Below are 126,617 nucleotides of genomic sequence, written 5' to 3'. Positions count from 1 at the left end.
TGGAAAGTTATTAAACGATCAAAGCAGGCACAAAAAGCCAGGGAGAATTTTAAATATCACAACCCAGAACTCGTCTTCGGAGAGTGACATCACAATTCGGCTTCCAGATAAGAATTAATGAGAATCAGTGCAGACTTCCAGCATGACAGATAATTTTCGTGTTGAAACTGAACAATTATTTGAACCTCAACCATCGAACAGTTCTGAGAGTCTTAAACAACTCGGAATAATTTTTCCTCATATAACTAGACCATACCCAAAAGCACCACCAAGATAAAATACGAAAAAAGAGGACCACAAAAAGGAAAGTCGACAATTGCGAATACACCAGAAAAAGATAAGTTGATAAAGAAAAATATTGAAAAAAAGAGAAAAAACCAAATAATGGAAAACAGACAATCGGACTTATAGTAAAAAAATGATAGTACGGCGCAGAACGGCAAAAATATTAAAAAGCTACGTCATAAAATAGACAAATTTCTGTACACGACGATTCATCAGATTCTTCCTTTACCCTTCAAACCCTAATAGATTGCGCCCCTGATAAAACTGGCAGCACTGTATACCATATTTGCAATGAAGATTATTATACGAGTTGAGAAGAATGGCTCCAGTATAAAATTTACAGTCAATAGTGTCAATGGGCAAATTTAACTTTTTTTGTCATAAATCTTTTTTAAGCCAGATGAATATTTTGTAACATGTTCTTATTAGTTTTCATAATGAATTTTTCCTTGTATAAAGTTGCATTTTCATTAAATTTTCATTTATTTCCAGAACGTGTCGAATGAAGTAAAGATAGCCAAATATAATTCCGCATTCCGATGAACGTGTGTGGCTGTTCTCTTCGTGGAAACCGGTGTTCTCTTCATTGAACACTATCCCTTGAAGTGAACATTTCCCAAGTTTTATGAAATTATCCATAACCTTGAATCTAACAAGACAATTTAAAATTCACTTTAGGAAATATAGAAAGAATGAATACTCTACAAAACTTCATACTTAGTTTTTGAAACAGTGTATTGATTTAGAATTTAAAGCAAGGCTTTATATAAAAAAATAATTCAGATAAAAAATGTTCTCTTCATGGTGGTTCTCCCCTACGTCCAACGTTTTCAAACAAATATAGATTTTAAAGCTTTGTGATTTTCATTAAGATTTATCACAATCTCAACAATAGGAAAATATCACATACTAGGCATACTGATGAAAATATATAAAATGGATTAAGAATGATTAATTGTATTTTCGAAATCAATATTGATATTGTCGAGAAATGTTTTCATACATAAATGTAAAATAGAAAGTTAATAAAAATAGGTTTTTAGAAAAACGCAACATCTTTGGCCTTGGCAGTTGTGTCTTCAAGATTCGTGACAATGTTCTAAAAAAATTGAATGGGCAGGAACAAATAAACATAAATTACAAATTACAAATTTTAAAATATTTTTAATTAATTTTTTTAACTGGACAATTTTTCATATACCTTAATTACTTAATTAATGTAAAAAAAGGTCATATTTTCCTATTATAGAGAAAATCTATGCTAATGCCAATTATTTTCCTGTCATTGTAATTTTTCACACATCATTATAAAATTTGTAATTGCTATCCAAATTGCTGAATAATCGTTATGCTGAAAAATTTCATTTTAATAATTTTAAACTCACTGGGAAATGAATCTGAAGCCGATGTTTTAGCTACTATATCACAGAAGTCTCCAATAATTGGATTCGATAAGAACCAAAACATTATATTGTGATTAGTGTAAGTTTATAAAACTTTTTTTGATTATCTAGGAATGTGGCCAGTAGTCAGGGAAAAATCGTGGGAAAGCCACGTCTTTCACTGGACCAAAACATCAATAAGTTTTGTTCTAATTGGAACTTGTATATTGGGTCAGCTTTTCGACATTTATTTTATTTTTGATGACGTCGTTGCGGTATCAGAAAAGTAAGTAATAAATCAATCATACTTAGGGCAACTAAAATCGGTCTTTATTTATTATTTCATTAAACTATGCTTGAGGATCCAGACGCGACATTTTATTACGTCTGATCGATTGCTTTGTCAAATTGGTATTCTTGAAAAACTTGAAGCTTTTCATTTATATTAAAATATCGCTTTATTTCCAATATTTGAAGAACATCCGACTCTTATCCTTTTTTTCTTGTTCAATTATCTTGGAAAACAGAGCCTATATGTCAAATAATATATAATAGAAATGTAGATGTGAACTGCCGTCAGACGCCATTATTAGTTGAAGATACATAAAAATTGGCATTTATCCTTTACATCCTGTACCCTTCAATACAAACAAAATACAGTATGAATAAATATATATATATTTTTTTGCATTACAACAGGCCATGAGGCCCAATTACAGTGGTGAATTACATCACAGAACACCCAGGCTTAAGAAAAATCACATTTTAATTTTTGTGTTCTCACCTGGAATCGAACCCGGAACCTTCAGAACTGTCCTTTCACTGGATATCTATATGAATAAATAAATATACAAATATTTAACGCAATTTTTTTTAAAGTTATTTATTTATTTTAGCTCAACGCTTATGTTCACCACCATATCATTAATGTCGAAACTAGTAAGTATGGTGTTGCAGAGAGCTGAATTTAAACGACTAGTTGAATTCCTGTGCTGTGAAGAATTCAAACCGAAAACTGAAGCACACGCGAAAATAATTGAAAAGAAAATGAGGAGCACCAGGAGAATGTCTAAAACTTTCTTCGCAATTTCCGTATTTACCCTTATCTGTAAGTTCTGACTTTTTCTGAATAAGGGGTAAAGTCACTCCAGCGCTTTAAAAAAAACGTATATCAACATAGTGTACAATTTAATGATTTTTTGTGATTTTTAAATTAAAAATGGCGGCTTTTAAACCCAAAACCGCTGAGATCATTTGTGCAAAGCTTTCCGCGGCCGGATAGATTTCTCCTGTAGTTTTCAAACTAGAAGAAAAAACATTTTTTAATAAATGTGTGCATAAAACTTTAGAACTCCTTAAGGAAATTAAAAAATACAGTTTTAAAAAAAAGTAGGGCAGATATTTTAATACTTTCATTTTTCGGCAAAAAAATATGATTAATTTATTGTTTAAAACAAAAAAAGCTTCTAAAAGCTGTACAATGAGTTACCTAAAGATATAAAGGAAATAGAAAAAATCAAAATATGCAATATTAATTTGAAAAAATATATAATTGAGAAATTTTGATCATTGAAATTTTATATTAGTTCTTAAGATGTTATGAACATCTCCATCATGTCATTGTTCATGAATTCAAAAGTCAATTTCTAGCATCTATCCTGTATGAAATGAAACTCTGCGGCGTGCTTCCTTCCTCCCAACATGACCACTGGCCACGACTGCTTACCAAGATCAAACGACTACGAATAATAATATTTTTAACATAACTTTTATGGTGCAACTGGCCCTCACTTGCACCTGCATTAAAATTTAATGAATAGACTGCATAAGTCCGTCAAATAAATAAATAAATATCTTGTGTACATTCTAGGTTTTCTTTTACTTCCTATCATAGAGATGTCAAGAAGACTTCCATGTCCAATTCAGTTTCCTTTCGTGGACATAAACAGATCTCCAATGTATGAAATTGCATATTTGTTTGAAGTGTTATCCTTGTCTGGTTTAGCCCTGATGAATTCCTCAATAGACACTCTTATCATCGGATTCATGTGCCAAGCAAGTGAGTATACAAATAATCTTTTGAGACTTATTTTTTTTATAAAACTGAGGGATTTTATACTTGTTGATTAAGGGAGCTTATACAAAAATCGATGTTGAACTGATTCAACATTCTTGATGTGAACATCATAATATGGAGACCAGATAACAGAGGAATACTCTAGATGCGGGCGAACTAGAGAACAGAAGAGAGTTTTGAGGGTATTGATATTTTTGAAGTCAGTTGTGCTTTTGTTAATAAATCTAAGAAGTTTTAAGGATTTATTGATAACATGTTCAATATGAATTGTAAAAGAAAATTTCGTGTGAAGTATAATATATGTCAAGTATATATATGAAAACATTACCCCACAATATTTATATTAGTTTTGAAAATACAATTAATTGTTCATAATCCATTTCATAGACGCCAACTGCAGGAAATGTTTTTTTCTCAATTCGTCTGGGGTTGTGGTTATTTATCACAACTGTCTTGCATATCCTCTCTTTCCCATCTGCTCAAATAAAAAGCCTCTAAAATATAAGCTTAGCGGATTATTTCTTTTAAAATTACTTATCTAGCTACATTGGTCCGAAGTTCGAAACCCGCTTTTCCACAACTTGTTTCTCAGTTTTACGGTTATTTACGACTAAAAAAAAGTTTAAGTAAATCATAAGTAAACAATATTTTGAGTTTGTCCAAATTTTTGTAGATAAGGACTGGATTCAACTCCCTGGGGAGCTGTTTATATTAACATATTACAACAGAGATGAAGAACATTTAAGAGAATGTAATATAGAAGTCCAGGCATCTACGGGGCTTATGACCTGTCAATGGCTGGTTTAAGCGGCCACTTTACACACTGTGTAACATTCACCATTCTGCCTATATTTGAACATCTTTATTCCTTCAATTCTTTCATCTGTTGATGTTTGTGAAGTTAAAGAGTTGAAACCTTTATTTATGCGGGTGAGATTCATCAAATTGAATTATTTCACATACATACTAGGCAACGCCTGAAAATATTTTTTTTTCAATTTCTATACTTCTTCATGGACCAGGTAATTTATCAACAATATTTTGAGTTTGTCCAAATATATAAAGGTTTCAGTTCTTTAACTTCACAAACATAAACAGATGAAAGAATTGAAGGAATAAAGATGTTCAAATATAGGCAGAATGGTAAATGTTGCACAGTGTTACACAGTGTGTAAAGTGGCCACTTAAACCAGCCATTGACAGGTCATAAGCCCTGTAGATGCCTGGACTTCTATATTACCTTCTCTTAAATGTTCTTCATCTCTGTTGTAATATGTTAAATCATAAGTAGTTACATAGATTCGTTTTTTAAGTGTTATCTGAACCAAATAAACGTTTTTTATTTGTGTTTGCACGCACATTTAAATATTTTATTCGTAAATTTTCTGTTGCGCCGTTGTGTAGTTATTGACGCTGCGATTAATGAATCAATGCAGCAGTGGCGAATGGTGATTCTATTTACAGGTAAGCTATAAATATCATTTATTTGTACCTACATAGGAGGTACATAATATAATGCAAGTAATAATATACTATAAATTGATGTTTTTTGTGGTGCTGGTGTAATACAACAACTCTCATCCATGAAATCAACTCAAACTATGTAACTTCGTGATATATTATATTATATAGATATAATATCCATTACTTTAATACATAATTCATTAAAAATAAATGAAAAAATACCACTATGAATTCAGTCGATATTAGGTATTCAATTGAAATTTCAACTGGCCGCATTGTTCTAGTAATTAATAGTGCTGAAAACGGCCGCGTGGGGCGCTATATTATGTCCTGTAATATGACGCACAAAAGTCATTATGATCATATATCACGAAGTTATATCGTTTGAGTTGATTTCATGAATGAGAGTTGTTGTATCACACAGAACCACAGAAAAATATTAATTTATAGATATATTACCTACATTATATTATAAACCTCTTATGTAGGTATAAATATATGATATTTTTTTACAGCTTCCCTTAAAAAAAAGTCACCATTCGCCACTGGTTCCTAGACATTAAAATCTTCAATCGAATATGTAAAAAGTAAGTTAGGAGCATAAGTGTTTTATTCATCGATTTACCAGGGTTGCATTCGAGGAGAATGCATTTGCAAAAAAAAGGAAAGATGTTGTTTTTTTGTGTGTAAAAAAAGTTTGTTTTTGAATGTTTACAAACAGCATTTGTTTTTTGTGGATCTCAATATGATTAAAAAAAAAAATATTTTATGTTTTGGAATTCAACCATAAACAAATACCTACTTAAATTCAATATTTTTTAAATATAGACAATTTTTCGATTTGGAATTTAATCACAAACACGTAGGTACCTAGGTACCTACTTATCAATAAAAATTATTTTTCCAAGGTAAGCCAACGTTCGGGCAGGACAACGTTTGTCGGGTCAGATAGTTTCTTATACAACCCTAACAGGTTTTTTAAAATTATGAATAAATAAATGTAACAAAAAAAATATTTACACATCTCTGGGGAATTTGTTTGAAGAAGTGTTACTACCGTACATAAAGTTTTTCGGGGTTATTATGCCGTGTGCCGTTCTTACTGTTTACCAACATTTCGGATCGCATTACAGCGTCCATCATCAGGGTTGGTGTTATTTGAGATATAGATGTGTAACCTTAAGTACTATGGATTTGTACCGTACAGCTTGTCTATTTGAAATCTATGGCGCTTCACAATCTACGTATTTATGTAATTTCTTTATAACTGGGTACCGGGATGATTTAAACGCATCCTATTATCTGTGTTTATTTTGTCGGAATGTTTGTAGATCTCGATCGCTCCTTTTACCAGTGCATCAGGTCTCCAAAGTCGTCTCCAAACTCGTGTACTTACAAATCCTTAGTACTTAAGGTTACTGATCTATTTCACAAATAACAAAAACACCTTTAATGGACGCTGGAAACATCAGTAAATATTACGAACGACAGACCGCATAATAACCCAGGAAAACTTATCGAGCATCTGAACGGCCGCAGTTTAAGTGTTAATGATTCAAATTTTAACACATATCAATTATTTATTTTTTAGTCGCTCAGTTAGAATGTTTAATCGATTCTCTACAAAACGTGATGAATCATAATTCAATTGAAGATAATTTACACATCAAAGGGGGGAAAACAATATCTACTCGTGTCAATGAGGAAATAAATAGCACTGTGGCTTTGGAAAATCTAAAAAGGGCAGTGGACCAGCACCATATTATTATCAGGTAAAAAATACTCATAGAAGAATACTCACTTGATTTTCTGTACTTGTGATATTTTTCTGGGTTGTTGTGTATTTATTCTTCCTTTTGCTGGCGTTTCGGACGTTTCGAAGCCCTTAAAATCTACGAACTGTAATTACTTTTCTATGGCTGAGGCGTAGAATTATAATACTCGGATACCAGAAGGCGCGTAGAATCATATTTGCATACATCGCACTGTGTCCAAAAGTCTGACATCCCGCCTGCGCGCATGCGTGCAGTAACCGCGTAATGTTACCAGACCGCGAACAATAATGATAATAACGCGCGAATAAGTTAATTTTGGGTAATGTTATATTTTACCATGAACTGGCTGGACTATAAGAAAACAGATACTTTTATTAGGCAAACGTAAAAAAAATCATTTAGTAATTAATTCAATTAATACCGTTTAATATTATACTAAGGTTTGTTAATAGAAATCCCGGTAAAAAAATAGACTACCCTGGCAATACTAACAAAATTTCTACCTTGTTTTGTTAAACAATCTGACAGATGGTAAAATAATCGAATTCTGAAACAACATTATTTGTGAATTCGCTACTTACACATAAAATGTGATCCCACCCTATTTCCTTTAATCCCATCAGTATTTTGACACTTACAAACGACATAACACGGCATAGTAGAATTTAAATCGGCAGCTGCGTACTAAACGACGTATACAGAGTAACTAATGGCCAAAACGTAAAATTACTCATCTATGAGTAGTTTAGTGGGCTTCAGTTTGATGTGCATACGTTGTTTCTGGGCTATTATAATTCTATTGATTGCATCTGAAATATAGAGCAATGACTGATGAAGCAAGTCATCATTTTTAATTGAATATAATACATTATATTTTTCAAGACTAACAGTATTCCACATAAAACGTCCGTCTACATAAGAGCAACGTTCCGCGGTACATTCACGCCATGGAAACATGAAGAAGAAAGGTACGTGGCCTATAAATATACTACAGGGTGTGGTAACGCTCAGTCAGCCCAAGCAAGCCAGCCCAAAGAGTCAGCCCAACTACGTCAGCTCAACTCAGTCACTCAGTTTCAGTATGTAGTCCAAGTGCAGTCAGTTCAACTCATCACCGCCATTACTGCCGTGTAATAAATACACTTTAGAACACCAACATCGTGCTGTACGCGGTTTCTGGACAATTATAATTCTATGGCTGAGGTTTTCAATCTTATTTGATGGCGTAATACGAGATTCGACTTGTTTGTAATATGGACATATTTACATTTTTAGATATATCAAGGACGTGCAAGATTTTTTCAACGTATCAATATGTTTTCAGTATATTGTTAGTGGAGTGGTCATATGCTGTAGTGGAATTCAACTTGTAGTGGTAAGAATTCATAATTTTTAATTTCTAGACCAATATTATAAATGTGAAATTGTGTTTGTCTGATTGTTTGTTCTTCATTCACGTCGCAACAGAGCAACTGATTAACGTGATATTTTGCGTAAGGATAGTCAAAGAGGTGAGAAGTGTTTTAAATTACTTTTTATTCCAAAAAAAATAACCCTCTCTACAGAAAATTCTTAGTGAAAAAATGTAATCTTCTTCCACGTTGCAACGGAGCGACTGATTGACATAATTTTTTTCATAGCCAACAGTTTCTTCTTTTATTCCACATCCGCTCTTAAGTGAAGCATGTGGATATCACCAGTTGCTTTCAGGAGACCCTATCCCCAGCCAGTATTTTCGCCTCTCCCACGTCAATCCAGCGCCCCTTAGTTCCGCTAAATAAAGTCGAAAGATCGTAATCGACGGCCTTTCAGGGCGGCACGAGCCCGCAGGTTTAAAGATTGCGATGTATACGGGGCCGGTAGGTTCATATAGATAAAATAAAAATGAGTAGCGAAGACTCATTCTTGATGCCAGACTGCCGCGCGTACACATCCTGTCATGTGAATGCTACCCCCGCGCGTCGACGCGCGGCGCCGCGCGGTCATCTGAACTTAGCCTTTAATGTTAATGATTTATTTTCCAAACTTTTTCTTTGCCTTCGTAATTTTTATTAATTTAATTATCTGCGTTAATTTTATTTCTTTTTCGTCTCTACATCTTTTTTTTATTTTTCTATTTCTTACTCTCGTATTTTCCACTTACTCGTACTTAAAAAAAAAACAAAATGAATGTAACTTTTTATTTTACAAGTCTTTTTTTAATATTTATATATACATCTACACATTCTACACCATAGATTTCACAATTTATTCGAGATTTAGTATACCCACGCACAGGCCATGCCTATGTAGGATTTTTTTGTTTTAATAAATAAAGTGAAATAATATAATAAGAAAATGTACAAACATGCATAAAGTATATTTTTGGTTTTAGGAAATATGACCACATTTCTGACTATCGTAGGCAACTGAAATGGCTCAAAATTAGACAGCGGAGAGACTATCACTCGCTTTCACTTATGTTTAATGTACTTTTACTAATGAAAAATTTCAACGCTTATAAGTTCATGGTTTATCTCTTTGTTCTAATTCTCAAAGCACTCTCTTAATACCTATCCACAATTCCTCTTTCTTCTCTTACTCATAAGATGTCCATGCCGCTCGACTGTGAAATCATCTCCCATCCACCATCAAAGATGTTACTACATTATCCCTGTTAAAATCACGTCTGAAGTAACATCTCCCTTCTCTTCTTGAATCTCTCCTCCTTTCCTCTTTCCTCTTTTTTCCTTTTTCCCGTTGAGTAATGGTATTGATTTAAGGTAATTTATACATAAATACATTTATTTCTGTTTTTTAATATCTTATGCTTTTTTTACCTTAATTTTTTAATGAATATGTTTTTTTACTTGAATAATAGAAATAAAACGTTTATTTTGTTGGTTGGTTGGATGAAATTGCCATTTGGCAATAAGCCCGCCAATGTACAATTAAGATTTTGTTAAAGTTAAATGAAAAATAAAATTTTTATAAATAAAGGTTTGAAAATAATTATTTATTTTGTTATGTGAAGCTAGGTTTGGTTAGGATAGGTCGGGGTTAAGTTAAATAGAGAAAAAAGTTGTTTTAATGTCATTTAAAATAACCAAATTATTCATTAGTCAAATTAAAAAAATATTTCAATGGGGGCCAGATTTCTCACCATCCGTGCGCTCTGTAGCTGCAAGACACGCTGGGATATGTATTTATTGTACAGCGACGGTGAGATGATTTATAAATTATCCAAATAGATTATAATCAACCATTAATTTGAGTTAGTTCTAAATAGTTCACAACGCTGCAGTAACGGCGTGACCTGATAGAGACATACAAGATCCTTAACAGTCACTATAGCTGCCCAAATTTGTATCCCATGTTCCAGCTTAAACAAGATGCTCGTCTTCGAGGCCACAGTCTGGACCACAGTCGAGAGCTGGAGAACACGAGATTCAATCCAAATCCACGGAAGCATTTCCTGAGCAATAGAGTTGTCGATGGTTGGAAGGATGGATGGATGGAGCTGATCTTAATGCGTAGTCTCAATAGGTTCAAAAATGCACTAAATTTGTTACGAAAAAGTTAAAGTGCGCCAACAGCCAACTTTCATTAAAATAGATTTAAGCATATCAGATTTAAGCTGCTAGTTTAATATTAATATAATAATTTTTAATGTTCCATCTTTTGGTCTTAATTATTGATGTTTTAAATGTCTTCTTTTAGGTCACCCCAAGAGAGCAGCCGTTTAAATTGATAGCAGTTGCTTCGTACTTGACGACTATGCTTTCCGAAATATTCTTGCTGTGTTGGTTTGGAAATGAAGTAATGACAAGGGTAAAAACAGGCGTTTCTTCAAAATTGCTTACACAATTAAAAATGTCTCTTCCCATAAACTTCTATCGTTTTTTATTTCATTTAAATTAACTTACATCATATTACAATATTTGAGTTTGTCCAAATGTTCATAGACAAAAGACTGGATATCACCCCCTCGGGGGTCATTAAGATTAACAAATTACAACAGGGATGGAAAATACCTTAAATAAGGGAATATGGAAGTCAAGGCATTTACAGGGCTTATGACCTGTCATTGGCTGGTTTAAGTGGCCACTTTACACACTGTAACATTCACCATTTTGCCTATGTTTTAACATCCATATTTCTTCAATTCTTCCATCTGTTTATTTTAGTGAAGTCAAAGAGCTGAAACCTGTATTGTTGTGAAGAGATTCACCTGAATTAAAATAAACATTTTTTAAGAGATTACACACGCGTTGACTTATGACCGCGATAACTTAAGCATATTCATTATTGTTCATTGTAATCGTTCAAATGCTTAGCATGTTTTTAAGCACGTCGATAATCATTTGTGATTACGCCGCAGGTATTTGAAACTCTGGACCCTTTCGATGATTTGATTTGACAGTCAGGGGCTCACTTATAGTATATGTAAAAACTGCAGTATTATTTCTAAGTTTTTTTTCAATGTCACTTAATTTCTTTTTTTCAGACCGAATATTTAAACCGGGCGATTTATAGTACCATGTGGATGGATTGCTCGGAAAATTTCAAACGAACAATGAGAATATTCATGTCACGAGCGAAATTCCCAACTATTATCACTGCCGGGAAAATGTTCCAACTCAATTTGAAAAGTTTCGCATCGGTAAGGAACAAATATGCAAATAAATTTATGACTGCAATTCCATTTTCAAAATTGAAATGTAAGGATATTGGGAAGATTTTGTGACACTTTGATTTTTAAATAAGGGTTGGGAAGATTCTTTGGCACTTCCATTATTAGGGCTGGGGAGATCCAATGATACTAATCGATTATTACATTTTCAGATTCTCAATACATCTTATAAGTATTTTGCGTTACTTCGTTACATATACACAGCTAACGCAGAAATCAAGGATATTTAAAATAAACGTTAATATCGTAAATTCACCATTTATTATAACTAGTTTAATATTTGAAATTTGATTGTATTATGGCCTATAACCTTAAGATATTTTTTTTAATTTAATGATTCATTGGATTACTATAAAAAAGCTTTTGGAAAAGTACATAATTATTAGCAGATCGTAAACACCGAGAAAATATTTATAATTTTCCATAATTTTATTGTTTATATTTAGTATAAATGGAATTAACAAACTAAATTACACAAATCTAGATAGCGTCAAACAAATTATAAACAAAAAATTGACGGGTCGTTTCTAATACAAAAAAACAAGAAATTTCCTTTAAAATAAATAAAGCAATACTACAAATGTAAAAATTATATTAATATGGGTATGTAAGTATCGTAAATAAATAAAAATCAGGATAAAAATGTGAACAATCTCTTGTATGCACCTAGTACATAACATTGATGTATATGTGTAAGTATATATAGGTATATGAAGACAAGATATTCAGTCTTGCGCTTCAGGCATCATTCCAGAAACTATAAAATATTGCATTAAAAAAATATACAACAATATCTTAAAAGGATAAATGATGAATGAATCCTACAAAATATGTTATATTATCGACACATGACGTCCGCTCCCTAATCAAGCATTTGGTATCTACAAATAGCCTCCAAATTTCTCTTTCGGCTGCCAACTCCTGTGCGTCCTCCTGAATTAGGCTCGCGTCCCGCACCACAGACATGAACTCTCGACGAATAGCAGTGGACGTCCAGAACAGCGAGAGTTTGATGTTTTGAAAATTTGGCAAGCGCGTATAAAATACTCTCTGAGATTGTATGTGGATAAGCTACATCATTGTACTCGTAAATCAAATTAGATACCTCACTAAGCCAATCATTCACTTAAAAACTACATGTTTATTAAGCATGTAAAATAATTTACCAACAATTTTTATTCTATAATTTATGTTGTGTAGTAACCTATTTGCAAATAAATGTTAATACCACAACTGTTATTTCTCGAATAAATAAACCAACATGTTTCAAATTAGGTGTTTTATTTATTTGTACAAAATATTTATTTGTACAAAATGTATGTTTTTTTATTTATTGAACATAATTTTCAAACAAAGTTTCGCAAACAAAATACCCGATCATATAAAAAAATCAATTTGGTCTGATGATTCCGTGATTATGTTAATTAATATTGATTTATTTTATTTATGAATTTATTGCATATACATACAACTTTATTACAGGGGAATTTATATAACACTAGAGCACTTTAACATAAATATTGAGTTTCATTTGGTCAGGTTAGTCTCTATCTAACATGGCTCAGCCTATTCTAAGATTGATTTTTTTTTACGTTTGAAATTATAAATAGTTCTATGCCAAAATTAAAAAAACTCGTATATAACTTATAATACAGTTATAAAAATAATATAATCTTTTGTAAATTATTATAATAATTCATAATAATGCAAATAATATGAGTTCCAGTTATATAAAGATATTTTTTATATAAATTTTTCTAGAAAACCTCTAGCTACATTTATAAAAAAAAAAAAATCTGCATTTTAAATCCTTAATATCTGGCTTCAATACCCAATTTTTCTAATTCAAACCAAAACAGGTTTTTATGTATATTTTTTTATGCAAATAATGGGAAAAATTAATGATTTTTTTTTTTCTTTTCATGTTTAATTTCATATTTTTGTTTATGTAAATATGGAACATCGGCCATTAAATTGTTAAAAAATACTAGAGTGTAAGGAAAACAAGAAACAACGATTCTTATGAACGTCTTTTTCTATAATATTGAAAGTTGCAGAAACAATTGTAAATTCAAATCTTTAAAAAAAAAACAAGAATTACCCTTGGAATTTCAGCTAAATTACACTTTTGACAAAAGACGTGCAACTGACTTTTTTTTCAAATTTTATCGAAAAAATTAACCCTGGTGGTGACTTTTTAAAATAAATTACAATGGCTAGCATGTATATAATATAATAAACTAGTTGCCGAGTGACAACAATGTTTGAAATCACTTTTAAACACTGATTATCGGTATGTAGCCGATCGTCTACATTGGGCATTGTAGCGTTAAATGTTTTTAGATCTATTACATTGTATTGCTTTTCATTGAAGGAGGTTATTATTTGTTACATATGGGACCATAGTCACAGTTAAATTGTGTTGCTCTGCGAGAGTTTATACTATTTTGCTGAGGTCTTTTCATCACATATAAATTATATATTATTACATAAACCTCACAAACAACTGTCTCACATCTTAGTTCTTCTGTCGGATACCTCAAGGGATTTTAAGAATAATCTTTATAATCAAGTTTTATGCTTTTTTAACTGGTTCAAGGATCGAACGAGAGCAACCTCTCCAGGCAATTACAATACGATAGCTTGCTTTGGCGAAAGGCAAAATACATTTGCCCCATAATCTGAGTATTTAAGATATTCCTCAAGTGTTTATAATTGTACGCCGATTTCTGTATCTGTTTGGATATTTCTGTAATTTGTTCTTTCCTGCTTAGGTTATAATCTATTATTTCTTTTGTATTTCACTGATTTTACTTAATCTAAATTTTCACATTTGTACAATGTTTTTAGTCAGCGCGAATAATTTTCAGGTTCAGATTTTTTTGTGATGCTGAAACAGATAGTTTTGTTTATTTTTCATAGTTAACATCAGTAATTAATTATCTAACCAATCTTTCAAGCATCGGATACCCTTCTCATATTTCAGTTTTTGTTTTATCTAAGATTCAGAAACAAATATTAACACTGTGTCATCTGCAAAAGTTATTGTTTTGCCTTCAGTCGGAGGTTAGACAATTTATGTAAATATTTTTTTAATAATGACTATAATAGAACGTTCTTTTATAGTTATAATATTTATGTGATATAAATTACCCTAATTATGTTATACCCATTCCATCACCATAACCTACATTATGTGAACCTTAATTACATTATAATTTTACAAACTAAATTGTCGTAACCTAGAAATTCGACGTTATGTTGATAATGTAGGTACATTAATGATATTTTTAAATTTCTTAATCTATACATATTTTTGAAATGGGATAAAATATGGCAGTTTTAGATACCAAATATTATTGTTTTATAAGAAAACGACATATTATAAAATGGTTAATCGTAATTTTACCCATCTCTTTCAATTTTTGATAGAAAAACAGTGAACAATAATTATGTATCCGATAAGTATTTAAATTGGAAAAAAAAACTTTTTTTTATTCGTTCTTTAAAAAATTTTATTTGATTTTTGGTAGAAGTGAATAATAATTATATTTCCGATAAGTATTTAATAGGGAAAAAAAGTTTTGCAAAATTTGTGGATACCTCAAATATAAAAGTCAAATTTATTTTATTTCCAAAGGTTTCCTTTTGTGTATATTATAATAATATACTTGCTTTCAACTATTGCGGTCGACACAAAGTTAAAACAATTCCAAATATCGCGTTTGATATTCGAGAATATGCCATGTTAACAAAATGTATTAATTTATCAAAAAAGTTATAAGTACAAATAAAATACAACGTTTTCCAATATGTACTCGTTATACAAAATATCTTACGTCACACAACGACACATTTGATGGAGCGCATTAAAAATGCATCGCCGGCAGTGTGTAGGAAAAATCTCAATGTTCCATTAATTTAAATAAATCATGCATTTGAACGTGATGTGCCCTATAAAACGATGACAACTTAATTATAGAAATAAATGTATGTACAGTACCTACTACATGCACCGTGCATTACTGAATAGAAACACGTCAGTCATGTCTACTTATATAGGGATCGTCAACTGCAGCTTGGAACGATGGATGATCGTAGCGATGAAAGTCACTATCCATCCTCGTAATGTCATGGTACAATGTTTGATGAGGACTCTTAGAAGTGCTATCAACGTTCATACTTGTGCCTAAGCTTACGGGATACTGATGACTATTTAAATTACTGTCTCTGCTTCTCGAGGAATCATCATTAGATTTTCTATTTGCTTGTTCTTGCTGTCTTTTTAAATTCTCTGATTTTTCTTTTGATACCGTGCTAGAAGTAGTCAGGTCTCTAGGCCCTTCATTTTCTGACTTCTTCAAAGCGCTGTATGGGTATCTGCTGTAAGGGTATGAACCACTTCCTCTGTAGTAATCATTGTAGCGGCTATCTCTGTTGCTGTATCTATCATCGTCATACCTGTTGTAAGGGTTTGAAGAATACCTATACACGTTTGGTGGGGTTCTTACTACGTCCGGTAAATTTGCGTAGTATATTATTCTTCTCGGTTTATCATATCTATAGTTATCTTCATATCCGTCATATCTGTCATAAGGATCTCTATATCTACTGTAATCACTGTAGTCATATCTTCTACCGTTCTTGTAATCTGATCTGTCATAGTATGGATCCCGTCGGCTTGAATAGCCATCGTCATATCCATAATCGTCGTAACTTGGACGTCTGTAGTCATCCGGATAGTAGTAACTTCTTCTAGAGTACGTCGAATAATCCAAACTTCTCGCTCTTCCGTCTCTATCTGGAGGGTATATATCCGTCCGTAAGTCCGAAGAACGACTATATGACCCTCGGGGTACTGATTCCCTTTGATTCCTACTTTCCGCTGTTTGAAGACCTTTTCCTTGAGTCACGAAATTAACTCTGGGCATTCTATGATTGTAGTCTTCCAAATTTGGAGAAGATGAAGACAGCTGATCGTTGTCTAAGGGTCGAGCCAAAAATGGAAGCTTTATCCACTGATCTTTTGTTGCTCCTCGCACTCCTCTACCATTTTGCTTGTCCGTTAGTGCTTCGGCAGTTATTGCATCAGCAGGACTGGCTTCTGCTACTTTTGGTTCACTTTTTTTTTCTTCAAATAAATCATGTTGTTCAGTTCCTCCTTGAGGGATCCACTGTTCTGGTTTCGGAGTATTTACAATCTCGATCTGATCACTAGGTTTTCCATTTTTAATATCTTGTTCCTCGGTAACTTGTCTCTTGTTTCTTGGATTAACTTGGTCTATAACATAATCTTCTGTGTATTGGGCAAAATCATCAACGTTGTTGAATTTAGATGTATGCCGTTTGACAAAATGTCTTTGGTCAACTTCAATAGGATTTTCCTTAGCATCCAACTCAACAACAGTGCCATCTCTAGGAATTGATGCCACGTGGTATTTGACACCTCTTCTAGTCCGTACTACCTAAAAACAGAAGTACATAATATTTCTTAGAGATTCACAACTTTTAAATTGTATTAAAGCACATTTTTACTGTACCTTCATTATACATCTTATATCTTTAAATAAGTTAAAATATGGCAAATAGTGAAATATTGTAAACGTGCATTCATTCTTTTGTATTCACATATAATGTCATTAATGTAATTACCTGCATTATTCTGTCAGGAAGTTTCTCGTCAGATAGTTGTTTCCAGGTACGGGGTAGAGAAAACTGTCCTTGAACCAATTTCATGCCTTCGGGAAGTATGAGGCCCGCTGAAGAAGTGATAAAAATCACACTCAGGAAGAATGTAGAACTAACGAGCATTGACGGCAGCATTATAAAAAAAAAATATCTGAAACAATAATTTACTCATATAAACGTTTTTAAAAAATCACATTAATAATAATTTATTTTGAGGGCCATTTTCAACGAGTTGTAAATAACTCACTTTTAGAAAATGGAATCAAGTTGGGGAAGTGGGATTCGAACCACAGACCTTTGGTCTGTGAGTCCGAGACACTGGCCACAAGACCACAACCCGATTTAAATTATCCTGCAACGCGATCATGAACGGTATCTTCATCGGTACATATCGAGACGGTATAAACTTACATCCGTATTTATGTACGAAAATGTGTATATCTTAAGTATATTGAAATCTGTAATTGAACATGTTTAAAAAAAATTTAAACATGTTATATTTTTCATACCAAAAAAATCATTTTACTTTGTAGTGGAGTTGAAGATTTTTAACTTTAATTTTATGTACAAAGTAAAATTAAGTTTTTTGTTTGAATAAAATGAATACGCATACTTTTTTTCCAAACACGTTCAATCACAGGTTACCGACGAAGATTCTTTATATTTTCATACAAATATACACATTTTCGTACATGTATATCGATTTTACTTTATACCGTCTCGATATGTAGGTACCGATGAAGATAGTGTTTATAATCGCGGCCTGGTACCCAGTTATAAAGAAATCACATAAAAGCGTATACTGTAAAACAACACAGCGGGCTTATTCTGTCAATTTCGTTTTTTTCATCATATATCCATCTCACGAATGAATTTACGAAACGAATTAGTAACAGAGTAAATCCACAGATTTCAAAATAAAGCTGCATTGCAAATTAGAAAAACACGTTTAAAACATTTTCGATAGAAAAGTTAAGAGAAAATTCTTATCAAAATACTTCACTAAATTAAATTTAAAAACATGTTTAACTCAAATATTTTCATTTTGCGGTCATTTTCTTTAAGTTGTAAATAACCGTGTTAGATAATCGGAAAACAGTTGTGATAGAGTCCGCAACTAGGAGAGAAAAACTCCTCTCAATTACTTATCAGGAAAAATAAAATTCGGTATTTAGATCAAGATGGTTTTATTTTTATAACTGCCTAAGTAGGTACTCAATATCTATATATATATATATATATAAGAGGCAATGTTCGTATGTGTGCCTTCGATAGACTAAATAACTACTGGACCGATTTACGTGCGGATTTTAGCAAAATGATCTTTGCCATGGGTATATTTATAGCTCTTACAATCTTCAATCTGGTCTGTAGAAAAAAAGTCACCAGGGCTGCATTCGACGAAAATGCATATACCAAAAAATTGGGAGGATGTTATTTTTTGAACAAAAAAAGTTTGTATTTGAACGTTAACAAACAACATTGTTTTTTTATGGATCCCCAATCATACTCTTTGATTGAATTTCTTCTAGTTTCTACCCATTTATTTCTTTTTACTGAATATTTGGTATTGCTAAAATGATATTTACTGATATTTACTGATATTAATAAATTTTTAAACATCGTATTCCTATATTAAGCACAACTCTGTTGGTAAGAAGAGAAGAGTTTGACGTTTACAAAAATAATTCTATACCTAATTAAATATAAATTATCTTAAGTTTTTGAATTCAATCATAAACATGTACCTAGGTAGATACCAACAAACAAATGAAAAAGTCAAATAATAAACTCGGATTTAGGAAAAGCGTAAAAAAGGAAACGCGGTCTGAATTTTCTCATAATTTATGTAATTCGGAAAACAAAAATAATGATGCTCATGTTTATATCTAATTTTAACTAAATACCGAACATTCGATTGTGTTCATTTAAACGAGTTTATACTCAAATCTAGCAATACCAAAGCAATGCCGGGTTTGGCTCATTATTAATTAAAGTAACTAATATTCATATTATTTTTTTACTAATAAGTTAGTAAATACATAATGTTGTTTATTCTTTGGTAAAAAAAAAAAATACGTTCAAATATGTTGCCTAAAATTGAGCATTAAAATCATTTCTGTTTTCAAAAATACCTATACCTGCTTCGTTCTATAACATGTTTCAAATTTAACTTTAAAATCTTTACCACTTTTGCAAATGGATGCTATTTTTCCAAGGACGTGGGATCATAGTGAAAACGGCGGTATACGTCATAGATATCACAAAAAATCATCCGTATCGCTTGATCAATGACCTGCGGGCGAAAAGCTGCGAACCGGAAACGTCAAAGAAAGGAACGGAAGTTCTCTTGATTCACGCAATCCGCAACAATGGCGTCCAGTTCGATATTGCACTACAGCGTGGCGTGTGTTCATAAATTGACAGTTAGCCGTAGAGGTTTCACACGTTCGCTTATTGTGCAAAATGGCGGCGAAATTGCCGCGTAAATCGTTGACACCCGAACTTGCGAGGTCAATAATTTTATGAAATTATGTATAATAATCATGTAATTTTATTTAATGTCTCTAAACTACAGTAAGCCGTTGGCTTTATACAATGACACATATGTTTTCAAGCTGAACTATTTTGTATGAAATATCATTTTTTTCAGTGGCTTATGCCTTTGACAAACTATAAAATAGACAGTTAGAAAAACAAAACAAAAAACACTTGTGTTTATAAATAAAATGAACAAAAAATTCCGATGAAAAAAAACAAAATTTGAACCCACAACTTTGGCATACAAGACAAAATAACAAAGAATAACATTAAAAAGTTTTGGAGTGACAAGAGGCAATGTATTATTGATATTTATCCACTGTTTTCCGCTATGGTAATTTAATCGTTTTTCATTTAATTTTTATGCGTTATATTTGGCTAGGGTCTAGTAAAGTATAGTAAAATATGCAATTTTATAATGATTTTTAAAGAAATCATTGTAATATTTTTCTTACATTTTATATGGTGTTTCTTGCGGAAGAAGTGCTTGCTGGGCAAACTTCTCTGATGGTGTTACTTTTGGACAGTTTTTTTGCCTTTTTAAGTGTATGTAGAACTCTGTGCAAGTCATTTGAATACTAGCCTAATACTACAATATTGATTCTACAGTCTCTGGCAGCAGACGATTTCTTTCGTCGGACCACTGCACTAAGCCGACATCAATGATATTACTATTTTCGCTGAGGCGTCTTGGACAGGAATGGAATATAAATACTCGCACAATTGACAAAAATAAATCCACTTTTCTTCTACAGAATATATCGACTTCTACTCAATCGAGATAATTTCAATCTCTATAAAGTTCTAGAGATACATAAATGCTGCACGCATTTGCCACCTAATTAACTCGTCCGTTGTCAGTGCGGCCGTGGAAGATTTTTGTTAGTTGACAGCATTACTGTGTTTTTGGGAAAGTTCAAATCGGGACATTATAAGTTTTGTCGGAACAGAGGTTCAATAATGGTGAAAGTCCTGATATATTGGGACGGATGACAACCCTTACATGAAGGCCTAGACAACTAAGGGCAAGTTGCACTAAAAAAGGTTAAAAAGTAACACAAATAATTACTCTTTCAGCGGAAATGTAATGATGATGATATATTATTTGTATTGTGAACATAATACATAGGCATACTCATTATACGAGTATTATTGGCGAGATTAATCACTAACAATAGCCAGTCTTTTAAATAATATTGTGCGTTGAACGGAACAAAAACATTCAAAGTGTTCTGCATAAAGTGCATATTATGATTATAGGAATGCATTTAACAGGAACAAGGACACAGGTGAATGCAAACTTACAACATCTTACCAACAATGTTACGTCTTAAATTACAGGCATTGAAAAGTAGAACTGTATTGTTTTAATAATTATTTAAGGGAAGCATCTTTTATCCGCACGCTATCATTGTTACAATTTGAATGGAATCATAAGTATGTAGGCACTTATGCATGTCCAATCTTTACAAACCATGATCATCATTCCTTTATCCGCAACCAATGGTGCATAGAACACCGCATTGATATTCCAAATGCATCGCATCGGTAGAAAGATCAGTCTTACGCTACAGCTGCTAGGGCAGAGATTATGAAACATTGAAGTAAAAAATACCTTTAATAAACAGGTATTAAACGTCATGTCACATCAAGCAAACGCGCTAACCAGAACACCACAAGATGGATTTATCATCACTCGATTTTTTTCAGAATTTTTGCTTGAAAGAAGACAAGAAGAAGGCACTTTAACATTTTACACGCCATAGTGAAACCACTCCCACCATTCCTCTGAAAACCGTTTTCAAGACTAAGGGTCTGTCTTCCAATCGATTTTGCTCTACTTCAAACATTGTATTTCGTCAAAAACCCCGATTTTTATTTAAGCTATAGCCGGATCGAAAGGGGGGAGTCGAATCCTGAGAATTGTTATTACTATTAACTCCTATTTTTTCATAATCATGAAAATAACATCAAGAAACATTTTCCTTTTTTATGTTTTTAAATTTTCAAATCGTTTAATATGATTTTTTTAATATACAAGGCTTGATTTCACGTTCATTAGCATTCGGCGAGAACAAAAACGAATAAAATACACGAATGAGTAAAAAACGTGTCTGCGATAACATTAATAGCACGATCATAAACATAACCAACATTTCACTCTAGTGACCCATGCAGGCGCTGGCGCTGGGGTCTTTTAGTCCCCTCGTTCGGATCATGTGTAATTCTTGGATGCCTAGTGAGGAAAAGGTTAACTAAAAAATGTACCTTTGGCGAATTGTATGGAAGGCTTAGTCTATAATGTTGTTTTTCATCATGACCATACTCTAATCCATACACAAACGGTAGCAAAAACTCAGTTTAATTCCGTTACAAAAATCCGTTTCAATATATTTGTTGTTAATATAAGGTCGTTGCGCCGGCAAAACCTGCTAAGTGAACTTTCTCTTTTTTTTAAATAATTTTTAGTTTCTCATTAAGTTTATACAATTTCGTTTCAAAAAAATACGCGTAAATATATATAATTTTCCATTTTGTTACCAATTTAAAAAATGTTTAAAAAATGCGTCATTAAAAGTCACATTGATTTATTTATCTCCCGAACAAGTGTTACTTAACAGATGTTACCACCGCAACGACAATACTAATAATTTACATTTTAATATTTGTGTCTGATTATTTATTACTTATACCTTTTTTTCTGGATTGTTATTATATTGCATCACATGTCATTATATTTGAATCTAATTAATTTTACTACTCATTTTTTATTGTTAATTATTATGGCTTGACACGGGCACAGCCTAAAAAGCTTTATTAAGTTCACTTATATTTAAACGAGTGTAATTTTGAATGAATAAATAAATAATTCTAATATTATTTTGTTTGCATTCTGGCCCCAAGTTCTCCAAAAGAAAAGCAAACTTCAGGAGGAATATTCAAAATTTGATTTTATCTTGGAGAAGAGTCCATTGCAGGAGGCTGCCGCAAGATGTTGCATATTTTTAATCACAATATTATGGTGAACACATAGACAGAGATATGGGTTTGCTATTTATTTGACGTATATATATTTTATATATATATGCTTCCACTTGCCCTTATGTTGGATCCAAAATCAGCATACGGCTGTTGTTTTTATGGAGTAGGGAACAAATGAACCAAAATAAATAATTAATTGTTTATCATTGTTTTGAAACATTACTTTATCTCTGAAGTTGTCTACAATTCAGGTCTCCATAGGAAATTATTCAAAACTAAAGCATTTACTCCACTTATTTAAATATTTTATTTACCGAAATGTATTTTTCATCCGCCCGAAGAGAGGAGAAACTATGGAATGGGAATTCAAATATTCTCGGAGTACAAAAACGAAGAGGCAAGCCATGGTCAAAAGCGCTGTGTTAACCATCGCTCATAACATGCATTGTTCAATAAGTCGTAAATAATGATTGTACTATCATGTCCGGGCGGAATGACGAATACCTATAGTTTCGTGTGAAAAAGAACTTGAACCCAACCTTATACAAATATAACAATAACAAGAAAAAAAACTAAAATTTCTTAATTATAAATGCATAGCTAATCAAATATAAAAACTAAATAATTATTTTTATATAAATATATATGTGCTAAAAATACATAATGTTACTTAAACAGTAATAATATAGTAAAAAAACCATTATAAAGTAATGTAATACATAAGAAAGAAAATAAAATATTTACCAATTATAAATGGTTTCTTAATCTAAATATATTTTTCAAAAAAATCTCTCGCTACACTATTTATATGTGCAGTTATTTTTATTTTGAAATTTGATTTACATTTTAAGTCCTTTATATTTGGCGTAACATCATTAAATATTTAAACCAAATGTTCATGGAGCAAGATTTTGTGATTGTGCGATTTCCAAAATATCGTAACTGATAATTTCAACGTAAAAACAACTTTCAATGTAAAATTATGTTTTATTGTGCATTAAAATAATGTGGATTTTAGATTTTAATTTCAACTTTAAAAAAACATTCCAACAACGTAAGAGTTGAGTTGAGTGTTTCCAACTTGATGGGCTACAGAATATAGTCCTGAAAAGGAAAATCGAGTTGCGATTTCCGCATCATAGTTTTCTGTATAGCGCGTCTGTATATTATACCGGAAGTCTGAAGTTCTGGGTTCGATCCCTTGCAAGATGACGTGAAAAAGATTATTTTTTGATTTTTACTCATATATTTTACAATCGTCAAAAAATCCAGATAGGTACGCTGTAACTGGAATACAAATGCAAAGCTTTATGCACCGCCGGTTGCAGATGAAGAACTGATGATAAAATACGAGTAAGTGTACTAGAAAACAGGATTCAAATTATAGAGCGGTAACAATACCGCTTTCGGTCTGAAATCCAGCTCATCGAAGTAAGCAGAATAGTCCAGAAACCGCATACAAGCATCAAACAGAAAGCGACTAAACTACTCATAAATGAGTAGTTTTATGTTTTAACCCATAAGTTTCTTTGTAGACATCGCTCAGTACGCAACTCGTGATTTGAATTCAACTATGCCGTGTTGTGTCGTTTTAAAGTGTAGAAATACTCCTGGGATCTTAAGGAACATGATGGGATCACATTTCATGCGTAATAAGCAAATGCATTACATAAAAATTGAATTATTTTTCCATCTGTCAGATTTTCAAAGAAAACAAAATGGACATTTCATTAGTGTTGTTAGGGTAGTATTTTTTTTACCCTACTTTTCTCATCTACTGATAGAACTAATAAGAATCGGACCTCGGATTAAACAACGCCGTGGTGGAAATTCGACCGAAATTATCTTTAAAACATCAAATATTATTTAACATGATATAAAAATATCAGTTTTATGTAAAATAAAATTTGTTTAATATTTTGAGTTCAAAGTTAATTAATTCAATTACTCTTATTAAATGACCCTTTACTTATCTACTCTGTTGTGTCAATCAATGTTTCCGCGTGCAAAATAAAATTTTAAAGAAATTGACAAATTGCTTTTTTTACCTTACATTTGTGTTATGATTATATTTTTTCCCATCGCGCAACATTACGCGGTGATAGCACAAATGCGTGCGACAAAAGTGGGGTATAGTGGGGGGATTATTGGACACAATCCTATGTATTCAAATATGATTCTACGCTCCTTCTGGACTATTCTTAATTCTATGGTTACATCCTTACCATTATTTTATTTATTTATCAATTAAAATTATTGTTCAATTATAATCAAACAGCAGTAATGATAATAATAACAATAGAGTGTAATTACAGAAATAAATATCAAGAAAATAGTTCCATAAAGAAAAAATTTAACATTGGTCTTACGTTTTAGAAATATTGCGTTAAAAATCTAATTATTCAAATTTAATATTTCGTGTCGATCTTTTCAGTCAGGATCTAATTCAAGGCAAAAGAAACTCACGTCAACTATTCAACGAGGTGGACAAACTCATCAATAAAACTATTCTTTATGCATGTTTATCAATACAAAATAAACCAAAACATGTCATGTTAATTTTTGGGTCTTACCCACATCAATAAAGGTTACAGTACTATTACTTCACAAACATTAACAATAAAATCATTCCTTCCCTTCAACCTATAACCGTTTTAAAGGCAAGAATCAATTTACTTTTTGAAATCTCAGTCTCACAAACCGCGATTTTAATTTAATTTAATTATATTCCTTTCATTGTAAGTTTGGTAATTTATATGGAAGGCTTAAATGGGGTATTAATGTTTTTCTTTCTCATGGCCACATTGCAATTTCACCAACGTTGGGAAAAACGTTGTTTATTCACTTAAAGGTTTAATCCTTTTACAACATTTCGTTTCCACTGGGGTGTTTAATATCAACAATACGGTTCATCATCTTTATTTTTAAATATTACTTTAACTCCTTTTATACAAATCACCAAAATATTATTTCCACAATCATGAAATTATCACCGTAAGCGGTGATAATTTCATGAATCATTTAAGAATAACCGAAGCAAAAAAAAATGTGTATCATATTATTAACGATATGATTTTTTAAAGTTTTGCCATTTTGAAATTACTTCACCTGTGACGTATTAAGTTATCATGTGTCAGTTCTGCCGATTGGTCAGTTGGCTTCCCGGATACAGGAAATCTATCACGACGCTCTATTATTGGTTGATTTCGGAGAACTAGAGACGTCGTTCAGAGTAGTTCCTTTTTATTAAAATCTTCTTTTTTTTCATCCATATCCGAAAAATTTCGCTGTACAATTAAATGCTTTAATTTTTACTGCACATAAGAAAACACATATTTTTAAAACTATATATTTTTTCCTCATTGTGAAAAAAAAAATATGGATGTTCAATCCTAAGCAGAATGAGAAATCTACACGGTATGTAAATTAATTCCGTAAACCAGCCAATGGGATGTCTTAAGTAAATATTTATATATTTTTTTTTAATTCCCATCTCCAAAATATTAGTAAATCAATTTCAGGAGCATTGCATGGAATTTTCCGATGCAAAAATTGTACAAATTTCAATGCAGTTTTTTATTTGTCATTGCACAGATTTCTGTAAAAGATGACTCTACTTACACATTTTCATGTTACTCAGAGCATGAAATTGTAAAATGATTCAAATGAAAGTTTTCATTACAAAACTTATTGTTTTATATTGTCCCAAACTAACCAGTTGAAAACAACTCAAGAAAGTTTTGTTCAATTATAGGTTGTGGGATTTTGGTTGTTGAGGGTTGGTTCGAGCTCCTACCCCAGTTGGAGATTGAGAGAAGAAACGAGGTTGCTATTTGATAGTTATTTATTTAGTTACGTCGATGATCTGTTGAATAGACTGCACTTAAACTACATGCTAGAACTGAGTGACTTCGTTGAGCTGAGCTGAACTGAACTGACTGACTGAACTAAGCTTGTTGGACTGACTGACTTTGACTGCGTTCTGTGGTCTCTGTATAGGTGACTTCCCTTTCTTCATTGTAGGGACGATGTGAATGTACTGCAGAACGATGCTCCCGATTTATGTGCAATACTGTTAGAGTTGCATTATAATGTTGTATTAAATTCTATAGAAAATGATGACATTGCTTTCTTCGGTCATCACACTATTTCCGGTGAAACGTTTTAGCACGTGTGTGTCGTCGATAATGGACTATGAACCTTACAAGGTTACCGACGAAGATACTTTAAATGTTCATGTAAATATAGTCATTTTCGTTCACAAATATCGGTTCTTCTTTATGAACAGTCGAAGATAACTCTGTTAACTTCCCATTGTAATCGGGGCCCAGGGCTCGTATTCTAATAGGAAGTTAAAATTTATCTTCAATTTTATCGACGAAATAAAATTATGTTTTCTGTAAGAAAAATTAATACGTTTACATTTTGTTTTCTAAGCATGTAAGATGCTTTTAATTTTCATACAAAAATACACATTTTCATACATAAATATCGATGTTAGTTTATACCGTCTCGATATGTACCGCTGAAGATAGCGTTCGTGATCACGGCGCAGGCATGATTAGCATATTTTTTAATAACATGATAGACAATTATCATGCTTTCACGTTTTATACCAGCTGCAATCGGTGTATATTTATTTATTTGACTTCTTGTAGATACATTTTTTACGTTAACGAGCTTATTGCCAAATGAAAATTTTACTACCAACCAATAAAATAAAAGTTGTTAATCAAGTTTTAAAATATATGCAAGAAAAATTAAAATAATAAAACAAAATGGGTACAAAAATTGAACAACAATATGTATGCGCATATAAATTAATTAATATCAATACTAGTCTTCAATGGTACAGGGGAATAAAGAAAAAGGAAACGGGAGAATTTAAGGAAGAGAAAGGAGACGTTTCTTTAGGCGTGATTTAAACAGAGACTGAAGAAACATCTTTGATAGTGGATGGGAGATGATACCACGGTCAAGCCGCATGGACACTATATGACTAAGAAAAGAAGAAAGAATTGTGGATGTGAAATAAAAACGAAGGGGTAAACCAAAGATTATTATAGTGCTCTATGCACTATTAGATCTTGATAAGGATAAGGTAAATTATATTTTAACAGCAATGAGGAACTTCAGCCCTACGTGAAATTGGATACCTAAAATGTTTTCTTACGTGCGCGAGCGGTAAAAATTAAAGCATTAAATTGTACGGCACATTTCTTTCTCCACAATTTGAACGACGTCACTAGTTGATATAAATCAACCAATGATAAGAGAGTTGTATTAGATTTCCGATTTGCGGTAAGTAGACTGACCGAGAAAAGCGGAAGAGAACTTAAGACGTCACATGCGGAGTAATTTCAGAAATATAAAACTTTGAGAAATCATAGCGCTGATAATACGATACACAAAAAAAATAAACATAAAATAAACCTCCGAGTCATAATTCACTAGAAAAGCCCTTTAGCTCTATCGCATAGAAGAAAAGCGTTCCAAACTTTGGTTTTATTTCTAGTTTAACAACAAACGAGTTACGGACGGTTTCGGTTTGCGCTTGCAATTCTCGACACGAACACCAACTGGATTGATGTAATCAGTAATTAACTTCGTAGTAAATAATCATTTTGTCGGCGTCGTGGTGTAATGGTCAGCGCGTTTTCCTACCACGTAAGAGGAGGTCTCGGGTTCGATTCCCGACATGGTTGATATGAAATATTTATTTAAAAGGGTGTTTTTACACTAGAGTATTTCATAATCCCTGGACTGGTGCCTAAAGCGTAAGACTGATCATCTTACCTTCAAGTAACAAACATGATCAAGATACGCTGCAATTGGTGTATCAATGCAGTGTCCTATGCACCATTAGGTGCGAAAAGGGAATTATGATGATGATGATAATAATCAAAGAATGGCTTTTCTCCGTATGGGCGACTCTTGCCAGTGGCGTGTTATTACTCTAACGAATAAACATTCATTGGCGTATCAACGTAATACCTTATTTATCATTTGACGCAAATAATGGCAACAAAAAAACTAAGTTAATAAATAGAGAATATTTTTTCCAATTATAAGAAAGGGGGAGTATTTGATTGATTAGATTTAATAAAGTTTCAATAATAATAACATTTACGACTCACCGTATAAGTGTATATGTCCTAAAACCACATGTATAATTTTCCACAAAATTAAAAAGAATAGTTATTTAGGACGTGTGTTCCACGTTTTACATTTCAAAACTAACTGATGGTAAATTCAGATATTCTATAGCAGCAAACGATGAAAAGGGTTTGGAATGGGAACAGATCAATTTTAGCGGAAACCATAACAATGTGTTGTCTATTTTGTGTACTATGGCAAAAACCATTCACACTCAACAATTGGCTTTGGTACGAAAGTTCAGTTCACTATTTTATTTATGATTTTTTTATTTGGAAGTTCAATAGGATACATAGAACGAATATAATTTGTTAGTAAGCACTAAGCATTGGTATAATTTTTCAAATATATTCTCAATTATAGAACTCTTTCATAAATTATATAAAATAAGTGTGTATCTTTATGAAATCAATTTGAGTAATAATAAAGACTAAGGTTGTTTTTAAAGAAAAGAAAAGAGAGAATAAGAAGTAATAAAATAAACCTTTTTTCTCTACGAGATATTGTATTGGTTTTTAAGTTACATGTGTTGTTTAATTTGATTGTATGCCTTCAAAATGAAATATCAAGTAGAAAAAAGCGAGCTTTTTTGACGCCTCTTTCTATTCGCGTTCAATAAAGGTAATAAAGCTGTCAAAGCTACTCGTGATATTTGCGCAGGATGCATTATTGACTAATTTCAAATGACGTGTAACCTCGGCCATTTTTTTTTACTTTTGGTTTTAATTTTTAAATTTTGAAAAAAACGGACCCAACTTACATTAACACTTAACAGTATGTACCTACCTTTAGAAACTTTTGACTCAAATATTTACTTTCAGCTTTTAATCCTAAAATATGTACTTTGAATTGTGTAACGATTTTTTTATTTACGTCCATATGTCAAACATTTAAATTTTTAAGATATATGTTTTTATTTCCTTTTCTTAAAAATACATAATATAGTCAAATTTGTATAGTTGACGCATTGTACGTTACACAAAGAAAAATAAAATTATGAAAAAAGTAACAAGATATGAGCTAGTGTATAAATAAAGCGACAAATTAGTAGAAAACATAAAATTAAGTTTTCGAATTGCCTGAAACAAGAGTTAAATAAATCGATATTTATCCACAGTTGTTCGTTCCCAAGAAAGTGGAGTTTTGGGAACAGAATGTGATCTGAGACTGCCAATATATTAATAATATTAAACTTGGCCAATTTAAAAAAAATGTTTATCGTATCGTCAGCGCTATGATTTTTTTAAATTTTGTATTTCTGAAATAACTCCGCGTGTGACGTCAGAGGTTGTTCTCTGACAGTTCTTCCGATTGGTTCGTTTACGGTGACCAAACCGGATATTCTTCAAAGCTCTCATATCATTGGATAGTTCATATGAACCAGTGACGTCATTCAAATTAGTGCGTTTTTATTAAAACATTTACAATTTTTTTCGTACATTTTCAAGAAAATTTGCATTACAATTTAATGATCTAATTTTTAACGTGATCTAGAAAACATTTTTTGTACCCAATTTCCCGTAGGGCTGAAGTTCCTCATTGGAATACATCTTATATTTCTAATAGGTAGGTACCTACATTGTAACAAATGCATTTTATTCAATCAAGAACATCGTATTATCTTCTAAGAAAATTTGCTTTAACTTACATACAAAAAAAATCACAAATATTATATTTGAGCGTAACCACAGGGTTGCATAGGCAATATAATATTTTTTGTGTCCACACTGCCGCATGCCGGTTGGTGAACTCTGCTTTGTTCAAAGTTTGAACGGATGACAGATTTTGACTGTATCAGATTGAAATTCCCATAAAGTGCGGTGGCATTGCCAACATCATGTAATCACAGGACCGGATTTTTAAAAGTAGTAATAACTTTTTGAATATTATTAATTTGATCGCAGAAAGAAATTTAGTGTAAAAATTAGAGAAGCATATACCCTTTTCAAGCGCTAACAAATTGATTATTCTCGACGTCATTATTTTGGCCACATATTACATATATGTTTTAGATTTTGACCGCGTGGAATAAATTAAAAGGCCACCTATAACAACGCATTTAAGTTTGGACTGCCTAGGCACTAGCTATTGCGGTGTCTCCGAAATCTTCGCGGCTGAACGAGTAGTAGCCGCTCGATTGTGGAATAATCTACCCACTAATGTTAGAGACGCCCCTTCTTTATTTACATTTAAGTCAAGATTGAAATGTCACTATCTTAATATTTAAATTGCTCCTTTATCCTTCTTCTTTCCTTTCCATCCCTTCTCCTCTCTTCATAGTATAGTGTTTTTTTGTATATTTTTATTTTGTTGATTTTTGTTTTTAATTTTTGTATAAAATTGTAAAATTCAACATGTCCATGTATTTATAACTTTCTCAAACTGAACGGTTTGGGTAGGTAGGAAGAAATTGCCTTAAGGAAATATGCCCGCCCTTATATATATTTGTATATAAAGTGTCAAATAAATAAAATAAATAAATTTCTTTGCTGCTATTTTTTTTTCGTGGTAATCAGTAGATATTTATTATTTTCCATACTACATAATAATATGAAAGTCAAATATTTTTCATGTAGGTATATACTAATATCTCAATCGTGGAAGAAATTCAAATAGAAGAGCAGTGAGATATAATATTAAAATATATTATTTTTAAATATTAATGGAACATTATTGTATACCTATCATGCCTATTATTATGATCTAAACTTTAAGGGTTTTAAATAAGTACAATAAATTGCAAAAGTCCATATTATAAACAAAATTTACATTTCTCAAAAATATTTTAAGTTAGAAGTTCTTCTTCTTCGTTTTTTTTCTGGCCTTTTCACTTCTCAATTCGGGTGTTCTGGCCAGTGTCGAGTATTTTTGTTTTTTACATATATACACATGTTTTAGTAATATAATATGTACAAGTTAGTATGTTAGTATTAAATATAATATATACATATAATAATAAAACATATTTACAACTTTACACCATTTACAACTAGATATTTACATAAAATTTTATATACACGTTTATTGGGTGGGGACAGGAGAGTTAGAATATGAATAGGGAATGGGATATTAATATCAGAGAGGTCGGATAGGAAATCAGGATAACAATCATTTATGGGGCATCCAAGAAAAATATGGTTTAAATCTTCCTCATCTAGCTGACATTCGCAAATGGCAGAGTCCCAGACATGGATTCTGAACAGGTGAGAACCATTGCAGCAGTGCCCAATGCGCATTCTGCATATGGAGGATGTTTCAAACTTGTTCAGAATCACTTTGGAAAACCAAGGCTTTTCTGATACATTTGGTTTCAGTTTGAAAAGATGTTTTCCCTTGGCTTGGGAGGAGGCTACCCAATATTCTTTCCATGTGCGAAGTTGCTTTTCCTTCGTCATAACAAGGAGATCACCTAGTGGTAGTAAATTACTATAGGCAGGATCCCCGGAGTGGACCGCCTCCTTTGCTAACGCGTCCACTTTTTCGTTCCCGGGAATACCACAATGGCTAGGGATCCAGGACATAACAATACTCTTATTGGATGCCTCTGATAAAGATAGAAGAAATCGAAAGTTAGAAGTTCAAATATGATTCTTGGCATATTTTTTTACATGTGAGAATAATATATTATAAAACGACAATGATAAAAATAAATAAAATAACTTTTAGCTTCACATATTTTTATCTTTGACAAATATTATTTAGGAACTTTTAACTCAAATGGAATTATTTTATCTTTGCATTGGTAGCCATGTAACAATTTGATCATGATGTCCAACGATAACAACTAAAAATCCCGCGCTTTTAAGTTTCATTGTTTTGTTTTGTGAGGTTATCCGTCATATCGGAGGCCGTTTCGAGCAGGATCATTAAGAATTGAATAATTTGTTTTATTATTTATTATTCGAACAATGATTCATATTGTATTGTTAAGTTTACTCTCTAGTGTCAATATTCTGTGAACTTGTTGGTTATTATTTTAATTCAATAATAATCTAGTAATAATGAAAGTTTCAAACGTATCAGCTGGTGATAGTTCATCGACTTCTCCGGCTGTAAAGAAGTTAAAACAAGCCCGTTTACCATTTCAAATCATCAGCTCTGATGCTACTAAACCGCTCTCTGTGCCTTCTAAAAAGCGAAAGTTATCAGAAGAACACGAAGAGTCTCCAAATAAAATTGTAAAACCATCACTAATCTCAGAAGCAATTGTGCAAGAAAAATCTTCGGACACTGTTGTCATTAGTGATGAAGAGAAAGAAAAAAGTGAGACCGTCGAATGTTCTGAAGACTCGAATGCTCATAAACTTCTGAATCCTTTAGTTTCAATCGTAGATACAGCGCTAAAGAGGAAATTAAGGAAGAAATCTACACCAGCTAAGAAGAAACAAAAAAAGTCCAACAAATCAGTTAAAAATCACTGCGAGGAAAAAATTAGCAATGAAATAACTGAATTTCTCAAAGTCAACCATGACGACAAAAGTGAATGTGTCCATTTAATAGAAGATAGCAATGATTGCGAAAATCATACTCAAGAAGAAATTAAAACTGCAGATTCTTCTAACTTAAGAATTGAAAATAAAGAAAATATTGATGAAATTGTACATAATGAAGAATTATCTTCTAGTCCTGTATTAATTGAAGTAAGTGCTACAAATAATGGCGACAGCAAAGATGATACAAAATGTAATGAAAATACTGAAGTCAGTGTTTCAAAAACAAGTCCAATTACCGAGCACAAACTTGAAGAAACCCCCATAGAAAAGCTTTCCGAGAGTCAGTGCTCGAGCAGCCATGAAAATGACTCATCGAGTGACTCTTCGAAAAATGAGGAATCCTCCGACGTCAAAAATGAACTTAAAACTCCTGTTCGCAGGAAAAGAGAACAGAATGAATCTAGGAAATTTCTCACCCCTAATTCTAACAAAATGGAAAATTCGGACACCGATTCAGCAAAAGAGCTTTCTTCTTCAGAAAAGACTAGAAGCAGTCCAAGAACTCCATCAGTGGATTCTAAAAAGCTGACTCCTAAACAAGTAATTATATTTACATTTTTAAGTATCTAAATATTTAATAAACTTTATTCATTACAAACTTTTTAAATAGGCATAAAATATTGTCTGAAGAAACTATGGTATGATTGAAAGTTAACTCATTGCACCGCTGTGTTTGGGGTTTTCTTTTAGGTTCAGTAAACATAAAATATTTTAATCAATTTTATCTTTTACATAATGGAAAACGAAATCCGTAATACTTCTAAGTAATATTGTAATTTTACAATTTTATTTTGTCGACCCTGTGTTGTAATGGATAGCACATTTGCCTACCATGCAAGAGGCCTCGGGTTCGATTCCCGACATGGTTGATATAAATATTTATTTAAAAGGGTGTTTTCACACTAGAATATTTCATAGTCCCTGAACTGTAAGACTGATCATCTTAACTTCATGTAACAAAAATGATCAAGGTACGCTGTGATTGGTGTACTAATGCAGTGCCCTATGCACCATTAGGTGTAGGAAGAAATGAAAATGATGGTAAGTTTATTTTTTTGATAAAGACTATAAATAATACCAAGATCACGAACAATTTGAAATCTAAAATCTCTCTTACATTTGTATAGTTTACAAGATAATGTTATCATGTTCCATATGCGTCATTAGGTTTGAATAGGCGAAAAGTAGATGAAGCTTTCATTCAAATTGATTGCATGGATACAATTAAAACCTAAATACTCCTAAGTCATCATTATTCAGTTACCCACACTTTATGGTGCACTGGGCTCTACATTGATACTCTAATTGCAGTGTATCAACGATCACTAACACATTAAATAAACATTTCACACCGAACTTCCCAGGAATCTAACCCTGGATATCAAGTGTGCTAACCACGAGGCGAACAAGAAATATAATAAGTAATATTATTTCTCACGGTTTTTATCATTTATCAGACTAAGGTTCTTACATATATATTTTTTTTAATTTGCTAAAGATTTCAATAATTATTCTTGCTTCCATTTTCAGATACAAAAGAAGTTGGAATCTACCAAGAAACAACAAGAGAGAGAGAAAGAAAAGCAGGAAAAGGAGCGGAAGAAACAGGAAGAGAAAGATGAAAAGAACAGACAGAGATTGGAGAAAGAAGAACAAAAAAAGAAAGAAAGGGAAGATAAGGAGGAACAAAAACGAAAAGAACGAGAGGAAAAGGAACGTTTAAAAGAGCAAGAGAAAAGTAAGTTCAGGAATATTTATTTACGATCGCCTAAACATAGTAACCGACAGGAGCAATATTTTATGGGAGAATGTTTTCTTCTTAATTATTAAGGAATATACTTAGAGAACCAAGTTTTGTTTCAAATATTTATTTTATTGATATCAGTAAAATAGTCAAAACAGAATTTGATTCTCAAAGTGTATTCCTTTTTAATGAGGAAGTTCTATAATAAGAAATTATTTCACATGTGACGTCTCAAGTTCTCTTTCCCTTCTAGAGGAGTTCTGCTGATTCGTCAGTTGACTTACCATTAACCGGAAATCTATTATAACTCTCTTATCATTGGTTGATTTGGAAGAACTAACGACGTCATGCAAAGTAGTTGGTTCTTTTTTCCATACCTTTTCAAGAAACTGCCTTACAATTGAAAGCTCTAAATTTTACCGCACGTTAGAATACATTTTTTATATCCAATTTTCCATAAGACTGAACTTTCTCATAGAAAGGAAGAAGTAGTCTGTAAAATATTGTTTTTCTCGGTTACAATGTTTTGGCAATCGTGGTTCGATATACTGTGCCTTTTCCAATCAACCCTTTTTCAAAAAGTTTCATTTTAAAATATATTAAACTTGCAAGAATTGAGGGAAATGGATTGTCATAGGTGAGAGGAAATGTATTGTGAAACTCCTTGATGCTGTTTCATTGGTTTTTCTCTGATCAAATTTGAGTTTTAATTTTTCTTCAATATATCATATAAAATTTGTAAATATTACATTTAGTTTATATATGAATTTTATGAATATGTTTTCCTCTCTCTTTCAATTTTATCGTACTTCATGCAGAGCCAATGTCTCTCGAGTTACATGATTACTATTCCTCTATCTTTTTTGCTTCCACGCTGTATCTAGCAATTACTTCATGCGATATTTTTGTGATTTTCAGAGGAAAGGGAAGAAAAAGAAGAGGCCAAGCGCAAGGATAAGGAAGAAAAAGAGCTACAGAAGAAAAAAGAAAAGGAAGCGAAGGAAGAAGAAAAACGTAAAAAGGAAATAGAAAAGGAAGAAGAAAAGCGTAAGAAAGAATTAGAAAAGGAAGAATTGGAATCAAAAAAGAAAAAGGCTTCCGTTGCTTTTGTAAACTTCTTTGTCCCGAAGACTTCTAAAGGTTCAAATGAGCAGTACGATGAAGATGTCATCAAAAATGTGTATTTATCTAATTTCACTAGGAAATCTGACATGAGGTTAGCGCCAGTTTATCGGCGCCATTTGAATGCCGACAGTAAGAGCTCATTAGATGATCACCTCAAAGCACAAGAAATTAAGAAGAAGGAGATGTATATCTGCAATATAAAAGAGAAAGGTTACGATGCAGGACGATCAGAGAAAACCTGGCCTTTGGAAGATATAAATAATGACGTTGTTATCATAGGTAAGCACAAATTTTATTTTTGTATTAACTGATTGAATATGCGCAGAAGTAGGAAAGGGTTGGTCACCAGATTGCGGACTCCGTTTCAAATTTTCACTTAAGTTATTAAAAAAGTACTAAATCATACATAATTTAGTTGTTTGTACGCTGAATTTTAATCTGCACCACATAGCCTTTTTATTGGAATAAATTATTATGTTAAGTCCACGCCCCTGCATATACCCATATTTATGAACAACAGAACAGTAATATAAAATAACACATTAATATAAAAAAACACTCAGGAATTTCATTGAATTATATGAACCCATTGCCGGTGAAGTGAACCAACTCCTAAGCTATTTTAATCATTTTAATTAACATGGATGCTTTGTACATAAAGAACCAGAAAAAGAGTTTTTGAATTATACGATTACAGAAATGTAATACAAGCAATGAGTTTACTTCACCTTACGAGCCCATTACTTCACCTGTAATGGGCTCGTGTGTACATATAATTATTTTTTTTTAATGCAGCAGTTTTTTTCTCAGAAAAAATACATAGTTAAAAAAAGTACTTATATGTACGCTGTAACAATAATTTAATATTTATTTCCTAGAAGATGAACTTCCAATGGATGGTACGAACATGGTCTTGGAAGATAGTCACAAGTTGAAACACCGACCCAAGTTGCTGAGCTTCTCGGAAAATCGCCGACCTCCTTACTGGGGAACATGGCGTCGTACGAGCCAATTTATCACAGGGAGGCGGCCTTTTGGTGTTGACTCGGTAATTATTCTATAAGCCTGCTTTATGCATATCAGAGAATTGAACGAGAAAGTGGTCAAATTTAACTCTGAAAATAGTTTTTTGTGGAGATCTAAAAAAATAACATGTTTTCTATATCGATGGCAACTATTGTATGTTCTAAATATCACCCATAACAGCTGATTCAAGAAATTAAAAAATATTTATTGTAAACAGATGTTTCAAACGAAGTTAGATTCAAATAAACAACTTTAAAATTATAAATTACAAAGGTTAATAAAAAATCTGTGTACGAGGGGATGAAGAATATCGGTCTGTGTGTGAAATAGTACCAGATCCTGAACTAATGTTTCGACTTGATGGCCGCTCTCCGGTAAAAATCAATAAGTTCGCCTCGTTGTGTTCTACTATTCTTGAAGTCCTGAGTTCGATTTCTGGCAGGTTGGACGTGAAATATTGATTTTAAAGGTTTTTTTGAACTGCAATACTTTGTTGTTTCTGGACTGGCATCTGAAGCGTAAGACTGATTACCTTACCTTCATGCAACTGATGATCCAACTACGTTGCATTTGGTTTACCAACCCAGTGCCCTACACACCACTGGTTGCGGTAATCCCTTATAATGGTAAAATGTACTTTACATTGATTCACTGTTTTAGAAAATTTTGGACTACGAGTGTGACTCTGATGAAGAATGGGAAGAAGAAGAACCTGGAGAGAGTGTCGGGGGAAGTGACGCAGGAAGTGATGTAGGAGACGACGAGGAAGGAGACGACTATGATGTGGACAATGAGTTCATGGTACCTCACGGTTATCTCAGTGAGGAGGTTAGTTTTATAATTACTGTTTGGTTTATATTTGTTTCACTTCTTGGTATAGCTGTATCTGCAGTGCGATTCTGAACACTCTTCCTAGAGAGTATCCCCTAGGATACAGAAAGCATTGTTAGTACGTAAATTATGCCCTAGCAAGGCATTCTCTATCCCCTATAAAGCGTTCAGAATCGCACAGCTGGGGCTCTACTGGTTACTACAATGCATGAGGTGCTGGATTAAATTTACAATAAGATTAATGTGAAACATTTTTTCAAAAATTTTAATTATTGTTGAAAATGATATCGGATTTGAAAAAAGTAATCAAGTTATAAATGTATTTCTTACTGGAAAATACAGTATCGAGTAATAATTTTTATAGGTTTAGTAGGTTTGAATTGATAATTTATGCATTTTTTTCATCTAATACCTACATTTTTTTATTGCAGGAAGCGATGGGAGAAGAAGATGAACAAATTCTATCTCCAGAAATTCAGAAAGCTAAGCTCAAAATACTTCAATGCGAATTTGAAAACGAAATGAAAAAATCAACAGAACGGTTACATCCCCGACTACTCGGTATTCTGTGGCAGAAGTCTGATGGCAGCAAACCCGACTCTTGTTCCGAAATGGTCTGGAACTTTATCGGTAACAGGAAAATACTTTCGCAGGATGCTCAGATATTCATTCAGCCCACTGTAGTAAACAACGATTGCGATCAAGATGATGCCAAGAATCCTGACAAACCTAAAAAAAGCCGAAAAATACAAGAAAACATGATACCTAACCTTATTAGACTCGTCCACGGAAATACCAATAGCAGAGGCTTTCTAGCTCATGAGTTTCAAACGTACGTTGCCAAATCTTCGGAAAATAAAACTAAAAACGTAGAGGAAGGGGCCAAAACATCCCACGTTGATGTCTCCAAAATGAGTATCGCTAAAATGATAAAGGAAATATCCAAATGGATGTCTTGCCCGGAGGAAGGCGCCATGCAAGGGAAAACATGCTGGTTTGTTCCCAAGGAAATAAGAGAAAAATTCAGCATCGAAATAGAACTACCAAACTCGTGGAGTTACGCACTCGTGCCCAAACGAAGATCAGAAATCACAAAGAAAGATGTTTGCAAAACTCCACAGCAAAAAAACAACCCTGAACTGGTTAAAAACGTCACGAAAGAAATCACGAGTGAAAAGAAAGAAGGGGCTTTTAATATCACCAAGTTCACAAAGAAACTGACACAAGAAGAGAGAAATAAACAGTTTGTGAATTCAAATCCACCTATTACAAACGATAATGGTGCAGAGACTATATCCACAATTCCACAAGTAAAAAAACGTGTCTCTCTACTTTTTTCAGGACCCATAGGCAAATCTCTGCCCAGCTCAAGCTCTGAATCACAAGATCCTGAAATTATTGAAATTAAAGACAAACCTTGTACGTCAGAAACAAAGGTAACCGACAACAGCAAAAGTGCGTCTAATGTCAAATCGGTTAAGAAAACCATTTCAGCCTGTAAAGGAAAAGCAGAACTCCCGAAGAAGCGGGTCGCATTAATATCTATTCCAAAAGGCAAAGAAAGTCCCAAAATAATCAAAACAAATTTACTCACTCAATTCATCAAAACAATCCCTAATGATAGCGCAAAGTCAGGAAAGAATAAGAAGGTTAAACAAGTAACACCAATGGAAACAGATGATTGTGTTGTTCTTAGTGATTGAATGCAAATGGATACTGCATAAGTCTCTCAATAATGTGCCTTAAATAAGTAAACTCGTTTCATTTTCTGGCTGTCAATCTTGAGTTTAATATTTTATTGTTTGATAACTCAATTTCAGTAATTATTTTATTAAGTTACGTTTTATTTAATAATTATTTACATGCATACTTTGTAACGAAAATCATATAATTTTCTGGCGAAAATAGATTCTAATTGAAGAATTTATTTTACTTAGTATGTATGCGTATGTATGTATTTATAAATAAGTGGAAGGAAAAAAATGTTTTACACAATATTCATTTTAAGTATTTTTATAGTACTATGTAATGGAAAATCATTTTTATATTAAAATAATTTTAGAAATGTGAAATAAAGCATACATAATATAATCAAATTTTAATTTTCGTTGCTTAATTCTGTACATATACAAATCGCTAACAAGTTTCATCCTTCTATTCGGCTTTTAATCATTATACTTCTGTTGCGATGTCTGTTAAATACGGATATGCTTTGTACTTTGTATATTAATAGAAATGTAGGAATAATAAGTACACCAAGAATCATACTGCTACATACTTATTTGGCGCGCACGAATGAGGAAGTTCAGTGGTTTAAAAAAATATATATATTTGTTAATAGACGATCAAACTGAGCAGAAAAATGTTTGAAATATATATAGAAATATAATAGTTTTGTAATAAGTTCCCTTCGGTGAGTTCTGCTGATTGGTGAACCCGTAAACCGGAAATCTATCAGAAGACTATCATTGGTTGATTCGGAAGAACTAATGACGTTGTTCAAAGTAGCTCGTTTTTATTATTATTTTTCAAACATTTTTAAGAAACTTTACCATACAATTTAATGCTCTGTTTACCACGCGTGAGAAAACATTTTTTGCATCCAGTTTCCCATAGAACTGAACTTCCTCATTATTGTTACAAATAGTACTGAGTACTCTCATACCCGTATGCAGAGACAAAACTTAAGGTGAGGAAAGTACATTCTAATTTCAAATGCCGAGAATAACCCGAAGGTGAAGACAATAGAATGTACCCTCCTCACCTTAAGGTTTATCTCTGCATACGGGTATCAGTATCAGAGGATTTTGCAGAGTGCAAAAATACTCACACCTGAGCCCCAATTACAAAGGGAAGTAATCAGAGCCCAGGTGTGAAGTATTATCTTCGATTGTCTATAAAGTAAAACTGATTTTTTGTATGAAAATGTGTATACACTGGATTCTTTTTTTGCACTTTTTTTTACAAGGTCCAAAAATCAAATTAAACAATGCGTTTTAGTAATAAAATTATACTTTTCGTTATTGGAATGCCTTACATCACACTTTTACTTTGCATATTGCGGGGTATTTACTACAAATAGATAACATCAAAATCAGCATTTGAGTTACCCACTAAAAACACATTTTTTTATCCTCCACGAATCCTACGAATAGATCAGTCATGCATTAAAATTATAATAAAATTTTGTATGATTCACGACTTGACTATTTGTATCATTTAGGGAGGAATTACAGTATGTGTTTTTCGTGTGTAACTCAAAAATGATGATTTTGAAGTAACCTAGTTACATTTTTCTTTAAATCTCGAATAGATTTTTATACAGGTGTTCTTTTTATAGGGTACTGTGTGGAACGTATTCACCTCGTAAATAGAGTCCAATGTATTTGTATGAAAATTTGAAGTATCATCGTCAGAAACCTGTAATTGAACATGTCTAAAAATATATTTCATATACTCAATTTTTCATACAGTAAATTCTATTTTACTTTAATTCTATCTTACGGACAATTGAAGATAACTATCTTCACTCATCATTGTAATACAGGCCCAGGAACCATTCATCTACATAGTACATGGCCACAAATTTATATTTTCACCAATCAAAAAATCATTTAAAATCCAGGAAAAAATGTTTAACCCAAATTTCATTAACATTTTTATGTTATTTTAGTCAGAATGAGTTAAGTAATATGTAATACAAATATATTTCATTGTTTATATTCTCTGATAAACCTAGAATGTCTATCTAGCTCAATTATGCAGGAACATGCATATTTTATGCATGATCTTGAGTTACAGTGAATACCCCCTGTAATTCACAGATTGCTTCGATACTGGCAAATACATAAAGAGTTAAACTAAGGATGTAGAAAATAATATTATATGTAATGTATAAAGAAATCAATAAAAGGCATTTGTCACCAATAAGATGATTTATTATGAATAAAATTCATGTCAAGAGTGAAAGTACGAATATATACATAATAACCAGGTATGGAATACTCTCATACATTATAATAATTAATAAGAAATATGGTTTAATAATAACCTTGGTAAAGCACAATATTTATGGACATTAAGATTCCTAGTAAATCTAAGCTAAAAACAGCAAAAATGTGACCAGAAATTGGAATGTTGCCTCACTGCAACTCGTCTACACAAAAGAAATGAAATCCAGATATTTTTTCACGGCAACACAGGAAGGAAATAAGTAAATACCAGATAAAAGTGATAAAATCCTCTTAGGAAAATAGCTTTCATGTGTCAACTTTCATACAGTCATTTAACAGCTCTCTACTCTCTAGCATCGCAGACTTTCTGTTACAATTGTTCTATAAAAGATAAACACTTTCTAAATAATTTAACTTACACATTTCCCCCCCTCACCCGGTGTTTACAACATCTCACGAGGAGGAGGATTCTATTTACACACCTACTTGCCCGTAAATATATCAATAAATAAAGTACACATACGAACAAAGCAAAATAAAAAGTTGTTTAGTAAATGTGAGCATCTGAACACGCTTGCACATGGACTTGGCTATGTTAAGGGTGTTCATACACTCGGTACATGCAGAATACTTCAAATATGACAAATTGACTCGAAACACGCTGACATGAACTACGTACTTCCAGCAAAGAAAAATATGTCAAAACTCTAAGTCTTTCTCGCGACTAAATCAACTCTACTACTGTTCAGATGTTGGGATTTATTTTCAATATATCTACTGACGACCGTTTTAAAATTTATATTAAATTTATTCATTGATTCTGCTTTAAATTCATAGAATATTCTCTTTACAATACACGTAAGTTAGTGACACTGAATTCACCGCTCTATTTCTCCAAAGCTCAATTTACAAAACTATCACATTGCAAAATGTGATATTAAATAGAGACAAGATTCTGCTCTACTTTTATTGTTGACGTTTACCTTCACTTACATGTACCGTATCACAACAATATATTTGTGTATTAATATGATGCAGCACTTTAATTTGCTTCCACTTTGCTAACTTACCAGAGTTATGTCCGCTTTTACATCCCACTTGATTCTGTCAACTATCTACGTTCGGCTATATATTCCGTAGATAGCGCAGAACCAAATAATCCTTTCAAATAACCAGTACAATGGATTGTCAAATTTATACATGAAAATTTTCACAAAATATTAAAAGTTTTGTGTGTTGCATTTCAACACATACACAACAGATTTATTCGTATTTGAATTATAAAACGGTCTTTGATTAAAATTCGGAATGGCATTAAAGCTTTTTTAGGATTTAGAAACATCTTTGACTTTGTTATAAACATTAAAGAATTACAAGAGTAATTCTTATTGATGATTTGCCTGAAATACAAATCCTTATGTATAAAATGTTACGCCATTCCCGTCTATGCAAAATATTGTGGAGTTGATATGTTTAGTATTACTGGTTGTCCATTTGAGCGCTGCAACCTTGCTTGTCGCCATTTCCCCCATACATTTTCGTCTGGTTTTGACCTAAACAAACAATACATTAATGGAAAACTATTCCGAACAAAATCTATAAAATGAACAGTGTAGCATGGTATTGGATTGAAATTTTACATACCCTTTTTCTTGGTTGATAGTATGCACTTCTTGCAGCTTATGAAGAAAAAGGAGAAACATTTGAGTTTGGTGTTGTGGGAACAAGGTCCATTGTTTTACAGACCCAGCCAGCTATGTCCACCTGCTCTGAATCCGCTTCCCTCATCCACATGTGGTTCTAAAAAATAGGAAATTTAATAATAGTAATAAAAGAAACTAACCGAATTATACGGGGGTTGTTACTAGCTACTTAAGTTTTGAGATAGACATGTAAAAACAAATATTTATTATCAAAAATGGCTTTACTGTTTTTCAAAATATTCTCCTTGAAGATCAATAAACTTTTGCATGTGTTTGAACCAATTTTCGAAGCATTCTTTCCAATCCGATTGAGATACCTCCGAAACATGTGATTTGAATGTATCAACCGCTTCTTCAGGCATCGAAAAATGTTGACCTCGCAATTTATCTTCGATATGCGGGAATAAGAAAAAATCATCGGGTGCCAAATCAGGACTGTACGGCAGATGACCCATCAATTCGATGCTTTGAATGCTCAAAAATTCACTTGTTGGAGCGGATGTGTGACAGCTTGCATTGTCATGGTGGAGAATGATTTGTCTTCTGCAGTTGGTTTCCCTTATTTTTTCGAACACTTCTGGCAAATGGCGGAGTACCATTCAGAATTGACCGTTCTACGTTGCTCTAATGGAACGGTAATGACATGTCCAGTTATTCTGAAAAAACAGGCGACTATTTGCTTCGAAGTGCTTTTTGTGCGTGAACAACATTTGTTGGATTTGGCTCGTGTTGAAAGACCCATACAGTCAATTGTTGTTTAGTTTCGGGTTCATAGCCATGATTCGTTGCCTGTCACGATCTTATAGACGTCTTTTGAAGCACCGCAATTGAATTTTTTCGACATTTGTTTGCACTAATCGACATGACCCTTTTTTTGAGCAATTGTCAAATTATGCGGTATCCAACACGAACAAATCTTTTTTACAACTAAATGTTTATGCAATATTAAATGTATGCAAGTGGAACTAATGCCCAAGCATGCCTCAATCTCACGGTATGGCACATGACGAGCTTGCAATATAGGTTCACGCAAAGCATCGATTTTTTGGCACCACAACCGATTTTGGACGACCTTCACGATTGAATTCAGAAAACCAGGGAAACACGGTGGCTCGAGATGGTGCTTCATCACCAAAAGTCGCAGCGAGTTGATCGGCACACTGTTGGTTTAATCCACGTCAAAAGTCATATAAAATCATCGCACGAAAATGTTCACGATTTAGTTCCATTTTTTTAAACAAAATTAATTTTTCAAGTATGTATCTGTTCTGAGTACGTTTACCATTAAAAATGGCAAACTTTACGATAACAATGTCAGATTTGACATATTCACACTGGTGTTGCCATATCTCAAAACTTAAGTAGCAACCTACGTACGTGTATGCATAAAAATTTTGGGACAAATGATCTGAAAATCAGATATAAATATTGCACATCCGATAAAATAGTTATAACTGAAAAAACTGATTTTTAGTTAAATTATAAAAAAAAACTTTCTAACATTAAAAAAATTACTTCTATTTCTAGCTTTACGATTTACTATATGACACTAACACTTATTTAAACACTCATTATCAAACAGTGTCATATTTGAACTTTTTTCTTTATAACATGATTTTATTAATTTTCTTTTAAAAATGCTATGGCATTTTTAGACAAATCTAAATATATGTGACACATCGGCATTGATTGAAAGGGTAAAAAGAAAAACACCAAAATTAAAAAAAAAAAATATGGTTTGAAGGCAACATTTTAATTTCATTTTTCGGCCCTCCTGGGAATTCTGCTTCATTTAGTTATGACTCTATTTTATCAGATATGTGATATGTACAGTGCGTTCAAATGTTTAATAAACCTGAATTAATGTATTTTAATCTGCAGCTAAAGCACATAGAATTCTTGTGGAGACTTACGGCGACCATGTTCTGTTGGAAACAACATTCAGAGATGAATTTCGATTTAAAAATAATTATTTTAATGTGTAAGATAAAGAACGCTCTGGCGCACTGAAAAACTTTGAAAATGAACAATTCGAAGCATTACTCGATGAAGACCCATGCAAAATGATGCCAAAAAATAGCTTGATTCCTAGATAATCTCAAAAGACAAGTCATTCTTTCGAGATGGTATTCGTATGCTGCCAGAAAAATGGGAAAAAGTAGTCGCCGACGATGAAAAATACTTTCAATGGCAGGTTTCTTACATTTTTTTGAAAATAAAACATTACTTTTAATAAAAAAACGGCGATAATTTATTTAAGTCCCCAATATTTCCTTTGAATCTTATAATCATTTATTTAAATTAAACTTTTAAACTAGACTTACCATAAGTGTTTTTAAGTCGGCTCTTTCTTCGGGATTCTTTTTAAGGCAACGATCAACAAAGTCTTTGAATTCATCGCTGAATATTCCGGCAGGTAATTTAGGGGGGGGTTCGTTGACAATGTAATCCAGGAGTTCAAATATTGCCATCGATCTAGGAGCAGCGCCACCCTAAAATCCAAGAATTTTTTTTTTTTTATCATGTGCAGATTAAAGGTAAAATTTTAAATAAATTGGTAACAGATTTAACGCAATTTCTGTATAATTTTTTTACATCATATTTTGTACCGAAACATACAAAGGCCTAAATTGCATATCACCTTGAGATAACACCGACAGAGAGAAATATATTTTTTAGCATTACGATGGCTACATGCATATTTTTCTAATGTTCTATTGTTATAAAATATTTCCGCATAGCTGAGTGGAACGAGAAATACAGTTATATAACGAGTGTGAGCTTGATGACTACTGTCATGTAAAAATCATGAAAATGGAAATTGAATAGAGATTAGTCCGCCTCATAGTGTACTCATTAACGCACTCAAGATCCTAGATTCAATTACTGGCATTGTCGATATGGAATATTCATTTACAATTATGATTTTCACTTGAATTTTTAGATACCCCTAGACCGGAACTGAAGCCCAAAACTTATCATCTTCCCTTCACATATTAAATAATCAAGATACGCTGTAGTGCCTTATGCATCGCAAGGTTTGGATATCGACGGTAAAGTGACTGATGTGCCATAAAGTAAATTTTTAAGAAGTCAGTTAAGATTCACAAATGAAAAATGAACATAACTTTTATTTTTTAGTCAGTTCCAAACCATTGTAGACAGGGTAGGGTGGTTATGTTGGAAAAATATCAAAAGCAGATTTTCATGTAAATCTAAACGATACTTTGTAAAAATAAGTCAAATTTTGTGTGATAAAAATCCGTTAATTTTATGAATGTCGTGCAAGAGGGTTTTTTATGTAATCGCCAAAATTTAGGTCAGATATTCATGGCACTCGTATCATATGATGCTGCTTGAAGTTCTGAAGTATCATCATCATCATCATTCCCTTTCTGCACCTTATGGTGCATAGAGCACTACATCGGTACACCAATCGCAGCGTATCTTGATCATTTTTTGTTACATGAAGGTAAGATGATCAGTCTTATGCTTCAGGTGCCAGTCCAGGGACTATGAAATATTCTAGTGTAAAAACGCTTTTTTAAATAAATATTTCATGTCAACCATGTTGGGAATCGAACCCGAGACCTCTTGCATGGTAGGCAAATGCGCTGACCACTGTACCACGAGGCCGATTCTGAAGTATAATCAAGTGTAAATCGATTTGTATATATAACTCATTTCGACTATAATGGCGCATTCGTCAATGAACCTTTTTTTCATCGGTGTGGAAATGATGATAATGACATGATGTTAGCAAACAAAGAATAAAATTATAGATTATGCATGTAATAACATATCAATGTAATATGTAATTTAAAATAACTTTAAATATTTGTACGTGAGGACTCTGCAAGAAGAGGGGGGCGGATCCAGTTTGCAAAGTTTGAGAAGTTATAAAAAAACTGTTTTGAAAAATACTAGTAATAATAGTTATACCCTGGGATTATAAATTATACACAAAATTAAAATATATCTATTGTCACACACTGTAGTATAGTTTTTAGAGTTATTACATCTTATTTAAAACTTTTGGGATAGGTTTCAATTTTGAATCTGCCCCCCCCTTTTGCAACAAAATTTTTAAAATTTGACCACTGTTTTAAGGATTATAGCTAATAAAATACACAGAAATATTTTTGTTTAAAAAATCGTAATAATATGTTCACACTAAATTAATCATTGTCTGTTGCAAAAAGGGGGCAGCTCCGGATCTGCTTCCGTTTTGCACTGCAATGCCACTATACATGGTGGCAGATATAAATTTTGCAAAAGCTCGCTTGTTTTTCAACCGAATTGACTTTCTTGTGCATCAAATGACAGTACCTATATTTTTTTCCAAATAGCAGGTGAAAAAAAGTATAACCGAAAAAATTGGATCTGCCCCCCTCTTCATGCAAGGTCATAAATTGTAACACAATACACATATACTATTTCTTTCGCACACACGTTTCAACTTACCTGTCCCGGTGAATGATCTTCATTCTGTGACCCGAATATGTGGGCCAAAGTCTTGGCATCGGGAGGTGGAATTGGATACATTCCAATGGCCATTTCCACCAGGGATAGGCCTAAAGACCAGATGTCCGATTGCACCGAATAATGAGTTCCTTGCAGACGTTCTGGCTGAAGGTGTACAGGGTAATAGAATTATCTTACAAATTAAAAAAGTATTTTGAAACTACATACATAAATGCTGTTTTTTGTTTTTTTTTTAATATTTTAACCCTTTCATACCTGAATAAATTCCAGTGGATATAAAAAATTATTTGTATTTGATATGTACTAAGGGAACTTTTAGACAATTTTTGGTATTGAATTTTTAAGAAATCAATTCACAATTATTTTCAATGAACACTGGGTTTCAAACTGATGATAAATCGACAAAGATCATTAAAAAAATATGTTAATTCCATTGAATTACTTCAATTTTATTTAAATAAATTAAAAACTTGCTCAAAATATCATTTGGAAGGACGATAGGAATTTACTCCAAAACAAACAAACCAGCCAAAAGCCAGCTATCAAACTAAAAAATGAACTTTTCTGTGTAATGCTGACTTCCAACATAAGCAGAAAAAAATAGATGTACTTAGGGATACCAGTAATCAAAAAATAGATTCACAGTTTATTAATTTTGTTAAGCAAAAAATTTTCAATTTCGTGTATATTTTAGATTCCGTTTTGGATTAAAAATAAAAGTGAATATACAAAAAATTAAGATTATGCGTCTTACAACATTAACAATCGATCTCCCACCCTAAAAAAGTCAATAGAATAAATCATTTCTAATGCTATTCTGGACTGATCATTCATTGATGCAAATAGGCTTTTTTGGGTTAATATATAGATGCGATGTCCCATCAACCCTAATGATGTGATGGGCGCTACATTGCAATCCAAAATGTTGACAGAGTGCGAACAATGCAAGGCATAATAACCCATAAAAACTCAATCTCAGTTTAAATGGTAGTAAAAATCTAAGAAATTTGATTAATTGAATACTAACAGACATATAACTTCTTGTTCCAACAAAAGAATTCGCCATGGAGTCGATTAATTGTCCCGATACTCCGAAATCACATATCTTGATCTCCCCGTGACTGTTTACGAGAATATTGGAAGGTTTCACATCCCTATGCATAATGGCATGCTTATCACGGAGGTAACTTAGGCCTTTGAGAACGGCTGAAGTAATAGTTCCTAGAAAATATTTATGACTAATTAAGATTGTGCATAAAATTGCTACACGCATAACAAGCAAACAACAGTAATATAACAGTAAAATAATTATGATTTTTTTTATTATATCGTAGATGCAAACAAGTAACTAAGTAAGTTGTTCACAATGTTTTGAGTGTGTTCAAATGTTTGCAGACAAAATACCATATTTCATCCCCTAGGGAGTCATTAGGATTAATAAATTAAAACAGAGGTGGAGAACATTTTAGAGAAGGAAATATACAAGTCTAGGCATTTACTGGGCTTATAACCTGTTGTTGGCTCGTCCCCATACTATGAAAATCACAATTATAAAGTAGAAAAAGTCCAAAATAAATAAATAAAATGTTTATTATACAGAAATAATTACCAATTATAATGAAGCGAGAGAACATTTTAAAATAAACTCTTAGGATAATAGACAGATTGCTGACTTAATGTTTCTTTTTAAGCTTTTAAATGGTATTACTGACTGCCCCAATTTACTAAGTTTAATTAATTTCCATGTACTTTTAAAACGTACCCGTCACACCAAATTATTTTACTGCACCGATGAAAATACTAATGCAGCAAAAAAATCGTCCATTTATGGAATATGCAACTTATATAATAATATTATTGGAGCCAATGCCAATGCAAGTGATATCTTCAACATGAATATTAATAAATTCAAAAGGGAAATCAGCGACAGCGTGCAGGCATTGTCACCGTGGGAGAGAAGTGATGGGTAAATACAATATTATTTTTTCATTTTATTTTAAATTTACAATGGTAAATATGTACAAACATTTTATTTATGGTTTTCCAAATTCTATTCTTGTGTTATATAAATTTATTTGTGACACATTATGTATTTTGATAATTATAAGTTTGAGATCATTTTTAGTCTAGTTTTAAGTACCTATTATATTATAACCTTATTATTGTATATGACTGTAGATTTTAATAAATAAATAAAAAAATGTTCTCCATCTCTGTTGTTATTTGGTAATCTTAAAAGTATTTTGCGTATAAAAATAAGACTGAAACTTGGTTTAATTAAACTAATGCTTTATTTAGTTTTTTGGATTAATGTCCTAATGCAAATATAATATTTATTTAAACTATCAGTTACATTCACTTATTAATTGCTAAAAAAAATCCTATTATTTGTTTTTTTTAATTTATATGCCTACATTTTTTAAATAGGTATTTAAATTATTTCCATTCACATTCATTTTAGTTATACTTTTGAAGATGAAAATCCGCAAACAAGAAAGCCCTTGTGAGATTTTTTATTATTGTTTTTTCTGTTATTTTTAGTACCTGTCTACCAGGGCGTGCGGTGAGGTTTTAAATTAATATGTAGGTAATTGGTACATAAATACACTGTCTTTTAGAAAACAAATAAAAACTAAATATTATATACATATGAACAGAAATAATAATTATTATTATTAATTACATAACAGTTGTTCCAATACATATAGGTGCTGGATATGAGACAACTGTACCTAAAAAAAGCACTTACACACTTCTGGTCGAACAGTAGGGTGAGGTCTCAGCAAAATGTCCGTACGAGGTTTTCCCAGACCATAAATTATGTCATACCCAAAACCCGTACGGCTTTTGCTCAGAGACATCTCTCATTTATCGCACCGAGAGTGTTCCATATTTTAAAAGAGCGTATTAAGCTCTCAAGAACAAAAACTATTTTTAAGAAAGTAGTTAAGGACTGGATTTTCCTTAGTGGGAGGGATTTGAGTAGAAAACTCCTTGATGATTTTCCGAATGTTTGAGTTTACTGTTTACCATATTGATGTGCCATATATATATATATATATATATATATTTTTTTTTTTAATTATCTTTTATGTTTCTGATCCTATATTTGTGGTGATATACTCATGTGTCTGTGTCAACTAATTGCTAGTCCCATCTCAACACAACAACAATCTCATACAAATATATTATTTTGGTGTGATTCCTAGATAATTTAAATACGCGATTCTTTATTGATAAAAAAAAAGTATTTTGTGGCGTTATCAAATTTAATTCAAATTCAATATCAGTATCAGGCTACAAATATTGATTCCGCATGCGTGCAAATCCCGAATTTTGAATGGCGCTGGAACCAAATTTATATTTGGTTCCTTCGTTCTTTCTTTGTGTTCGATGCAAGTAGCGTCAGTGCCAGCATGCGCATGCCCGCACTGACAAATGGAGAGTGCATTGATATATGAATATTTTTCACAAGGTTATTGTAAAACTTCTTGGCATTTTATGGCAATTTTTAACAAAATTATTATTATATTACTTGAACACAGTAATCTAAATGTTAGGTATTATGAATGATAATTACTTTAATAAAAAATATTTTGATAAATTTAAGGGAACCAACGGGTCCATGCTTTGTCCATGCTTTGTCTACATAGTTTTTATAGTAATAAGCTATTATTTGAGTATTTATGGAAGAGTAGATTACTTATTAAGAAAAAATCAGTGAAAAAAAAATTGCAATCTTTGATTTACCAGACTTTAGTTCACTCAGGACCTTTTTTATTGTACAGTAAAGATTCTTGATAAAAAAAAATTCACTTAGTATATAGGTAATATCTTTGTCATTTGATCAGCAGAAGTGATTTTCTACTACAAATTGCTTACCACAAAACCGGATTGATTGTTATTAATGTGAGAATTAATAATTAATAATGTTTACTCAAAGTAATGAATAATGTTTGCCCATAGTAAGGAATAATGTTTACCTAAAATAGATTCTGGAATCTTGCCAGCCTTTTTCAAGATGAGATCAAGAGAACCACCATCCATATATTCCATGCAGATGGATATTTCTCCGTCACTGTAAAAAGCTCCATAAAACCCAACAATGTGAGTGAAATTACACTCGTGTAGAACCTTCAACTCGCGTATAATTTGTTTCTTTATCGCAGGCTTCACCTCTAAGTGAATAAGCTTCCGTGCCATGATTAACTGTGATGATTTATGACGCACTTTCATAACAACTCCACCATTGCCCTGACCTAAAAAATAAAATAATTAAATTCGAGAAAAATAAAAGTATAATAAAAAATAAAAAAAAAACAAAAAACTTTATTGAAATTTTAAAACTAGTAACACCAATTGTGTAACCCTAATAACAAAGTTTTATTTTCATAATAATTTGTAATGAAGTGTTAAGAAGTGAATGCCGATTCAATTAACAAGTCAAAATATATGTTTAAAAATTATCGTATAATAAAAACATTAAAACATATATCTGCCTTGAATATTGTTGCCATGTATTAAGCAACAAGATTCTACAGACCAGAATCTGCAAAAGAAAACTGAACTAAATACACTTCCTTTTTTTCATTAGTCTCTTTCACTACGCAAAGAGATATTTATGTAATATTAAATTAAATTAGCATGGAATAGCCCCAAAATGGGATCCTCTATAGTCTCACATCAAACTATTACATTTTAAAAATTAAATCTGTGTATTTTTGTCTAATATCATCAGGTAGGTTTCTGGCACAATTTGGTAACTAACATTTTACTACTTGTGAGACACTGCATTTTTAAAGTAAAAAGCTCATAATTTTAATATTAAAATCAAACACTGATTTGAGTATTAATTTATTTAATTTTTTAGAACAAATTAGTGTTTGATTTTAGTACAAAAATTATAATATGGAGTTCTAAAAGCTCATCCCAAATCAACAATTCAAATGAAACCAGAAGTTAAATATAATAAAATATTTTTTTATATTTATAAAATATGACATATTTTTATTTACTTTTTAAACATAGATTATTTTATGCCAGTTATGGAGAAATCTCACTTTTTGTTTTTTTTTCAACTTTGTGGAAGTTTTGTATTTGTATTTACCAACTTGTGCAAGAAACCTGATGATATATACTAATGTATAAAGTAAGATCTTAGACAGAATTATAATATCTAAATACAATGTCTACACACAACCCAGCAAGTTTTATTGTATTTTAAATGATTTTAACTGATTACTCACATTTTGGCAGAACATATTATTTATTCTTATGTTGTAAACAATGCAGAAGATTTAAAAATTGATTGCCATTTCTGTTCACCTTTTTCCATTCTTACCTAAATAACAATGGGTATAATATATCGATGGTCCCTATGTATACTATCAAAACTGCATTTTGCAAGGTTTACAGGAGAACAATAACAAAACCTGATATTTTTTTAAGCTATTGAAATACAAGAGACACGTTTGGCAATTCTACAGTATCTGATAGCCTCTTAAAAAATTATCAAGCTTTGTTCTTGCTCTCCTGTAAATCCTCACAAAATACTGTTTTGATAGTTTAAATAGGGACCGTCAATATGTATTAAGCTTACTAACCAAGTTCACCGAGCTTCTCTAAATCATCATCAGTCAGTTCTCCGATCTTTTCCTTCTGACACAGGAATACCTCGATCCTTCTTCTCTGTGTATCGTCCATTTCTATTTGCTCTAACCTCTCAGTGAGAGCTTCGATACTCGTCTTAGATTTCCCAGCCAATCCGGGAGTTCGTCGATCTGAGATTCTAAAAAAAAAAAATATATATTTCAAATAATATGATATGGGTCATATAAATTATTATTTTCTTTTCTAAAAGTAAGCCTATAATTTTTAACTATTTTCTGAACCACACAACAGTTGAAAGAGTTTATTTTACTAGGGATTTTGTCATATTTTTTTTATGGTAAGTTTACATTTATCGAACATATTGACAAGATCTCAAGTGAGGTGCAAAGTATGTTGGGATTTATCTGAAGGGTTACTAGCATATTAAAAAATATAGCACCAATCAAGTCACTTTATTGCTCCCTGATAAGAAGTCAACAAGAATATATTTTTTCAAGAAGCTTCATTTCATTATAATCAATTGTTATCTGTGGTAAATCTTTCAAAACTTTCAGATAGAAGAACTTGAAGACCTATTATTTTTATTCTTAGTGGTGGGGGTCAGTGCTATCCAAGCTCCTGACGTTACTGCGACCTGTGAAGATCTATTGTGACGGGTCCCCGTGAATAGTTCTCGCCCTCCAAACCCAAATCTAAGAGCCTGGCTACTGTGTGGAAGTCGAGAGTTTACATAGTTTAGTTGGGAAATCTTCCCCTCCAAGCCTAGATTCGTAAAGTATCGGGCTATTAGGTAGGGGGTGAGCTCTTTAACATCCATGAGGATGGTTATGAAACCAATCGTCCCCCGAGGATGAGGCTCCTTTTAAGATGTAAAGCATCACATTCACATAGAATTTGTATAGGTGTTTCCTCATCTGCACTGCAGAACCTACATCTAGAAGTTTCGGAAAGGTTCATTTTAGCAAGGTGTTTGTTCAATCTGCAGTGCCTATAAGGGCTCAGCCCTATTATTACTTAATAAAGTAATTCCAGATTCCCTGGAGTTGGTGTGTATCCCTGTACCTGGTCGACTTACTTTATTTATTTAAACATTTTATCACAAATACAATTTTATGTTCACTTTGCCCATCTAGCAAGGGTATTTACCCAGTTTCAAGCTAGGCAATTACATTTTAATACATGATAATGTATATAATAATAATTGATATTGTCAACAGATATTACATTCGAGATCTCGTTATGATCGTTATAACCAAGTTCAACTGTAGTTTATATTATTTTACTTTTTATTTTATTTTCGTCATAATCAGCACTATGGTAGAGCACTGTTATAATATTAATAGATTAACTATAAAAAATATCACTCTGTTACTAAACAATTCGAGGAATACATTCATTTACTTAAACGTCTGAAATTTCATATTTTTAGATAATTTAATATTAAGAACTTAATTAAAATATTCGAGGCACTAATGGAGAAGTTCCTTAAGTTATTGAAAAATGGTTTATTTTTTTATAATTTGATCAATACTAATTACATAAATTGAATACATAATTAACAACAAAACAAAAATGAAATGTTTTTATAGAGATGTAAGTACCTGTATGCTATTTATGAAAGACCGGCAAGATGGCGAAGATTTAGGAATTGAAAAGATTAAACAATGAATCACAACATGAGAGCACAATTGAAATATTACTCACTCGGGAATGACGGAAGATTTGAATTGAGGTGTAGTATTTGAAGGCGTAACAGGCAAAGCGGCGTCTATCGACCCCGGAGGCAACGTCAGATTCAACTTATTTTTCGACATTTTACTCATCTTGCCAGATTTTAATGGCGATGTTGCGTCAAGAAAGTAATGTAACACAACAGGAAGTGCATCTGGTATACTTGGTTGGATCTTAAAATAAGTCTTTGTCTTATTTTGGGTCCATATTCGAAACTCGCAGCGAAAATTACACACGGACGATATCGAACATAAAAATGACAGCTGGCGGTAGTTATTTGTTTTGTGTTGCTATATAAAAATATATAGCCAGTGATAAAAATATAAACTGGGAATATTTTTTAGATAGGTAGGTACCAATTTAGAAAAAATGATACGATGGAAAGACAAGGGCAGGAATTGATGTTTGGTTTATATTTTATTGTGATATTTGTACAAATATTAATCTTGTTTTGATTCTTTGTTGTTTTGAATATGTGCTTTTCAAAACCAAAAAAAATATTTAGTGTGTCATAATGAGTATTTACGTAAATACGCACTTCAAAAGCGTTCAGAATAGCATTTTTGGAAATGCAATATATTGACATTGTTTATATTTTATGATTTATAAATACAAATAATATAAACAAAAAAATCTTGAAAATGGTGAGAGAAACATAGAATTCTCCAAAAATTCTGTAACAGCTGAACGTAGAAATGGGTTTTCTCCATTCGCCGACACCGCATAATAAAAATATGGTGATGGTGTTTTCCTTCGAGGACATATAATAATACTCAAAGGTTTTATCTCTAATCGTAACTTTGTTTGATATGATGAAGCCAGTGAGTGCAAGGGAAAGATTTTGTTCATCGTAAACAAACAATCAGTATAATTTATAATAAGGCTAAGCTTATATTAGTTAACATTTCGTTGAAAGATTTTTTTATTTAAAAATACTTTATTAAAACATTAGTTATGCATTTGCTTTACAAAAAATATTACTCATTGCACCCTAAGACCTTATAAGTAGGCACCGCACTAAGATAATAAAAAATTGTCTTTGTCATTTTTGATGCCGCACATACAAAATAAAGTAATAAGCAATGCAATTGGTTATTTGAACTTATTTTTTAAAACAAATTAATTGATTTTGAAATATTTTTCAAAACAATTTTTTTATCACGAGACTTAAGTAAATAATATATGAAGATACATAATATGGCAAGATTATCGGGGTGCCTCCTTCCAAGCCAAGGAAAGACAATAACGTTTTTTAACTGAAAGCAAATGTTTCACTTTTTTTTTTGGCTTTCCAAAGGAATTTTGAACAAAATTGAGAGATCCAATGTACGTAGAATGAGCTTTGGGCACTGCTGCAATAGTTTTCACTTGTTTGGAATCCATCCAATAACGTAAAGTTGTAAATGTGTTTTAAAGAAAGTTTATACTTGGGCAATACTATATTGTTTTGTCCCAGGACGAAAAACATGGTCCACGCGTAAATAGGAATTTGTAGGATAAAACGTTGTTCCGAGACATTGCTGTGGAAGCAGACAGGCAGGTTATCTCCGTAAAACAATGATCCCCTACCACCGTGCGCGGCTGGTGTTGCGTAAACGCGCATGTACAAGGTGACAGAACCTTATATGACGATAATAATGATTTGGTCTATGCGTGTGCTGTGTTCTCGTACATTTTTTCTGCCGAAAATGGAGACATTTTTTTTATTTTTATTATTTAGTTCGTTCTTTCGATTTCATCACATCTTGGTTTAAAAAAGTGTTTTTCATAAAGTTTGGTCTCCTCTGTTACTTTAGAGTATACACATCTAAGCCTATTACTGACAAATATGTGTAAATAAATTAAACACTTAGAACAACTTAGTACGGCGGTGAAAAAGCAAAAATGTATTTTTTCTATGAAATTTGTGTCAAATCCTGTCAAATTCATATCTGTTTAGATTTTAGATGGTTCAAATAGTTCTACATTGTCTCTTATAGATCATATCAATTTTTGCCTATGGTCAGATTCACTGCTTGCTCGTGCTTGTCGCTGCCGTTTGTCTTGTACTATAAACTATAATATTATATATTATACATTATCTGTGATCTGTGGCCCGTTTGCCGCAAGATATCTGTAGTCTGTGGTCTGTGTTTGCCGCCTTGCCGGTGGTTTGCCGTATTTGCCGTGTTTGCCAATAATCTCTGTTTTCCGACATTCTGTATTGACCGGTAATAAATATTATAGAAGAGAATACATACATCCAAAGTTCTTTTATTACTCACAGTTAACCTCTTAACTCAATTTCTCAAGAAATACGGTTTATTATCATTTGAGCCGCTAGCCACCAGACATGGGTGACATCAAATCTTATTTGCACACTTGGTGTGCGAAAACCAAACTTACCCCTAACTTTGAAGTTAGGGCCACAGGTAATGAAATACATTGACGTGACTTTTGTTTTCAATGTATTAAAAGTTTACGGTTTTTACTGGTTTTATTTTTGTGTTGTAGGCCCGAAACACCGCCAAAGATTCCTCTGCGAGGTTCGCGTGGATACTATTACTTACGTAGGCGTCGGTAACTCGACTACGAAGAAGGATGCCCAAGTGAACGCGTCCAAGGATTTCGTAAATTACCTCGTTAGGTCTGGGCATGTGGCTCCCGCAGACGTACCCGAAAATACAATTGATTTGCCAACACCTCAAGAAAATGATCCTCAGGATTCCAATGACTTCAAACCTGCTGCCAGACCCGTATTCCAGGTAAGGTTTTTAATAAATATCAACCCTTTGATGAAATATTATATTCTCTAGCAGCATTAAACTGATGCGTCTACGTCTAATGCACCGTGATTTACATATTGAAAACATAAGGTCCAGGTGGTTCTTGAACGTATTAACCAAGCGTGTACCAATCACTTTCCCAGAAAGATTCCATCGCTCCACAACTCGGTTTGACAGGAAGTTCTTCCTGGGCCCCGATTACAATGGGAAGCTAACATTTATCTTAAATTTTTCTACAGAGTAAAATTAAGTTTTCTGTAAGAAAAGCAGAATATGCATACATTTTTTTCTTTTAAACATGTTCAATTATACACAGGTTACCGATGAAGAAACTTTAAATGTTCATGCATACTCATTTACGTACACAAATATCGATTTTTCTTTATAGACAGTCGAAGATACTGTTGACTTCCCATTGTAATCGAGGCCCTGAACTGCTATTCCAAACTCTCTCGCGGCTGTTGAAAAAGCTTTTATTGCGGATATTTTGTACGTAAATACGCGCTATGAAAGCTTTTTCTACGGCCGCCACAGCGTTCGGAACAGCTTGGATGTGAAGGAGGTAGTGTTTCATTTTAATGAATGGCTGTTATTATTCATAGTGAACATTGATTTTTTACTTCTGTACATTATATTGCAATAAAGTCACTACGCAGCCTCTACTCTTCCAGTGCACTCAAGCCACACTCTCTTATGCGGCCATCATATTATCTATTCCTACCGAGAAACTACCATCTTAGTTGTCCATCTCTGAGCTTTCTTCAACAACTCTGTCTTTTAAAATAAGGATTTCGGATTTTTTAGACAAACTCTAGAAGTGAGTAATGTGGGAGAAAGCTTTACTTATTAGGTATAGAGAGGAGTTGGTTCATGTGATGATTTTGATAATGCGTGATACTTATTTTATATCACAAGTTATTACGACCCCGAGATCTTTAAGATCTTGAGGCTCCAGGCTCGATTTCTGGGAAAATGACATGAAATATTGATTTGAAAGGTGATTCTACACTGCAATATTCCATGCTCCTGAAGCGTAAGGCTGATCAACTTACCTTCATGTAACGAGTGATCGATATACGCTGCATTTAGTGTACCAATGCAGTGCACTATCCACCATCATGTGTAGACAGGGTTATGATATAATGATGGTTATTATTTTGATAATTCTTATTGTATTTTCAGGAGGGTATGGGTCCGAGTGAGATGGGAGAGGCGTACAGAGCCTGGGGCGGGGATGGAGCCAACCAGGAGCACGGTCGTCCCTTTACATACATGGACCGGCTGCAGCAAGCCCAGCGAGTGGAGGAAGCCGAGGACCTGGATGTGAATGCTGCCATCCACGGGAATTGGACCATTGAGAACGCCAAGAGCAAACTGCACCAGTTTATGCAGTCTAATAAGATCAACTCGGACTATTCCTATAAGGCTGTGGGACCGGATCATACTCGGTTACATTCAAAATTAATTTTAATCTTACCAATCATAATTTAAATTTCATCATCTTTCCCTGTAAGCACCTGATGATGCTTAGACTCTAAATAGACTCATTATACTCAATACATATTAGACTCATAACTCAAAATACTGACGGTAAAAATGAAACCCAGCAGAACGTGGAAAACACAAATTGGTCGAAATTTTGTTTATGAATGCTTAATAAATATTTAAAAAGACAGGCATCATGGCACAGTTGGTTAGACGGCTAATTGTGAAACCGGCATCACAGGTTCGATTCCCGCTAGTTGCAAGGAAAAAATCCAAGATTTTTTTTTATCGTTTACGTGTTGTGTTGTATTTTTCATAACTTCCTCCCATATTGTCTCCTCCCACCTGCTGACAAGCCCTTAAAATAAAAAGCTTATTGGGTTACCTTTAAAAAATGTATATATATTGCCTCCACGCCAAAAACCTGTTTAAATCTTAATGTCACATTAACTTGCTAGTTCTTTTCCTCATAATTACATAATGTATGTACATTATATTCTCTAGAAGGAATCTTCCTTTTGACTTCTTTTCAGATTGCCTATTCTAGTTGCACATTTTGGACTATAAACCTTTATCAAGTTTATCACTAAGCATCGGATTATGATATTTTGTATACAGCATTCCAGATTTTTTTCTAATGAAAATTATTCTTATAATTATCCAAACGTTTTCGTAAGCTTCACTAAGTTATGATTTAAGCTTTTTATGTATTTTTTTATATTTCAGAAGGTTATTCCATTTTTGTGAAAATCACTTCACCTTTTTGTAAGATTAATTATGTGTTCACTTTTATTACTAACACAAAATTAATCATACCAAATATATAAGTTAAACATGATATTTGCTGACATTCACAGCGTAAAAAACTGCACTTACCCAAGCTTTCAAAAAACATATTTTGATAGATTGGGTCAATAATGTATGAATTTCCAAATATTTCAGTATTTTGTTTAAAAGTTCACTTATGTTCAATAGTAATTTTACGGGGAAACGGATGAACACTTTGAGTTGTAAGTTGATTCAGCTTCAAAAATTTTCCATAAGCAATCGTGTTTTCTTTTGTTCTAGAAAGTACACTTGCTGAATTTATACAAATATTTGAGTTAACATGTCTGGTGTATTTTGTACACTTTTTATCATTAGTAAAAGGAAATATTCACCATACTAATTTATTTTTCAAAAATTATTCAGTAATACAATGCATAGATCATTTTCTACCCATCAAAATGACTTCAGTGGACTATTTACCAATGAAGCCATTTTATTTTATTTTTTTATTGAAGCTGATTTTTCTTTATGACTCACTGTGTTATGTTTTCCCTGTATTTAGGAAACAAATTGAGTATCCTATGATGAGCATTCACACTCTTCTTTCTGGTTAGTATATTTGTGTATGTAATTTTTATATGCATTGATAATTTACTAATATTGTTTTTAGACACAAGATAACATAATGTTCTTGTTTGTTTAACAATTTATATGAAAGAAATACAGAGTGCATTGAAGAACATTACACATAAGAAAATAATAATTGTCTTTGGACAATGGTTTCAAACCATGATATTATTGATGACAATATCACTTTTTATTAAGTAAAGATACATTTTGTCAATAGTTTTGAGAACTGGTGGGCTTTATAGCCTGTTTTTAATAGATTATTATGAAAATAAAACTCTGTTATTAGTATTACACAATTTTTATTATTTTTACAAGAACACTACTACAGTTTCGGGAGAGCACTCCTCCCACCGGCGGGTGATATAAATGCAACACTAATAACAAAGTTTTATTTTAATGATAATTTATAATGAAGTGCTACGAAGTGAATGCCGATTCAATTCATAATATTGTTTTTAATAGTTAACATTAGTCGTAGAGCACGCTGGCCAAAGGATTTAGGGAAATAGCCATTTGTAACTTAAATTCCTTGGCTTAAATTGGGGTTAAATGGATTTGTCTCATATTCTCTATACAATGTTACTATGTTTTTGTTACATATTATGTATGTTGATTTTTGATTATTTCATTCTGTAGGTACATAAAATATGATAAATAATGTAATCAGTTCTTGTGCATAATTTCTTTTGGGAAGCTGATAATTAAAGACCAGATTATATGCAACAAAAAGGTTGAAATATGCATGCAATTAAATGTGAAATTATACAACATAAAATTTAAAAAAATTATAGTATTTTTTTTTTTATCAGGAAAAATTTAAACAATCTTTGTTTTTATTAATGTTAACAATAATGAATTTTTCTAAATTTCCTGTTGTAATGTTGTGCATTCTATCAGTCAAAATATTTTTATAAATTCAGAATGAATATTCCACGTCCACCGAGGTTACTGGACAGTGCTTGAACTTAGATGCTATATTGGCACATTATGTCTCGGCCAAATATCATCCGTGCCATTAACGAAACTATTAATTAGACGTAATTTTCTGGATTGTTTGGTAAAATTTTTCTCCAAGTTTACGACTATTTACTGTGTTTAATCGCTTAGAGAAGCCGTGTGACTGCTAAGAGTGCTCATATGAACCGTGTGTTTCAAAGTTTAGGTCGGCAACAACTATTAAGATCTGTAAAAATAGCCCAAATATGCAAATACATAATATGCAATTGCATATAATCCGGTCTCTACTGATAGGATTAAATTGTTATCAATATACTTCTTTTTGGGTGATACCGTGTGAGTTGGATTTATTCCGACGTTTCGGCTACCATTGCAGGAGCCATCTTCAGGGTAAACTGTGTAAATAATTTAATCACTGTGACACTGTAAAAACATTCGCACTTATTTATTAAATTGTAAGTCAATATTTAGCATTCTACATACGTAATTTTAGTTTGAACGGAATAGACCAAAATACAGATGTGAAAAGTGACAGATTATAAGAACTAATTCAAGTCTTTTTAAAGTTTCATTGTCATTACAATATTTGAGTTTGTCCAAATGTTTGTAGACAAAAGACTGGATTTCACCCCCTCGGGAGTCATTAAGATTAACAAATAACAACAGGGATGGAGAATACCTTAAATAAGGGAATATGGAAGTCTAGGCATTTACTGGGCTTATGACCTGTTGGACAAATTTTGGACCATTTGGACAAACTCAAATATTGTAATGAAACCAACTGGTCCAAGAAAAAGTTTAAAAACTGAAAAATTGTTTTCAGGCGTTGCCTAGTATGTTAAATAATTCAGTCAGATGAATCTCTTCACAACAATAAAGGTTTCAGCTCTTTAACTTCACTAAAATCAACAAATGGAAGAATTGAAGAAATATGGATGTTCAAACATAGGCGAAATGGTGAATGTTACACAGTGTGTAAAGTGGCCACTTAAACCAGCCAATGACTGGTCATAAGCCCTGTAAATGCCTAGACTTCCATATTCCCTTATTTAAGGTATTCTCCATCCCCGTTGTTATTTGTTAATTTCATTGTCAGTTTACTCTGAAGGTATATGAAATTATTTTAACCAATAAATTATAATAACACTTAATGTTGCATTATTTTACCTAAACTTATACCAAATCCCTGTTGCTAATATATATTTTTTTTACCGTAAATCGTCTTGCAGGGATCCTGATATTAATTATGTAGTCCACAGCTATTTATTATAAAAGAACCGAACAATACATTTCTAATGTTTTATGATATTTACAGGAGCTTTTGTGCAGAGATGAGTCTGTACATTAAGAAGCTTGGACGTACCGTAACGGGGCGTGAAACAGCTTCGAATAAGCAGACGGCTTCCAAATTTTGCGCTTTGTCTCTTGTACGACAATTGTTCCATCTCGGAGTCATCGAGCCCTTTAGTGGAACTCTGAAGAAAGAAAAATCTGGTGATCAGATGAAACCTTACCCAGTTAAGATGGCCCCACAGCTTGAAAGTGAATTAAGGGATGCTTTGAATGGTGAGTTGAATAGTTTAGTTCAATTTGTATTTAGATGTTTTTATTTCATATCATCCTTCAGGCTAGGCTAAATTTAATAATAAAACTTTCAGTTTTCAATTTTATCTATGTTTGGTCTGTTTTTCTTTCTTTTAAATTGTTTTGAAATGTTTAACCACTTTATTGGCAATGTATCCTATAAGATACCAGTGTGAGCGGTGAGTTTTTAGATTGGTAAGCTACGAAAATTCTGATAAAATGTCCATAGCGGTAGTATGGCACATAAAAAAAAAGTTTATTTTATATTTGATAAATAATCCATAACAAATGGCGCTAGCGGCTAATAGTTTTAGTTAAAATATTTTCTAATTTAACGCAAACATTTGATTAACAAAAAATGCTTTAAAAAAAACAAAACATTATTGCAAAAAACTAGAAACCCCGGGGACTCGAACCCCAACACGGTCTTAAGTCAAACAGTTTTATTTTAGAGAATAATAGCCCTTATGCAGAAGTGTTGAAAGACTAAATTGCATTTAGGAAAGCTGCAAGATTCAACAGTAATCGTAAGTGTAATTTTTTTAACGTAAATCTTAGTTTAAGGGTTTAAGGACGTAATAAAATTCATATTTTATCTTTTATTATCATATTCAATCCAGTTCTAATAATTTCAGCCGATTGAGGTGTACTGGTTCGCTGTATGAAATGAAATTTAAAACTAAATATGATGTAAATTTACTAACGCAAGAAATGCATACGATGGCGTGTGACGTATTTTACGTCTACTTCTATGGGGAAACGGCGTTATGGTTAGCTTTTAAAAAAAATAAATTAAGACCATATTTAAACATACATGCAAAATTTTTTATATTTACATGTTTCGAATTCATTTTGTATCAGACAGTATTTCCTCAATTATAAATTTGGTGTCTCTGAATTTGGAGTGTGTGTCTTATAATTGATGGCGTGTTACAATCGCCGTAAATTCTATGTATTCAAATAGTAAAACAAAAATCTCCCTAATTACCATTCTAAATATCGGAAAGAATACTGTGTTATGATGCTTCATTGAAAAGATTGTGCATAAAAAAAAGCTCGGAAACAGAGCTGCTGGACGTAGATTTGACATAAGTGAAGCGAATATTTGACAACATTTTGCGGGAAGATGCCGACAATGACGCATCGAAAAGTGATGCTTATGGAAAAAACCAACACTGATAAAATTTCAGACTCGGATAGTGATAGTACAAAAATTATATCATTCATTTTTTCATTATTCCCTTTCCTCACCTTATGGTGCATAGGGCACTGCATTGGTACACCAATCTCAGTGTATCTTGATCATTTTGGTTGCGTGAAGGTAAGATGATAATTCTTACGCTTCAGGTACCAGTCTAGGGACTATGAAGTATTCTAGTGTGAAAACACCCCTTTTAATAAGTACTTCATATTAACCATGTCGGTAATCGAACCCGAGACCTCTCGAATGATAGTCAAACGCGCTGACTACTACACCACGAGGTTGACAGTGCCTATTTTTAAACCTTTTTTTTTGTCTCAAAAAATAAGGATGCAAATTATAATCAATCTTATTTTATTTGGAAAACCAACAGTTCTTCATATTTATAATTAACATTCTGATATACTGCATTACAATCGAGGTAATATGGTAATAATTTAATCATCAATTTAAGTAAGTGACGATATGCAAGGTATCGGTTGATTACACTTAGATTTTAATTTGAATTGTCCATAAAAAATATATTCTAATGGTCATTTTTAATTTTTCCAGCTCTCGGTGTGGACCCTGTATATGTAGACGCCAACGCTCCCACCGGTTCTCCCGCCCAGCCCCTGCTGAAGACTGCCGTGGTGGAGCAGATGTTGAATGTGCGCCCAGAGCCAGCTGGAGTTGTGTCGTGGTCTCCTCCGCAGGCTAATTGGAACCCCTGGCTGGGGTGCAACATCGATGAGGGACCCCTGGCCTCCGCCACTCAGGAACAACTGTCGGAACAGCTCTCCAACGAGTACAGAGACAAAATGCAAAATAGCACTCTCTTGGCGGTGAGTAAACATTACTTTACACTCGCCTTGTTGAAATTTGTGCCGTTTTATACGGAATAGAATTTTAATTATTAAATGTTTTTTATATTTCCTTTAATTTGTTATTATTGCGTTCGTAAATCAAGTAATATTTAAAATTATTTTCATTAGTATTCACTAATAATTAAATCCACATCATTACATCTTTTAAAAAAAATGTAAATTAAGTTCCTTTCATTCTTCATACTTCCAGGCATCTCACTCAACAATAAATGTTGTCACTGTTTCCACGACAATTTCAGATGTCTACCATTGTATCAACCTGTCATTAATTTAATAAGTATGTTGTATAATTACAATTTAATTCTACCAAGAATTTTCCACTAATTTCACCAAAAAATCTTTGTTTGAAAAGTGCGATGTTGCCGATTTCAATATTTATTTAATTGTATTATGTTTGCTCAAATAGGACAGCATTAAGGAACGTGAGGATCTACCAGTGTTTGGTATGAGGTCTATTATAATGGAAGCCATCAACGACAATCCTGTCATCATTATTAGGGGAAATACTGGCTGTGGAAAGACTACTCAGGTTAATATTAATTATTATTTACATTCATTTATGGCAACACTTTTGTTATTTATTTTTATAATTTTGCTACATACCTTAACATTCAAATCAGTGTTTTGCTAATCTTTTTGAGCTCTCTTTTGTTGGAGATTTGTGTTTTGTTTAGATTTAAATAAACACCTCTCACTTTAATAAACTAAAACAATTGTTTACATTTGAAATCCTAATAAATAAATGTTACTAATTTCACAATGAGCTCCTTTTGCAATAAAACAAGAATGTCTCTTTTTTAAAAACTAAAATACAGTAAATGTTGTACAATTTTTAAAAATACACAAATGAGCAATTTTTTTCAATTTCTTACCAGGTTAGCTAGATAATCAATTTTCAACTCATGAATTGGGCATTAATGATATTTTCTTGCAAAAGTATGGCACAATTAGTATTATTTCAGGCGGTGATCAACGGCAGGGTTATTAAGGATTGCATAGCATAAATTAGTATCCTAGAATATGGAAATTTGTAGTAGTGGCACTCGAGAAGCTGATCTGAGGCGTAGATTTTCAATTTATTTATTTAAGTGTCAATATCTCGAAGACTAACGATTTCTTGCTGAGGTTATATTATGTACATCATCCTAGTGAGTCATGGAGTAGAATATCAGCCCCCGAAGGGAATACGTTGAGTTTTGGTACCATTAATTTCTTGTAGGTTTGCCAATTTATTCTGGATGACTACATCGCTAGTGGGCAAGGCTCGTGGTGTAACATCTGCGTCACTCAACCAAGAAGAATTTCCGCTGTTTCTGTGGCTGAAAGAGTTGCCAATGAACGTTGCGAAGATTTGGGACAGTCTATTGGGTGAGCTTTCAAAATCATGTATACCTAATATGTTGTTCATTTTTTAATTTTTGCTACCATCATCATCCCCGTATCTGCACCTGATGGTGCATAGGACAATGTGTTTGTACACCAAGCCAGCATGTTGGCAATCATGTAATATACATACGCTAAGGCAAGATGATTAGTCTTGTGTTTCAGGCACTTGTTCAGGGGCTATGAAATATTTCAGTGAGACACAATCTCGCCTTGAATCATACCAGGGACCTCAGGCATGATAAGAAAACACACTAACCAGTACATCACAAGGCAGATTAGTCAATGTTCTATTTCAGGATTTTTTTTACCAGAGTGTAGTAAACAAGTTGAAACGCACATCCAGGATTATGGTTCTAGTTTACTTACTGAACTATATTTATTCTGTGTCCGAGCGGATGGAAGATACAGTTATATGTGTGAAATATAATCAAAACCTTTTGTGCTTTTGACTCGATGGCTTCTCTTAGGTAAAAAAGCGGAGATAAGTCTGCCTCGTAACTTCATGGCTGGCATGTTCATGTTGGTTCTGTACTTTAGGTCCTAGGTTCGATACTGGGCAGGGTGGACCTTAAATATGACTTTTTGAAGGTGGTTTTACACTGCAATATTCCATTGTTTCTGGACCTGAAGAGTGAAACTGATCACTTTGCCTTCCATGTAACAAAAATGATCTAGATTCGCTGGAATTGAAACGCCAATACAGTGTCCTATGTACCATTGGGTGCTGATATGGAAATGAGGATGATGACTATGTTTAACATTGACAAATTTTACAGTTAAATATATAATTTTCCTGTCTCAATATGCAAGATAGTATATATAGTTTTTTTTAAGGTATTCTGTTCGTTTCGAGTCGATGCTTCCGCGTCCGTATGCATCCGTCATGTTCTGCACTGTCGGTGTTCTTCTCCGCAAGTTGGAAGGTGGTCTGCGAGGAGTTTCTCATGTTCTCGTGGATGAGATACACGAGCGGGATGTTAACACAGACTTCGTCCTGGTCCTGTTGAGGGATATGGTGCACACATATCCTGACCTGAAGGTTATACTCATGAGTGCCACGGTGGACACTACACTATTCAGCCGCTACTTTGGAGACTGTCCGATAGTTGAAGGTAAGAAGTAAAAGATCTTGAAATAAAAGAAAGGCTTCTTTAGATATTGTACATCAATGGACAAGTTTTTCTTTATCCTATTAATAATGACAAAAAAATATTACTTTTTCTTTGCATTTATTGACAGAAAATTGTTTTAGTTCAATAATGTTCTCTTATTGTGTTGTACAATAATTTAAACAATTTTTTTGGTGTGTGCGTGAGTGTCCTACACTAATATACAAAGAAATTGTCAATATTTGTGTACATACTGTTATAGTAATCTACAGTTTGCCATCCGATACACACGTAAGTCCGCTTCTCTATTCGCTTGACTTTATTCTGATTCCCATTGCCCACAAAGAGTCTTGCGTAGTTTTGAGAGACTTCAATATTAATATTCTAGTACCGGGCCGGATGTACCCTGTTGACCAGTTGTTCTTGGAAGACTGTGTGGAGATGTGCCACTTCTCTCCTCCGACTGATGTGCGCAAGCGCAAAGCGGGCGGCTCCCGGAACAATGATGATGAAGAGGAGGATCGTGGAGCCGGGCAAGAAGAAGAGGAACAGGACCTGAATAAAGTTCCAATCAGTCCACAGTACTCTGAACACACAAGGAACTCCATTGCTAGACTCAGTGAAAAAGATGTAGGTAGCAATTATTTTCTAAGAAAAACTTCTTGACAAGCTAAGTTGTAAATCAATGGTATAGCCTTTATTAACATTAGCTTGTATTATGTAGTTTTTTTTATTTAGTTTAAATATTTTTACTATTTATTACATCTTGTTATAAAAACATGTTAAAATGGAACACAGACATTAAATATATATTAGAGGCTTGAATAAGTTCTCGCTGTTCAAAACATGTCAAATTTTGTCCCTAAAAAATAGTATTTGCGGGGAATTTCACTGCATTCCCTTTTTTTAAATCAGCAGCTGAAGCAAATAGAAATCTTGTGGAGACTTATGGCGACTGTGCTCTGTTGGAAACGACATTCAGAGATTAGTTTTGACACTTTGAAAATAATGATTTTGATTTGAAGATAAAGAACTCTCTGGCGGACTGAAAAAGTTTGAAGACAAAAAATTGGAAGCATTACTCGATGAAGACCCATATCAAATGCCAAATGGCTCGATTCGTGGATAACCTCAAAAGAGAGTTGTTCTTTCGAGATGGTATTCGTATGCTGCCAGAAAGATAAAAGAAAGTAGTTGCTAGCGATGGACAGCACTTTCAATAACATGTCCTTTAATAATCTTAAAAAATAAAGCCCCGCTTTTTACACAAAAATCTTGAAAACTTATTCAAGTCCCCAATTTTTGGTCAGCGTCTGACCTATTTGCTAATTTGAGCATATTCCACCCCCATTTTCAAAAAATTCAATGTTTCATTCTTTCTGTATTCTCAGGTAAAGAATTTTTAATTCAGTGAACATAATATATTTGATATTTAAACACTCAATGTGCTCTTCTGCAAAATAACCAAAACGGATTTACTCCTGTCTTCCTTGGAGCAGTAAAAATTGTATACTGAAACGCAGATTCCCTGTATCGGACACTATATACCTGTATAATATGGGAGCTTGTTGGTCACTGGTGATAATGTATGTAATTTCTGTGTCCAGGCGAATGAAGAATACAGTACTGTGTGTGAAATAGAACCAGGACTCTGGATGAGTCTTTTTAACTTGATGGCTGCTCTCAGGTACAAATCCTGAACAAGGAAATCGAGTGGATTTAAGTCCACCTCGTTGTGTAATGGTTGGCGCATTTACTTACCATTCTTGAGGTCCTGGGTTCGATTCCTGTCAGGGTGGATGTAAAATATGGATTTTTAGGGTTGTTTAAACTGCAATATTTCATTGTTCCTGGGCTGGCACCTGAAGCGTTAGACTGATCACCTTACCTTCATGTTACAGATGATTAAAATATGCTGGATTTGGTTTACAAATGCAGAGCCCTATACACTACTTGGTGCGTTAAGGGGAATGATGATGATTTATGTAATAAATAAATAATCGTTATTCAGTAGTAATAAAAATATTTTTTTTATTTAGGTGAGTTTTGAGCTGATAGAAGCTCTGTTAAAACACATCAAGACTACTAACATCCCCGGTGCTGTACTGGTGTTCCTTCCCGGCTGGAATTTGATCTTTGCCCTGATGAAGCACCTTCAAAACCATCCGGTGTTTGGAGGATCCGACTACCAGATCCTTCCGCTGCACTCCCAACTGCCGAGGGAAGATCAAAAAAAGGTGTTCCATGTTCCAGCACCTCATGTTACCAAGGTGTGTATTCAATTCTTACGCTAAGCCTCTATGTTAGAGGCTTCTCAATAGGTGGGAAAGAGAGGATTTGTAAGGTAGTTATGAAAAATAAACCACAACACCGAGACCAATTGAGAAAAATCTTTCTTGGATTTTTTTCTTGCGACTGGCTGGAATCGAACCCGCGACGCCAGTTTTACAGTTAGCCATCTAACAAACTGTGCCACAACGCCTGTCTTTAGTGAAATTATTACTTATGTGAGTAGGATTAACTGCTTAGACTTTCTAAACACAAATCAATCACCTCTCAAGTCCTTTAGCTACATTTTTTTTGCTGAGAATTGTCTGTTTATTACATCAGGAACATATACAAAAAGTGTTCTGGAAGGGTTAAAGGTTAGAGAACTGAAGTATGTATATTTTAATTGTATTACATATAATATGCTGGGAACCATGTATATTTTATTAAAGTTGCAATTTGGTTCTATTCAGCATCATTTGTTATTACGAACTTTTATTTTTTGGTCCCTTGGATTTCGTTATATCGCGGTTCTACTGTATCTAAGTATCGCAGTTTAGGTCTCCTGACACTGCCTTTTCTCGTGGTTTGTTATAAACAGCCCTTTAGTTGGTTGATTGTCCACCTTATGTGGTTTGCAATAGAAGGTTCTTGATAAAGATTGTATAGTTCATAGTATTATTTGATCTTAAAATAAATTATTTTTAGGTGATCCTCTCGACAAACTTGGCTGAGACATCGATCACGATAAATGACGTGGTATTCGTGATTGATTCTTGCAAAGCTCGCATGAAACTGTTTACTTCGCACAATAACATGACCAGCTACGCCACTGTGTGGGCCAGCAGAACTAATCTAGAGCAGGTAACAAACAATATCAATAAAATATGTTATCAGGACAGTTTTAACATTACACAAGTTAAATTATGATTTTCCTTTGGCATGTTTCAGCGTAAAGGTCGAGCTGGTCGTGTCCGTCCTGGCTACTGTTATACTCTGTGTTCCAAGGCCAGGTTCCTTCGTTTGGATGAACATCAGACTCCCGAGATGTTCCGAACACCGCTACATGAACTGGCGCTTAGGTATGGGTCTAGAAAAAAGAGTATAGGTGTGAAAGATGTCAATCTCCAAATTGATAATGTTAATTAAATGGCGTATATTTATATGAAAATTTTAAGTATCTTTTTCCGTAACCTGTAATTGAACACAATTTCGGTAACCGTGGTCCCTTTATGGGTTGTGTTCTGGATGCCTCTATGGCGGTGATGAAGTTTATGTACTACAGATCTGTGCACTGGATTTGTCATCCGATTTCGTTATTAAGAGTTAACGTCCTGTGTATATTAAGTTGGTATTGCTTGATATAAGGTATTGTGTCATGTTGCTTTCTTCGTTCGATGCTCTCTAGAAAAAAAATTGGTGCGTGTGTGTCATGGATCTATGGATGTTGTACCCACATATAATATATATTGGATAGCAATTACTAAACACAGTAAAGTTTCTCATCTTTTATGTAGTAAATTACACTTTCGATCTACACGTATAAGTGAATAATTGTGTACCTAATAATACTAACAATATTTTCAGTATTAAGCTCCTTCGCTTGGGTGCCGTGGGTCAGTTCCTCAGTAAGGCTCCTGAGCCGCCACCGCTAGATGCCGTTATTGAGGCTGAAGCTGTCCTTAGGGACTTGCGCTGCCTGGACTCAGCTGACCACCTCACTCCGTTGGGCAAGATCCTGGCCAAGCTACCCATAGGTGAGAAATTATCTTAATTATATGAACTCCGTATGTGGGTCATATCATCATGACATTAAAAATATGGCATTGACCTCAAGCTCTCTACTTTTATGCATTCCATACGAAATATGAATGATTTTGCTTTGAAATGAGTTCAATGTTTTTTCTCTTTTAAATTCCAAGTTTTCCTGCGTTGTTTGACTTTATTGAAAATTTATCTAAAAACTAAACCTCTCTCATAGTGCATCTATGTTATTCTTGGGTGACAGTGTGGTGCTGAATGACAAGTCAAATCTAAACATATGTCTTAAAATTTTATTTTTCATCACTCTCATTTTTGTTGATTATTTTTAGGAGCATAACATGAGCCCATTGCAGTTGACTGAATCTTTAAAGGTGAAGTTAACTCATTGCTTATATAACATTTCTGTAATCAGTATAATCTAAAAATATTTTTTTCCTGATCCTTTATGTACGAAACATCCATGTTAGTTAAAATTATCAATAAGAAATCAAGCAAAAAGCTCACCTTGAGTTAAAACTTTGAATACAAAAGTTAAACCATTTTGTCAATTAGTTTACTTAACCTGCAATGGGCTCATATGTATTATAATTTTTCTAAGAATGATCCCTTGTTGTTTTGGGAAAATGATGTAAGCATATTATGTTTATTGAATTTCAATCAAGAACAAATCAATTTGATACTTCACGGTTGATAGCGATGTGAACATTTTTATGGCTATCAAAATAATTGTGAGCGGTTTATACAAAATCCCCTTTTATTTGTTTTGAAATCGATTAAAAGATATTTTACATTATTAAATACTCTGTATATGTGAATTTGATACAAGTAAATACAGTTTTTGTTTCTATTCGTGTTTGCAATATGGTCATGAGGGAGAATGACAATATCCGACAAAGGTCGTCCATATAATTTACCAAACTCACAATGAAAGTAGTAGAGTTAAATTATATTAAAACAATGACAATTCTAAAAAAGTTACTCTTCAAAAAAACATTGCTTTTTGTATGAGCGAAACCGATAGGAAGACCCAGTCTTTGAAATGTTTTTTTTTTGGTATGTGGGGGTACATTGGTATGTACTTTCACTACTATAAATTTAAAAAAAAAACTATACATAATTCTGTGTACCTAAATACGTGTTACTTATGCAAGCTGTTCAATATTTTTCAATGAAAAGCCAATTTACAAAACTAAAATTGAAGTAGAACTGTGAGGCGATCATTTTTCGCAAAATCTTATTATCGTTGAGCTTTGTACGATGTTTATGTATATCCAAAACTGCCTTGTGCATTATTGACACTAAATTACATTTTAGAAGTCCTTATGACATTATCTCAAAGGCTCTCATCAGTGTTGTTATAATAACTTTTTATATTTGAATTTCCAGAGCCTCGACTAGGCAAGATGATGGTGCTAGGGGCGGTGCTGATGTGTGGAGACGCCCTGGCCACTATGGCAGCCAACAGTAGTACATTCCCGGAGATCTTCACTCTGGAGCAGGGACGGCGACGCCTGTCTTACCATCAGCGTGCTCTTGCTGGGGACCGCTGTTCTGACTATGTTGCCATGCTGGTCGCCTTTCAGGTACTCTAGATACGCTGCTACTGTATGGAGACTTCCTGGTCACTATAGCAGCTGATTGCTGCGGGGAGATGGCTGAGATTTGAATATAACTTTTTATCATAATCCTTGGTTAAAACTATTTTTTTTTTTTTAATTCAACGGCTTATGTCTTTAACAAAGAATAAAAAAATATAATCATTAAAACAAAACACAAATAAATGAACAAAACATTTCAGTGAGAAACAGAAAAAATCATAATCATTTTAACACAAGGACAAAACATTAATCTTCATTAAAAAAAATTATCATACAAGACAAAATAACAGAAGATAAAAATAAAAAGTTTTGGAGAGACAGAGGCAATGTATCATAATGTATTCCTTTATATTGATAATAATTACAATTTGGAAGGAAATGGTTAAATAGTCTTAAGGATAAATTAAATAAATCTACATTATTTCAATGTTTCCATTTTACTTCGCAGATAGATGTCAACTGCTTGAAAATATGGCTAACTTAAACATAATCTTTTCACTCTTTAAAGCAATGCTGACGTATCATATACAGTAAAATTCCAATTATCCGGATTAATGAGTTACGGTTAGAACAGATTAATACAGAAATCCGGATAGTTGGATCAACCATTAAATTAAGGCAATTTTTTAAAGAAAGTGCAGAACTTACTTTAAGATCACATTTTTACTTCCTTTGAAAGTATAATAGACTAGAGTTTGGATAAACAGAGGTCTACTGTGTTTAGTTTTGTCATAACATTAACAAGAAAATAGTTAAAATATGACACTGTTTGAAAAGGGCGGGGTTCAAATAAGCGTTAGTCTAAGTGTGCCATCAGCCTCCGTGGTGTAGTGGTCAAGACGCTTGACTCACGCACGGAAGGTTCCGGGTTCGATTCCCGGTGAGAACACAAAAAAAATAAAAATGTGATTTTTCTCAAGCCCGGGTGCTCTGTGATGTAATTCACCACTGTAATTAGGCCCCCTGGCCTGTTGTGGTGCAAAAAAAAAATGTATAGTTAAAAAAAAATAAAAAAAATCAGGTAGGTCAATCGTAAAGCTAGAATGATGTAAATTTTTTAGCATATGAGAGTTTTTTTATAATTTATTCTGTGTATTAAAAATCAGATTTTTTTGAGTTATGACTTTGTTGTATCGAATGTGCAATATGCAACATTTAGCAGTATATTGAATATGTACTTTTAGATGTGGGAACGGGAGCGCGAAAAGGGTGAAGACGCGGAGATCAGGTTCTGCGAGTGGAAAGGGCTGCAGCTGCCCACCCTCAGGGTCACTGCCGAGGCTAAGTTCCAGCTCCGTTCCATCCTCGTCATGGCCGGCTTCCCCGAGGAGAGCTTCTCCCAGCGGCCGTGGGACGCCCGGGGGCCGGACCCTCGTCTGGACCAGGTCATGGCCCTCATGTGCATGGGGCTGTACCCCAATGTGTGCTTCCATCAGGGCAAGAGGAAGGTCAGTAGAGCTTGGAAATATTTCCGCAAGTACTTTGTCGAACTTCCTCCACTTTTCTCTTGCCAACACTTCTGTATCCGCCAGATTTCAGTGGCCATTCCATTATTTTTATAAGCGTTTTATTAACGATGATGCATTTCTGTTAGCAAGCATGATTTGCAACAAATAGTCTCTAAAATGTATGCCTGGAGAGCGAATTGGCGATGAACGAAAGTAAGTCAAAAGTGATAGTATTTGAAAGGGGAAGTGAGGTTACTGACTGCATAATAAATGTAAACAACGAATGTCTCGAACAAGTAGAAGAATTTGTGTATCTGGGAAGCATGTTTTCAAGAGATGAAAGAGTAGAAAAATATGTTGAAAGCAGAGTGAATGCGGGCAAGAAAATGAACGGAGCGCTAAGCACAGTAATTGCCAATAAAAATATGTCAATCGAAGCTAAACTGTCAGATACGGAGTTTTAGTCCTAACATCATGTATGGAAGTGAAACATACAACTGGCAGAGGAAGGGTGAACGCGGTCAAAATGCGATCTCTTAGACGAATGTGTGGGAAATCAATGCATGAAATACGAATGATGAAATCAGGCGAGAGTGTAAATCTGAGTCAAGTATAATTGATAAGATTAAGAAAGGGTCTCTGAGATGGTTTGGTCACGTAGAACGAATGGACGACGAAAGAATGGTAAAACAAGTATACATGGCGAAAATGAACGGTAACGTGAGACGAGGATGACCAAGGAAGATGTGGCATAATCAGATAAACCAAAATCTTAAGTCTGGTCATGCTAAGAGCAGACAGAACCGAAGGGCATGTATGACAAGATGTATGAATGTGGAAGAATCTAGGAATATATGCCAGGATAGACGTGTGTGGCGGTCCATTCTCTCTGCCTATCCCTACGGAGAAATGGCATGATGGTAGTAATAGTAGTAGTATAGTTTTGTTAAATTTTTTGACAATTTCATCTTACTGTGAACTAATTTCATTTCCTTTTATTGTCCCCGATGTTTGTTTATCAATTTTCCTAGTTTCTAATTATTTATAAATACATAAAAACATTTTGTTCATATTCATCTTTTCTTAGCTTGCTATTCGCCTCTTGTATTAGACATATTGGCTGTCAGAACTGCATAAATTTAAAATCACTTTTTTATGTCAAAATAAATTGTAGATAACACTTTGTATTAAAAAAAACTAATTCACTTTTGATATTTTGCCCTTGGCTTAACACTATATGAACCATTCAATATTATTCATTGAAAGTGTAAGCGAAATTTCAAGAGTTTCAAGTTTGATTTTGAGATTGCTGCTTGTAAATGCCACATTCCCTAGTTGTTTTTATGAAAACATGTGCATTTTTTTATCAGTTCAAATGGGCGTTTATCATTGGCGAATGAATCTGTATGACAGTACCCAAATGTGTTAAGTAAAAAAAAAACCCTAAATAATTTTTTTATTCCTTCTACTTGTTTCCCTTATGCGAAAAACATTAAATCAGTCCATATTCATCAGCAGATTTGTTTATCTTATAAAAGTATATTATCAATTTAATCGTGCCATGTCTTTCATCTTCCTCCTATGGTTTAGGTTTTAATGTATTTTGTAACTTACCTGTTCCAGGTTTTGACAACTGAAAGCAAGGCGGCTTTACTGCATAAAACTTCAGTTAACTGCAGCAACTTGGATCAGAAGTTTCCCTCTCCATTCTTTGTGTTCGGAGAGAAAGTGCGCACTCGAGCAGTTAGCTGTAAACAGACGAGTATGGTGGCTCCTTTGCACCTTCTACTATTTGGCTCTCGAAAGGTAACTCGAAGAATGCAATAAAAAAATTAAGTACATAATACAATGACCCATTCATTCAAGATTCTATTTTTAAATCAATTGGACTAGAGAAAATTGAGAAATTTGTTATGTACGTCTATGTATTCATAGACTTATTCGTATTCGATTCATAAAATTTTTAATTTTTTCATTACATCCACGCAAAGTCTGCTTTATTGCATAGTAGTTGGCACATTCATTTACCATGCTCGAAGTCCTGGGTTCAATTATTAAGATGGTCAACATGAAATTTTTGTTTATAAGGTGGTTTTACACTGCAATACTTTATTGCATCTTAACCGAAACAAAAAAAAAAACTGGCACCTGAAGTGTAAGACTGAACTTACTTTACCGCAGCAGTATAGTTCAGTTCAGTGCTGAAAATCGGCTTTTATTATAGTAAATAATACAATATATGTTCTATTTCCAAAACATTGAAAAAGGGTGTAATTAATTGAAATTAGATGTAGTACAAAACAATTATGTAAAATTAAATTGAGTTAAATTATGAGCCAACATATCTGTACCTCAGAGGCAGACAGATGCAAATCCAAACGTCAAATGTTCAACACAAGCCTGAAAAATCTACTTTCTCTAAGTGATTTCTAATAAACTATAACATTAATTTGTATATTCAGTATCTTAATACATTGGTTTATTCATTATAAGACTTAGGTTTCTTTAAAATCAATAGACATAATCATAAACTGGATACGAACATTCTGGATTTGCTTCCGTCTGCCTCTGAGGTACAGATATAAGATACTGTTTATCCTCACTAGATATAGGTAAATACGTATTCTGTGGTTGGCAGTATTTATTTATTTTTATATAATACAGCATTTTTACACCCATATGCAGAGACAAACCTTAAGGTGAGGAGAGTACATTCTATTGTCTTCACCTTCGGGTTATTCTCTGCATTTGAAATTAGAATGTACTTTCCTCACCTTAAGTTTTGTCTCTGCATACGGGTATTAGTCTTAGTAATGTTTGCAGCTTAGTAATGATTTAAATATGGAAATCTTATATAAGATGGAATAATATTTAAAAAATTATTAATATTAATAAAATTATTAATTAATATTTAAATATTTAGAAAATCTTACAAAAATTATGGAACTAAAAAAATTTACAACAAGCATCACATTGCACACACTGTTAAAAATGTCAAAGATACAAAATACACCGCATTCACTTTATCAATGCAGTAATTCATGCACCACCATCATACCTAAAATGACTGAAGTAAAATAATTCTGGTGGGTCTATAATAACTGTACTGATAATACTCTAGCAATAATGTGTGTTGTATTTATGCTGTTTTCTAAATTGCAAGGTGGAGTACCAAGACGGTGTGGTCACCTTGGATAATTGGATAAACTTTGATATGGATCCGGCTCAAGCTGCTGCTGTGGTCGCCCTTAGGCCTGCAATAGAAGTTTTAGTGGATAAGGCAGCCCAAGATCCTGAAACCGTTCTCGAACCAGACCCTGTTGATGCCAAGGTCACTAAAAAATATATTTATTTAGATTTATGTAACGAATATTCTAATTGAAATGTAAATAATATTCCCCCCTGAAAATGTAGCAGAACCAGAATCTAAAAAAGGAGCAGAATCCTGGGTGATAGTTTTTAAATGGCTACGCTGGCTACTTTCAGGTAAAAATCTTGATAAAAGAAATCAAGTGGAAACCGGTCCTCGTTTAGGTACTTTGCCAACCGAGCTTGAGATCCGAGTCCAATTCCCGGAAAGGTTATTGTGAAATGTTTAATTTAGAAATTTGTAGTTTTTCACGGCAGTATTTTGATTATTTGAGGCGTAAGACTTATCTTTCCTTAATGCATTTTACAAATAATCGCTGGATGCTTTTACTATAAAGAAAACGCATTCTTATGATTTGCCCAAATAGTCAAATAGTTCATTTTTAGTGGCCTGAGTTGAGGCTTCATTGAGTTGTAAATAACTCACGGTAATCGAGTTGTGTTATAGCGGGGGTTTGAGCCTCGGGTCTCTGATCTGCGAGTCCACGATACTAGCCACAGAACCACAACCTTCCAATTGGAGCATTAAAGTGCCCTGTGCATAATTAGGTGCGGGTGGGGGAATGGTGATAATGATGAGTATTTAAAGTCCTGACAGTCTTATTTTCTGTTTGTAATGATGTTTTTCCCTGTACAGATGAAGAATACAGTTCTCTGTGTAAAAAAGAACCAGATTCTTGGCCAAGTGTTTTCAACTTGATGGGCTACTCAAGTGAAAATCCTGAAAAAGGATATTGAGTGAAGAGGCCACTTAAACCATGAAATGCCTAGACTTCCATATTCCCTTCTCAAAAATGTTTACTCTCTCTGTTGCAACAAATTTAGAAGATAAATCTGCCTAGTTATGAAGTGGTTGGCACGTTTGCCTATCATACTTGAGATCCCGGGTTCAAATCCAAGGTTGACATTAAATATTGATTAAAAAGGTGATTTTACACTCCCATATTTCTTGTTCCTGACTGGCGCCTGAAGCGTAAGGGTAATCACCTTACCTTCATGTAACAGATGATCGAGATATGCTGCATTTGGTGTACTAATGCAGTGTCCTATGCACCATCGAGTGCCGACAAGGGTGTGATGATGATTTTTTTTTTGCGCCACATCAGACCAGGGCTGGTATTCCAAACGCTCTCATGCCGTATTATCTCAAGAATACACGAGAAAAACTGTTTTACACGAGAGTGGTTCAGAATAACACCCCTTGAGTCCTAATTATTACAGCAGTGAATTACAGCACAAAACACCAAGGCTTGAGAAAAATCACATTTATTTTTGTGTTTTCCCTGCTAATCGAACCCGGAACCTTCCGTGCGTGTGTCAAATGTCTTAGCTATTATACAACAGAGGTCGCCGGGATGCAATCTTTCAGTGAATGGAAATATAAATATTAAATTTAAATTACAGGTGCTGGATGTCCTCAAGAAGTTGTGCCTAATGAATTCTGGTGATTTTGGAATACAGCGAGAAGCTGCCGTTATGTCTCACTTCGACAATAAGCGTCCGAGATTCTCCAACACTGGAGGATTTGGTGGCAGCAGTGGGGGCCGTGGTGGCGGCTTTGGGGGCAACCGTGGCGGGTTCGGGAATAATAACGGTAACCGAGGTGGGTTCGGGAATAATGATGGTAACCGAGGTGGGGCCGGAGGGAACCGCGGCTATGGCGGTAATCGGGGCAATTATGGGGGCTATGGTAGCAACCGTGGTGGTTACGGAGGTAACCAAGGCGGTTTCGGTGGCTATCGTGGAGGCTACGGGGGTAACCGGGGCGGCTATAGAGGAGGTCAGTCTAACAACTCTGGAAACGACTACAGTGATTATTAGCTAAATAATTTATTTAATGGGTAATATTTTATTAAGTATCATCGATGCTTGTTGTAGATATTGTATTCTTGATAGTTAGTAATTTTAGTATGATGTGACAACTGCACTCTTTCCTTGCTAACCATCGAGTACTTTTACCTTAGCAGGCATTTTCAACCTAAGTACTGTCGTCAAAGTTGCTTGTTGTTCAATAATCAAAACAAAAAAGAAAAGTAAAACTAAACCAATTAGTTTGAACAATGTTTGATTATGTCCAAATGCTTGCAGACTGGCTGGATTTCCTCCCTAGGGAGTTGTTCATATTTAAATTTATTTCAACAGCTCTCTGTTTTTTCTCAACTTTTTCCCTCTCTGTTGAAATAAATTTAAACAATTAGTTTGAGTTTGAAAAAAGTATTTTAAAATATGTATGGCATATTTTCCATAGAATTGCCAATTATTACAGGAATAGAATTCCCCTGCAAAAATTTATAAACCATTTTCTATAAGTTTTACCACTAGCAGTAAACAACTATCTTAATAATCTTCACTTTATGGAATCTGGCCTGACCTCCCTATTGATTTTCTAATCGCTTATGTTTTATTTGGTGACCTGTCCATTTATATTTTAATTTTTATATTTTTAAACAACTGTATATCTGTGATTACAATAAATAAATACTATGTGAAGGTGTTCTTTATTTTATTTTACACCCATTCTTTATCTTGTGCTAGAACTAAATAAGAGGGTTTTGATGATGATGATGATTAACTCGTTCAAAAATGTGTTTGTCTAAACATGTCTTAGAGAAAAGGAAAAGTTATTTATTAAAAACAAAGGGAGAACATTTTCCAGAAGGAATATGGTCTGGGCAATACACAAGGCTTACCTGTTTGTCTGGTTTAAGTGTTCACATTGCACACACTGTTAAACATTTACCTTCCGTTGACTTTAGGCCAAAGAACTAAAACCTTTATTGATGTGGGTGAGATCCATCTGGCTTTGTCGCCATTAGAAATCTCCGCGCATCATTTCACAAACAATTCTTTCTGTATTGCCTAAAGTGCAGAGTAATCGCGCCCCGAAAAAGTAATCATTAGTGACAGGCAACCGTTTATTACCCTTACAGGTTATTATCACGTTCTTTCAAAAACGCATTTAACTCGAGGGAGAACATTCATGTGTATTCAGCTATTGACGGAAATGTAAAAGCATATTAGGTAAATTGAGATTTATTTTTAAATATCCTTTATACCACATATATGTAAATAAATCAGGTTCTGAAAATTTGTAGAACATCACAAAAAATATAACATTTAAATTCATATAACATTAAACCCATATAAATTGTACATAATCATGTCATTTATATCTACATTATAATTAATTTTAAAGTGCATAACATTTTTTGCATCCATATAATAATATATACATACATTATTTGCCTATCGTCCGCGTAGTTTATGTTCATATTTATAAAAAAAAATTCATGAAAAATCCAGTGTTATTTCATTATTGCATTGTCGGCCTCGTGGTGTAATGGTCAACGCGTTTGCCTATCATTTAAAAGGTCTTGGGTTCGATTCTCGGCATGGTTGATATGAAATATTTATTTAAAAGGGCGTTTTTACACTAATATTTCATAGTCCCTTGACTGGTACTTGAAGCGTAAGACTGATCTGACGATCTTCAAGATTACTTTCATGTAACAAAAATGATCAAGATATACTGCAATTGGTGTACCTATGCAGTGCCCTATGCACCATTAGGTGCGGAAAGGGAATGATGATAGCATTAAATAATAATTACAAATACTTTTTAAATCTATTTAAGGCCGGTTTTATAAACATCCATAAGTAAGCTTGATACCATTTTTAACTAATATTTGGTATACCGGTCGATTTTAGCTTTTTTTTAAACGTTTCTATGAACACTAATGTAACCAGTCGGTTAAATGATACTACTACTGCCGTTATCTCTCTCTTCAATCTGTGCCTCATGTCTGAGGATGGTGATTGCGCCTGACTCCAGGCATGGCTCTTCTGTAAACAGTCTCCCTCCATCTGGAACGGTCCCGTGCTCTTTATAGGCATTCGTCAGTGATGATTCTGATAATTCAGTGACAGTGCCGCTCCATCTGGTCGGTTGACATCCACGCGACCTTGTCCCTTCGACACTTCCAGTTCCTGGAGTATAGATGTATTCGTACGTCTGGCCGTCCACGGAATCTGCAGCATTTGCCGCCAACACATTTTGAAAGCTTTAATTTTTTCTTTTCAGATTCCCTCAGTGTTCAACACTACACACCGTACATGAACACTGAGAAAACCAAGGCTTTCACCAGTCTCTTTTTGGTGTTAATGGTTATACTGCGATTCTTCTAAATCTTTACCAGCCGACTCAGCACTTTTGGCAATACCTATACGTCGCTGTATTTCACCTTCACACCCACCGCCATCGCTGATGAGGGAACCTAGATAAATTAAATTGTTGACTCTTACTAAGTTGCGCAGTAAGGATAATGGCGGTACTTTATTAGCTCGATCAATGACCATAGGCTTAGTTTTGATGAAAGTCCCAGGTCTGAACTAGCAGTATCTATTCGGTCGATTAGTTCTTTCATTTCAATCTCTGACAATGCAATAAGTGTGGTGTCATCAGCATATCTCAGGTCGGATAAATTTCTTCCTCCGATTGTGAACTACTTGTCCAGCCGTTAAGTGCCTTTCGAATGACATATTCACCATGTATATTAACAAGACTGGAGACAAAATGTAACCCTGTCTAACGCCTTTTCGAACTGGGAAGTTTTCTGATAGTTCATTGTTAAAATTCACAATTGCTGAGCTTTTATTGTAAAGTGATTTTCAGGCAAAGAAGGTGTGCTGGTACCCCCCATCTCATTAAGGACCGTTTATCTAACACGTATTTAACATCGACAGATGTATCAACACATTGTTATTTGAGCCCATTGCAGGTGAAGTTAACCAACCAACAAAATTGGTAAAACTTTTGTATTTAAAGTTTTGACTATTAACTTTTTGCTATTTTTTTTTTACCAAACTAGTTTTATATTTCTTATTAACATGGATGTTATGTACATAAATAACCAGGAAAATAAGGTTTTTGTATTATACTGATTACAGAAATGTAATATAAGCAAAGAAAAGATTGGATATTTTTTTCGTTCTCTGCTTAATTCATTTGCAATATGTGATTATTTCTTATACATTAATTAACATGCTCATATTTTTTTACTCGTCCACTGACAAAGATTATACACATTATTAAGTTAACTAACAATGAATAACTAAAGACCTACCAGCAGTCGTTTATATTTTCATACTCAACATATTGTAATTTAGAATATTGTCACATTCTCTTTCTGGGATTTGTATTTTCTTGAATCGTTAAAAAAATTCTAGTTTTGTAATTAATGTATAACAAATTTTTTAGTCCAGAATAAAGCGATGCGTACATTCTGCGCTTGACAGATAGAAAAGTAATATTATAGACGATTGACAAAAGAACATACAAATTAAAACTAAAGTTTGAATTCTGATCAAAATACTTACTTGTGACCGTCAGTTAATAATATTGGTTAACTAAACACACAACTGTCAGTTATCATTACGAAAGGTAACAGTTTGTAACCCTGATTGGTAGATAGTTTCTAGATAGATAGTTTATAAAACCGGCCCTCAGTGTGATGAGAAATTTGTATTATCTTTTTTTTTTAGATTCGTATATTATCTTCCGCCATGTTAAAAATATCCCTCAAATGGATCACTGCATAGACCAGTGACTTAATTATGGAAATAAAAAAGTGATGAAATAGCAGCCTGCGAAAATACATAAGTAGTATAATATTTTACCTTAGAATTATAAAAATGTAAATTTAAAAAATACATTGACATTTTTTCTGATTCTTATAATAAAGCCTTCGATTTAATAAATTACAATAAAAATAAAACTTTAAAAAAAAGTCGATAAGGGAACAATTGACATTGGGTCGGTAATATCCATTATTTGACACTATTTAAAAAAAAAGATTTTACTGCCAACGTATCTCTTTTAACATATTACAACAGAGATGGAGAACATTTTAGAGAAGGGAACATGTATATCTCGGTATTTACTGGGTTTATGACCTGTCTTTTCCCGGTTTGAGTGGCCACTTAACACACTATAGTGTGTATCTTATAAGATTCACCATTTGCCTATGTTAGAACATCCATATTTTTTCGATTCTTCCAACTGTTGATTTTTATTAAGTTAAAGAGCTAAAACCTTTATTGGTTTAGGTGAGATTCATCTGACTTTGCCTATTAGGTGAAATAATTAACGCCCAGAGGGCTTTTACAATACACAGTCAAAAGTACATATAGTATTATAGAAAATAACAAAAATAAAATCATAACTATTAAACTAAACACGTAATTAATTTTAAAAAAAAAAGAAAAAGGAAATAAAGTGAAGATGAATAGAGAAACACATTAAAAAGGTGAGAATTGAAGGGATGGCCATTTGATGGATAGCTTTAACTTCACAAAAATCAACAGATGGAAGAATTGAAGAAATATGGCTGTTCAAACAGGCAAATTGTGAATGTTACACAGTGTAAAGTGGCCACTTAAATTAGCCAATGACAGGTCATAAGCCCTGTAAATGCCTATATTTTCATATTTCCTTCTCTAAAACTTTCTTTATCACTGTGGTAATATGTAAAATTTAATGTCTTCTCATATTTTGATACTATCAAAATGTTGAGTATTTTAACCGACATCAATAGAGTAATGGATGCCCGAAACTAAGTCACGCAGTATTAAGACAAAGTGGCATTTTATTAATGCAACTGCTAACCAGATAGAACAGATATCACCAGCATAACGAAATTTAATTTACATATTGTAATACTGTGGCGACGGTGCGTTCTTTTTACATCTTCCCTTTATGGTTGCTAAGACTTGTTCTGGGGGTCTGTTGAACATATTGACATTGTGAACTTGGAGACGGTGTTGTTTCATAGTAACACGATGCCTAAATTCTTGATGACAGTCGGGACAACGGAATGGCATCTCTCCTGAAAAATGTTATATTTAACAATGCATATTATTTATCGGAATAATGATAATCCATTAGATAAAACAATAGAAAGATAGAGAGATATGTAAAGAAAAGTTTTTATTCATACTTTTTAAATTTATTATTATTTTCATTGCTTGTAATGTACAATGAGGAGAAAAACATAGCCTTTAACAACATAGTTACTCTCTATACAAGGGTTTGCTATTGTACAATGGGTTACCTTCTATACAAGGGTTTGCTATTGTAAAATGAGTTACTCTCTATACTGCAGTTCCAAGCTAAAAGGCAGTATCTAACAAAAATTTAAAAATGTGTTTTTTTAATGACATCTGATAAATAATTGTAATCTTTCTAAACAACTTATATTTTATGGCTTAAATTTAGTTGTGCACTATATGTTTATATATAATTACTTAAATTTTTTACTAGGTTTTTATTAGATTTTATTAGGCAGGTTGGGCTTACACCTATTTACATAGTCGAAATAAATAAAGATATTATGTATGTCATGTAAATTTAATGTTTCTATTGGTATGAATGTATGGGAAATCAATATATGACAGGGTTATGAATGGTGAAATCAGATGAGAGTGCAAATCTGAGATAGCTGTAGTTATAAGGAGAGGAAAGGGTAACTATGACAGTTTGGTCATGTAGAACGAATGGATGACAAACCTTATAGTAATATGATTATATAATTCATTTTTGGAATTGCCTACATTGCTCTTTTATTTACTAGGCGCAAAGAGGTATGTTCATGCAAAGGGTGATAGTGAATAATCTTTGTTATGATTTTTTAAACTATTTTGTTGTCATGTTATAAATATATTTAAATTAAATTAAGGTACAATAAATAGTAAACAGTTCAAATCTATCCACCATTGAACATTTTTTAATTGATTTTTTTTTAAAAAGTTGTTCTTGGAGCAAATAAATAATATGATAGAAATTTTAGAATATGTATATTCGTTCTAGTTTACTCATCAATAAAATTATTTTTTAGTGTATTTCAGAAAATATCTTATATTTACAACTTAAATGGTAAATAAACAAATAAAACTTATTTTTACCTGTATGTGAGCGCATGTGGCCGCGCAAATTGTATTTACAGCTAAACTCCTTATTACATATTTCACAAACAATTTTCTCGAGAGAAGTGTGGACATTTCTTATGTGTCTATACAGCATTCTTCCATTTTTCAGTTTTTTCTCACACTTGGGACATTGCATTGGCCCTGAGTTACTATGACGTATTCTTTTGTGCTCCCAATACCCACCAAAAGAGACGGACGTTTTACATTCAGCACACCATTTACGATTTAAATGTCTATAAATATGAGTGTTGATAAAATTTTGTTTAATTAATTTACCGCAGTACTCGCAAATACAATAACTGAAGTGGTTTGATGTTTTTCTATGCAACAGTATACCCTTTTTGTCTTTAAATTCCTCCTGTAAGAAGGAAACAAAACTTTTTAATAAACGAATAAAATAATAAACCATGGAAATCATTAAGATAGAGGAAAAGCATTACAGCTACAATAAATAGTAAAAACAGGATATGTTCATGTTGTACTTACTGCGCAACCAAATGCTGAGCAATAGTATTTGTTTTCAATAACTTTAGCAGTATGCGAGTTTTTATGGATACTAAACTCAGTGCTATCATAACAAATCTTCGGACAAGACACACAGGGATATTCTTTCGTAACCTTTGGTTCTGAAATAATTACATTAATCAATAAGTAGCGCGGGATCTAGTGTCCCGTCACTTACTAAAAACGGATGGGAACACACACATTTATAAATTAATACAAGCGAAAATGTCTGATTATTTGTGCCAACTAAGCCTATGGTAGGTCCGGTCCGGCTCTATTTGTAAGTACTAAAGTCTTTTTGAGATCCTGTCAAAAATAAATGATCAATGCTTGTGCCTTTATTAAAAAAACATTGATAACAGAATCTTATTAAAGCTAAATACACCGTCCAATCGTACGAGCGACAAATATTTTACCTTCTGATATTTGCAAAATTAACTGTTGCGTTACAGACTAAATAAAGGATTCTACAACTATGCAATTAAAAAATATTCTAAAGACCTTGTTATTATTTTTAATTTTAGTGAATGCGTAAAAAACAAAAATTCTTGAAAATTGGAAAAGTAAAAATCTAATTGTTACCAGAGTACGCAGGCATTATATCTTCTGAGCCTCCATCCAAATATTCATCTTTAATATCTGTTTCAGAACCATTTTCCATATCTTCGTATTCTGGAAAATCAATCTCAACACAATCATTCTTATTAGACAAAATATTATCATCTTCTGGAATGTCAGTAGAAAATTTACTTTCTGAACTTTCTTTTTTGACAGAGAGAACTGACTCAATTTCTACGGAATCGGTATTATGATTAATTTCATTTTTAATTTTTAACTTGTAAAGAAATTCATCCTCTTCTTTGATTTCCTCAAGTGTTGCAGAAGTGTAACCCATGTTAGTAAATTCTTCAATTTTTTTCTTTCCATTCAATTGCTTAAAAATGGAGTTACTTTCAATGCACATTTCTCTAAAGTTGTGCGCTTCCTCTAAGCATGTTGCGCAAGTGAAGCAAAGTGATTTGAACTTATCACTCTTAAGCACTTTAACTGAACAACAAGCCATGATCATTTTCGGCATCTCATCAAAGTCCCCCCAAATTGGTTTCGGTATTGATTCAATTTTTTTAAGGCATAATCTACAAAACTCTTTTTTTAATGTTGGATACGTCAGTTGTGTAGTCTGAAAAATATACATTTTGTTTAGATAAAATCAATTTTAACAAGTAAAATTGTTATTAAAAGAAGACTAAAATGAAAAGGTTAAGCTAAAAAATAATATGTTGTTGCAGTTTTTATTTTCATTTGTGCTGGAGACGGATGCTGTGCATTCCGTTGACTACAAGACGCACAAACGTCTTGTTCTTCGGGAACAATCAATAACTGAAAGACTCTCCGAGACATGCAAAAAATTTTAAAAATTCTGTTTCGGACATATTGCAAGAAACAATGAGAATATTCTCAAAAAGCTGGTAGTTACAAAAGACAGTTTGGGCTAATGAAGGTGCCCACCCCTTTCCTGAAACTTTTCATAAAGACTAGTGTCTTTCTTTAGTTTCGTATATTCACTACCAATTACTATTAAAACTAATACAATAAAACTGTGAAAATAACAAAACAGAAACTTTCATTGTACCCCTCACTGCAGCAGCATTGTCAATCTGCGATCGATCAAATACACATGGTCAGTACATTCATCTTATTCTAGTTTCCTTGTATGACAGTCAAGGAATACAATGTCAGTTCTAAATTAAGACTGCGGCTGCTGCTGGGATCTCGCTTCGAAAGGAAGTTAAAGGTAAGCGAGCTTATGCTCGCTTACCTTTAAAAGACCACCCTTATGGGTGGTCTTTTACTAGATGGACCGACCATATATAAAGAAAGTTACCGGTTCTCATTGAGCACTGCCCTCACTTGGCCCAGGATCGGGAGAAACGGAGGTGTATCATGTACCTAGTGCCTGATACCCTTGAAAGCCACGATTAAGAAGAAACGTCTATCTTTAGGTAACTTTTTAAATTTTTAAATTGTATTATTAAAAATTATTGAAGTATTATTAAAAAATGTTACTTTTACTAGCTAAAAATATGTATCGGTTTATAAATAAAAACAGCACATCTATTGTCGCGGTCTTGTGATGTAGTGGTCAGCGCGTTTGCCTACCATGCAAAAGGTCTCGCGTTCGATTCCCAACATGGTTGACATGAGATATTTATTTTTAAAAAAGGTGTTTTTACACTAGAATATTTCATAGTCCCTGGACTGGCATCTGAAGCGCGAGACTAATTATTTTATCTTTATGCCCTATACACCATTAGGTGTGGAACAGAAATGATGATGATATTTGAAAATTTTAACTGATGATTGCCGAGCCACCAGAGCACCATTATTTATGTGAGAGGAAAAAAACCATAAGCTAAACTTAAACATCAATCTAATCATTATAAAATTACAATAGAGATGGAGAACATTTTAGAGAAGGAAATATGGAAGTCTAGGCATTTACAGGGCTTATGACTTGGTTTAACCAGCCAACTAACAAGTTGTAATTTGTCAATCTTAATGATTGCCTAGGGGGTGAAATCAAGTCTTTTGTCTATAAACATTTGGACAAACTCAAAATATTGCAATCAATTTAATCTATGCTATTTTTAGAATTTTCTTTTTTTATTTTTGCTTATAATATTTATTAAACAACTGCCATTACTTCAAATTTAAAATACTAATAATTGAAGACGTGAGTGGATGAAAGTGTTTTGTGACAAAAACAAGAAGCAGAGATATCTGGGGTTATTAGTTTTGAACGCCAGTACAATTCGCTGCTTAAATTCAAAAGGCCCATAAATTGAAAAAAAACCCCGAAATTTCGTCTTATTGCAAAAATGAGGTTTAAATCAGACATATTTTTCTAAAAGAAAGACACCCACGGATTTTGAAAATTATAAATATCCTAAATTGCACAACAAGCGTTCTGGCATTTTTAAAAAAAAAATATAGAAAAAGAAATATTAGCATTCTTATATTTGTATATACCCAAATATTTAAATTTTGGTGGCCATTTTCAACGAGTTGTAAACAGCTCAATATTAGAAAATGGAAATCGAGTTAGGGTAGAGTGGGGTTCGAACCGCAGACCTCTGACCGTGAGTCCGCAATACTAGCCACGGGAACACAACCCGATTTTTTGCATTTTGGTGGCTAACTTCAGGGGATAGTTAATAACTTTTAGGGGATAGTTAGCACAAAATTCCATAATTAAATACAGCTTTAAAAAACGCATCTAATAATATTTTTTTTAATGCATTGTAGGCTTCTACATGTTTTACGTATATAAATATAAAGTCCGACATGTTAATAAAAAATAAAAAGCGAGATTATAAAAAAAAGGAAAAACTCTCGTTAAAAACTTTGATTGGCTCTACTGGAAAAAGACAAATTTTGATTTGTGGCCCCTTTGAATTTAAGCAGCGAAATGTTGATAAAATATCACCTTCATTTGCTCTCAAAATCGTTTTTCTGCTACTTTTTATATTAAGTAGTTGGCTTTATGTGAAAGGGCTGTGCATAAAATTTTGATTAAGTAAAAAAAATACATTTTAAAGATTTGCAACATAATGCCTTCATCCACTCATGTCTTTAATTGTATATGAAAATATAATTTTATATTAATAGAGATCAACAGAGATCCACAAATGCGTAGACTTCCACATTTCAAAGAGATAATGGTATAAGTCCTTTAAATACAGGACCTATAACATAGCATTGGCTGGTTCTGGCATTAGCAAAGTGATCACTTTACAAACTGTGTAACATTTACCACTCTGCCTATATGATTTTGAGCATGCAGTTTAAGTTCTGCAGTTTTAAGCATCATGAATAAAGAATTTGAGTTACTGACCAGGGTCAAAAGAAGAAAAGCCCCAAAGTTACATATTGTGAGAAGTATGCCCTTCTCTACCATGAGAATGGGACATTAAAGAGCATGATGGCTCAGAAATCTTGGGCAATGGTTCGGTGCGCCGGATGCAGCAGCGCTGATTAGACTGGCCTAGGATGTGACGAGTTCAGGATGATGGTCGCCAGTCTATGGTAGGAGCGGCAAAGGAAGAAGAAGAAGCCTATGTTTAAATATCCATTTTTTTCAACAGCTAATATGCCTAAAGTCTGTTTAAGAATTTCCAAATAAACAAAACTAGCCGCGTGATACTCGAAGGAGAATAACCTTTTTCACACATATAATCTTAATTTAAACAGCACGGTAAAATCATAGTGGATTGACATTTATTAGTTTCGTTAGTACCTATTATAATTTGATAATATTAATATTTTTCGTTGTTTTTATAAAACTCCATAGTTAATGACTTTAGTAAAAGTATCTGAGATTAGTCGATCTCATGGTGTACTTGTTATTGCATTTGCCAGACATTAAATAAGTATAACAATAAATATCGATCCGCTGTATTGTATTTTATCATGCCGTGTAGATTTTAGCCGTGGTGTGAAATGGGTTAATCATGTGATATCATGCAGTGGGCTCGTGGTTTGCACGTGCAAAGCGTTCCAGTCTCCGCGAATGTACGGTAGACTCTTCAATTTTTCAAAGAGGTTCTCAATGTCTCTTGAAATGTATATAAATATAAAATTACATTTGATTTAGTTTGAACTTCTGGTAAAAAATTTTGCTGAACACATTGCTGAGGGCTTATTGCCAAAAGCAATTTCTTCCAACAAACCAAATTTTACTTCCTTTATAATAAGTATATTTTTTTGAAAATAAATTATTATACCTTTTTGCTGGATGACTTGTGATGCTCGCTTGATGATTTAGATTCCTTCCGATGCTTTTTCTTATGCATATTGTGTCTAAAAAAATTAAGAAATATTCCAAATATTAATTAAAGATATTAATCTACCTCGTTGGTACATTGATAATTATTTTGATGAACCCACAATTTGAAATTTACTTTTGTATTATTTTTTTAAGTAACTTCTTACTTTGTACAAAATCTTCTACTTCCAAATCGAAGACTGTCTAACAAAATGGAACATAATTTATAGCAACAGATATAGTAAAGGCTTTCTTAGAAGATTTCTTTCTTTTACCTTTTGGTGTGTGAGCGAGTTTTTTTCTTTTTGCTGTCCATTTTAATACCGATTTATAGCTTTTGAAAAACAGTCCTAAAATTAAAGTAAAAACCGAATTAGTGGGTAAATAAAATTTTGTATCCCACAGAAAGGTCATTGTAAAAAGTGGGTCATATCAAAGGTTATTTATGTTTTCTGAATAAAAGCGCTCATGCAATACTAGATTTAAAAAATAAAAACAATATTTTAGATTGCCCGGTGATCAAAGATCTGGTTTGAAATAAACCTTTCACATGGGTATTAAAAATGCAAAAGTATTCTCTCATACTTAATAGTGTAAACAAATATAACAAACTAGAGCAACATTTTTTGTCACTACAATAAGTTGAACATCATGGTAGTTTAAATGCTATGGAGGTTGTATGTTGTAAACAGTGTAAAATATTTATATTAAGATACTAAACAGAAGCCATTAAGAAATACTTTTGAAAAAGTTATTCGATATGGATTTTCTGATTTCAACCGAATAATTCATATAAATTATTAACAATCCGATTATGTACCTAATGGATGCAGAGTTTGAGCAAATTTTCCCGTATTGATATTTGTGTTGTAAGACAGCTAAGAATTTGAAGTCAGTGATTTGAGGAAAACTATACTAAAAATATCCAAAACGTTGGTTCAGTTTTTAAATAAGAAAAGGTTTTCATTTAAATTTTCTAAAAAATGTAGATAATTGGTTATTTTTCAAATATAAACAAAATATAGGAAATTGAAATATTCACAATAGGTAGATTTATGTCATAGTGGCATTCGCAGCAATAGATAAGATTTCAGACTGATGCCTGTATTTTTATTATGTACACATTTCCGCTTTAATACTATATTACACTTAACTGTAAATACAGTATCAAACTATTTAATGTTATACAGTATTATTTACTAGTATTTACGACAATACTAAAATGACGTGTTGGTGACAGAAAATATGTCAAATAAATTTATGTAAAAATCTGTGTCAAAGGTTGCGTTCCGAAACCTTGCGTTCGTAGTTCACAACAATGTTCGGTGTTTATATGAACGACACGAAGTCAAGAATATTTGGTAGCCTTTTCACGCGCGAAGGGAAGACATATATGAAAATGAAATAAAATGTAAAATGAAAAGCCTCGGTTTTCCAAAATGAATCTGAACAAGTTTGAGACATTCTTCGTTTAACAGAATGCGCATTGGGCACTGCTGCAATGGTTCTCACCTGTACAGAATCCATATCTGGGACTCTTCCATGTGTAAATGTTAGCTTGAAGAAGATGATTTAAATCGTGTTTTTTTTAATGCTTGTTATACTGAATTTGTATCTGACCTCCACGATATTAACATCCCATTTCTTACTCATACTCAACTCTCCTGTCCATTAACTAGTATATACTATTAACTCGAATCATTTGCCGTGTGATTCTTTATGCTCTCACGAGGGTAAAAAAAGCGTTTGCTGGCACGTAATAAGTGCGTAAATTACGTGCTAGTAACACGTTATATACCTCCGCGAGAGCGTTCAGACCAGCCCTGAACAATTGAGCAAAAAGGTCGATGCTCAATAAAATTATCAAGAGGTAAAAGATAAGTGGGAATTTTTAAGTATTGAAATAAGTAAGCTTGAAGCATACATTCAAAAAAGATCTTTTAATGAAAGCAAAAAGTATTAGTATTTTGAGGATAGTGGCGAAATGAATGTTTAAATTATTGTAACGCAAAAGAAGGTATTTTATTTGAAATAATGAAATGGCAACATTAAATTAAGAAAAGGAATTTAATGTTCGGATTGAAAAAATGCTTAAATTTACGAATACACGTAAGCGTATTTGTCAATTAAAGCGTTACATTTTTTTTTCGTGAACAAAATTTTTATCAGAATCCATAATTTTATTTTTAATTTCATGAAATGTCGATACAAAAACTGAAAAATTAGTTCTTTGCTTCGAAAAACTCAAAAAAAAATTTATTGAAAAAAAATTCGATTCCATTTATTAACTACAACTGCTACTACTATTACTATTACTACTACCATCACGCCATTTCTCTGCAGGGGTAGGCAGAGACAATGGACCGCCACACACATCTACCCCGGCATACGTTCCTATCTTCTTCCATATTCATACGTTTTGTCATAGATGCCCTTTGGTTCTCCCAGCAAAATGATATTTTATTTTTTTATAAGAGTTGATGTTGCTAAAAAAAATAATTTTGATTTCAGTTTTTATAGATGAAAACCACAATCAAAACTTTTTTTGATTGCGGTTTTCATTTAAAAAAATAAAAGAAATTGTGATTTTAAATATTTTCTATGAAACTATGAAACAGCTAATTTATATTTTTGATACAAAATAAGGAAGGTTCACTTGTACAGAAAACCTTTTTTTCCCAAGCAAAAAAAACTACAAAAAATATTCAGTCATGTTTTGCTCAAACAAAACATCCAATATCGTTGAAAAAAAAATGTTGAGTGAGTGATTTTCAAATATTTTTTTATAATTGTAAATTTTTGTAATTGCAACATAATTACTTTTTTTATAAACTGCATTGTCACATAAAAAACAAAAGGAAAACAAAATTAATGTTATTTTTATTGGCCAACATCATTTACGTTTCCACACACGCACATAAAACTGCTCAAGTTGAGATGAGCTGGACACGTACAAGCAATGGCTGATGTGAGTATCTAAGAGAATCATGACTAGACATTTAGTGGGTAAAAGAAGAATTGGAAGACTTATACTAAGGCGGAAAGATGACTTCAAAAAAATTCTCAAAAAAAAGACAACTTCTACAAGTTACAAATTGGAAATTTTCTGCTGAGGACAGGTGGAGTTAGAGGCAAAAGTTGAAGAAGGCCATGGTTCGTTTCGTTTCTTTTCACCTCTCAACTTGGATGTTCTGGCCCCTATAAGTGATTCGCATGGTTCGATTTGGGTTGTGGCGCCATCGAAGAAGAAGAAGAAGATATCTTTCACGTTTTGTTTTTTTTTTTATGTGAGAGACAGACATCTTTAATGTTGCCAGTCAGTGATCAGTGGTCTAAGGTCTTTAATTAATTTAATCTATGACTTGTGGCACAGACTACAGATATCTTGTGGCTTGATTGTCAAAGTCAGAAATGACAAGCAAGCATTCGTCCTGCTTTCGTTCATTTTCATGTTGCTTTCATTCTGATAGCGCCTGAAAGTATTTTTGTTGATATTGTATAATATATAACTTAACGGAAAAATGAATTCTTCTCTTCAAATGGCGATCCAAAGTACTGCTGGTGCAATCCCAGTGCGAAATGACAAGGGTAATTAAACATATTTACATTTATTGTCATTATAATATAATGTATTATCTGTGTATATTTTAATAAACATAATGTAATTTGAAATATTAAACCCTGATTAATTATAAGTCGACAGTGAACACATTAGAAAACACTTTTTACCTTGGAATTTATTAATGTAACCTAAAAATATTGCTGTAATCGAGATTATTTATCATATTAAAGTTTAAGTAATGTTTTATATGATGATGTCTTGCAAAACGAACTGGAATCAAATATAGCAAATGATATCAAATTAATATTATCTTGATTTAATTCCTAGGTGAGGTGTCTATGCAGAAAGTCAAAGTGCAGAGATATATTTCTGGAAAACGACCCGAATATGCTCCCGCTTCATCATCCGATGAAGATTCAGGGGCTGAAGATTTTATGGAGCAGCAAAAAATGGAGAAAAGACACCGTTTTCTTCCACACGTCATCAAAGAACCCAAAGATGATAAACTGGATGTTGATTCTGATAAAGAGGTATAAAAAGTTGCAGTAATAATTATAATTGTATTTACCTAAAAATGAATCCTTCGTTATTTTTGAAAAATGTGTACACCTTATGAAAAATTCAAATCTTCCATTACTATCAAGTAAGAGAATGATAAAAGAAATAAAAATCCTAGCATGGAAGAAATTAAAATATTTTATTGACATGTGAATGATGTTAATTAAATTTTGAAAACTGTACAGTCCTCCTTAGGACCGGTTATCCTCGCGAGGGGTACTCTTATATAAAGGTTTTAGACTTTTTTCTCATGTAGTATGATACAAAAATAAGACAAATGTTGGTTTTCCCTTATATTATAATTTTAACTTGACCGTCTTTAAAAGATTAAGGAATAAATACAGGCAGTATAATTTTCTAGACCGATGACCCCCGCTTGAGACGTTTGCGTGCTGCTAGGTCTGTACCAGATAATGATGAAGGAGAAGACGTCAGAAGGCGACACACGGTAGAACCTGAGGTGCTGGTTGCAGAGGTGGAATCCGGCACAGAAGAGATGGAACAAGAGAGGAGGAGAGATGAGCGGAGCAGTGACGATAGCTCGGGAGAGTCTGATGAAGAGTTAGATGAAGAGGAAATTGAGCTTCGAAGGTAAGGTCCTCTGCAAGCATACATTATTTACATATAAAGCATGGGGTGAGCGTGCCCACAGTGGATCACCCTTTGTTTGTAGGGTGGAGGGCTGTAATTTTGTAATGGTTTGTATTTTCGGACTACATTGTATTTTCTTAGATTTTTATTACAATATAAAGAGTTACAACGGTTTTATTAAAAAATGAGAAATGATCCACTGTGTACTCTAGGTCGGGGTAGAGTGGAACACAAATAGTTAAATAGTGGCCCATTCTAGTACACAGTAAATAAATATGCTTAGGTACACGGTGGATCACGATTCACTGTGTATTACGGTATTTGATTCGCTGTACCCTATGCGGCCATTTTGATTTTGACACATACACATGGCATGAATAAATTTGTTCATGATAGTGATACTTTTATATGTAACCAGAATACACATAGTTTACACTAAAATCAATGCCATATGAGAATGTTACATGCAACTCAGACAAGAAACAAAAAAACTTACCTTTAAAATTTTGTTTTGAGACATAAAAAATTAAATGGACACACTACATGTACGCACCGTCACAGCTACCAACCGGCTAGTGGTGATGCGTTTGCCCTATGAGACCTTTTTACTGTGAGCAAGATTAAGTTGTAGTACTTATACTTGAAAAAAAATATAAATGAAAAATATAAAGAAAAATATTAAATAAAGTAGATTAACTAGCAACATGTGCATATAATTCAGATCCCTGGAAAAGATAGCGAACATTAAAAAAAGTTTCGCCAGTAGTTTTTTATTGTACTATCCCTACTCTTACAGAAAGTTACTGCGTCAGAAGCTGATGTCTAGAGCCGCTGATGATGAGAAGGAACTTTTAGAAAAGGAAGATGAAGGTGTTCTTCCCGGTGTGGTTCCTCCTACTAAAAGGGATGATGATGATTCTGATGACGATGATGTAGAAGATGATGAATATACAGACAGTGAAGAAGACACAGGTATCTACGATATATGCAAAACTATCTCCATCTTCATTATACACAGTAGCTTTCAATTTACATACATTTCAAAAACAACTTTAAGCCTATGATGAATGGATAATTATAAATAAAAAAATTGAAGATTGGTGTTTTTTTAGAATTAACTGCTTTCAATACCCCAATGTCAAATGTGAATAATATAAAATATAATATGAAATATTGAAGTATAGGATCACCTTTGAAAGAAATATTTGATGTCGACCTTCCCAGGAATCAAACCCAGTATCTCATGCATGATAGGCAAATGTGCCAATCACTCAATTTCCCTTTTCAGGATTTTCACCTGAGAGAAGCCATTGAGTAAAAACACTTGTCTGGGGTACTGGTTCTATTTCACACCTAGAACTGTATTCTTCATCAACTCGGACACGCAAATTAAGTCATAACAAAAAAAAATTCAAACTAATATATGATATTTAGAAAAATATTTGTTAAAAATATTTAATCTTCTCATGTGTTCTGATATACATATTCTTTATTAAATTTCGGAATTAAATTCTAAATTTGAAAACAATCCTAGTTTCCCTGAGACTTTTCGGAAACTCATACACTTTTAATATAATCGTAAAATAATCTTAAAGATTTTATTTTTTTTGCATAATTAAAATGTTGGCAGCTTTTGGTATTATGGGTGCACAAAATGGAAAATATTAAGCTTCCAGAAATTATTAGAGCTTTTAACCTAAAACATATTAAATTTACAGCATTTATATTGGCAATAGCCCCTTGCAGAGTCTAGAATTGTCCACGAGCAATTTTTATAAAGAAGATTCTGTCTTGAAAAAAATTGTTGCAAGAATTTATTGCAATACAAGAAATTAAACCCGAAACATTATTCACAGTAGACAAATATGCAAACCACTATACAAAATTTACAGATGGACTTAATGTTTGCATGCAAAATATCTGAAAAATGTTGAATTATATTTGAGTATTCAAACAAATTTACAAGTTCCCTTGAAACTATTCCCTAATTATAAATTTTTGTGGTATTTGAAAAAAAAAACATTATGTTTTTCTACATAAAATTACTTTAAAATGCATAAATAAAAGGTGAATGTGTTTTGAGGTAAAGTCATACCCAAATAAAAATAAATTCAATATGTTCATTTGTATCCATTTCTCACCATAGGTCCTCGACTGAAGCCAGTATTTGTTCGTGCCAAAGACCGTTTAACAGTTATAGAACGTGAGAAAGCAGCCCAGAAACAGAAACAAACTGAATCAGAAGCCAAAAGAGAAAAAGAAGAAAGGAGAAGAGAGGCATTGAGATTAGTGGAAGAATCTGTAAGAAGAGAATTGCAGGAAAAAAAGGTTTGCAACACAATTTAAAACCGTCTATTTATTTAAGTAATTCAACAACAGAAAGGCACGACGTTTAACATGCTTACTAATTTACAATTTTGCATACATTATGTACATACATGATTTTTTTTGGATATAGCCGCCACGCTGCTGGAACATGGGCACATTTAAGTGTCATATGTATCGATGGCAGCTACATAAACTATTGTATGTTGTTATCAACATTTCAGAACAGCCAAATAGACATTTAAAAGTGTGTGTATAGCCCTTGGTCTCGGGCGATGGTTTGTGGGTATATATTTGCCTGTCCTATCTAAACGAGACACGGTATGGTATTCAATATGACATATCATTTCCTTGTTTATGTAAATTTACGTGTCTTTAATAGGCGTTTTTGAATAGTTGATGCGTTCCACGTACAATAGCTTAAATACACAGCTGTCAATGATATAAATATGAATTTATTCACATAAATTATTAGAGATTGATTTGACTGGTCTTATTGGTAATTAAATACATATTATGAAGAAGAAAATAGAAATATTAATAACCTATAATTGAATGGAATCTTAAAATTTCCTTTGTGTGATGTGCTTTATTATCTGCAGGAGCAGGTGACTAAATTGTATGTAGGCTTGTAGGGATGTGTCCAATATAAATTCTAGCATGCTTCACTAAATAATAAATTGTACTTAAGTAAAGCTGAGATTACTGTAATTAATAATTATTCATTTAAATATTTTAGTACATGTAGTGTGAAGTAATAAAATAAATAGCATTTTTTAAAAATCTTACAAAAATATATTGATTTCATACTAATTTTGTTACTCGGTCTCTCCTAAACCATATATCTAAATATTTTATTATAAAAAAAATGTATTCCTGTTCTTATGATTTACTTGAATATTTAAACTTTTGCAGCCATTTTCAACGAGTTTTAAATAACTCACTATTAGAACATGGGAATCAAGTTGTGGTAAAGCGGTTGTGGTAATAAAATATGATGCATTTAAGGTACAAAATCCTAAATATGTTTTTCTTTATTAGGTGGATACAGAAAGTAATATAAATGATGTCTGCACAGATGATGAAAACGACGAAGTGGAATATGAAGCTTGGAAACTGAGGGAAATGAAAAGGATGAAACGGGACAAAGAAGAAAGAGATACGTAAGTAGAAATAATGAAATAAACTAAAGTTCGAGCAGTAAAAGAAATTACCCTCTTGTATTGGTTAAATAATATCTTTGAATTATATAAATAATTATTTAAAAATTCAAATGTTTCAACACATACATAATAATACATTATTCTAATTTCAGTATGGAAAAGGAGGCTATAGAGATAGAACGAATGCGCAATATGACAGAGGAGGAGAGAAGACTAGAATTGAGAGTCAATCCCAAAATGGTTACTAACAAAAGTTCAAAAGGCAAATACAAGTTCCTGCAGAAATACTATCACAGGTTAGTACAATCTACTTGAAAGCTAAGTAACTAAGAAGAACCTAACCCAATCAGTAGGTTCTTTGGTGAAAAAGTTTCAGTAGTTTTAAAAATACAACTGAAGATTTAGAGGCTTTAAAAATTACCTTAAACGACTGCCGTTTGTGGCGCATATAATAAATATACATTTGGTTGAATCTAAAATATTAATATGACCATATTTTAAACTGTTTGTTTAATGCTTTGTACTAAATCTTTAATTAATTTATTTCAGAGGTGCTTTCTATCTCGATAAAGATGAAGATGTCCTTAAACAAGACTTTTCTGGACCAACATTGGACGATCACTTTGATAAAAGCGTGTTACCAAAGGTATTCTACTTCATATATCATTTTGAAATCACATTTTATTCTAAATGGTAGAGATGAAATGGATATCCGGTAACTATCTGGTATCCGGCCTACCTGGCCTAATTTTATTATCTGGCCGGTTACCCAATAGTAGCTCAATATCCGAAGGATACCTATCATTTAAATGCGAAAATTCTAAATTGATTTATTGATGTCAACTGTGTTTGAGGAAAAGGAAGTAACTCCTGTTATTTGAAAAACTGACTTTATTTCTTGAAAATGTTAATAATAAACAGTGTTAATAAACAGTGTTATTTTATCTTACTTTTTTCATGCAACCAGTTCTGTCAATTTACAGAAAATAATAACAATTACATACATATACGATTTGAATTTTTAAAAACTGTTTTTGATAAAACTGGCCCTGAATTTGCGATACTTTTTCTTACGATTAATTAAAATTAATCGATGATAATTTTGACGTTGAACTAATATGTATTAAGATCTGACGGAAAATTATTCAAAATCGATATCGAAAATTGAAAGAAAAAAGACTGTCACAACATTATTGCAATCTGTCAAAAATACCTTCTTATATTGTCTGAAATGTAGTGATTATTATCATAAGCATTTTGAGTAAAAGTTGTACGTTAATTTTAATGTTTTTGTCATGTTTATAATGACCTTTTCTGTTCCAGGTTATGCAAGTAAAAAAATTTGGCAGGTCAGGACGTACGAAATATACCCACTTGGTGGATCAGGATACTACCCAGTTCGATTCTCCGTGGTCTACCGAAACACTTCCGCAGAATGCCAGATTCCATGCATCGTCTAAGACTGTTACGAAGCAAGTCTTTGAGAAACCCTCGCTGAAAAGAGTGCATAAATGAATATTTATTATTATTAATTGATTGCAACAAGTTATGGTATGCCAATTTGTGACATTGGCGAATTACACACCGGTTGTACAAATCCACACAACACTTGAAAATTAGGCTCGATTATTATTTTTAAAATATAATTTCATGACTACTCTCATGGTATTCTGGTTAGTGCATTTGCCTGCCATTAAATAAATAAAAATAATATTAAAAAAATTATAATACTGTAAAAATCAATCTACCCTATGAAATTTTATCGTGCTTTGTAGATTTTTACGATCACTGAAATGAGCCATTCTGTACAATATTGAGTGAGTAAATTGTGTGAATATAATTAAAATCAAGTTACTTTATTTTTAATCAGCGCATAAATCATTACTTCATAACATTCTTAGTAATCTCTATGACCGGATATAAAAAAAAACTTGTCTTACTGTTCATGGTCTATTGCTTTGCTCTTTTCTGGAGAGAACACTTTTCATTTCTCGACATACCACATAATTCTTCAGTAATTCCTTTCCCGTTTAAGGTGCCAGACTCTAAAATGAAATACCTCTTTATGTGAAAAATTCAGCTTTTCCGATCACCTCTGAGAATCGCCTGAAGCATCGCTGTCTATCTTTTAAAAAACATTATTTTTATTGTATCTTTTTTCCTGGATCCTCTTCCTCTCTCCTTCCAAACTCCTCACCCGATCACATTTTGTATTATTTTCTTAAACCATAACGTAAAATGTATTATTTTTAAATTAGCTATTTTATGTGTATAATTACTATCTGTCCACTAAAAGACAGCTTTTGAAAATCCTTCATCAAAATCAGTCTGTTATTAGTCAGTCAAAAGAAATTGCTTAAAGCAATAAGCCTGTCAATAACTTCTGTACATATTAATGTACAAAAATAAATTCATAAACTAAAGCACTAACTTTGTGATTTTCCATGTTAAACAAATTTACAAAAAACAATTTTTAATTTAAATCACTTCTTAAGATTCATATGCAGACTAATTTCATAACACAACCGTTTCTTTGTCAAGATGACTCCTTAACCCATTCAGCTGAGGTGTTCCATTAAAATATACACAAAATTAAGAATGATTTACTGCTGTACCTACCGAAATTAAAAAGCGAAGAGTTTATTTTTTAATTATTGGTATCCCTAAGTACATCGCTATTTTTTTCTGCTTATGTTAGTAGTCGACATAACACAGAAAAGTTCATTTTTTAATTGGACAGCTGGCATTGTTTGTTAGCGATTTCTGTCATCCTTATCATTTATATTAAGCCCATTGCAGCTGAAGTGCACTAACTGATATTTTAATCAGTATAATCCAGAATACTTTTTTCTTGGTTCTTTATGTACAAAACATCAATGTAAATTAAAAATATTAAAACAGTTTTGTTAAAAAAATATTCAAAAGCTCGTAGAGTTAAAACTGTGGATACAAAAGTTTTACCATTTTGTCAGTTGGTTCACTTCACCTGCAATGGGCTCGAATGATATTAAAGCCACGTTTTAAATATGTTTCATACATACATTGTAAGATAGCACATGTTTTTTTAACTTTTTCAATTTATTATCCAGTTGGAGACCCATTGTTAATTTAAAATGAATATACAATCCATAATAAGTATGAAATATGAAAAAAGTTAAAATGCATTTGATAAAAATCCTTTAGTACTTATAGAATATAAAATATTTTTTATAAACACAGGAATTAAAAAGTTATGTAACAGCTGACCCGTCACAATAGATCTTCACAGGTCGCAGTGACGTCAGGAGCTTGAATAGCACTGACCCCCCACCACTAAGAATAAGACCAGCTGTTTCCAAAATCAATCACCATATTACAGCAGGGCCTCGATATTCCCAATATCCAAAATTTATACCCTGTTCGGATGTTTGAAGCATTCAGATTATTGTATGCAGGTATCTTGAAAGGCATTTTTTAAAAATAAATCAAAGTTTTTTCTTAGTAAAAGTATGTTTTAATGATTCAAAATGTTATATTATTAAAGTATAATGCTATTAATCACCCTTTTTAAACCGCTTGTGTTCCGCTCGCTCTGTGATGTAACCGGCGTTGAAAATTGCACGTAATTAATTCATATCTCGGCGACTACTATGGATATAACCACAAAATTTTTGGTAATCTTTAAGTAAACCTGAACACATAAGAAAAAAATATCTTATATATTAAGGTATAGCAGATAATTTTAAATGAAATATTTTGTCCATCAGGATCTCCAAAATATCAAGTGCCCTTAAACAAATTCATAAAACATTAATTTAGTATGAGGGACACCAATTGCGGTGTAGATCACCAGTTGTGAAGATCACTCATTAGCGATCAGCTAATTGTCGATTCTACTACTGGCTCAGTAGGTGGGTCTAAAAGCGTGTATAAACTACACGTAGATGTTTTTAGCCCTGTGCTACAGGCTAAAATGTGGTGTAGCGAGTCGATCGAAATCCTACATCCAACATCTCACACTTGGCCCTACTTTGGTACTCGTGGCCCTACTCTTCAAAAGGTTGCTTTACACTTCATAATAAAATAAAAGTCTGTACATACATGAGTTTTGAAAACTATTTACTAAAGATTAAATGAATTACAATAAAAAATTAACGAGATTCGTTATTGAATATATTCCTAATACAAATTAGCACTGACGTTGGAATTTAAATATTTTTACTACGCGATTGACAATAATTTCAAGTTGTGAAGATCTCGGATCTTGGTTGTAGGTGGCGAGTTGCAAAAGTGGAGAAGGGAAGGAGTAATCAGTGCGTCGGTGCTTTTATATCGAGCTATAATCGACAGAACAACGTAAGCGACAAATAGTGAATTGTGCTGGAGAAGGTTTTTTAAAATTTTTGTTCCAAATATATTTTTTTGAATAGTTCGGCAAATGGGATTTATAATGGTTGGTTACTGCCAATACTGAAAAGACAGCCAAATTTTTTAAATACCTACCGCTTTTAGGATAGTGGCAGTAACACTGTTTTGCCTATAACTCTGACAGTGGTGCGAGCTAGCGTAACTGCCTACATTGTTGCCAGTTACGTTGTTTTGCTTAGCTTAAAAATAATATGTCAACATATTTTTTTATTTAATTGGCCTATAATTTTGGTTTATTTGTAAATATTGTATTTTTATTCCTCTTATAATGGCTGTTGTTTTCTTTTAATAAATAAAAATAAATATCCTTAAATGTGGCAGGTGAACTTTATAGAGCTATGATGTTTTTAACACTTGTGCAGGAGGCAATAAGGAACACTTTTTCTTAAAAAAACGCAATTCAATTCGCCAAAAATGTTGCTTATGTTGTTCTGTCGATTATGGCAGGATATGTTTACCTACACCACTGATCCTCTGGGTTACCAACCTGTCGTGTTTGTTGTCAATTGCTATTCTACTGACAGTTGCTGGTACCTACTTCTGAGGCACCACAAGAGAAAGAGATGTACTCTAATTAGATCACACAGCAAGGCTCGCATATAATTTTAATAAGATGAAAAGAGACCCTGATTATCATGCGATCATTTCGTTACCTCAGGTGACTCAAGGGAGTTTTTCCACACAGTATGTTAAAGGCTAAAAGAATTCCAACATTAGTGCTTTGACGAGTATTATTTGGCGACATAGATATAACTCTTTATCGCTTAATGTGGGTAAGAGCATTTTTTCGAGAACTGAGATATCGAATTCATCCATCCACGCCAAGCAAGTATTCGAGACAGACACAGCTTGTGTATCTGGAATCCTTACAACTAGTTCCGATGCCTCCAATTCTTTTTCATTTCCACTGTCATGCTCATTTTTTACTATGTCTGCATCAGTGAAAGGCTCCAGACAATCAATATCAGCATTGTTTATCAAGAAATTGTAAAATTCTACTTCTGAAAAGCCTCTGTTTCGAAAAAGGCTTAATGGTACGTCATCTTCAGGGTCGAAATCTTCTGCATCATGGCTGGAAATGTCATCTGATTCAAATAACAAGGGCCGCAGAGGCTTCACTGATCTAGGGGGGTCGTTCGGATAACCTGGGGTTCGGGCTATCGAGGCCCTGCTGTAATTTTATTGTAATCGGTGATATGAAAATTTATTTCATGTGAAATGTTCCACAAGAGTGTAATTTTTTTTTACATGTGGCTCTTCAGATGTTATGTGTTCCCAGTAGCCATATGTGATTTATACAGCCTGATGATATTGTTAAAAATCAAAATAAAATTGAAATCCAATTTATTTATATAACTTTAAGGTAATGAAATGTACAATCTAGTATTTAAAAGTATTTTTGAGAATCAAAAATTGTTATGGATTTCCATCGTAATCTACGTTTTATAATAAATTAATGAATACACCATAACAACTGTTTCTTTATTTTATTTCTAACCTTTAAGCGTTTTACAAAGAGTTTTGATATTTAAATGAATTATTTAAACATTGGCATAATTTACAACTCTTGCGTGATTTGTATCATAACACAAAAAATATTTACAATTTTTATTTATTTATTTGATACCGCCAGGAGGCCCAATAACAACGGTGAATTACATCACAGAATACCCAGGCTTGGGAAAAATCACATTCAATTTTTGTGTTTTCAACGGGAATTGACCCGGAACCTCTTGTGTGTGAGTCAAGCATTGCCAATATGGGACCATTTTATTTTTTATTTCATAGCTGCTAAATAATATTTTTCACGCTAGAATATTTCATAGTCCCTGGACTGCTACCTGAGGCGTAAGACTGATCATCTTACCTTCATGTAACAAAAATGTTTAAGATACGCTGCGATTGGTGTACCAATGCAGTACCCTATGCACCATTAGGTGTGGAAATGGAATGATGATGATGAAATAATGAAAGGAAAGATACTATTCATTTCATTAAAACTTTTTTTAGTACAAGTTCACAATTCCTATATGAATACACCCACAATAAGTTTAAAAAATAACCCCTTACTATTCCCCCGCCCCTTTTGTAATTAAAAAAAATAAACTTTTGAACTTCGTTTCTAGTTTATAATAACACACTTACGTTTTTTTTAATTTTCATTCTTCACTCACTTGAATCACAAAAATAATTTATTTTGTTTTTCTTCATTTATTTTGTAAATTCAGAATATTACATAAATTTACATACTAGTAAAACACTATAAAAATAAATATATCGAAGTTAAATTCATCTATGATTCTACATAACATATTATTTATAACTAATGCACCCAAAGCATTTTGATGAAAAAGTGGAGAAGCTTCCAGTTTCTCCGAGATTTTCTGGTAACTGATTAAACATTTTCAAACCTTTATAATAAAAGTTGTTTTAAGCCTAGTCAGTCTCACTCTAGGAAATAAGAATCAATTTGTGGCAGAGCGCGGTTCGAGCCTCGAACCATCTGATTCGGGTTCCGCGACATTACCGCGCAACCACAGCCGTCTCAAATTCAAATTAGCCCCAAAGATAAAAATATTGTAATCGGTACATGTATAATGCCGTTTTAATTTTATTCATTAAGTGATTTTCTCAACTTTCCGCTCGTCTGCATAAATTATTTGATAATGTCACATTAACATAATAATTTCCTTATTTTAACGTCTTTTCTTTTAAAGCTTTCCTCTTTTATATGGATTACTTTTTACGATCTCACCTTTATATAAAAAGTGTTTTATATAAGACGACGTTAAAAGTATTAATTTAAGATTTAAGCGACGAAAGGGTTATGTTTTACGACATATTTTTACATTTTGAAGGGACTTAATTACATTTTCGTCCTTTTGACCCCTTTAATCAGAATTTCTAAATTAATTCCATTGAAGAACGTGGCAAAGCAGATAAACAGCTAAAAGATTTTGTTTGGCAAAGTTAAACACTTTTTAAATAATAATGATGTACTCGGAAAGTTGCTAAGAAAATAGATGACGTTCAAAATAAATTGTTTAGTTACGTACCTAACTGTTCATAATAAAAACGTAGTCAAGCAATCGTAAATACAGGATGTCTTATTGACCGATATTATACCGATTTGGTCGGCTCGAATTTGACATATTGTTGAGTTGTCATTGTACTTTTTATTTTTGTTTATTATATTTTTTCTTCTTTTGATTTTCAGCAGGTGTGCATAAATTACAATTACAAAATACACCATTACATAAACACAAAAATGAAATCCCACAAAGGCATAGTCTGTGTGTAGGTATACATTTTATTTTAAATTTCAATCAACGTTATTACTAGAATAAGATATGTATGTATGATAATACGATACATGAAAATATAATTTTAAACGATTTGGCTTAGTTTGATAACAAATAAAAAATAAACAGCCGAACTTCCTCAGTATGTTCCCTGCAGTGCAAAATTTATTTTAATGATTTTTCATATGTTTACGTGCGCTTTTGAAAAAAAATTAACATGAAGTTCATTAAAATATGATTTAACTACTGCCTATATTTATAGTTCATAAAATAAATGAAATGTGAGGATTCCTTTGTGTAGCGATTTTTTTACTATCTTGGTTCTTACGTACATACATAAATCAATCATTAATTTACCGAATCCTATTTAAATATTCATCTAGCTAATGTATTCAATATCTATTGTAAGAAAAGCTAAGCTTATCAAAGGGTGGTTTCCTTCAAACTCCCCAATTCAGAAAGCCAGGGGATGGGTCGATTTAATATTATCTTTTCTACAATATCACCGTTTTATGAAGACATTATTCTTTTCATGATGACCAGCCGACGCTTCAATGGCTTCGCTTTTATTAAAATAATATTTTGCAGCTGACGCTTATGCAAGACAAACCATCATCATTTAATAGTCAGGTTTTTGTAGCTAAATATGCTTTCAATAAATTACTATAGTTAGTGCTCGACCTTATCAAAAAAATAGTCAAATTATAACAGAGCGTTAAAATGAACTTTTTTGATACCCACATAAAAAATATAACCTTACGAAAATATTTTCGTACAGAAGGTAAATTACATGATCTATGAATTAAAAATAAATTCAACAATGTTTTGAGTATGTCGAAATGTTTGCAGACAGGCTGGAGTTCCTCATTAGGGAGATTAAATCAATATATATATAGTAAATGCCTAGAATTGTATATTTCCTTCTCAAAAATATTTTCCCTATATGTTGCAACTAATATTGATAAAGTTAAATTATTCAGGAGAGCAAATTACGTTACATATTTATTTGAAAAGTTACCTATCCGCAACAAGAATGTTAAATTATATATATATTTTTGTCCCACCCAAACTGAATTTTTAACACTGTTATTTTAAATTTAATATATTTTTATTATTTTTTTTAGATGGTATTTTGTATAATTTTAGTTTCGAAACGTGTGCGAGAAAAAATAATGAACAAAAAAAGAGATATTAAAATGTGCAAATTAATGAATTTATATCGATACTAGTCTGCATTGGAAAAGAGGGTTTAAAGAAATAGTAAAATAGGGAAGATTAAGAAAGATAAAGGATATGTTTCTTTAGGTGTGATTTAAACATTGCTTCAGTAGAAATATCTTTCATAGTAGATAGAAGATGATTCCACAGTCGGGCTGCATGAGCATTGCGCACTTTATTAGACACTTTGTTGAGTAATTATAATATAATAATAATAATATTACACGTCACGAGCTCGCCATGAAAAGTGAGATGGTAAGATTTAGTTTCAAACAATTATACGCCATTTTTGTTTAAATTATTTTGTATGTTAAATAATATTTAAAAATCCGGGTGTACTGGTTAGAGTGTTTGCCTGCCGTGGTTGACTTCTTGGGTTCGACAGGCTGCCCCCCGAAGAAAAATTTAGTATCTCAGTTGTATATGTTTCTGAGAAAAACACGATAAAAGAAAATAATGTTATTTTTTCTGTAGTTTCAAAACTATGCATGTTATCACTATATGCCGCGTACCAAAAGAAAGGAAAAATCTGAGAGATTAATTAAGTTTTCATATTTAGATTAATAATCTTCCCAATGAACTAAAAACGATTAAAAATAATATCTCAATAAATAAATTTAAAGTAAAGCTAAAGACATTTTTTGAACACGTGTAAAATCTACATTAAATTTTGATTAGTATGAATGTATTATTGTTTCATGATTTTTCTTTATTTATCCTGTGTTTTTTTTTTTCTCATGTACTCGTATTTAAAATTATATAAACTCTTATAAATAAACAACTACAACAGTGTAAGTCACTCTCTAAGCACAAGAGTTAGTCTCTTTTTTTGGAGAGTTACAGTGATAACATTTACTAGATGTGTAAAAGTAGATATGTATAGAATTTTTTAAAAAGCGTGTACCTTTTATGAAATTTATTGATAAAAAAAAAAATAGCTTAAATAAAATCTAGTTACTGAAGTTTTGCTTTTTGGATTTTATTGTTCCTGGAGGAATAATTATACGCGAGTAAGACTAAAGTAATTTTTTTTCTTCGTTATTCCGAATTTGTATTTAACAAAATGTCATCAAAAATGCTAGATACTGCGCTCTTCGTAAGGACGGATGCAGGGGTTAGGCGGGATCGACATGGAATGTTATTTTTTAGGGTGATTTTCACTGTAATATTTCATAGCCTAATAAACTTCAGAGGAATTAAGCTGAGTCTTTCTTAAGGTGCTTACAGACATACTCGATGTTTGACGATCGTCAAGCGTGTGGCCAATATCCATCGTCAAAAATGATCGCAAGTTGCTAACCAAAACCGATTTTCTGTACGAAAATCTGTATAGAAGAATTTGAAATAACTTCGTAGGTAACCATGTTTAAATGGATATCGTATTTTTGCACGTTCGCAATTTCATCGGTTTTCTTTTTCGAATTTATGTTTGAAAATGTGTTTATATGCTTAAAAAGTCATCGGGACCTACATAGATTTTTTATAAAAAAAACATTTTTTTTAATGTGTTGTTTTTTTCTGAACACATAATATCATTTTCTTTTTTTTCACTTAGAAAAATTGGTTTCACCATGTGCTATGCAGGAACATTGCATAATACGCAAGGCCAACAATCAGGGCGCTGTAAAACATTATAAAAAGAAGATCGCAAGAGAAATCGTTCTCTTTTCCACGCCGACAGTCTTTGAAATAACATATGACGTTTAAACTAGAAATTAATCTATTAAGCTATTGTTTCTAAAATTATCCTTGCCGTTTGTATATTCAGTGAAAATAAATCTCACGTAAGTTATCCAAATTGCGTATCATTTAATAATACAAACGAATCATTCAATAACCATAACCTACATAATTCTAAAGAACTGCAATTAAATAATACAAATTCGGGATAAATTTAACACGGGATTATATCGCGACAACTCTATAGATTTTATTTTTATTTATTGTGGATAACTTATATAGCGCCATTTTCGTAATAAAATACCTCAAGGGCGCTTTACATGGTGATTCTATTGTTAAGTTAATTTAATTGAAGCTTTAAATTTGTAATTTAATTAAAATAATTTATTTTGTTGTCACGTGCTACGGATTTATTCAAATGATTTAGAGAACAAATAGATAGTTGAAGATAGGTAATTCCTTTGCTTTTCATTGGAATACTGGCCCAAATACGCCCGATTTTCAACAGTAGGGAAATATTACGCTTTTTTAAAATCATTTTTAAGTAATAAAGGTATATGAAATACTATCCAATAAAAAAAAGTTTTTGCTAATTATTAGTAGCAAAAAAATATTTTTAAATTTGTAATTTTGACTTCCCGCAAAAACGGTCATCCCATTTGTCACGCCCCTAATACGTCACGATTCGTGTTTATTTGTTCCTGGTCATTGAAATTTGTTAAGGACATTATCACGAATCTTGACGTCACAACAACCAAGGCCAAACACGTCGCGTTTTTCCAGCAACGTATTTTTATTAACAATATGTTTCTTTTTTGGGGGATACCGTGTGTGTTGGATTTGTTCCGACGTTTCAGCTACCATTGCAGGAGCCATCTTCAGGGTAAACTGAGTCTCAGTCAACAAATCCAACACACACGGTATCACCCAAAAAAGAAAACCTTCGCACCTATTATTACTAAATCTAATTTTTACATTTATGTATGAAAACATTTCTCCGCAATATCCATATTCATTTTGAAAATACAATTTATTATTCTCAATTCATTTCATATATTTTTATCGGTATTCGTAGTATGTGATATTTCCCTATTGTCGAAGGTCGCTGACAAATATCAACCGTGAAATGACGCTCGACATTTGAAAATCGTCACGACGTGTCGGCGACAAATTATTATTGAGTATGTTTGTAGGCACCCTAACGTCGCTTTGAATATTATTCAAGGACCATGAAAAAAAGTTTTATTTGTAAATACTGTATACAAACAAACAAAGTAACATATTTCGAACAAATATCGTTTAAATTGATCAAATATTCATATTGTTACTTCAAACGATTATACAAAATGATTAATTAACCGTAAGGATAAAATCGATAATCATAAAAGTAACGTTATATATTACGGGAGTCGGTAGATACAAGAAAATAAGGTAATTTGTTATCAAAGGAGTTTCAGGACACAAAAAATGACCTCTCGGAAAATTTATTAAAATGTTGATATATGAACGAAATTTATTTCGCCATAAAAAGCCACCCTCTCAAAAGAATTTAAGGCTTTTTTTATTATTTGAGCCCCTAGATGTCATTTAATATTTATTGTTGGATATCTGCTTAAAAGACGTATTTCTCTACCTGATCATAAAATTCCTGTTCCGACAATGTGTTTCTCGGCTTACATCCGGGTCATAAAAAGGTTGTAGAGGTCTATGAAATTTGTTTTTTCTGGAAATTAATATTCTTCATCTACCTCTTAAATATATTGAATAATTGTAATTAATTAATAAAGCTTGGCTTTGAAATTCCAGCATATTATGTCATCTATGCCAAGCTTAACTGTAATTTTAATTTAAATGTTATATTTGAAGCACTAATTTTGTGGTTATTCATTACAATAAAAAATATTATTACTTCTTTTTTTCACCGACCGGTTTCAAAGCTAAACAAGCTTCTTTCTCAAGGTTTACTTAACTAATGATTCTTTCCTATTTTATTTTATGATATCAGTATGCTGCCAATGAAACAAATAAATCTGAAATAATAAATGATAAATAATAATAAATTGTATTTTATTTTTATTTTATTTTATTTCATTAGAAAGCCAACAGACATTAAAAAATTTATAAGATACAATTATACTATAAATACATATCATAATGTCTAATTAGAGGCTTCCACATAAAATTGTTATTGTAAATGTTGTCACATAAAAATTATACATAACGTAAAATAATTAATCATACACAACTTATAATATTACTCAAAATGTAAATGTACTACATTTTATTAAAAATATATATATATTTGAATATTGGTCACACAGTTGCACATCATAATATATATAATACAAATATAGTTGACCATACAGTGTACATTTATTATGTGCCTACATACAGAACTGCACATAACCTGCATAATATAGGCTGCGGATTCAAGGCGCAACACCATAACTTGAATTATTTTTAGAAATTTCATTTTTAAAGGAAGTTAAAGATATAATATTAATATCAAAACAATTTTATTTCTAATTATAGATATTGCAGGTTCTATTTAAAAATGAATATAAATTATATTATGTAATATATATATTATATAATAACTAACTAACTAACTAACTAACCATCACGCCATTTCCCCAGAGGGGTAGGCAGAGAGGATAGAACGCCACACCACTCTGTCCTGGCACACTTCCTTTGCTTCCTTCACATTCATACATCTTCTCATGCACGCACGTCGATTATTCCGACTTTTCACATGACCACTTTCAAGAATTTGTTGTACTTGATCATGCCATGTCTTTCTCGGCCTTCCTCGACTTCTACAACCAGACACATATTATATTATATAATAATAAATGATATAATAAATCTGATATGGCAGCATACTGATAACATAAAATAAAATAGGAAAGAAATCATAAATAAAGTAAACCTCGAGAAAGAAGCTTGTTTAGCTTTGAAACCGGTTAGGGAATTTTTTTTTTGGTTAAAAACAAAGTTGTTTTATTTATTTCATTGTAATTTTCATTAATTAATCAAATGTTTAATACCACTGCCGTAGTGTATTTTCTTAGCGAAAATATGTAATACGTATTTTCATAGTTTTTTTAATTATTTATTTTATTTTATTTGGGATTTTTACAGCTATTACATAAACAAAATAATTAGAAAAATCTTAACAATACTAAAGCCAATTAAAAAAATCCACTGTAAATATAATGACACATAATATATAAGAAAAGAAGTTTAGTAATTGTATTTGTGTGACGTTTGTATTCATGTGTAAGTGAATGTGTGTATGCGTGAATGAATGAGGGAGAGGATACATGTGCGTGTGGGAATGAATGAGGGAGAGGGTGCGTGTGTGTGAGTGCGTAAGTATGAAAAAAATAATTGTTTAAAACTTGTAATTGTATTAAAACTGGTACAATAAAGAGCTTAGTAAAAAGTTAGAAACCCTTTTTGTTAAAATTCAAATGACGAAATGATATAAATTGTTTTTTTTTTTTTAAGTATGTTAAATTTCAAAACCGTATTCTGAAAAAAAAAAGCATTTTATTTTAAAATTTAACTGATACACATCGAATGAATACTGTGCGACGAGTCCTATACAATACAGTAGGTAACCACAAAATGGAGTAAATACGAAATAATGATAACAATAAAATAAGGTTTGACAATACGCGAACGTTGATTCAAAACGAACACACAAATGCATATATATGCACCTACATAATATATAAATAAGAATAACATATAAGTTTAATAGAAATGATTCGGATTATAAAAATCAGGTGTCACAAACAGTTGGCTCGCAGTACGTGGATACATAATTATATTAAAAGATCTTCTCACTATAAAACTTATATTTGTTCAGGGATAGAGAGCAACGGAGAGGAGGATGCGGACAAAGACAATTTATTACCTATGGCAGTTTTGATAAATTTAATATTTTTGGTAAATATATCTATTTCGTTAAATTTCCTGTTATACGTATCCATAATACGGTTAATCGTAGCGTTTTTTGACGAATTTGTTCTGCATTTAGGTATGTGGAAAAGTTGTGTATAACGCGTTTGTCTCTGTGGTACCTTTTTATACCTTTATCCACGGAATGATTATTCAATTAGATTTAAATGTCGTCTATCTATAAATTTATTCATTTATTAATGGCCTTGGCCAATTTCTACAGTTTACATACATGATATTTTTACAAAAAATAATTTATAGTTACAAAAAATAATAATTAAGCTAAAGACAAAAAATAAGGATAGTAAATTGGAACAAAGGTTTTATTAGCTACGTTTTCGTGTCCGGCTAGAATAAAGGATACAGTTCGTTGTGCAAAATATACTCAGAATCCTGGATGAGTGTTTTAGACTCAATGGCTACTCTCAAGTTAAAACCCTAAAAAAGTCGATCGAATTTAAGCTCCCCATATAGTGTAGAGGAAAGTGACTAAATATGGTATGGTATCCCTAATATGGAGTACCATAATTTCTTTCGAACAAACAGTTCATGACGCAATACAAGACGATATTTTATCTCATTCACCCACTTTAGTATCGCACTAATTTTATCTTGTCATTCCTACGAACGCTGTTGGAGTGGAAGAAGTTTTTTGGTTTGGCAGTAATATAAATATTTTCAATGTAAAATTATGATTATATGTTCAGCAAGCTTAGTCATGTTTATCTTAATGCTTTCAAAACGTTTTATTGTTTATGTGTTGTTATTTGTAAAATATACAGGTAGGTTTTAACTTAACTTTAATTTAAATGTGTATTCCGTAACCTCTGGGCACATAATGAATGCGCTTGGCCGATACTTAAATTTATGCATTTTGGAAATAGGTTATGTTCGATCTTATATTTAAACAAGTTTCTCTGATCCCTTTAAATATAAATGTTGCTTAAAAAAAATGTTGTGCCTTATTCTAATATTCTATATATGGGTACCTATTCCGTAAATAGTTACCTTTTAATTAATTTGATTTTTTATCAAATTAGATAATTTAATTAATATCAAAACTATGAGACAATTACTGAATTGAATAAAAATATATAACTAATCATGATAACTTTTAAAAGTCTTCGATTTGTAAAACGGTTTTCTTTTTTTGTCAAGGAAATAAAATGGTATTCCATATTTGGTCACTTTCCTCTAGCTACTTGCAGCGTAAGATTGATCATCTTGTTTTCATGTAGATTGATATATGAATGATCGTTGATAGGTTGACGGAGGAATCTCACCTCCGGTCGCAGATGTTTTAGAGTTCTAGGGGATTCTCTGTCAGCCACGTTATTTTATTCTACTTGATATAATTATTTATTAACGAGTGATTTTTATCAAAATTAAGGACAAAAAGGGCGTGCAATAAATCAATATACACGCTAACTTAGTCACCCTTAATTTTATTTTAGAATATTATAAAAGACTACAAATATTTACAAAGTTACTTATACATATTCACATAATTTATGTGAACATAAAATTGTGTTTATGATTAAATGTATAAATAAATAAATAATTAGATATACACCATGATATTTAGAACTAAATAACAAATGAACATACATAAAAATATATATTTTTTAAACCAATATGTGTAGATTAGCTCACTTGAAGGTTACCGAGACACGAAGGCACGGGGGATATTTTTACATACACGGTTCTGGAAGGGTGAACAACACAGTCAACCCATCGCCCCCATCAAGGTCAAGCCGAAGATGGAGTAGTGATCTAGGGCCCTATGCACCATTAGGTGAGAATTTTTGGAAGCTGAGCTCAATCGAGTACAGCCGGGTCGAGTCACGAGTCACGACTTGTCGCTTTATACGATTTAAAGTCAAAAGTCATTCCAAAAGGCTTGGTAAAAACCTCTTGAAAACTGGGAACGACTTCGGCACTCTTATTAATCTCTTTAATTACACTTACGCGCGACAATTCGCGGCCGAAAAGGGGTGAGGAGAGGCGAATAGAGACGAGGAGAGACGAGGAGAGACTAAGTGAAACGAGGAGAAACTAGGAGAAACAAAACGGGCAGAGATAGAGGCTGGACGAAGCTATAAAATTAATTTGTATAAATTATCACGGTATTCGGCACATTTCTCGAGGACACTTAAGTCTTTAAATTCCTAAAAAGGGTTGAATCCTTTAATGATTTCTTCCAGCGACTCTTGACGCCTGGTGGAGTTCTGACGTAAACATAATATTCATTATTGTAAATGAAACGGTTTTGGTTTCAATTTAAATCGACCTTGTTAGTTGTGTCCGTGTCCGGGCGACCGGAGAACACAGTTTTCTTTGTGAAATAGAACCAGAAATTATGACTCGATGTGATGGCTACTCAGGTAGTTTTTCAGGTTTTATTAATACTAAATTTTGTTCGCCTCGTGGTAAAATGGTCTGCGCGTTAGCTCACCACGTAAGAGGTCTCGGGTTTGATTCCCGACATGAAACATGTATTTAAAAATGTTTAAAAAATGTACCGGGATATTTCAAAATCCCCGGACTGGCACCTTAGTCGTTTAACTGATCATCTTAATATCTTAACAAAAAAAGATAAATGCAGGAATGCTGTGCCCTATAAAATCCAAGAAATATTTTTTTCTCAATTGGTCTGGGTGTTGTGGTGTATTTTTCGTTACCTCCTTCAATATACCCTCTATCCCACTTGCGCTCAAGCCTCAAAATAGAGGCTTAGCGGGTTATTCCTTTGAAAAGAAAAAATGCACCATTAGGTGCGGTAAGAGAATGATGTTGATAATGAAACAGAAATATCCTTTATAAAAATAACATTTAAAACATTAGGTTGGAATTTTGTACAGGTTTATTTTTAAAGAATTAAAATAGAACTAAATTTTACGCTAAAATTGATTTCGCTGAGTCTAAGAAGCCCCAATTAAGCGGGCCGATTACAACGTAAGAACCTGCCTATTCTAAGATCCAGGATATTTTATGCCTCTCAACATAATCCTACCGATTTTACACTGGGAATTACTTACAAGGGCAAAAACGTGTCTTAATCGAAGACGTTACCGCAATTAATTTGAAATCCCTAATTTGTGGCGGCCGTCAACGGTAGCTATTTTCCAATTATAGGGCTTAAGACGGACCCTTCGCTTCGTTTAGGGAGGCCCGACCCTTGACGAGATCTCCACCTATCGATTGATTTGGCAAACGTAATTACTCGCGAAAGATCAACCTCTCGATATCTGGTTGATGCAGGGGTTGCCAACGCGTTCTTGTATTTACGAGACCGGTGGCAATGTCATCAGCACCTAGTGGTGCACAGGGCATTGCATTTATATGATCTTTTGATATGAGGGAATATAAAATCATCATCATCTCCTTATTCACACCTATTGGTGCGTAGGGCACTTGTACTCCAATCGCAGAATTTCTTGATCATTTGATACACGTATGCAAGATCAGTTTTACGCGACAGATACAGTCAAAGGAATTTATCATTATCAGTATCAAACTTCAGTACGCAACTGATGGTACAAAGGGCACTGTAGCATACCCTAAATGCAGCGTAAATCGATCACCTTTTATATGAAGATAAGGTTATTATCCTTACGCTCAAGGTGCCAGACTAGGAATATGAAATATTGCGGTGGAGATCCCCCTTTTTCATCAATATTCCACGACGACCTTCCCAGAAATCGGACCCGGGAGCTCAAGCATAGTAGTCGAACACGCTAACCACTGCATTACGAGGCGGACTTATCTCCACTCGAATTCCTTATTCAGAATGTTTAGTAGACATCGCGTCAACAGCGCTGTTCCGATCTGGTTCTATTTTAAACACGGAACTGAATTTTTACCTAGATATAAATCGAACACCGAGACCTGAGGAATGGTAAGCAAAAGCTCTGACCTGTGGGTGAAATAAAACCAGAATACCAGTATTCTTGCTCTGGTACCAATAATAATTATTAAAAAAAACTGGAGGTTAGTGTTAGCTTCAAATTGCACGAGTCTTATCAGCATGTGCGTTTCATATTTTTGTGAAATCACATGGTGAAGGTGTATAGTAAATTTTGCATGTTAGTGTAATTAGTGTCCTAACAAAAAGACGGGTGTTCCGAAATCGGTAGACATGGAAAATTCGGTTTTACACAAATTTATTAAAAAAGTTTAATGAACAATTTTTATCATAATGTTTGTGTTTTTTCAATGAAAATGTAAACTTAACAACTAAACTATGAGTACATTTGTAAATTCAATTTTCCTCGCAGTCGATTTTTCGTGGTTATTTTGTAAAATATGTTTTTGTTGCTACCTACATATTTATTGCTACCAATTTATTTGTCCAAAACATGCTCGTTAGACTAAATTTATTTGTTAAAGGCACAGTTTTTGTAACATGTAAAACCCGTGTCAAACATTTTAAGAAACAGAAATAGAATACAAAGGTTCGTAAAAAATATCAGTTGATGCCGCCTGTCAATTAATAAATGCTTTTGTAGTGTTTAGGGTCGATTATTGTAATGGTATCTACACAGGTCTATCGTCTAGGTATGAATAAATGACTCGCCTACAGTCTATACTGAACGCCGCTACGAGACTTATTTTTGAAATTTCTAATTCAGTCATATGACTCCACTCTTCGGAAACCATACTGGCTACGCTTTCCACAGAGGATGAAACACAAACTCTTTTGGCTTATATATAAGTTATCGCACAACGCTGCTCCAGAATATCAAACATAACTATGCATTTTTAAAACTCTCCAATAACAAAAAATAATACAATTATGATAATAATTTTCTTATCCGCACGCAGTGGTAAAGAACACTGCACCCGTACATAAAATGCAGCGTTATACTAAGGTAATGTGATCAATCTTACGCTTCAGGAACAGTCAGGTAATAAAATATACAAAAACAAAACCACTCTCTAAAACAATATTCCATATCAACCTTGCCAGAAATCGAACATGTAACCTCATGCATGTGGGTGGATGTACTAACCACTACACTACTAGGCAGATTTAATCTCCACTAGATTCCTTTTTAAAGGATTCTGAGATAAGCAACGAGTCAAAAACACTCGTCCAGGATCCTTGTTTTTTTAATATATTTTGTTGGATACATACCAAATAAAAAGATTACAGGCGGAGATAACTCGTGTGTTCATTGATTATATTGGTTATTTTACTTTGAAATCATACAACTATTTAAGTCTGGTAATTTGTTTTCTTAATATTTTTAAATTAGACAATTTGATTTTAGGTCAATTTATATATTTTTTTCAATTTATAAGGCCATTGTAGAACAAATGTCGTTTGAAAATGCCAGATTGCACTATTCTCCATTCCTTTGAAAATACCCCAATGAGGCGAAAAAATTTAAAGATTTTTTGTTTAAAAATATTATAAGACTCAAATAAATGTTTGATTTAAATATTAAATTAAAGGTGATATGAAGTTCTGAAAAACAAATGCCAATTCAATAAGCATATATCCAGCCCTCATTAGCAAAAAGGCAAGGGAGCTTTCCGACAAAAATCACAACCATGAATTGAATATGAGGAAATGTTCTTAAAAAAATTCAAAGCATTTCGTATAAATAAAAAGTTAGTAAAAAAATATTTCGGTGCGAAAAAAAGACATATTTAATTTTTTTTTGACGTTTCAAAAAAATACTAGTAATTCTAAGCAATAACACATTATTAAGAGATCCATAAGCAAAAACACAATGTAGATATGACACATACTGCTTAGAAAAAATTGAGATACTTTGTTTTTACTTATGATTATTTACAGTTTTAAAAAAAATTGCACAATGTTGATAAAACTTGATAGTTGATAAAACCCAAAAGTGTCATATCTCAAAACACGACTTTTGCAAATAGCTGCCTTTTTGCTTAGCACAGTAGTATGAAAAGGCTTCAATTAATTAACTAAGAAAGAGATTACATAAAAATGGAATAATCACGTTTATTTGGTAAAACTCTGTTTTAATTCAAACTTAAAAAATAAATGTAGAAGAAGCGAGATCTGTATGCCAGGACAGAGTGATATGGCGATCTATCCTCTCTACCTAACCCCATGGAGAAACAGCGTGATAAGTGTTTTTTTTTAAATAAATAAAATAAAATATTTATTAAGTTTAATAAACATGGAAACTTTTTTATTATTTGAAATTATAATAAAGTGAAGTTTCCTGAGATTAAAATATTTTGTCATAATCGTTGAAACATTCCCAGAGCAGTAATCGCCGCATAACAAATTCATAAAAATCACCATAATATTCAAAACGGCTCGATGATGTGAAAATAAAATTGTTTTCAACCAGAAATAAGAGAGCTTTTAACATTTGAAACCACTGTCCACGGAGGAAGAGGAGGGGGTGATTTATGGGGTCTTGACAAGTCGCAAAGGGTTTTTGGTTACAAGAGGTTTGGGATCCTGCGCACAACCATAGAATCTCCACAAACCCATAAGCCAAACCGTGACCCGATGATTCGGAATTTAAATGATTGATATACGCGGGAAACTTTTCCCGCGCTATCGCAAACCGACACGGATTTTCAATCAAGGACAATATTTAAAGAAAAATGTGTCATGCTTTTCTAGAAAGTATTCCCGCCGCTGAAAAACATGCAAGGATGACGTCGTTAATCAATCACTGTACGAACAAAATATTGTTTGCAGAAAACAGGAAGAAATCACATTGCTTTAGCAGTTTTTCGCACTCAATTCGTTACTCTCGAATATTGATTAATGATAAAAGTGATTTCTGATGAATTATCATTATTTCATCGTATCTACGCAAACGTTTCAATTATTCCTCGCTTCCTTTGAATGATTTATGTATTTTTACTAAAAGTTTACATTTTTAAGCGAATTAAAAATAATCTAGATTTGCACAACAAAAATAAGTTTTACGAATGCCTAATCTTATTCGCGTGTCGAAATGAGAAAGTTCAGTGCAACGGGAGATTGAATCAAAAAAAAAAAATTATACCCGGTAAAAATTAGAGCATTTAATTGTACTGCGAAGTATCTCGAAAACGTATTTAATTTTTAATTAGAAGTACTACGTCACAAGTTTTTTCCGAATCAATCAATGCTAGTGTTGTGATAGATTTTCAGTCTCCGGGAAGCTAAATCACCAATTGGCAGAACTTACTGACTAGAGACTGTGATGTCACTGGCGGAGTAATTTAAAAATACCGAAACTTTACAAAATTAGCGCTTATAATACGATATACCGTTGTTCAAATATAACCAGAAATTTGCAAAAATAAAAACTTTAGCTTAATTATTCATCCATATTCATGTCATTCCCTTCAAAGCAATTATTATTAGAGGCAATACGTAGTGTCCTAGAGTTTGGTTCGCCGATTTGGAATCCTCAATACAATACTTACAAAAATCGTATTAAACATATTCAAAACTATTTTCTTAGACAGTTAGATTTCAAAAATGATGTTTCATTTTCAAGTAGGACTGAGTCCGCTAATTTTCGCAAGGTTAAAAATCTCGCAACTCGGCGTACCATGTTGGATATGAGCTTTCTCTACGAATTTGTTAGAGGCATTTCATATCGAGTCCCTGTCCGTAGAACTCGTCAATCTATACTCATCGACATTTCTAACTCAATGACTAGTTATATGAAAAATAGCACTCTTCGAAGAATACAGATTACCTATAATGACAGTTTTAGTGACATCGACATATTACATTGTAAATACCATATTTTTATCATATATGTTAAAGACATTTTAAATTTATCTCCTGTTTGACTTTGAAATTTTAATTTGACTTTTAATTTTATCTTTCAATTTGAACTTTTTAATTTTTATTCTTCATTTTAAGTATTAATTCTAACTTTTAATTTAAATTTTTAATTTTAATTTTTCCTTTTACTTTTGATTTTAGTTTTAACATTTAATTTCAACTCTTAATTTATACAAATTCATATGTACATCTACTACCTGCATCTAATGAATTATTGTTGGTTGTGAATTTTTACTAAGAAATATAAATGTATATAGCTTGCCCTGTGAGAACTCTTATGGATAAAAGAGCCAGAGAAAGGGTCGAATACGAGTGCTAATGGCAGCCATGCGAACAATCGAGGCAATTTTATTAAATTTGTACAATGCAATCTCCAAAGATGTAAAGGTGCTACAGAAGAAATAATAAAAGCGTGTTTTGACAAATCGATTGATATTGCGTTAGTACAAGAACCTTACACCGGAAATACTGGCACGATCAAATCAGTTCAAAATGTGCAAATTTTTCAGAGTGATAATTCAAACATCGACCGTAGAAATAAATCTGCTATTTTTGTAATGAACCAAAACCTACAAATTTATAAAGCAAAAAATATCGATAACAACAATATAGTATGTGCCATTTTACCCAAAGAAAATATTGCTTTAATATCAGTGTACTCAGAGCCTGGTGGACATATAAACAAAACACTCGACGATTTAGAGTACATTAAGGTTAAACTTAACATGAGTAAGATTATTCTTGTGGGAGATTTTAATTGCAAACATATGATGTGGGGTTCGCCAAAAAACTGTTCCAGAGGAAACGACCTTGTAGATTTTATAGCTTCCAACAATTTGTGCGTTTTAAATCAGGGTAAATCGCCTACATTCAGAGCAATTAGATGGGGGAAAGTATCCGAAAGCATTATAGATATTACCTTATGTACATACAACATCGTTCAAAAGATAGACAATTGGGAGGTATGTGAACAAACCGTCCTATTATCCGATCACAACGCAATAAAGTTTAACCTTAAATCGTGTACCTTAGGAATAGAAAATAATCGCACAAATACTAGAATATACTGTACAAAAACTGTAAATTGGAAAAAATTATGTGATAAAGTTAAAGAAATCATAAATGTTAATAAAGAACTTAAACCTGAGAAATTCATCCAAATGAACAAACATGAAATTGACACAGCTGTGCTTTTTTTGACTGAATCTATTCAAAAGGGGTGTGATGAAATTTGTCCAAAAATAAAACCCTTTGTCAAGAAGAAACCTCCGTGGTGGAATAAAGATATAAACACTGCATCCATAAAACTCAAACGACTGAAAACGAAAATGTGTAATTCACGAGGGCGAAGAAAGACTGCACTTTTGCTTGAATATCTTGCTGATAAAAATACATATTTAAAAATTATCGAGGACGCTAAAATACGTAGTTGGAAAGAATTTTGTCAAGGTCAAACAAAAGATAGCGTTTGGGATCGAGTGAATCACATTATGGGTACGTCAAACACAAAAATTGTTCCTGCTGTTCTTAAAAGTGGAACAAATTGGTGTGCAAACGTAGAAGATAGTGCTTCGCTTCTTGTTAATACATTTTATCCTGACGATGATATTATCAATGAAAATCAAGCTCACAAAAACTTAAGAAGTGAATTAAGAAATAATTATTATTCTTTTGAAGACCCTCCTATTACCAATGACGAAATGGTTTATGCGGCAAACGGATTAAATAACACAAAAGCTCCGGGAAATGACAATCTCAGTGGAGACATCTGTTGCAAAGTTTTATTGGAAAACGCTGAAATTTTTCTATCGCTTTATAATCGTTGCCTAAGCATAGGTTACTTCCCAAAGTCTTGGAAAATAGCGAAAACTATTATAATACCAAAAACAGGAAAAGACGATTATCATGAAATAAAATCTTATCGTCCAATTGGTCTATTACCGGTTTATGGCAAAATTTTTGAAAAAATACTTTGTGCTAGAATTACTTGGTATTTGTTAAAGTTTGAAAAAATATCCAAAAACCAATATGGTTTTCTTCCACAAAGAAGTGCCGAAGATGCCCTCAATGCAGCAACTTCTTTTATTCAGAAGGAAAGAGACAACAAAAAATTTGTCCTGGTTATTTCTCTTGACATTAGAGGGGCGTTCGACCATGCGTGGTGGCCTGGCATAATGGCGAATCTAAGAAAAAAGGAAATACCTCAAAACATATATATGGTTTTAGTTAATTACTTAGAAAACCGCATTACTGAAGTAGAACACTATAACGAAAAGAAACGTAAAATAAACACCAAAGGATGCATCCAAGGCTCTGTTCTGGGCCCTACTTTATGGAACATAATAATTGATGAAGCTTTGGAACTTTTAGAAGGACATATAATTTACAAGCATGCCTTTGCGGATGACATACTCATAGCCATAGCGGACAACGACCTAAGAAATGCAGAGTCTCAAGCCAACAGTGTTCTTGAAATTCTAAGCCAATGGGGAACCAAAGTCAAGCTTTCGTTTGCTCCAGAAAAAACTAATTGTATGATCATCACGCGAAGAAAAAACTTTCAGACACCAATTCTTTATATGAACAATATTGCTATTGCAAATGTCACCAATTTTAAGGTCTTAGGTGTGATTCTCGATGACCATTTAGCCTGGAATGCACATCTGGATCACATTTGTAATAAGCTTAACAATATTTATAAACAACTATCACGAGCCGCCAGGGCTACTTGGGGACTAAAGAGTGAGATTTTACAGATATTATACAAATATATAATAACGCCAATTGCTACTTACGGCGCAAGTGTATGGGGTGATTCAGTCACGAAAAAAAAGAACATTAAAAAGCTGAGCAGTGTACAAAGAATGATAGCCATCCAAATTATAAAAGGATACCGAACTATTTCTACCGAGGCATCGCTAGTAATCGCTGGTACTAAGCCCTTAGATATTGCGATAACTGAAAGATCTAAAATATATCATGCAAAACGATACGGATATGTAGATGACATTCCCGAGGATAGAAATATTCAGCGATGCATAGATTATAAAGATCTACGACACCCAGCCACTCCTATTAAAATAAATATAATTATTGATGTTGAAATCACGAGCAATTTATATGAAATAAACATTTTTACCGATGGCAGTAAAATGGAAGGACGAGTCGGAGCAGCATTTGTCATTTTTAAAAATAAAGTTGAAACTGCTAAAAGACAAATAAAGTTGGCAAATGAGTGTACTGTCTTCCAAAGTGAACTAGTAGCTATAAGAGAAGCTTTGAAGTGGACACTAAAAAATGCCAAAAATTCGACAATTATGCTACATAGTGACAGCATGTCAAGTTTACAAGGATTGAATGATCCAAAGTCCACAGATCCAATCATTTACGAAATTAAAGAGCTTGCTGAAAAAAATACCGAACATGTAAAAAACGAAATTGCAATGACATGGATTAAAGCACACGACGGCAACATGGAAAATGAGCGAGCGGATGAATTAGCGAAAAAAGCTTCCAAAATGAGAACTCTCCCTACCTATGACCACATTCCAATATCATATATTAAAAAAATAGTGCAAGAAACATCATACGATACTTGGAACAAAAGATATTTATCAAGTGATACAGGCAAAATAACGAAATTGTTTTTCAAAAATATAAAAGATGCCGAGATATTGGATACTTTTGGGCGGACTTACGAGCTGACTCAAATGCTTTCAGGTCATGGTGCTTTTCGAAAGTATCTTCATAGATTAAAAAAAAGAGATAACGATTGCTGCCCTTGCGATGGACTCAGCTCTCAGGACGTCCTCCATATATTACTTGA

At 32.7% G+C, this 126,617-nt stretch overlaps 7 protein-coding genes across 13 annotated transcripts; 4 read left to right on the top strand and 3 right to left on the bottom strand.

The window, feature by feature from the left end:
* The first annotated feature begins 8,827 nt into the window (after window positions 1–8,827).
* LOC148276978 (odorant receptor 10-like) lies at window positions 8,828–11,885 on the top strand. Its single transcript, XM_088233501.1, has 4 exons — window positions 8,828–8,842; window positions 10,683–10,793; window positions 11,470–11,625; window positions 11,808–11,885. Exons 1-4 carry the CDS (start codon window positions 8,828–8,830, stop codon window positions 11,883–11,885), a joined length of 360 nt encoding a protein of 119 aa, XP_088089627.1.
* A 2,756-nt stretch (window positions 11,886–14,641) lies between these two features.
* On the bottom strand, window positions 14,642–29,109 carry LOC148276977 (uncharacterized). The gene is made up of 3 exons (XM_088233497.1): window positions 29,004–29,109; window positions 17,308–17,494; window positions 14,642–17,120 (listed from the first exon to the last, which is right to left on the bottom strand). Exons 2-3 carry the CDS (start codon window positions 17,476–17,478, stop codon window positions 15,696–15,698), a joined length of 1,596 nt encoding a protein of 531 aa, XP_088089623.1. The 5' UTR covers window positions 17,479–17,494; window positions 29,004–29,109; the 3' UTR covers window positions 14,642–15,695.
* Window positions 29,110–32,758: 3,649 nt separating this feature from the next.
* LOC148276976 (uncharacterized) lies at window positions 32,759–40,329 on the top strand. 2 transcript variants are annotated; one of them, XM_088233496.1, is made up of 6 exons: window positions 32,759–34,055; window positions 35,046–35,253; window positions 36,178–36,663; window positions 37,266–37,432; window positions 38,071–38,238; window positions 38,673–40,329. In XM_088233496.1, exons 1-6 carry the CDS (start codon window positions 33,024–33,026, stop codon window positions 39,942–39,944), a joined length of 3,333 nt encoding a protein of 1,110 aa, XP_088089622.1. In that variant the 5' UTR covers window positions 32,759–33,023; the 3' UTR covers window positions 39,945–40,329. The 2 variants fall into 2 exon arrangements, with proteins under 2 accessions (XP_088089622.1, XP_088089620.1); XM_088233494.1 differs by having other exon boundaries at window positions 37,263–37,432.
* Window positions 40,330–42,157: 1,828 nt separating this feature from the next.
* Window positions 42,158–56,009, bottom strand: Dsor1 (mitogen-activated protein kinase kinase 1). The gene is made up of 8 exons (XM_088233498.1): window positions 55,697–56,009; window positions 53,986–54,170; window positions 52,366–52,641; window positions 49,410–49,603; window positions 48,362–48,526; window positions 46,222–46,389; window positions 43,839–43,994; window positions 42,158–43,747 (listed from the first exon to the last, which is right to left on the bottom strand). Exons 1-7 carry the CDS (start codon window positions 55,813–55,815, stop codon window positions 43,875–43,877), a joined length of 1,227 nt encoding a protein of 408 aa, XP_088089624.1. The 5' UTR covers window positions 55,816–56,009; the 3' UTR covers window positions 42,158–43,747; window positions 43,839–43,874.
* Window positions 56,010–57,835: 1,826 nt separating this feature from the next.
* Window positions 57,836–81,415, top strand: mle (dosage compensation regulator mle). 4 transcript variants are annotated; one of them, XM_088233508.1, is made up of 19 exons: window positions 57,846–58,134; window positions 58,217–58,467; window positions 59,671–59,936; window positions 61,304–61,350; window positions 63,644–63,894; window positions 65,666–65,937; window positions 66,386–66,508; window positions 67,199–67,347; window positions 68,200–68,477; window positions 68,863–69,104; window positions 70,514–70,744; window positions 71,451–71,606; window positions 71,694–71,824; window positions 72,330–72,499; window positions 73,893–74,089; window positions 75,289–75,552; window positions 77,176–77,358; window positions 78,716–78,883; window positions 80,326–81,415. In XM_088233508.1, exons 5-19 carry the CDS (start codon window positions 63,660–63,662, stop codon window positions 80,740–80,742), a joined length of 3,216 nt encoding a protein of 1,071 aa, XP_088089634.1. In that variant the 5' UTR covers window positions 57,846–58,134; window positions 58,217–58,467; window positions 59,671–59,936; window positions 61,304–61,350; window positions 63,644–63,659; the 3' UTR covers window positions 80,743–81,415. The 4 variants fall into 4 exon arrangements, with proteins under 4 accessions (XP_088089631.1, XP_088089634.1, XP_088089632.1 ...); XM_088233506.1 differs by lacking the exon at window positions 61,304–61,350 and having other exon boundaries at window positions 57,850–57,933; window positions 58,040–58,134; XM_088233505.1 differs by lacking the exon at window positions 61,304–61,350 and having other exon boundaries at window positions 57,836–58,134.
* Window positions 81,416–84,476: 3,061 nt separating this feature from the next.
* Window positions 84,477–93,493, bottom strand: LOC148276973 (uncharacterized). 3 transcript variants are annotated; one of them, XM_088233510.1, is made up of 7 exons: window positions 93,054–93,493; window positions 92,509–92,583; window positions 92,193–92,268; window positions 87,991–88,588; window positions 87,391–87,530; window positions 86,881–87,262; window positions 84,477–85,805 (listed from the first exon to the last, which is right to left on the bottom strand). In XM_088233510.1, the coding sequence occupies exons 2-7, from the start codon at window positions 92,547–92,549 to the stop codon at window positions 85,624–85,626; spliced, it is 1,419 nt and encodes a 472-aa protein (XP_088089636.1). In that variant the 5' UTR covers window positions 92,550–92,583; window positions 93,054–93,493; the 3' UTR covers window positions 84,477–85,623. The 3 variants fall into 3 exon arrangements, with proteins under 3 accessions (XP_088089636.1, XP_088089638.1, XP_088089637.1); XM_088233512.1 differs by having other exon boundaries at window positions 93,388–93,493; XM_088233511.1 differs by having other exon boundaries at window positions 93,276–93,456.
* Window positions 93,494–95,634: 2,141 nt separating this feature from the next.
* Window positions 95,635–102,073, top strand: Mfap1 (Microfibril-associated protein 1). The gene is made up of 9 exons (XM_088233500.1): window positions 95,635–95,821; window positions 96,123–96,325; window positions 96,715–96,944; window positions 97,741–97,916; window positions 99,091–99,272; window positions 100,311–100,432; window positions 100,585–100,728; window positions 100,982–101,078; window positions 101,756–102,073. The coding sequence occupies exons 1-9, from the start codon at window positions 95,755–95,757 to the stop codon at window positions 101,945–101,947; spliced, it is 1,413 nt and encodes a 470-aa protein (XP_088089626.1). The 5' UTR covers window positions 95,635–95,754; the 3' UTR covers window positions 101,948–102,073.
* The last annotated feature ends 24,544 nt before the right edge of the window (window positions 102,074–126,617 follow it).

The sequence above is a fragment of the Micrasema longulum genome, unplaced genomic scaffold (assembly GCF_059751315.1).
Source record: "Micrasema longulum isolate JH-2025_06_02 unplaced genomic scaffold, ASM5975131v1 h1tg001113l, whole genome shotgun sequence".
Classification (NCBI taxonomy): domain Eukaryota; kingdom Metazoa; phylum Arthropoda; class Insecta; order Trichoptera; family Brachycentridae; genus Micrasema; species Micrasema longulum.
The sequence above is the reverse complement of the archived record's forward strand: the minus strand, read 5'-3'. Positions and strand labels throughout refer to the sequence as shown.

Bases quoted from the DNA above. Each gene is read 5' to 3' on its own strand.
- LOC148276977 (XM_088233497.1), bottom strand. From the start codon at position 17,478: ATGCTGCCGTCAATGCTCGTTAGTTCTACATTCTTCCTGAGTGTGATT. The intron at 17,121-17,307 runs GTAATTACATTA...TTCTGTTTTTAG, and splicing joins TTCCTGACAGAATAATGCAG to GTAGTACGGACTAGAAGAGG.
- Dsor1 (XM_088233498.1), bottom strand. From the start codon at position 55,815: ATGAGTAAAATGTCGAAAAATAAGTTGAATCTGACGTTGCCTCCGGGG. The intron at 52,642-53,985 runs GTTAGTAAGCTT...TTTATTTTTTAG, and splicing joins AGAGAAGCTCGGTGAACTTG to GTCAGGGCAATGGTGGAGTT. The intron at 48,527-49,409 runs GTTAGTATTCAA...GTACACCTTCAG, and splicing joins GAACAAGAAGTTATATGTCT to CCAGAACGTCTGCAAGGAAC.
- LOC148276973 (XM_088233510.1), bottom strand. From the start codon at position 92,549: ATGGACAGCAAAAAGAAAAAAACTCGCTCACACACCAAAAG. The intron at 88,589-92,192 runs GTATAATAATTT...TATATTTTTCAG, and splicing joins ACAAGTCATCCAGCAAAAAG to ACTACACAACTGACGTATCC. The intron at 85,806-86,880 runs GTAAAAATAAGT...AACATTTTTCAG, and splicing joins CCACATGCGCTCACATACAG to GAGAGATGCCATTCCGTTGT.
- mle (XM_088233505.1), top strand. From the start codon at position 58,056: ATGGGTGACATCAAATCTTATTTGCACACTTGGTGTGCGAAAACCAAA. The intron at 59,937-63,643 runs GTTACATTCAAA...TGATATTTACAG, and splicing joins GTGGGACCGGATCATACTCG to GAGCTTTTGTGCAGAGATGA. The intron at 74,090-75,288 runs GTACTCTAGATA...ATGTACTTTTAG, and splicing joins CCATGCTGGTCGCCTTTCAG to ATGTGGGAACGGGAGCGCGA.
- LOC148276978 (XM_088233501.1), top strand. The intron at 10,794-11,469 runs GTAAAAACAGGC...TCTTTTTTTCAG, and splicing joins GAAATGAAGTAATGACAAGG to ACCGAATATTTAAACCGGGC. The intron at 11,626-11,807 runs GTAAGGAACAAA...TTACATTTTCAG, and splicing joins ATTTGAAAAGTTTCGCATCG to ATTCTCAATACATCTTATAA.
- Mfap1 (XM_088233500.1), top strand. From the start codon at position 95,755: ATGAATTCTTCTCTTCAAATGGCGATCCAAAGTACTGCTGGTGCAATC. The intron at 96,945-97,740 runs GTAAGGTCCTCT...CTACTCTTACAG, and splicing joins GAGGAAATTGAGCTTCGAAG to AAAGTTACTGCGTCAGAAGC. The intron at 100,433-100,584 runs GTAAGTAGAAAT...TTCTAATTTCAG, and splicing joins GACAAAGAAGAAAGAGATAC to TATGGAAAAGGAGGCTATAG.
- LOC148276976 (XM_088233494.1), top strand. From the start codon at position 33,024: ATGAAAGTTTCAAACGTATCAGCTGGTGATAGTTCATCGACTTCTCCG. The intron at 34,056-35,045 runs GTAATTATATTT...TTCCATTTTCAG, and splicing joins AAAAGCTGACTCCTAAACAA to ATACAAAAGAAGTTGGAATC. The intron at 37,433-38,070 runs GTAATTATTCTA...TCACTGTTTTAG, and splicing joins GGCCTTTTGGTGTTGACTCG to AAAATTTTGGACTACGAGTG.